At 35.7% G+C, this 144,179-nt stretch overlaps 7 protein-coding genes and 2 long non-coding RNA genes across 17 annotated transcripts; 6 read left to right on the top strand and 3 right to left on the bottom strand.

Moving 5' to 3' along the window:
- Positions 1-1,368: 1,368 nt before the first annotated feature.
- On the bottom strand, positions 1,369-50,876 carry LOC106069236 (uncharacterized). The gene is made up of 17 exons (XM_056036588.1): positions 50,592-50,876; positions 34,976-35,175; positions 33,635-33,774; positions 28,514-28,668; positions 28,045-28,189; positions 27,035-27,258; positions 25,671-25,938; positions 24,738-24,946; positions 21,460-21,622; positions 21,118-21,355; positions 15,237-15,354; positions 14,886-15,089; positions 12,708-14,234; positions 10,050-10,262; positions 6,491-6,675; positions 4,068-4,201; positions 1,369-2,711 (listed from the first exon to the last, which is right to left on the bottom strand). The coding sequence occupies exons 2-17, from the start codon at positions 35,029-35,031 to the stop codon at positions 2,464-2,466; spliced, it is 4,227 nt and encodes a 1,408-aa protein (XP_055892563.1). The 5' UTR covers positions 35,032-35,175; positions 50,592-50,876; the 3' UTR covers positions 1,369-2,463.
- A 4,224-nt stretch (positions 50,877-55,100) lies between these two features.
- Positions 55,101-65,217, top strand: LOC106067451 (uncharacterized). 4 transcript variants are annotated; one of them, XM_056036106.1, is made up of 6 exons: positions 55,101-55,215; positions 55,386-55,427; positions 57,221-57,275; positions 60,891-61,041; positions 62,229-62,400; positions 64,249-65,217. In XM_056036106.1, the coding sequence occupies exons 3-6, from the start codon at positions 57,260-57,262 to the stop codon at positions 64,405-64,407; spliced, it is 498 nt and encodes a 165-aa protein (XP_055892081.1). In that variant the 5' UTR covers positions 55,101-55,215; positions 55,386-55,427; positions 57,221-57,259; the 3' UTR covers positions 64,408-65,217. The 4 variants fall into 4 exon arrangements, with proteins under 4 accessions (XP_055892081.1, XP_055892080.1, XP_055892079.1 ...); XM_056036105.1 differs by lacking the exon at positions 57,221-57,275; XM_056036107.1 differs by lacking the exon at positions 55,101-55,215 and having other exon boundaries at positions 55,313-55,427.
- Positions 65,218-65,390: 173 nt separating this feature from the next.
- On the bottom strand, positions 65,391-74,799 carry LOC106067450 (uncharacterized). 4 transcript variants are annotated; one of them, XM_056036100.1, is made up of 7 exons: positions 74,484-74,798; positions 73,357-73,490; positions 72,456-72,571; positions 67,997-68,201; positions 67,341-67,520; positions 66,127-66,242; positions 65,391-66,045 (listed from the first exon to the last, which is right to left on the bottom strand). In XM_056036100.1, the coding sequence occupies exons 3-7, from the start codon at positions 72,544-72,546 to the stop codon at positions 66,002-66,004; spliced, it is 636 nt and encodes a 211-aa protein (XP_055892075.1). In that variant the 5' UTR covers positions 72,547-72,571; positions 73,357-73,490; positions 74,484-74,798; the 3' UTR covers positions 65,391-66,001. The 4 variants fall into 4 exon arrangements, with proteins under 4 accessions (XP_055892075.1, XP_055892077.1, XP_055892078.1 ...); XM_056036102.1 differs by having other exon boundaries at positions 73,389-74,799; XM_056036103.1 differs by lacking the exon at positions 73,357-73,490 and having other exon boundaries at positions 74,484-74,799.
- Positions 74,800-74,933: 134 nt separating this feature from the next.
- On the top strand, positions 74,934-81,407 carry LOC106067452 (uncharacterized). 3 transcript variants are annotated; one of them, XM_056036648.1, is made up of 3 exons: positions 74,934-75,222; positions 76,150-76,678; positions 80,735-81,407. In XM_056036648.1, the coding sequence occupies exons 2-3, from the start codon at positions 76,351-76,353 to the stop codon at positions 81,166-81,168; spliced, it is 762 nt and encodes a 253-aa protein (XP_055892623.1). In that variant the 5' UTR covers positions 74,934-75,222; positions 76,150-76,350; the 3' UTR covers positions 81,169-81,407. The 3 variants fall into 3 exon arrangements, with proteins under 3 accessions (XP_055892623.1, XP_055892622.1, XP_055892624.1); XM_056036647.1 differs by having other exon boundaries at positions 74,934-75,263; XM_056036649.1 differs by lacking the exon at positions 74,934-75,222 and adding an exon at positions 75,352-75,937.
- Positions 81,408-85,444: 4,037 nt separating this feature from the next.
- Positions 85,445-91,809, top strand: LOC106076655 (uncharacterized). Its single transcript, XR_001219427.2, has 3 exons — positions 85,445-86,305; positions 88,651-88,858; positions 90,343-91,809. It is a non-coding gene; the product is annotated as an uncharacterized LOC106076655 (long non-coding RNA).
- A 7,139-nt stretch (positions 91,810-98,948) lies between these two features.
- LOC129927481 (uncharacterized) lies at positions 98,949-101,500 on the bottom strand. Its single transcript, XR_008779093.1, has 2 exons — positions 100,053-101,500; positions 98,949-99,733 (listed from the first exon to the last, which is right to left on the bottom strand). It is a non-coding gene; the product is annotated as an uncharacterized LOC129927481 (long non-coding RNA).
- Positions 101,501-102,370: 870 nt separating this feature from the next.
- On the top strand, positions 102,371-138,888 carry LOC106068772 (arrestin domain-containing protein 17-like). The gene is made up of 10 exons (XM_056034515.1): positions 102,371-102,498; positions 113,436-113,580; positions 114,684-114,806; positions 115,640-115,854; positions 116,962-117,144; positions 120,920-121,129; positions 123,214-123,379; positions 133,473-133,612; positions 135,758-135,876; positions 136,669-138,888. Exons 2-9 carry the CDS (start codon positions 113,466-113,468, stop codon positions 135,860-135,862), a joined length of 1,257 nt encoding a protein of 418 aa, XP_055890490.1. The 5' UTR covers positions 102,371-102,498; positions 113,436-113,465; the 3' UTR covers positions 135,863-135,876; positions 136,669-138,888.
- Positions 104,625-105,107, top strand: LOC129927130 (uncharacterized). Its single transcript, XM_056034354.1, has one exon. The coding sequence runs from the start codon at positions 104,625-104,627 to the stop codon at positions 105,105-105,107; it is 483 nt and encodes a 160-aa protein (XP_055890329.1).
- LOC129927129 (uncharacterized) lies at positions 111,958-112,593 on the top strand. Its single transcript, XM_056034353.1, has one exon. The coding sequence runs from the start codon at positions 111,958-111,960 to the stop codon at positions 112,591-112,593; it is 636 nt and encodes a 211-aa protein (XP_055890328.1).
- Positions 138,889-144,179: the final 5,291 nt, after the last annotated feature.

Below are 144,179 nucleotides of genomic sequence, written 5' to 3'. Positions count from 1 at the left end.
ATTTGTCTTAGCCATCTTTGTTGAGCCACATTTAGTGTTTTTCAATTTCGGCAGATGACTATTCACTTCACTTTATTAATGGAGCCCCGCCACAGGTAGAAATTTGTAACCTCTCTTGAATACGCTCTTGGAATTAAGTGACTGTAGTTTGGTTTAGATTTTATATCGAAAAGGAAAGTTTTATCGTCAAAATCATCTGTTGGGGGTTTTAAACTAAATAGTCTCCGGAGTTGCTTTTTTTTTAAAATTCAAAACCCCATTAAGCTACGATAATAGAATTTAGTAAATGTAGTTTGCTTTAGAATAATATTGAAGATAGAGGTTTTCCACCTCAAAATGATCTGTAGGGGGATCTTAAACTCAGAACCAACTGGAGGGATTTAAAACTTAAAAAAAAAAGCCATCTGTAGGAGAGGGGTTTAAACTCAAAACCCCCCAAATGGATTGGCTACGCTCAAATAATTTTATTTTGTAATTTGCTTTTTTTTTATATTGAAGAGGTATTTTTATTATCAAACCCCTCTGAAGGGCGGTTTAAACTCAAAACCCATTTTGGCAACGCTCATCGCATTTTGAGTGCTTAATTTGCTTTTTTTTTCTTACACTGAAGATGTATTTTTTAGATTCAAACCCCGCTGGCGGGGGATTAAACTCAAAACCTCTTTCGCTACGCTCATAGATTTTAGAGTGAGTAATTTGCGTTTTTTTTATATATTGAAGAGGTATTTTTTAGCTTCAATCTTCACTAGAGGGGAGTTTAAATTAAAACCCCTTTGACTACGCTCATAATATTTTGAGTGCGTAATTTGCTTTTTTTATATTGAAGACGTAATTTTTAGCTTCAATTCCTACTGAAGAGGGGGGAGGGGGGTAAACTCAAACCCCTTAGGCTACGATCATAGAATTTTGAGTGAGTAATTTGTTTTTTTTTATATTGAAGAAGGGGTTTATCGTAAATTTTGGAGGTGTTTTAAAATCAAAATCTTCCTTAACTGTGCTCTTGGAATTTGGGGATTGTCGTTTGCATTTTTTTGTTTTGTTTTATAGAAGAGGGGGATTTAATTTCGGGGGGGGGGGGGGTTGAACCCCAAGAACCCCCCCCCCCCTGGCTACGCCCATGATAGGTCTAGTTCCTGACAGCCATTGTATGAAACTTGTATATGTCTAGTTCCTGACAGCCATTGTATGAAACTTGTATTGGTCTAGTTCCTGACAGCCATTGTATTAAACGTGTATAGCTCTAGGTCTAGTTCCTGACAGCCATTGTATGAAACTTGTATTGGTCTAGTTCTTGACAGCCTACATTAGTCAAAGACCTACCAGTAATTATAATTACACTTCAAATTAAAAAATAAAACAAACTCTACGTAATTTATATATTTTATTCCAAATCAAAAAGCTTCTGTAAGATTTTTATGTATGTCATAAAATAAAGAGCTAAAATATAGCCTTATAGACAAATAGTAGACACTTTTGTATGGTCTACTTTAAAAAGTCGTAAAAGCGGTACTAAAACTGTTGATTGTTTTTTAAAAATCTTAAACAGGTTAAATAACGAATCGAAGACATTGTCATTAGGTTAGAACACCATTTGAAGAATTAACAATCTAAACTTATAACATGTTTTGTTATAAACTGTTATCTTTACAGCAAAAGCGAGAAAAATGCCCGAAACTCTACAATATTTACAATTATTATCATTAATTCAAATAACCAATGACATGTCCCATTGTCAACACATAACCCAATTGGAGGCCCTAGACGAAGTGAATTTGGTGGCCCCAAATGAAATAGAAAAAAAAAAAACGAAAACGCTACAATTAAGCAATTGATTAAAAACCTAGTGTACTCCAACAAGAAAAGTTTCGCTATTCCTTCTCTAAAACAATTGTCTAGAATCCTGTGCGAGGCCCCAAGTGGCTGCCTAGTTTGCCTATGCATGAGGCTGTCCCTTTATAACCACAATGTATTGAAATGTATTATCTTTATTTATAAACTTATTTGAATTGAATTGCGATACTTGCACTTTTCCCAAGCAGTGTCCGAATTGCGATACTTGCACTTTTCCCAAGCAGTGTCCGATTTCATAAGGATCTACCTTCTTCATGCTTGATTTAAATGTTCTTAATGATACTAATACATCTGAAAGCATGCATTATTACGGTTTGAGAGTTGAAGTACTTTTATTCACTTTATTTTATTGCCATTTATTCTTATGCATTTATATATATGCATATTTTGCTTAAAGATATTTTTTTTTTGAAATATTTAGACCCTCTTTAAGGATAAGGCCCTGTGCATCTCCTGAGTATTGCGATGTGGTAAATCCGAGAGATGGCGCCATTTCGCCTCTATCTTTCATATTTGCGATATATTCATAATGCTCTGCGTGATACTTCTTGGACAGCACAGACATCATATAAAAAATTCGTATTAAAAACAACAAAATAATATTTTTTTTGTTCAATCAGCACCCATAGCCAAGTTGATCATGGTCCCTTGTCTTGACTCCTCACCAAAGCAGACGTGTTCGCCATCTTTCTCCAGCTCCCACTTCGACTTGACACTCGCCAAGGTGGAACCTGCAGGGACCAGCATCAACCTCATGGGGCAGGCATAACCCTTGACCCCTGCGAGGACCAAGCGACTGTCAGATGTAATGTATGCACTTGTAATAGGACTCTGAAATGTATGGCTGGCCACAAATTCACCTTGAAGATGTAATAAACACAAATGTTAGATATTAAATAATTGAATCACAATTAGAGATGCATAGCAACGGAGAGAGAGAGTGTTCTGGTGTAGAAGCCAGATTAAGGACATTTCACTCAGTGTCATAACAAAACAACATTTAAAAAAACAAGATTGCCAGTCAGTCAACCAACAAGATGGCAACAGCATATAGTGTATTCAGAAATACTAACAACCTTGACAGAGTGACAAAAATGCGATAATACTGAATATTATGCATTTTACTGCAAATACTGATGATATCAACAAAAAAAGTGCAGCAAAGATTACGATTACTTAGAAAAATGTCCTCATTTAATGTTAACGAAAGGCCTTAGCGATGTTTAATCATGCTCACATCTGCAAAATTTTAATTTTTAATATCACTGCTTGATATGGCAATCTGAACATTAAAAATAAAAATTAACTTCATAGAATCCTAAATGCTGCTGGTCAAGTCATTGGCAAAAAAAAAACCCATTTGGGCAGCTGTTTAAGAAAAACATTAATAAAAAAGCTACAAAAATAACTAGAAATAAAAAATCACCCTTTGGGTCAGGATTTTGTGATTTTACCACCACAAAAGAGATATAAGACACCGATAGCAAAGACAAACAGACACAAAATCTCTTTTGTTCCCCTGGCAATCAAATCATTAAATAAAAACTATCTGATATAAACTTTTCGCATATAAATTATGAGTCTAGTTTGAATGTATATTTTTGTTTTCTTTAGTTACAATGTCTTGTTTGGTGTAATGCACGAATTGTAAGACAACTTTTTGTATGGATAAAAAAGATTATTATTATTATTCCTATTTTAAAATTTTGAACAAACTATAAATTATTGCATTGCATTTGTATAACATGGTAAAACGAATGTAGCTTTCAGGAATCAAATCTATAATAAACCAAAGCATATCGTATCCTTCAGTTTATTCTAGCTGTTCTCCTCAGTCATGTTTTAGTGCAAGGCTTTTATCTCGGGGTTTAGTTTGTTGATGAAGTCCTACTTGAGGTCAGGGTTTTTATTAAGCTTCAACATCTACGCGCTTTGAATGTTTGCTTTCTTGGAGTCGCCTAGATTGTTTGGTGGACATTTTCAGCTTAGATAATATTAGACAATGATCATTCCAAAAGCTCGATCAGTATATAATATTAATGACTTTCAAATCCTGCCTGTCCAACAGTCTTAAAACGATAAACCATTGGTCCAGAGTCCAAACCCTGTAAGCTGCCATCCTCATGTCGAACTGCAGTAGGTTTGTGATAGTATGTAACAATATTTGTTTCATAACACAAGAAATTTAGACCCGCCATTCCTGCTAAATATTTTACCTTGTTCCAGGTCCCAAAGACATAATGTATAAGAACTGATGGAGCCATCTTGTCTGCAGTAGGTCAAGCAGGACTTACCACTGGGAGTTATAACTAAAGTATCGATGCTTAGTTTTGGACCTTCCATCACAAATCTGAAATTCAGAAACAACAAGAAAATATAAAAAAATACTTAAAAAAACAAAGCTAATATTCAGTGTAGTTGTATTAATCAGTTTGGATCAGTCGTGTAATTAAATTTGTAATAGATCTATATAGTTCGTCCATCGTGGTTCGATGATGACCACTTTGTCATCCAGGGGGCTGAGGGCTTTGCACTGGGGTTTTATGCCTCCTCGTGTGGCTGGTGAGACCTATGTGAGCCCGGAATGTTCGGCTGCACACTGGGCAGGTTATTCCAGCTGGAGCTAGTATCGTTTGTCTTGCTTTTCTTTTCTGGCGTTTTTCTTCTGCCTGCGTTGTTCTTTTTTCCTCAGCAACCTGTGCGCCAGTTTTCACAGCGTGACGCCATGATGCTCTGTCGTGTGCCTCTGTCTCCCAGGTGCCAGGGTCTATGCTGAACGCCTTCAGAGAAGCTTTGAGGGTGTCCCTGAAGCGCTTTCTTTGCCCACCTTGCGAGCGCTTTCCTTCGCTTAGTTGGCCATACAAGAGTCGTTTTGGGATGCGGTGGTCTTCCATTCTGTAGACGTGACCTGCCCATCGCAGCTGGGACTGCATCAGGATTGTGTGGATGCTTTGCAGACACGCTCTTCGAAGGACTTCTGTATCTGGTATTTTGTCTTGCCATTTGCCATTTAGTATTTTTCTCAGACATGTCATGTGGAAGCGGTTTAGTCTCTTTGCAGGTTTACTGTACACTGTCCATGTTTCTGAGGCATAGAGCAATGTAGGGAGGATGACGGCTCTATAGACCCCTAGCTTGGTGTTTGTGGTGATACCACGTCTGTTCCAGACATTTGTAGACAGTCTGCCATAGGATGCACTGGCCTTGGCGATACGCAGGTCGATTTCACTATCGATTTTTCCATTTCTGGAGAGTGTGCTGCCAAGATATGTGAATTTGTCCACTGCGTTTATATCCTGTCCATTTATAGTAATGCTTGGATCCGAGTACGGTTAGATCTAGACTAACAATAATTAGAAATATTTTAACCAATTGTTTTTGTTTAGTGCTATACGCTATTATCCTATCACTTGTCTGGACCAGAAGGGGGTGGGGAGAGAAAGAAGTGGTAAATGCTACCCTGATCGCTTTTTAAATGCATTTATTAAAAAAAAGTTGAAAGACCTGAATTCGAACTCGAGGGCTCAAGCCAACACACTAACCACCGTGTCAGCAAATCGCTAATGAAAATAGAAGGTTTTATAGTTTTCCATTGTTAGCTTCAACCTTTAAAGCGGCCACCTACAAAATATAAAGGGGGCTAATTCAAATTATACTATCACATCAGTCAAGTACAATTTCTTCCCCTTGTTCGATACCAAATGCAATAATTGATTACCAACAGTTAATTAACTAATTGGTAATATTATTATTATTAATTTTTTTACATTGATTCTTATTTTGTCAAATAAAAAAAATTACATTGTAAAATTTTAGATTGATCCGAAATTGGGTGTGGGAGAAATAACGTTATTCAAACTTTTTAACACACAGACAGAGTGAGTTGATATAAGCTTTGTAAACAGTATTGAAAAAGAAAAGATACATTAAATCACACGATAGAAAATGTATGTTTAACTAAAGAAAACTTTCGTACATGACTTTCTAAAATAAAACACTTTACATCACTATAAAATAGACGTTTCCCCCCTTACCAATCCATGTTAACACTGTCATGAAATGTGCAAGTCTGAAGAGAGCATCAGAATATACATGCTGTTGTATTCGTTTGACCAAACTGAACGTACCATCCAGGAATAAGGGCTTGAAGATATATTCATGACAATAAACTTGACATAGAGATGTCTGGCACACGAGCCTCTGGCTGCACTACTTCGAAAAAAAGCTGGAAACCAAGCCTCTGCGACTTTATCTAGCACTGTGAGCGGAGATTTCGAAGGGCCGCATCGCGTCAATGGTTTGATGTGGCCAGCAGGACGTGGATTAGACATCTCTTTTTTTTCTTCAGTTGATTTTTAATTTAGTAGTGCCATTGATGTAGTTAATCAACAATCTACATCATTAATGCTCGTTGCTAACATGACAGATACCTTCTTTTTTTTACTCTATCCTTACTAAGTATCACATTGCTATAAACACAAAGCAAACACTGAAAATGTTGTTTCTGTACTGCATACTAAACACTAAGCTATTAAAAGAAAATTTAGCTGGCAATTTGATGTCATAGAATTGGTGTATGATACTCATTCATCCATATATCACTTTCAACAAATACTCGGCAAATGCCATTTTAACTCACTTATGGTCACCTGACACTATGTCCCAGACAGACAGTTGACCAGTGTCTAGTGCCACCACTGCAGCCAGACTTTTAGAAGCTATGGCTAATGCAGTACAGGAAGCTTCTGTCTTAAATTTTTTGTAGAGCTGTCCAGTGTTAAGGTCACAGAGAGCCACAAAACCAGACTCTGAACTGTTCACTTCCTGTGGGAGTTGAAAAGAGACATTGTTCATGTGCATGCTGTATAGATTACATTCACAACCATTGCTCGCAACGTTCCCCCCCCCCCCCCCCAAAAAAAAAAAGCTTATTGGCATGTTTTTCAGTGCAGCGCTGCTCCTAATAGGGTTTGTTGGACTAGTCCGTTTCGTTTCTTTGATTAAAAAGTATTGGGCCGGAAGTCGCTTTTTTCCCGAATTATCTTTGTATTTTTCAGTTCTCTCTTTAAATTAAACTGACATTATTATGCTATAATTTTAAGTGTACCTGATAGAGAAAAAAATTCTGCACAAAAATACGGGTCGTTGGGATATAACCCGATAGAGGCTAATTAAAGAAAAGACCTGAAACTAGCGCGTGAAACTACACATTTACAGTACTTTATTTGATGAGTATTTTACCCAAGATCTGTGTTGTTTTTTTAGGACTAGCTTATTTCATGTACCCGGCATTTTCCGATACACAATTTCATACACAAAATAATTGTTGAAAAAATTGTAGTGATTTTAAACTTTAAATGATTACTTAAAAAGGTGTTACTCTAATCAATTTCGAATATTATTTTGTTATGAATGTCACTGTTTATTTTGTGTCTGTTCTAGTTTCTTAAATTTTTCTTAAGTAAAGGGGTCGTTTTTCTCCTAATGGGTATACCTGATTTCTCCAAGCAGCCTTTGTAAAATATTGGTCCTAAATAATGCTATGTTTATAAACGAAAAATCGCATGGCTGCATTATGATGAATGTACGTGTTAGTTCAATATATTTTATATTACTAGGTAACTATAAATAACCGCATAAATAGAAATAAGTTGTTTTTTTTCTGTTAGATAAAGTCATATGGTAAATTTTGTTTATATCCTAATTCTAAAAAGGAATAATAATAGAATTATACAGTAAAAATAATCACTAAGTTTTTCTTTTAATAGTTTTGAAAGTCTGAGTTTGTGTTTTTGCAGATGTACACAAGCTACAGTATGAGTCAGTCCATCTCTTCTAATTGTTTAGAAATGAGTGTAAAAATGTAGGCATCGATATTTTTAGCCTAAATTAAAGAAGTTACAAACTTCAAACAAGTAATATATTGCCTCTTCCATAAAACTTTGTACTTAAAAAATAAATTTATCCAATGCTCGAAATCCTGCTTGTATGCTTAGGCCCTATTTAAATCGATCCAGTATCAATGTATTAAGTAGCAATAACCCCGCAAAAAAAATAAATTAGACATCATTCGCAATTTTATTATTAGGTCTAGGCATTGAAAAGTAAATCTATTAATAAACTATAATAGATCTAATTCTAAGTACTAACTTATTAAATAAGTCATTATAAGTAGAAGTATTATAATGAATATTGTATAGATCTAGATTGACTAGATTATAGATAGATCTATAGATAGATCTCTAGTTTAGTAGATTAAGTATAGAGTATAGTAACGTATAACAGTATTATTAGATCTATGTCTTATGTGTATATCTAATAATCTAATAATTAAACAACTTTAGTCTTTATTAATATCTAAACTTTTTTCTAATAAAAACTGACTATAGGCATAGCATAGGCTAGACTCGGCAATCTAGTCTCAAGATAGAATCTATACTATTACTAGATCTATTCGATTTTTATATATAGATCTAGACTAGAATTAGATTATAGATCTAAATATACTAATGGAGAGATGATATGAGGTGTTAGCAAATAGCGTTGCACAAGAAACAAACCTGGGTTTTTCTAAACTCTAATACTTGGTATGTAATAATAAAACAGCACCTACCTAAATAAATCGTAACTAGCAATCAAAAACCTATATTTATTGTAGTATATATAGGTCTGTGGTTGTATTTTATATAGCCTTCGTAACTTTTTCTATAGAGAAATGACTTTTGTAATTTCTTTTACTGAAAATTGGGCTATTCGCGTCTGACACATATATAATTTTTATGTTCAGCAACAAACCCTATTGTATAATCTGCAGTTTACTTAAACACATTAATATACGAATACTTCAAATATCTGCCAAGTCGAAATCTGTCTGGGTGGAATCTTGAACACGTTATTTCTACTCCCCATTCTTGGACCAAGTCGAAATCTGTCTGGGTGGAATCTTGAACACGTTATTTCTACTCCCCATTCTTGGACCAAGTCGAAATCTGTCTGGGTGGAATCTTGAACACGTTATTTCTACTCCCCATTCTTGGACCAAGTCGAAATCTGTCTGGGTGGAATCTTGAACACGTTATTTCTACTCCCCATTCTTGGACCAAGTCGAAATCTGTCTGGGTGGAATCTTGAACACGTTATTTCTACTCCCCATTCTTGGACCAAGTCGAAACTTTGCACAATTATCGATTGTCAATGACAACACATAAATCAATAAAGAATTTAAATAAATTTTAAAAAAGGCTAGATCATAGACTATATATATAAAGTGGCGTCACTAGGGGGTGCGGAGGTGCGATACGCACCGGGTGACACCCGTTATGGGTCTGACACCCAAGTAAAAAAAATGCAATGTCTTCGATTCCGAAGATTTAGGATGAGTGCAGTGTTTCACATGAGTACGCTAACCCAGTTAACTAGATAAATTCTATTAAACAATTAGACAATTTAATAGACACTCATTTTATAAGTGTTCAACAATAAAAAAAAAAGTAGGTAATTATAAACTATATATGTATTACGGCTCAACAAACAAACGAAAAAAAAATTAAAAAGGTGGGGCCTGCAGGGGGGGGGGTCACCCTGAGCTGACCGCACCGGATGACACCCACCCTAGTGACGCCACTGTATATATAGTCTATGGGCTAGATCTAGTAAAATCATTTGCATGAATGAGTCAAAATAATTTATGAGATTTTACTCAAGATAAGCTTTCTGTTTTTTAAAGTATTTAAAAATTTATACTTGTTTTTTTTTTAGCCCCCAACAGCTTTTTACATACACACTCTCACCCATACAAAAGATAAAATGCATTTCCTTTGTCTCCTTCTGTGTAATAGTTTGGGAATGACACTAACTTCTACTGTTGGATATAGCCTTAACACCAATAAACATTTTTCCGGCCCGCCCATAAGTTGTGGCCCGTAAGGTTGAAAATGTTTCCTCTTTGATGCTATCAAGTCTATTTTAATTAATAGCAGTCTTTAGGATTGCAGAGCAATAGACATTTAATTCAATAAAACAATGCACAGAACATCGCAAAAGCACAATACATACAAGTGTATCCATCTCATCCCAAAAGTTCAATAGTAAAGAAAGTCAAGAAGTTCTGACGCAAGTGTATCCATCTCATCCCAAAAATTCAATAGTAAAGAAAGTCAAGAAGTTCTGATTGGATGGTATCTAAGGGTTATACTCACTCTACAAACACATATCAGGTAGTGACCGTCAGGTGATATGTCCGCCAGATGGGTCAGGAACTCGTGCTGTGGTACTCGGATGTCATGGAGAAGCTTACAGTGCTCCAGGCTCCAGACCAGAAGCGGGAAAGGTTTCTGTGTTTCGTCCCCACACACAAGAGTGCTGCCGTCAGCACTCAGGATTAGACTGTCCAGAAACCGGGCCTCACCTGCCTGACAACGGAAACTGAGTTACACACACAAGTCTGTAGGTCTGTAGTTTGTTTAAGAAACCAAAGAACTTTCATAATGTTCTGTAATAAGTAACACATGGGTTCATACAGCGAGTTACGTTAGTGAGAGACACTTTGTGGCTAACCCAGTAACCAACCGTTTCAAAATAATGTTTGGTACCCACTAAAGGCGAGTGAACCCTTAACAAGTTCTTTTTTATGAATTGAAAGTTCGACGTTTGACTATAATAAAGAAATGAAAGAATGTAAAATGTCCATTAAATACTCAAAATGAAAAGCAGTTACATGGAAGGGGTGGACTTATTTATCATTGGTCTAAAATTGAATAATTAACCAATAGAATTTCCATTTGACTAAAGTTAGCCTACAGCAATAGCGTTTTCTTTCTAGAAAATTGGCAGAAATAAGAAACTGTTTGCTTCTAAAAACTATATCCACTGTTAGGTCTAATTTGTATCCAGTGCCGGATTTAAGCCTACCTATAGGCTCACAAGAAATATTTAGAACTTGGCCCAAAATAAGTATATAGCAATAACATAATATCTGGACTTAAAAAGGGCCCCAAAAGAGCCCCATATCTCAAATACCTTAGGGCCTTCTGAAGTCTAATTACGGCACTATTGGCATCTCGGTCTATATTATGTTAAGGATATTGAATAAAGAACATGCTACACTCTGGGAGCCTACCTTGGAATTATTGTTCACTGTTTATTTACAAATCTGAATCTTATCTTATAAATTAAAGACGTTCTGTGAAAACAGCAGATTATTACGCACGTTAATTAGAGACTTAGGCCTAAACTCTGTTAAGTCATTGGTTTTCCTGGCTGATTCCGTTTCATGCTCTAATATATGGCTCCTTTTGTCTCGAAAGGCAATGGATGCGCCCAAGTGAGTCACTGGTTTTGGCTTAATCTTGAGACGGGGCAGAATCTGGTGTGGCTAATCAAGCCAATTCTAGAACGGCAGACTTTGCCACAATTTGTACATGTGTATGCCTCTGATTTAGGGCTAGCAGACAGGGCAGCTTTCTTTTTTTCCCTCTTGATTAAAGCCGCTTCAATTCTTTTGTTCTCAGCAAGGGTTGTCCCAGCACGCACAGTCTGTCTCCATGCACTCCGGTCTTTGGCTATGTTTTCCCACATACTTTCACTGATGCCTGAGGCTCTCATGTCTCGCTTGCAGACATCTCTATATGTTAGTCTTGGGCGGCCCTTGGGTCTGACTCCTTCCACAAGCTCAGCATATAAGATATCTTTCGGGATTCTACCATCTGGCATGCGGGTGACATGTCCGAGCCAGCGTAATCTTCTTTGTGTCAGGAGAGCATACATGCTGTTCATATTGGCCAATCTCAAAACTTCCTGATTGGAGACATGGTCCCTCCAAGAGATGCCCATTATGCGTCTCAGGCAGCGCAAGTGGAAACTATTCAATCTGTGCTCTTGGTACATGTATGTTGACCAGCTTTCACTGCCATAAAGGAGAGTGCTCACAACACAGGCGTTGCAGACTAGGATTTTGGTCGCTGTGGTCAATTTACCATTTTCCCAGACGCGCTTGGAGAGTTTTGCCAATGCTGTGGTAGCTTTTCCTATCCTTTTTGTCAGCTCGATGTCTAAGTCTAGGTTACTGACAATTGTTGAACCCAAGTAGGTAAATTCCTGCACCACTGAAAGGGTGTGGTTCCCAATTTGTATTATAGGTATTTCTGCGACGTCTTGTGCCAGGATTTCGGTCTTGGAGAGACTTATAGTAAGGCTAAATTCTTGACAAGCAGCTGCTAAGGCGTTCACTAGCTTCTGTAGACCTCCTTGTGAGTGAGATACGAGTGCCGCGTCATCGGCAAACAGCAGCTCCCTTATCAAGATACGACGCCTTTTCGTTTTGGCTTTAAGACGTGCCAGGTTAAAGAGCCTTCCATCGGATCTGCTATGGATGTATATTCCGTCTTCCAGGGATTTAAAAGCACTGGATAGTACGACTGAGAAGAAGATGCACGTTAATTAGAGACTTAGGCCTAAACTCTGTTAAGTCATTGGTTTTCCTGGCTGATTCCGTTTCATGCTCTAATAGTACTGATCTAAACAAGTAATTACATTTCCGAGTCCTTGATTAAATATATTTTAGCAGGAACTTTAGTGTTTAACGCTATTATGCGTATTGTTTCATATGCTATACTTATATAGAAGAAATTACTTAAAGCTTAATTTGGGTAAACAATAAATAACATTTTTTGCGGCATCATATGTTTTGCGAATACATAAATTATACATTCAATATTCTAAATCCAGACATCAAACGATTTACATAGGATTCAGACTTCAGCTAAGTGTAGACCTTTAGAGATAGAAACATAGAGAACAAAGAAATAGCTCTAATAGTAATAGCATACAGAGTCACAAACAAAGTCGTTTAGAAATACCTTAAAAGATGCCACAATACTGTCGGTCTCAATATTCAAAATGTTCACCACCATTCTATCCCGAGACAGAACCACGACTCTGTTCTTATTCTGCAACCCGAAAAAAGGCTTCATTAAGTTCAGAACACCCCTTAGTTTGGAAACAATTTTGCCTTCGTCCAAATCCATCACGTAGAGCTCCCTATTACACAGAACAACAGCTTTGGGAAAGTCCAACATCACAAGAGACTGAGGGGAGTCGGCTCCAGTTAATGTTCGAACACAAACGTTAGTAACAGTGTTGAAGATTTTGATTTCCCCTTCCGACCTGAGCACTGCCGCCACATGAACATCTCCTGCCACGGGGACAATGGCGTCAATCACTGGTGGGGAAAGAAACGTGTTATTGTAAGATGGTGGTAAGATCTCATCCAGAAGATGCAGAAGCGATCTCGACGGATTAGTCAGACAGGCATAAAACTTGACTAGTCCGTTATTTTTAACGTTCAAAGCATTGGAGCTCTCTTCTTCGGAGCTGCTGGTCTTGTTAGTCAGAAGAGGCTTGAGATATTTATAGATTTCCCTACAGTCAACATGAAGAATGCTAGAGTTCAACACTATCGCCTGCTGCATCTGCTGGATAACCTTCGTCGAGGATGTCTCCATAGACTTGGCTAGTTCCAGATCGCAGACCACCTGCAGGACGGACACGGCCTCCAGCTTGCATTGCACCCAGGGCAGGTGAAATATGCACTTTTCTAGAGCGACAGCATTCTTGGTTTTGCTCCTTACCAGGTGAAATGGGAGGCACATAAACTTTCGAACATTAAAGTGATGTCCATACTGGTCAGGCTGAGAAATAATGAAGCGGTCCTGGAGGAGCTCGATTTCCTCTTCAGGGTCTGGAAACGGTTTCTTTTTGTTTGACCAACGGCCTTGGAAGTGGTCGCTCAGCTCCCTGTGCAAAATTGTGCTCGTGACAGGGCTACTGATGTATCTGTTAGTGGCACTTTTCCTCAAGCAGTTGCTGCTCCAAGTGTAAAGAAGGAAGTCTCGTGATTGGAAGATGCTTAGAAACGGGATCAGATAGTTGGAAGCAAAACTCCATAAGATGGTCGGAGATCTGTGAATGGGTGGATCGTTGACATCCGAGTACACGGACAACAGAACGGAGTCGTTGACGGAGAGCAAGTCCAGCATTTCCCAGGGCGCTATCCCCCCTAAGGAGCCAGTCAGATAAGCCATCATGGCCGTGAAGCAGTCGGATGGAACGATCTTTTCGAGTGTCTCAAACACCTGGTCGAGGATGCCTTCAAGCGTTGTTGGGAGAGTTTCATTGCTCACTTCTGTCAGCCCTCGCCAGGTCACAGCTAGTCTAGACATCATGATGGCATACATAGGAAGTGGGCAGCTCTGAATAGAAGAGATGACCAGAGCCTTCTGAGAATCGGTTAAACTTCTTCTACTCCTGGCCATTTGACTGTTGAACAATTCCATTACGACTTCGTGTTCCCAATCAACAGCTTTGACGTAAAACGCATCTTTCATCTGGAACACATGATTAACAAGCAAATTAGACAAAACATATATATATATATATATATATATATATATATATATACATATATAAAGCTTATCTTAGGGGAAGCACTTACTTCTGTATCTCTCAATATATATTGTTATTTCCATTATTCGATATAAAAAATAAATTACCAATAATTAAATATTGACTAATTGGTTCATTTTTTAAATTGATTTATGTTTCGTTAGTAACAATAAATGATTGTTTTAAGTTTCAACTTGATCCCACAATGGCATGGAAGAAATAATGAGTACAATTATCTAAGAGGACCAAACCCTATATATTTAGCCATATCTGTGAATACTTAAGGATTAATCTCTCTTGTTGGTATCAAACAAAATAATAAATTACCAGTAATTACTTGACTAATTAGTTAATTTTTTTGCCATTCATACCATGTCTATGCCAATAAATAATTGCGTAAAGTTTCAACATGATCCGAGAATGGGTGTGCGAGAAATAGCGTGTACAAACGTTTTACCAAAAAAGACAGAGTGAGTTGATATAAGCTTGATAAAAATATAACCTCAATTAAAACATTGATAAAATAGGGTTGTACTTGTTGAACTGCAATCGCATACGCGCAAAGACAGACCTACATATAACTACAGAATCACCTTTGCTCGCAACCCTCTAGCAGCGTCCACATCGGAAGTCAGAATAAGTAGTTTTGTGGTGACCGGAAGCATTTCTGACAAAACCATTATATCCAGCTCCTTCATCTGACCAGACAACAATGACAACCCTTCCAATATTATCAACATCGGAAGTTGTTTGGAGCTTCTAAAGACAATGTCCTTCAGTAAACTTTCTATCAGGGGCTATATCAAAAAAATAAACATGTTCAATTAAATAGTCTATTTTATACACATCGGGATAACTCGGAAGAAAGGGGAAGCAATGTTAAAAGTGCAACTAATATTCTAATTATTTTGTTTTGTCTAGACGTGCAACGGTAATGATGTTACCTCCTTTGTTTCCTCCTGTCCTCTGAGGGGGTTAAGCCCAAGCATGACGTCTAACTGCTGTTTGATGGATAGCAAAGTGGCCAGAAGGGAGTTACTGTCAGGGCTTATTCCAATAAATCTATAAACATGAAAGATGTGCTATGTGAACGCAATTAAAAAAAATTGTAGGTTTTAGAATTAAATAACTATTGAAATTTTCTCACACCATGGGGTGCCTATATAATACTATATATATATATAGGCCAGCATTTTACGTGGAAGCTGTGAGCTATTTCTTCAAAATATTTCTTTCATGTCGCTATTATGATGATAGCAGATAGCGGCCAGCATGAAAGAATGCAGAGCTAAGAAAAAAAAACGTTACAAAGACAGTTTGTGTGGAAACATAAACTCAAAATCGGCCCCCGAAGTGGTCTATCCAGGCAGGTAAAAAAAATAATTTTTCAATGTTTTCAGAAAGAATATCAGAATGAAATTCCATCAAATGCAAATGACAGGAAAGAATAAAGAAAGAATGTTGAAAGATCGTGTGTGGTGCCCGAAAGTTCCAGCAGACCAATGGATAGGTGAAAGTGAAGGAGAAGTTCGATGTGAACCTGGCCTAACTAATGTTATATAATGATTATCTAATTGATCTAATCGTTCTGTAAAGGGTCAATCTCTTATTCAAAGCCTCAAGGAAAAAAAACATTTTGTTAAAAAAAAAACATTCTCCCATTCCTTTCCTTCATTGTGTTTGTGTATAGTGCATTATTGCAGTTCAAGCGATAATGTCAAAAACTACTAATTAATTGTTGTTTTAAATAATTTTCCACTTATATGCATACTAAATAGATTTTTTTCTCTTAAAAAATAAAAGTATTTTTTTTTTTAAATGTCGTAATTCGTATGACAGAACTTACTTAACTTAGCAATACAATTGTAAAAAAAATATTTTTGACAAAAATCTAAAGCCGTTTGCATATACGTGTTAAAAATATAGTAAATAGTCTTCTCCCTTACTAAATAGTGTATAATTTTAAAAGTGGTGTAGTTTTATGAAAAAAAACAACAACAGCTTACATAGTCGATTTTAAAAATTACATTTTTCACTTTCAGAAACGAAAAAAGCCGTTGCATTAAAACTTCAAATGGTCTAAAATATCACGATTTTGGATTTTCTATATCTTTTCTAGTTTATGAGATTTAAACGTGACGGACCACAAAAAAACTAATAGCGTCTATTGCCCTTTCTTGGGACGCTAAAAAAATGCTGAGTCTATCTGTATTAGACTCAACTTACCCATGTACGGCTGGCTTTCAAAGCGAGGATTGGACTCTTATTACCATCTTCGAATTCGAAAATGAAAAATTGTTCATCCTCGACCACGAAGGATATATATATATATATATATATATATATATATATATATATATATATATATATATATATGATAATAGCAGAATGACTTTTGAATGTAAACTCCTAGCTCCATAGTATAAAATAGGCAGTTTGAATAAGTCAATTAGTGATTTATATCATTTACCCGGTTCTATTTTTGGTTTCGTAAATTTCTTTATTATCCTCGACCCATTATTATGATCACGGCCTCTCTTACCAATCCTACCATTTTTCAACAGAAACACTGCAATCGGATTTTTTCCAAGTTATCTTTTTAATATATATATATATATATATATATATATATATATATATATATACATACATACATACATACATACATACCTTATCTTATCTTATATAATACAGACGTTACTTCAAAAAAGAAGATGATTACGTCCTACGCGTCATGCATTTAGTCATGCATATTAACCAATGACTTAAATTCTGCCAAGTCACTGGTTTTCCTGGCTAGCTCAGGCAACCCATTCCATGCTCTAATAGCACTAGGGAAGAAGGAGTATTTGTACAAATTTGTCCTAGCATATGGGACGAGGAATGTGCCTTTATCTTTGTGTCTTTCAGAGTATTTTATTAAATTTTGTTTTTGTATTTGAAGATTATGGTTCAGTGTTTTATGTATGATTGCTACTTTACTTTTGAGCCTTCTGTCCTGAAGGCTTTCTAAATTTAGTGATTTTACTAAAGGTGTTACTCTAGTCAAATGTGAATATTCGTTTGTTATGAATCTCACTGCTCTATTTTGTGTCTGTTCCAGTTTCTTAATGTTTTCTTGAGTTGAGGGGTCCCAAACGGAGGATGCATATTCTATTATTGGCCTAACCAAGGTTAAGTAACATTTTAGTTTTATGTTCTTATTTGATTTATAGAAATTTCTTTTAATAAATCCTAATGCTTTGTTTGATTTTTTTGTAGTTTCATCAATATGTGGATTCCATGATAGTTTTTCATTTATTATAACACCTAGGTATTTTGCGTTTTTAGTCTGTGATACTGGTTTGCCATGAATAAGATAAGTGGAATTAATTTGTTTTAGTTTTTTTGTTACTCTTAACAACTGACATTTTTCTGGGTGGAAAGACATGCTCCAATTTGATTCCCATTTCTGTAATTCATCTAATTCTCTTTGTAAAATATCTGTGTCTTGTGTTGTTTTTATTGTTCTATATATTATGCAATCGTCTGCAAATAATCTGACTTTTGTTCCTGAACTAATGCAATTTGGTAAATCATTTATGTAAATTAAAAATAGTAGTGGACCCAAGACTGTACCTTGAGGTACACCTGAGTTTACTGTTATCGGTGTTGATTTAGAGCCATTTATTATTACAGTTTGTTCTCTCCCTATCAGAAAGTCTTTAATCCACTGATGCAGTGGACCATTAATGCCGAAATATTTTAATTTTTTAAGCAAACTATGGTGGTGAACTTTGTCAAAAGCCTTAGAAAAATCTAGTAAGATAGCATCTATTTGTTCACTATTATCTAAACCTTTTGAAAAATCATCAATTAGTCCTATTAGTTGTGTTTCACATGATCTATATTTCCTAAAGCCATGTTGGTATGGTGTGAGGACATTATGTTTGTCTAAGTGGTTTATGATGTTGCTACATATTATGTGTTCTAGGATTTTACATGTGATGCTGGTAAGTGATACTGGTCTGTAGTTCCCTGGGTCAGATTTTTCTCCTTTTTTAAATAGGGGGGTGACATTAGCTTCTTTCCAGTCCTTTGGTACTCTGCCCTGGTTAAGTGAAGCCTGAAAGAGTATTTTGAACACTGGGGCTAGCTCATTACTTAGTTCTTTGAGTAATCTAGCTGGAATACCATCAGGTCCAGAAGCTTTATTTGGTTTGGTGTTGGCTAATAGTTTTTGAATTCCATTTTCTTGTACTACTATATCTTCTATGTTGTCTACTTGGTTCAAATTCAGTAATATGTCTTTGTCTCCTGGGGCTGAGAATGCTGATGCAAAGTATTTGTTTAGAATGTTTGCTTTAGTTTCATTATCATTATGTATTATGTTATGTTCATCTTTTAATGGCGCTACGCCTGTTGTTTCCATTTTCTTAGACTTAATGTATGACCATAGGTTTTTGTTGTTATCTTTAGATATTACATTGTTTATGTATTCACTCTGCAGCTGTCTGCTTACTTTTTGGGTTAAGTGTTTAATTTTTATATACTTTTTGTAAACTCTTTCTGCATTAGTTTCTTTAAATTTTCTATAGAGGTTTTCCTTCTGTTTACAAAGCTTCTTTAGTCTATTATTAAACCAGCATTTATTTATTTTGTTTGATGTGTATTTAGTTGGTATATGATTTTCTATTATGCTTTTAAGATGGTTTTTAATGAAATTCCAGAGGTCATCGACTGGTTGGTTAATGTCTTTTTCTAATAAGAATGTTTGTTGAAAGTTTAGTGCAGCTTGGTGTAGTTGTGTTAGGTTACATTTATTCCAGAGTAAGATTTTTCTTTTGGGTTTTGTATTGGCTACTGCTTTTATCTGACTGTGTATTTTTATGATCTCATGGTCTGATAGACCAGGGATAATTTCATAATCAACTACTAATCCAGGTCTGTTGGTTAAGAAGAGATCTAATGTGTTGTTTAATCTAGTTGGCTTTTTAATGATTTGATCTAAACTTAGGTTGTGTAAAGTTTCTATGAAAAGCTCATTTATATCCTTAAGGTTTTGGTGTTTATCTATGGTTAGTGTTTTCCAATTTATATCAGGTAGGTTGAAATCACCCATAATCCAAAAAACTGCATTTTTATTTGTCTCTTTAAGTGTAGTAATCTGATTACATAGTTCCTGCATGTATTCTAAACTAGAATTTGGTGGTCTGTAAATGCTGCCTATTATTAGGGATGTTGAGGTGGTATTAATTTTACAAAATGTTGATTCTACATTTTTTGAGTTAGGTAAGGTAATTTCTTCTGCTATAAGAGTGTTTTTTATTGCTAAAAGAACTCCTCCATGATTATCAGCCCTATCTTTTCTAAAAATTTCATAATTACTATTGAAAATTTCTGCATTATAAATTTCAGGATGCAGCCAAGTTTCTGTTCCTGCAATTATGTCTGGTTTCTCACATTCTAATAAAATTTCTAAGTCTGCTGTTTTGTTCCTAATGCTTTGAAAATTTATAACTAAGGTTTTAAGGTATTTTGGTATTACTTCTTTAGTAGGTTTGTTTAGTGAGGCTGTTGTATTAATTTTAGTAGATTTAGGTTTAACAGGAGTGGATCTGGCTAGTGGTTGGTGAGTTTGGTTCGGGATGGTGTTTAGGATGTTGTATGGGTTAGAAGTGTCCGCATCAAAGGAATCAAACAGTCCTGATGTAAACTGAGGTAACCCACACGGTACACAGTGCCATGATGCGTCTTTGTTGCCTAAGGCATAATACACAGGTGTATTCATATGGAGACATGATGCATGGTACCATTCATCGCAGGTGTCACATTGAATGGCTTTCTGTTTCAGGGTGCATATTTTTTTGCAGATGTTGCATCTATCTTTAGATCTAGGCCCTGGATTTGACTCTACATCTCCTGCCATTAATATTAACAGTGATAGGTATTTATTTCTGCTGTGTCTGATTGAGAACTTCCATTTGTGATGGGTAATCTTCTTTAATGTTATAGATGTGTATGTTAGGTTATTTTTGAAGTTGCATTGTTCTAAAGTGTGATGATTGATTATGACTGTTGTTTCCTTTTTAAGTTTAGTGTTGACAAAGGTAGATCTAGTTCTGTGTTCAGCTAGTGTGCATTTGGTGATTATTAGGATAAATAGCCAGAGCAATTTCATGATGACTGCTCTTGATTTTAGTTTAGTCTAGTCTAAATCTAGTTTAAGGTTTACAATGCCTAAGTTAAGTCTAAATCTAAAGTGAAAGCTAGTTTACAATGACAATTAAATCAAATCAAATGGTTTATTAAATTCAAAATGTGGACCTAGACTAGATCTAGATTCTAGATCTAATTCTAGATCAATATATTTACGTGTATAACTAACTACATAGAATATTACTATTAGTTATTATTAGTAGTATTAGTAGATGATTAGTAGATCTAAAGCTTTAATTAAAGTCTAAGTCTAACACTAGACAGACTAGATCTAAAATCTAAGGATATAATAATAAATATAGACTAGATCTAGATCTAATAAATTATAAGGATTATTAAGGATTAGTGAGACAAAAAAGTCCTAAGCTAAGAATTGTTAATTTGAATTAATTAGTAGAAAAAATGCTGAATTAAGTTAAATATATAATTTAAAGATATTAGTTTATTAGTTAAATAGCTTTTTTAATGAATTTGGTTTGATTTAATACAACAAAACGAAAAATTTAACTCATCTCTGATTACAGTAAACAGGGAGCAGCCATCTTGCCAAGAGCGCGTAACTCTATCTACATACATACATACATACATATATATATATATATCAATGATATAAGTTGTTCCGATTACCTGTAGATAATCACAGTAGTGGGCAACGAGTTCACACACAGTTTCACTAACTGGGACCCAAGGGTGCTGAGCCCCCATCCAGGGTCGGCGTACATCACAATGGGCATCTCTGACACATGACTCAGATAGTCTTGGAGGCTGGAGAGGGTGGGGCTCTCAAACAAAGGCATTACGCCAGTCAGTCGCTGGTAGTGCTTGGCCTGAGTTACTAGTTCTTCGATCAGATTACGTGGAACACCTGAAGTAAGCTCAACATTATAAGTCAAAGCCGTGTGAAAACACCAAGTTAGAAAATCTATTTTTTCAACAAATTCAGAATTCTTTAATGTATGCATTTCTAACCTGTTGCAATAACTTTCGCGTCAGAGCTCTTGACCTCGATAACTTTGCGAACTATGGCCTCTAACCTTTCCTTGACCTTTTGGCTCATCTTCAGCAGACTTGAAGAGTTAGCTACGTCTTCGATGGTTTGTGGAGCTTCGGTCTTGATGGGAATAAACGTGTACTGAGAAGAAAATAGTTCCTGAATCAGCCAGGAAAGCCAACGACTTTGCAGAATTTAAGTCGTTGATTGACCGACTAGATTGACACATGAAATGCTTAGGACTTAATTATCTTCTTTTTTTGAAGTAACGTCTGTAATATATAAGATAAGATAAATAGCTTGAACAATTAATACGTTTTGCCACCCTTTGTAATTAACTGTGACGACGCTGACAAGTAGAAATTTATTTCTTTTTTTTTTTACCGGTATTCTAAAAAAAAAAAGAACACATTTTTTTCGCTTTGAATACAAATACAAATTAACAAACAATACAAACACGGAGACGAGTCACGTTGTTATCCGATCAGAATCTAGTGGGTAGGAACATGTTCATTTATTGAACAAAATACAAAATACTTGCTGCGCTGCTTTTTTTTATTATTATTGATGGCTTTCCAAAGACACGTGTTTAGGATGTTCAAAATGTGCAACTCGGGTCTGCAATGGGGCTCGCGATGTATTTTTAAACAAGACATTTAGAAAAACAAGAAATATTAAAGGGCCTCACTGGACTTCAGCATTCCATAGCCCGCTTCTGCTTTCAAAATGTATGTCATTTATTTTCTGAAGAACTATGTTTTGAAAGAGTTACGATCGTTCTGTGCTCATCAGCAATGGACGTGGCTGATTTTCATAATTGGGATGTCAAATGTGTACGTTGGGAGTAACAGTACATTGCTATTATAGTGTCACAGATTACATTATAGAATTGTTTGTCAGAAGATCAAGTCAATTTACTGTTACCAGATTTCAGTAACAAACTGTTTTACAAATGGCAAGGTCCATTTACCATCACCAGAAAGATTTCCAACCTGCTTTATGAAATCAATGTCAACAAGGTTACCAGAGTATTTCATGTTCATATGTTTGAACATTACCATGAAACAGATGATGAAGACATCAAAGCAGAAGTTAATAATTTTACAAGCTTAGCAACTATTCCTGAGGAAGAAGAAGAAACATCATCAACACCCATTCCTGAGATAGATGTTTCATTACCGGCATCAAATCAATTTGACATTCCCAAGGTCATCACTCTGGATGACATAGCACTACAGCAAGTGAAGGACACTAAAGTGTTTCCAGACCATGTAGATTTCTTTACCAGTGTTTCTGAAACATTTCCAGTACTGCACTTTGAAAGAAACTCAGAAAGCATCAACATTGACAACACCAAGTTTCATCCTCCGTCCACTCAAAAGGCAACTTTTCTTCAGAAAGGAACAAATGAACTCCTTCAACATTGCTTTATGGATCGATTGAACTCAGACATGTTCAGTCATTGCTCTATTGAACATTATAACGTTCTGCTACCATTGTTCTACCATTGTTCTACAGCGTCAAAGTTCATCAACCAGAAAATTGAGTTTTGGTTTCGGACAGTTCTTATTTTCACCAAACTCAAACGCGGTTCAGTCAGACATTATTTGTGAGATCATTATGACATGGAGACAACAGATTCATAAACTGAAAGACCTTTTCTTCAAGTTTAGAAAACGCACATGCACATCCATGTCGGCAATTCAGAAGGGTTCCGAACTTTACATTTCTACTCTACATATGTACTATAGCATATTTAGTGCCACTTGATCCATTATCATTCATACTCGTCAAGGAAGAACAGTATTCAGTTGTACTTAATCAATTAATTTGTCTACTCATTTTTTCCACAGGTATTCTATATCAGATGTTACATTTATTTTAGCACCAAGCAACCCACTGAGGAAGGTCACTCATTCAAGATACTTTGTTTATTATGTTTCAGCATCTTTGCATATGACATGCATCAGACATCTTAAATTTTAAATCATGAGCATTTTATTTCAGGTATTTTATTTCAGGTATAATATTATTGCATATATCCTATTATAATGGTACAGATACATGACATAATTGGAAATTTTCATTGCTTCACACATGTTGAGATTTATATTACATTGAGTATTATTTTCTCAGAAGATTGTCATGTACTATCACAATTATTTTTTCTATGTCAATTTTTCATATGCAATATATTTTTCCATGTACACATTTTCACATTAGCACTAACCAAATGAGTTATGTCATATTTTAATATCATCATGAAGCTTCATAACCTATTCAATTCAAGATTTAATTTATCCAAGTATTATGCTTTGTATAACTTTTGATATTGTTCATAACAAGCATTGTCTCATTTTCATAACCACTTGAATAGTGAAACAGGTGTTCAAAGTCATCAATAATTTTATTCACTGCATTTACATATTTTTTTTATCTCCAAGTTGACTTTATTTTGTCATATGTTACCTCAACCATTTTTCTATAATTTCATGTATGGTATTTTGTGTATATTTAAATATTTTTAATACATATGAGCATTTCTATTACCATACAAATGCTAAATGGAGGGGGGGGGGTAATATGTCACAGATTACATTATAGAATTGTTTGTACATTTCACTTTTAAAAGAAAATATAAGCCCTCGACATGAGCCTCGGGATTTACCCCTCAAATTTAGACACTTGATAGCACGTCAGGATTTACCCAAGGGACGTGACTAGTATGTTTGAAATCTATTGGTTGTTTTGAAATTAAACAAAGACATTTTTTAAAAAGAGTTAGCGCCAGAGAATTGGCGGGTGTAAGAAAGTAACGCCAGTCGATAAAATAATGTCCTTGTAGATGGTCACGTTTCTAAGAGCTCTGTTTGAAAAGCCTTTGTAATATATTTCATGCTCATTGATTTGTAATTTGTACATAAACTGTACTTACGTTGTATTTAATAAAGTTCCAGAGTTTTGTTTTATCAAAGAATCGTTAACTGTGATTCTAGATCGTCATTTTTTGTTAACTATTGAATTCAAGTAAAATCCCCGGCATAACAACACATCGTACCATCCAAATGTTGTTACAATAGTAATACCTTTCAGAAAAAAGTTACTTGGTTGAGGGATGTGTGTCTGTGTGTGTACAGGGGCGCTTTTTTTCCCCAACCCAAAAGAGCTGTAGGTGGATGTTTGTGTTTTTTCTTACTTCAGTAACCCTAACAATATCGAGACATTTGTACTCCTGATAGACCCCGACATATCTTACCTTAATTTGATTCGTTTGAGGACATTCATTCTTGACCGCCATTACCATACTAGCCATCTGGTCATGATCCCCGCTGCTGTACAAGGCACCAACGTAAACGTCATCCCCACCAGAGGGCACAGCTGCATCACTTGACCTCATAAGTAGGACACAACGTTGAAGTAGATCTGGCGAGTCTTGCAGGACAGTTTTGATTTGCTGGCAATAGTCTAGGGAGGATGCAAACATCAAAAGTTATCCAGATACAATCATATAGAGCAATACATCATTTTAACATTAGAACTATCAAAGTCCATCCTTTAAAAAAAAACATAACTTATTGTTTGACATTTGAACATTTTAACAGAGGGTGTAAGATTGACATGAGTTAAGTTTCTTTAGTCTTGGGGACGATTTGTACAATTAAAAGAACACACGAAAGAAGCCACACTGTAGGCTAACAATTTAATTTTTTTTTATTTGAAAAGTAAATAATGATCCAATTTTTGAGCCTTGAATGGGGTGTAAGACATGCAACTGGGAGAACAATTTCGTATCAATAAGGCCAAAGCAATGGATTTCAGCTATTTGTCAGTGGTGTAGAACAAATTGCTTGAGCATTTGTTTGTTTTTATTCGTATTACTTTTTAGCCACTCTGCATCTTGAGTTCTGAGTGTGGGAAGGGGGGGGGGCGAGAGGGGGGTATTTTTACATATACAATTAGTTAATAAGGAGTAAAAGTGAGGTAAATTATTTCCTTCCAATTCTGAAAGCCTCCAAAACGTTGTAACTTAACACTTAAGAGTCAGACTTGCTGAAAGATCTGCAGCTCTTTGACATCGCTGAGATAGATGGAAATAGAGACAAATAAAGTCCACCAAAGAGCAAGCACGATGCCTAGTGTACAAACCAGCTCACCGTGTAGCGCTATCACTGTGGTAGCATGCACATACCAGTAAGAAATAGATGCAGGTCTTTCTGCTCGCGCCTAAAGATCTCCATCATCAGTTCCGTCAGTCTGCCGACCTTGACCTCGTCTTGTCTGACCAACACGTGGTGCTTGAGCTCATAAGCTGGCGGGATCCGGTTCTCGTTGTTAGCGTAGAGGTCGTGGAACAGTGCCGTCGTGGAGGAGTCTGGCAGGGACACGAGTGTCAGAGTGTAGTCCTCGTGAGACAGTGACAGAGGGAGACGGGGTTTGAAGGTTTCTGCCAAAACCAGCTGCCAATGTAAACAAAGTTCCATTCAAAATAAAAGAGATTGACCCTCACTAAATAATAACCAAATGTCAACCATAAGACCTGATCTTTAAGAAACATAATAACCAAATGTCAACCATAAGACCTGATCTTTAAGAAAAATAATAACCAAATGTCAACCATAAGACCTGATCTTTAAGAAAAATAATAACCAAATGTCAACCATAAGACCTGATCTTTAAGAAAAATAATAACCAAATGTCAACCATAAGACCTGATCTTTAAGAAAAATAATAACCAAATGTCAACCATAAGACCTGATCTTTAAGAAAAATAATAACCAAATGTCAACCATAAGACCTGATCTTTAAGAAAAATAATAACCAAATGTCAACCATAAGACCTGATCTTTAAGAAAAAAAAAAGGTGTCGATGAAGTTTTTTTTTTTTTTAAATACGATTAGAAAGAGGGTAGAATGAACTAAAAAAAAATCATTTCATGGGTAGCGTCCCTTGTTTACTCGAGCTTGTCATAGGCAAGTTAGAACTTGACCACACGCCATCTACAATGTCCAAGACAGCAGCAGGGGAGAGAAGACGGACAGTTTCCAACACAATCAGCCTCTCTCTCATACAATCGGAAAGACCTGACAACCTTATTCTATTTTACCTTTAGGCAACACAAGCAATAGTTTAGGGCCCTCAAGAAATATTTAGCATTGACATAGAATATTTGGACCTATATAGGTCCCCAAAAGGATCCGCGTGTTTCAAATAACTTAGCGCCTTTTAAAGTCTAAATACGGCACTGCCTAAACTAGGAACCTTATTTGTGTATGGTTTACATTGTGTAAGCTTTATATCTAAGTTCTTTTTATAATAAGTTCTTTTCATAATAAGTTCTTTTCATATTTCTTTTCATATTAATTTCTTTTCATAATAAGTTCTTTTCATATTAATTTCTTTTCATAATTTCTTTTCATAGCAAGTTCTTTTCTAATAAACCTAGAATGTATTGCTTGGGTTGAGGCTAACAACGTCATGACTCTTACAATGTTTTTTCTCATCGCTTAAGTTTCTCCAAGCATACATTGACAGAATGTGAAACAAGCACTTACTAGAAGGATGTCAGCAGTGTCCACGTCTAATCCATCCAGCAAATGGACAGCGTCGTCCGTATCGTCGGAAAACGTCTGTGAGTACAAATGAGCGTAGGCTTTGTCCAAGTTAGAGCTTGACCACAGGTCATCTACAATGTCCAACACGTAGCCTTGCATAGCACAAGACAGCCGCAGGGAAGAGAAGACGTTTTCCCACAAAATGAGCCTCTCTTTCATACAATCTGAAAGTAAGACCTGACAAACTTAGTCCTGGTCAGAAGTTAGTGAAAGTAAGACCTGACAACCTTAGTCCTGTTTATAGGTTAGTGAAAGTAAGACCTGACAACCTTAGTCATGGTCAGAAGTTAGTGAAACTAAGACCTGACAACCTTAGTCTTGGATATAGGTTAGTGAAAGTAAGACCTGACAACCTTAGTCTTGGATATAGGTTAGTGAAAGTAAGACCTGACAACCTTAGTCCTGGCCAGAAGTTAGTGAAACTAAGACCTGACAACCTTAGTCCTGGCCAGAAGTTAGGCTCTAAGTCAGTGACTGATAGTGAGTTTGAGAATGAATGATAGTGCTTCACGGGGACGATTTCAAGTGTCCGCAGAGCTAGGGTCGGACCATTCGTGAGGACTTTACACTAACGTTTTGTCTGACTATTTCGCGCATTACTGAGGAAAAAAACATAAGAAAAAGTGGTAGCCTACATATGAGACTTCTTGAGAGTACTGTATAGTCGAAATACGAAATACTTTAACCAGATCTAGTTATTAGTACTTTGTGTTTGCAGTATTTCAAACCACCTTCCATGACGCAATCAGGAAGCAAAAGCATTTTATTTTAAAAGCGGCTTATTAGATTTGAAATTTCGCGCCATTTCAAAGATTATTTGAAAGTGCATTATTATTATGTTTATTCACTTCTGCAAAATGTTATGCTAACCACGCCATGCCTTTGAATTGTTTGTTTTGTTTTTCACTAAGAAATATTTCACTTGATTGTAATATTTACTAATATCTGACCTTCTCCTGGAGCTATGACCTTGAGACGTATGACTCTCAATGGCTCCATCAGCCTGCTCAGATCTGCTGGATGGCCCAGAAGAAGTTCTTGCAAGTCGAGCGTCAAGAACGACAATCTCGGCGGTATTTTCCATTGCTCTGGTTCCTGTAGCAAAAGATAATCAAGCCGAGCATACACTAAATCAGTTAGAGATCACCACATACTGAGTATTGTATTCTGCTTGTATCTCTCTGGTTCAATCGTTTCCTTTTAATTCCATGCCACTGATAAGTCATACATTTATTTCCTTCTTTCTCTCTCTCTCCACATAAGCCTGTCTTTTTCTCTCTCTTTCTTCTCACCCCCCCCCCCCTTCCCCCCTGTTATTGATATTCTCCCTCTATAGCCCCAACCCCTTTCCTACGTGTTTTCTGTGCTCAGTAATTTGCTCCGTTTGAAAATGCTTGTTTTCAAGTAACGACAACTCACAATAACAGGTTCGTTAGCTTTAACGTCTGTAACAGGGTTGTCGTTATTGGCTTCGGCTGTCACTTCCTTCAAGGAGAAATTCTCGACTGCAGCTTCTTGCATCGTGTCATCCTCTGTTGTTATTTCATTTTCCTCTTCTGATTGATTCACACCGTCTGTCACCAGAATAAAAAGTTGTTCTTGTTGTACAAATAAAAAAAAAAAAAATAACAGTAGCTAGGATAAGGCGTAGCATCTCCCTATATGCTATTTATACATAAGTAAAACATTTTTTTTTAAATTCCAACAAATTAAACTCTGTGGTCCTTTATTATTTCTAAATAGTATACGCCCTACATATTTACTAATCATTAGTACCACATTTTCAAATGTTGCCTAAGCCTTAACTTAAAAAAATAAAACAACTTTTATTTAACTTGCATAAAAAAAAGTACCAGGTGACCGAGCCTCCCTCGGAGGAATAATCTATTAACGAAAAATGTTTACCCGAACTTAATTTTTTATGACGAAAATGAGCGATCTGGTAGAGGACTACCAATCTGAAGTGTTGCTTTTGTGTTCTTTTAGTTCTAAATGACACCGTACACCATGCCATACATGGCTATTCGAATAGAAAGTCTCCATGTAGTCTCGAAAAACAAATCTCACATTGAATCTTTTGTGTTAAACTATTGGCCTATTATTGGCTTGGTAGAAAGTCTTTGCCGTGTAACTTCTCAAATGATAACGTTCAGAATTTAATTTTGCAATTAATATATCAAGCATCAAGTGACAACAAATCTCTACGTTATTGGGTAAAACATACACTTTGTAACAAACTAAAATGACGCATTTTTCCCTTAGAAACTTAAGTTAGTATTATAAAGAAGCGTTTCCCTTCAAGCACCTCTGTTATGCCGAACACCTTTAAGCTCACTAAAAAGCCTTTGGCAGATGTTAGAGCCCCATACGGAATACGTGCCCTGCCCAGCGTGACTGTCGGGAAGTTCATACCGGCGTTCGCTAGAACATCGCTGTTTGTAGCGCGTATGTCCATGACGGTGTGCAAACATGACAGAAGTCATGAAATTAAATGTTCCGATGTGTTTTAAGTGCTTAATAAATTGTTAACACTTTAATTACGTAGAGCGGTGTAGATACCTTTTACTTTGTTGTTTATTTTGCTTGTGACCTCCAGCTGTCTCGTTCTGAGGCCGCATGGAACCTGGTGCTCTCTTCTATGTCAGCTAAGACAAGTTGGCATGTTAGCTGGTCTTTAAAGCGTTTAGGTGTTACGTCGACCACTTTTTAATTCACAAAAAAAAAGACTGCCTTTGGCATACGTTCATCTGAGAATCGTCTCCCATACAGGATACTGTACTGTCCAGCGTAACTGTCGGACTTAAAGAATTCCCTCATTACAAAGGCCGCGAATACACATTTGAGACCAAAAGATAGCCTGCTGCCGAGGACAGACGCAGACGCGAAAATAAAATCTTAATCGACCACCGGCGGACAATGGTTATGCTTGCCCTGGAAGTGGCAAAATATGTAGGTCACAGCTAGGGGCTGCGTAGCCAAGAGAAATACTATATTCCTCATTAATCTTCGGACTCGAAGACAAGCCTTATTTATTATTATTATTTTGTTGTTGAATTATTACCATGTGTTCATGCTTCGGTGTCTACTGCCCCGTACAAAAACAAAGGAAATGGTCATAACACAGCTTCTCTACGCCTTACTTGCTCACACTGAACATGATATCCATCTAGCGGTCAACGAGTTTGTGTAAGCTGCAGCCTTTTTTTATTTAACTATAAACCTCTGTAAAAAGCTTGGGGTTAGGGCGTGGTGACGGAAGGCCCAGGAGAGATCTGAATGAAGAGGTGTGTAAAAGCAGGCCATATCCCTCCACGGGCTGTAGCACCACTGGGATGGATGGATGGCAAAAGCCGGTATGAACTTCTTATAGTCCGACAGTCAGGCTGGGCAGGGCACGTATCCCGTATGGGGGACGAACATATTGCTCGGCGTAACAGATGCGCCACGGAAACGTTTCTTTAGAAAACTGATGCAATGATTTAAGTCTATTAAGAAAATATGCGCCATTTTACTTTGTCAAAAAGTGCCTGTTTTGACATATAACGTAGAGATTTGCGTCACTTGATGTTTTGTATTAATGTCGTAATGAATATACTAATTGCATAATTAAATATCTGAATGTAACCTTCTGAGAAGTTACACTGCAAAGACTTTCTTCCAAGCCAGTAATACTAACCCTACAATAGTTTTACGCAAAAGATGCATTGTAAAACTATAAGACGGACGTGAGCTGTGGTTTTGTCTAGACTGTAGGAGGACTTAAGAGACTTAATATTTAATCGCCATGTACAATTACATTGAGAACTAACAGAAGAGGACTTAAGAGACTTAATATTTAATCGCCATGTACAATTACATTGAGAACTAACAGAACACTAAATCAACTCTTCAGATTCGTAGTCTTTATCCGATCGCTCATTGACGAACAAATATTCCCAAGATGACTAATTTAATTATTTGTATTTCTGATCTATTTTATTTAATTAAATTAGACTTAGTTTATTATTGGGAAGGGAAATAAGCACCTGTACATTTTTCCCTAACTGTCACGTGACCAGGTGACCTGGTCTTGAACGAGGCAGGGTGACCTGGGTACTTTGGGGACAAAGCGGCAGTCGGCGTGGGTTTTTTAGAGTGGAAGGTCGCATTCCCCGCTTCTTGTTCTTCCTAATATTTTCAACTAAAATTCTTGTTTTAAGAATACTATATTTAAATCGAAAGTGTACAGTCATTTTGGACATCTTAGTTTGTTATCAGTTTCATTGATGTATCTATATTTAAAACCTTGTGTATGATTCTATATTCTATATCAATAAAGTTATACGCTACGTGTTTTTAACTATTATTCTGGTGTTCAGTGTTATATGTGAGTTGTATACACAAACACCAATACCCACAAGTAGAGTTAAATCGCGACAGGGCTAAAGCCACGAAATACACAGTTACAGCGTCAACAGTCGGGCCTCCAGAATAGCCATAGACAACGACCAGTTGAAGCAGGCGCCAGCACACTGAAAGCGTCTTGTGACAATGCTACAACCAAACAAAATCGTATTCCCAAATGTGATTTTTTAAAAATAAATTTAATCAGAGTCTGTTACATTCGTTAAATTTTAAAAGTGGGATGATACCACTAATATCTAACTTTTCAGGGGACTTGAGGTTCGACACCCGACTCGAGCAGAGTTGTGTTTACTGAGCGTCTAAAGGCAGCACGAACAAACTTCCCTCAGGTACCCCTCCTCCCAGAGCCGGTCCTACAGGTTGCGGGGCCCTATGCGAAACGGATTGCGCGGGGCCTAATTTGGTTGCGATAAGGATAATAAGTGAAAATTAAGATTTTGTATTAGAAAATAAATTCGTGTTTGCATTTTATTCATACTTTACTTAGTACAAAATCACTATCAAATTAACTTTACGAGCCATCTACACAGGGGCGGACTGGATGTCTAAAATCGGCCCAGGCATTTCTATACACTACAGCAAATAAATTGTATATTATATGATGGGCCTCCAATTATAGGCTTATCTGTTCTCAAAATCATTGTTATTTTTTTATAATGTACCGATAACTGTATGGATGCTATATATCTTTTTAAGAAATATAGGCCTTATGTTGCTTTGTAATCGCTATGTTTGTAGGCCCTTAAAGGATGAAGCCTTCTAATAGCACTGTCTATGGATGTAGGCTATTACATTATTTTTGAAAATGTGTTAGATTAAATTAGTTTTACACTGTAGTCTGTAAAAGATGTTTTTAACATGACGCTCATATATCCCCTTATATATGAGAATATTATAAAACCTTTAAAAATTTAATGCGTGCCATAGTGGCATTCATAAGACCCTTTAGGCCCATTTGAGTACCGGCCCACTGGGCATTAGCCCAAATGCCCATATAGCCAGTCCTCCCCGGCATCTACAGAAGATAGTAGTTTTCCAACAAAGATCCGATAAACATTCAGATCTGCCTTTTAGATTTACTATCAACTCGCAAAATATCGCTTTTTTATTATATATAAGAGGTCAAGATAGATGTAGATCTATATTTGTTTAATAGTGACTATTAAAGTAAATTAAGTATTTGAAGTTCTTGTTTTGGTTCAAATTCGGCTTATTATTACATTTTTGTTAAATGAAAGCTGACAATGCCTTTTTTTTGTGTCTGTTTTAAGATTTGCATCAGTTTTCAGAAGATTTTAATAATCTCAGGACATTTTGGTGACTTTTTCTTATATTTTATAATTTCAGGAGAATTCCAGGAATGGTTTAATTTAATAATTTACACCTAGAAATCGCATCGCGCGGGGCCTACGAAAATGCGGGGCCCACTGCGGCCGCATAGGTTGCAGTGGCCTAAGACCGGCCCTGCGGCTCCTCCCACAGGTCCACAAATGAGATTGGACCTTAGCGTTCTGAGCATGCTATAAGCATGAAAGTTGTCTATATAAAAGCTTTTTTTTTTTAAGTGAAGGTTCTTTAGGACTCGCTCTACCTCCTAGATTAGTAAGCCTACATCAGTGACGTGCAACCTACGGTCCGCGAGCCACATCCAGCACGTGACCAGGTGTTATTCGGCCATCTTGTGGCCCCCACATTGCAGAAAGAAGCCGCAGAGAATCGTTTCCATTGGATTCAACGATTGATTCAGCCGTGCGGCTAGAGACACATTCGTAGGACATTTATTCGAAAAGTCATAGAGGATTGTGCGCCTCTAGCCTCTACAACACATAATCTTGGCAGGGGGGGGGGGGCTAAACTTTTTAACGTCAGACTGAAACAATGGCAAAATGTCATGTTTCCATTAATAGCTTGCCAAAGATTATAATTAAACCGAGAAAAGATTTTTCTAGTTTTAAGACCAGTTTAGACAAACTTGAAACCTTAACATAAGAATCTTAAAACGTTTATATAAGAAGATATCAAAACGATCTAACATAAGGATATAGTATACACTAAAATATATGTAAGAAGTATAAGAGCCAACACACATGACATAATATCAATGTGAACATAAATTTCCAAGTACTATCATCCAACCTTTCACTGTAGTGGTCGGGCTGGACAGAAGTTCCTTGGGTTGCACCTTAAAATTGACTTCACTTGATGATGTAGTACTCCGCTTCCGTGGTCGACCTTCGGCCTTCAACGTATTCAGACTGGCGACATCTTTAGATTTTCTGTCGTGTATTACAAGAGTTGAAAAAATCAAATGTCACAATTAATGAATTCATGTTTCTATGACTCGATATCTATAAATAAAATACAAACTATGGCATTGTCGTTAGGGAGCGTGGAGAGGTCAAGTACTCTGCCACAGAACCCAGGGATCTCGGGTTGGAATCCTCGTAGATTTCGGCTTTCAATACCATACAGCCACATCTAATGATCAACAAACTAAGTAACTTAAATGTCAGCCCAACGTACAAGCATGGGTTCTAAACTTTTTAACCCAACGGCCCCAGTATGTTAAAGTCAACAACACCAAATCGTCAACTCGAGTACTATGTACGGGTACACCACAAGGTTGTGTGCTTTCTCCTGTGCTGTACACTCTTTACACTAATGACATAAGAAGCACCTATGACTCAGCTAAACTCATTAAGTTCGCTGATGATACTGCCATTGTCGGTCTTATTTCAGAAGACGAAACTCAGTATCGAAGCTCGATAGAAGAGTTTACAAACTGGTGCCCTGACAGCTTTCTAGAACTGAATGTCACATAAAACTAAAAAAATTTATAAATAGATTCCAGAAAGAAAAAACAAAAGATGCACGAACTGCAGATAAACACTACAACTATAGAACAAGTGAAGGCATATAAATAAACACTACATCTATAGAACAAGTGAAGGCATATAAATAAACACTACATCTATAGAACAAGTGAAGGCATATAAATATCTAGGCGTCTTCATTGATAACAAGCTTTCGTGGAAAGACCACCTTGGAACTCTCTAAATAGATATATAGATATGGTATATGGGATTAAATGCGGAGTTCATCCGCTTAAATAAGCTTTGAGTTGTAGAGTCATGTTCAAGCAGAGAGAGAGAGAGAGAGAGAAAGAGAGAGAGAGAGAGAGATGTTCAGCCACATCTAAACTTTCTTCAAGAGTCTAAAGCTATGTCCTAACTTTAATAACCAATGAAAAGGTTCAAAACATTTGACTTGACTCCAGGGGAGGACAAAGAAAGACAAGAAAACTTAAAAAAAAAAACTTAGTCGGACACAAACTTCCAGCTTCAGAAATGAAGATTATTATGACTATGACCCTGCAGGTAGGGAAGGGGGGGGGGTGGGCTTTGAACTCGGGATCATCGTAACCACAGATTGGAATGCGTATAAAACGAATTTTTTTTTTACAAAATCACAACTAACCTTTTTTGAAAGACAACTTGGTGTGAGTTTTCTACAAAGGAACATGCTGCTCCCATGGCGCTCTCTTGAACTAACGTTCTAAGCGTGGAGCATTCATTTCTCACTCTGGGATGACGATCTCTGCATCTTGCAATCCATTCTCATAGTCTTTAAGACACCGTCAAAGGCTATTTGAAGTTATTCATGTCTTACAACTATATCTGTTTAGATTACAAAACAAAACAAAAAACGGAAATAGATTTACAAAATAAAGTTGGCCCCATGTTTATATATATATATATGGATTTTTCTCTCAGTGTAGTTGTCACTATCTTAGCATGTCACAAAAACAAAACAGTAAATACATGTAGGCTACTAACAAGCCATAGTAACGAGAAATACATACTGTGATGATTTGCCACACTATAGAGGAAGTCACTACCATCAAGGCTTGCCATATCGAGCAGAAATAACATGGTGGTTTGCCACACTATAGAGTATGTAACTACTATCATTGTTTACCACACTACACAGTTACCAGAGTCAACATTTGAACTTCACAAAGCATGCCACACCATACAGTAAACAACATGATGCCCTGGTTCGGAAACATGGATTGGATACAGAGACCTGCACAGTTTATCTAGTTCAAATAAATACACTTCAAATGTGTTTTGTTTTGTTTCCAATGCTCGCGAGTGATCTGTTTAAAAAGTTGACGTGTTAAAATGTTGTATTATCTTTTAGATCCAATCACTGTCACCAGACACTCTTGCGCACACTTCACTATTTGCTGATGTTAGATTCTCGTGCTTTGAAATCCTTACAATCTGCTACGATTTCCCAATGTTCAGTTATTTTGTTTTCACATCCAACTCCTTCCTACCATGTCCTGGCATGTCTCACTCCACTCCCTTACACCAGTTTGATGTCTCGTTTTCTAAGTTTCTCTTTTCTATCATTCTTTGTAGCATCTTTCTCTTTCACTCTTTTATTGTATGTTATATTTCATTTCTCTCTCTCTATCACTCTAAAATTCTCTTTACTGTGTGACTTCTTCATTTCTCTTGCCCAATTTCTTTCGCTTCGCTCTCCCCCCTCCTCTCTCTCTCTCTTTGTATGTACCTCAAACTCTTTTCCTGTCTCAGTCTCTCACTCCAATTTCTTTCGGCCTCTTCAGAGTACCCTTTCTCCTCTCTCTCTCTCTCTGTCTCTCTCTCTCTCAATACTCTCTTTCTCTTCTTTTTCGATTTCTTTAATATTACAGGAGTTAAAGTGGAGTAATTCAGGTGTCGCTCATGTAATCGTGTCTCACACAAAGTTAATCGTGTCTCACACAAAGTTAATCGTGTCTCACACAAAGTTAATCGTGTCTCACACAAAGTTAATCGTGTCTCACACAAAGTTAATCGTGTCTCACACAAAGTTAATCATGTCTCACACAAAGTTAATCGTGTCTCACACAAAGTTAATCGTGTCTCACACAAAGTTAATCGTGTCTCACACAAAGTTAATCGTGTCTCACACAAAGTTAATCATGTCTCACACAAAGTTAATCATGTCTCACACAAAGTTAATCATGTCTCACACAAAGTTAATCATGTCTCACACAAAGTTAATCATGTCTCACACAAAGTTAATCATGTCTCACACAAAGTTAATCATGTCTCACACAAAGTTAATCGTTTCACCAGCTACCTCTTTTTTTTTAAACATATTTTACAAACGAATTATTTCCTAGTAATTACACTCATAAAGAATAATGTTCTTGCTTCATAAAAAGGCTACTGACTTTTTATTTTCATTAACTTCAAGTAGCATAGTCATTTGCAGAAAATATGAAAAGAAAAAAATATGAAAAATAATAAATTAGCTTATCGCTGATTACATGACTGTTTTTTTTTCTTTTAATTTATCATATTTGAAACAATGGAGAGCCATTAACAAGCCTCAGGTTTTAAACAATCATTGTGTTTCAACAAAGCATCCATCCAAACTTTATTGATAGTAAACAAACTTGTCTATGTCGTAGAGTTAAGTTTTCTATATAACCAATCGATGCCTTCTCGACTTAGTAAATCAGTATAGAAATCTAGGTCTCTTTTTCCAAAAGCATTAATCCTTAAGACCTTTCGTTATGTGAATAATTAATCGTTTATTTTACCTTAACCTATTTTGGTGCTTGCAGAGGGGAATGATTCTAATTTGAGTCAAAACTTGTACTTATAATTCAATCCACGTCACATGTAGTGATGCCCAACTTTGTTCAAACTACGTCACATCTAATGTAGTGATGCCCAACTTTGTTCAAACTACGTCACATCTAATGTAGTGATGCCCAACTTTGTTCAAACTACGTCACATCTAATGTAGTGATGCCCAACTTTGTTCAACCTACGTCACATCTAATGTAGTGATGCCCAACTTTGTTCAAACTACGTCACATCTAATGTAGTGATGCCCAACTTTGTTCAAACTACGTCACATCTAATGTAGTGATGCCCAACTTTGTTCAACCTAAGTCACATCTAATGTAGTGATGCCCAACTTTGTTCAACCTACGTCACATCTAATGTAGTGATGCCCAACTTTGTTCAAACTACGTCACATCTAATGTAGTGATGCCCAACTTTGCTCAACCTACGTCACATCTAATGTATTGATGCCCAACTTTGTTCAACCTACGTCACATCTAATGTAGTGATGCCCAACTTTGTTCAACCTACGTCACATCTAATGCAGTGATGCCCAACTTTGTTCAACCTACAACACATCTAATGTATTGATGCCCAACTTTTTTCAATCTAGGACACATCTAATGTAGTGATGCCCAACTTTGCTCAACCTACGTCACATCTAATGTATTGATGCCCAACTTTGTTCAACCTACGTCACATCTAATGTAGTGATGCCCAACTTTGTTCAACCTACGTCACATCTAATGCAGTGATGCCCAACTTTGTTCAACCTACAACACATCTAATGTATTGATGCCCAACTTTTTTCAATCTAGGACACATCTAATGTAGTGATGCCCAACTTTGCTCAACCTACGTCACATCTAATGTATTGATGCCCAACTTTGTTCAACCTACGTCACATCTAATGTATTGATTCCCAACTTTGTCCAACCTACGTCACATCTAATGTAGTGATGCCCAACTTTGTTCTATCTAGGACACATCTAATCTAACGTAGTAGTTCCCGACTTTGTTCGGCCTAGGACACATTAATATAGTGGTACCCAATTTTGTTTAACCTAGGACACATCCTATGTAGTGGTACCCAGAGTTGAAGATAATCAACTTCCTAGTCCAAACTTCCTGCAGGACGACGGGGGATGGCAGTAGTAGGGTATGAACCCGGGGCCAACGAGACAACCAAGCGACAGTCCAGCACGCATACCGCACCACCAGGCAGACATTCTGCGGAACATCTTTTCTAATGATGCCCAGAAATCATCAAGCTCAATGCAAACAATTCTTTGCAACTTCATTATAGACAGTAGACAGATATTTCATTGGATGGAGAGCACAATGTCAAGGTGTCACATCAGTGTTTAATAGCCAGTGACGTGAACCAGTCGGGAACCACGGGGTACAACTATTAGTTGCGCTTATGATGTTTCACGTGGAGAGTTATGAATTAAGGGTTTTAAAAAAGGCCGTTCTGAGAGTTGACCACATGGTCAGAAATCAGTTGGTACCTTGGACATAGAAGTGATTAGCCGTACAATATGAATTGTGATAAGCACTACTAGTTGGGTCATTTATATATTCTATTGGATTTCTGAATTGATTGATGTAAAACATAATATGTGATTATTGATGGCTGGAATGCCAGTGAACTGCTATTTTATGAGTAATAAAATTGTATGTCTGCTACTCATCGCATTTCGTATTGAATCTACATGTTTGTTGTGCTAGTCTAGTCCACTGCATAGTAGACACCTTAATATGCATAAATAAATGTCCGACAATAAGTGGTGACACAATGGCAGGATATGGCCCGCTGGCCGTAGTTTGAGCATAACATTAAAATTTATATAAGTTAATAATTTTGAATAAAATTTTTGGAATGTAAGTCAGAATATCGCCACCAAACCAAATCTGATACATAACTTTTTGTTAAGAATCTCAAAGTGTAATACTAATTTTAATACTAAGACTTTAACTAAAGTTAACCCAAGCTAATCATAAAACCTAACCCCAAGCTTTGAACTTAATTAAGTTGTGAACAGTAAATCTCAAAGCACACATCGCCATTTAGAAAAAAAAAAAAAAAAACAACTTCAAAATAAAACCTAACCACTTCGTGAAAAAAAAAACAAAAAAAAACTTCGTAATAAAACCCGTGAAAAACACATTTTTTTGGACGTCAAGGTACTGCCAGTAAATTTTGGTACTATTAATGCTTAACCATTGAACAGACAATAAACAAATGTCTAGCAGGCGGCAGTTAATCAAAGTACTTGAATTGGCTAGAAAAGCAAAACCGATGCGAAAAGTTGTTTGTTTTTCAAAAGAAAACGTTTTGACTCAGTGACAATGACGTGAGAGTAAAAACAAGACTGGGATTTAATATGTAACGAAAATAAAGACAGAATTCTCTTGGCAGCTTCAGGGAGAGGTCTGCGTTAGTTTTCTGGAGTAGATATTTAGTTTTACGACATTCGACGGTTCCCTTCATTACGTAGTAAACTTCTTGGTCGATTAGTTTCTTCCGTGTTGGACTTTCGCCTGTGTTCATTGGTTCGGTAATAGGAGTGTTACCTCCTCTTAGACTTTAGACATATCTGCACAAGACGCAGCGCGGAGGCGCCTAACAATACTCACACTTAGCAATCGACTTTCTGTGTTATCTCAGCTAATGTAAGAGCTTATTAATGCACACAGCAAGATTGTATTGTTATAATTAAATGTTCTATCGCTTGTTTAGTTTATTTACTAACCGAGAATGAGAGTGCTTAGAGTGTGAGCCAAGAATAAATATCTTCGTGTCATGTTCTATAGAGAAATGTGTGTTTCAAATGTATACACTCTGTATTCTTTATGTTTTACTTTTCTTTTGGCGATTTCTCAGAATTAGTTGTGCTCTTTTTCTCTTCTTTTTATCTGTTTTCCCACTTGAATGTTACAATTGGTTAATACAGTCCATCAGTCTAATGCTACACTAATTAACTTGTACATAGCATTACGTCAGTGTTTTTTCGCTTCATTTCAAATAGATTTTCACAGACACTTTGTTTTAACAAAAATGTCGATAGTATGCGGACCCTGCTGTCATGGCAACGAAGACGCATTTACAAAACACGAATCATACGAGACGCATTTAAATGCAGTAAGAATATAGATCTACGGCAGAACATTCGGAACAATACAATCACATTAACTTGTATAGCAGTTCAATGGCCGTTAAGAGCAATTAAATTTTTCTAGGCCTATCCATCACAAGTTATACGCATTGTTGTATTAAATTACATGTTTCACGCTGACCAACAAGATTTTCTTTTGTTGACCATTTCTTTGCGCTCATAGGTACTAAAGAAAATAATTTTGGCCCAGAAATAGGTGTCTTTTAGTACAAACAAAACACCTACATATATCATGTCTGGAATGGAAGCGCCAGTCTCTTAACACTACACAACAATGTCCTGAAACTGGGTGTTAAATTGTTAAGTAGTTATAAGAAGTTAAGTTGTTTTTTTTTCAAACCTAAACTTTGTAACATAGACTATGTATGATATAGATCGAAAACGTGTAGAAGTATAATGCAACAAAGGTTTTAAATCGAGAATCTAGACATAGATCTAGAAAGATCTATTCAAATGTACAATCTAAAATGATAAGAAGATTAAAATCAACAGGCTTGAAGTAATCTTTAAATCTAGGATTGTTGACAAGCGTCATATCTCCTACCTAGAAACCCAAAAGGAAGTAAGCTTTGTATTTTATATCATAGATATGCGTGAATATTTAATTCTGAGGTTAATAGCCTCTTCTATTTCAAATTCTCGAAATGGGATTGTATAATTTCTAAACTTTGAAAACTAAAGATAATTACTTTTATGAGATAGAAGAGCGATTTCCAAGATTCAAAGGGCGAATTCCCCTCACAGCTTGAAAAATTGTAACGTATATGATAATCTGATACGAAATTTGTCTCTGTTTCCAGTTGATGGTCCAAACTTTCGTTGTTTTACAGTTTAAAGAGTTCATCTTGAGTCCCTGACAAACTATAAATTTGAGAACTACTAGCTCCATAGTTTGTCTTCTTAGTGGAACATCAACCTTGAAATCTTCTAGATCATTTACTCGCAAATGTCTGAAAGCTTTTTTTTAAATTTTTTTTTAAGTATTAAACTTTTTGAAAAACTGATGACTAATTTGAAATGCCAATAAATTGACCATGACGACCAGATTGCAACAGACCAACATTTTGACCATTAGTACATTGACTGTCTCTAATGTTTTACAGCCATATTTTTTTTTTTGCTGTATCGTGAGTTATTTCCACATTGGCACCTTTCGGCGTTGATTTCCAAACCAGGCCTTTAACTGGGAAGTAAGTTTTTTTTCCCAAATAGTAAGAATATCTAACATTGGAAAGTGATCAGGTTGTAAATTCTTTTACTTTTCCAACAAGATGTATTCATTAACATAGGCACGTACATATTGTTTGTTTACTTTCTTGTTGAAAGCTGTTTTCAAGCCTTTCTTGTACATACTAGACTTCCTACTTTATAGGCTTCATGTGATGGTCTACAATGAGAAGAGATTGCACATTGGTCATCGCCTGTTATTTATAAACTAAGAGAGTTATGACTTAGTTGGACAGGATTATAGCATAATGTGACGTGGTTGTAACTTATGCGACAGAGTTATAACATAGGGTGACATAGTTATAGCATAATGTAATATGGTTATAACATAATTTTACACGGGTATAACATAATTTTACATGGGTATAACATAATTTGAAATGGGTATACCATATTTTGAACCAGTTACAGAATAGTGTGACAGAGAACAATAAATTGTTGTTGTCGGGATGACCGTCAGACATTCGAGTCCAGCCTGGCCATAACAAACAAAACAAAAAAAAAAGATTAATTCACGTCAACTGCTATGGATCTCTGAATCACTAAGGAATCTTTTTTTTTATTAGACTTCAGACTATACTCCAAATAGTGTACGTTCACGCGATGTCTATCCAGAGTCCCAGACTCTACTGCTTGATAATCTACATTAATCTAGGAATGTGTTCCGATGTAGTTTTAACTTAAGAAGCTATACGAATAGAAAAATTTTAATTACTGATTGGACATTTCAAGTTGTATTGATCGCATTGGACCGATCTAATTGAAATGATACTGGCAGATGTTTATTAAAAAGTAATTGATTCTGTTTAATAGAAGTGATAGATTATGTTCAATAAAGGTCGTCATTCTGTTCAATAGCAGTAGTAGTCAAGTCTGTTCTATAAAAGTTAAAATAGAATGAATCGATTCTGCATAAGCAAAAAAAAAAAAAACTACGAACGTTTAATTTGGCGTTTAACACTTTATCACACACTAAATGGGTTACTGCCCTTGCCTCCTACAGTCCGTCATGACCAAGGAATCGTCCACTGTTGCTCACTATTGGAAAAACTTGGCTGAAAAAAAATATCTTTAACTTCAGATCTGAAAGAAAAGTTTTACAAGACATAACTCAAAAAAAAAAAAATCAATGCAGAGAGAACGATTGCGTTCAATCAGAGACACAAGGCAATAAACTGCAACAATATTGAACAGTTGATAGCAGAGGTTAAAGTTCACATTATTTGCACATGAAACTTTAAAACTTTAAAAAAAAAAAAAGATAACAGTGATGACGGTTTTAAAAAATTCTTTGAAATTAAAATGTTTGTAAGAATTGAAACACCCGATGACCTAGGGCTTTTGGGATGAAGGTCATTTGCAGCTTATCAGAATGGTTCCCTGGAGACCTGAACTTTTTTTTCCAACTTTCATTAAGAAACTTAAAAAAAAAAGATGTGTTTCATGTTGTGTTTGAAATAGTCAATCAGTGATTGGCTTAGTTTTACTGTCAGTGAAAACTAACTGCGTCGTATTGATACGATCTGAGTAATCATCGCAATCAGTGCCCTCGGAACTTAGAATATAAACTGCGACCCGATTAAAAGCGATGTTTTTGATCTCTGCAACCAATCAAAACAAAAATGATTTTATGTTTTAATGGGGTTCGGTGTCTAATGGCGATTAGTTGCAAGCGAGCAAAGGTGACTATCGTGTACAAATTATACAAAGCAGGCGAGCTCTCTTGATCACAAGCACCTGAAATGATTAAGAAAGGTTATGTAGTATGGGGCAATCACTCTTCACACAGAGATTAAAGCCTGTTATATTCATTAGTGATCAGTGGTGTGGGTTGGAGATCAATATCCAATTTTAAACCAGACCTTTTTTCGAGACTTAATTAAAGACTTATTTCTAAGGGGTGTGATTGAACAAACTTATATGTATTACAGCAAATAGTTCCCCACTCAGACCTTGCGATCTATAGAGCAGATGATGTTAAAGTAATTTGTTTCTTTGGTCAATGATTACACCCCCCCCGGTTGCACATTAGATAGAAATAGTTCAAACTTAGTTCAAACTTATCCCAATTTCCTTAAAAAAACAACAATTGTTTGAGAGAAATCTGAGTGACATACTACATAATTCAAACACGAGATTTGGTACAAATTTGAACATGTTCATTTCTCGCACTTCCAGTCTTGGATCAAGTTGAAACTTTGCACAATTCTTCCATGTTCCTATCTAAACATGAACATTAAGAAAAACTAGTTCATTAAAATAGAGGTAGGCCTACTTAATAAATTTTGTTTGATTTCAAAAAAAGGGATATGATTTTTTACAGTACTGAGATAAATGGTTGTAAATGTGGAGTTTTTCAGCATCAGTATTGGAAATTAAAAGCTGACAAGTGTAAGCAGCTTCAAATACCTTGGAGCTATCGTCTCAGATGAGGGAACGAAACCTGAACTACTGGCCCGAATAGCACAGTCCACAGCAGCTCTTTCAAAACTAAAAATAATATGGAAAGACAAGGGCCTAGCCCTCGGCACCAAAATCAGACTGATGCGCTCTCTGGTCATGAAGTTATTACTTCAGTACTGGTTCATGTTTCAAGACAGTTTGCTTGATTCAATGAAGACTTATCTTTAATTTGCCAAGAAAACGTTGTGTCATCAAGCAGATTGTGTAAGATGTTCCCCAATGTTTTCTTCTTTAAATTTATCATCTCAGTAAAGTCCAAGTCAATCAGGCATCCAAAGTTTTCAAAATTGTTAAATTTTAACAAATTTCTCCACATTTCTTGCGGGTGTCACTCGGTGCGCCCGGCACCCCCCACCCTCAACTACGCCACTGTCAAACGGCAACCCGAATATAATCCTTTATTGTGTATTATATCTCCTGGGAAGTTTCAAAGTAATGCGTTACTACGACAGACCCGTAAAAACACAGCAACCTATCAAAGTCACGCATCTATCATATTGGCAAGCCACTTTCTTTTTTTTAACCATGTTAGAATAGAAAAAAAAATCAGGGAACCTTTGAATTAAAAAATGAACATTTGACACAGTAAACACACAATACAGTCGACATGCAGCAGACTCCCACAAAACATACAGTAAAGACAGAATACAGTCAACATGCAGCAGACTCCCACAAAACATACAGTGAAGACAGAATACAGTCAACATGCAGCAGACTCCCACAAAATATACAGTAAAGACAGAATACAGTCAACATGCAGCAGACTCCCACAAAACATACAGTAAAGACAGAATACAGTCAACATGCAGCAGACTCCCACAAAACATACAGTGAAGACAGAATACAGTCAACATGCAGCAGACTCCCACAAAACATACAGTGAAGACAGAATACAGTCAACATGCAGCAGACTCCCACAAAACATACAGTAAAGACCGAATACAGTCAACATGCAGCAGACTCCCACAAAACATACAGTAAAGACCGAATACAGTCAACATGCAGCAGACTCCCACAAAACATACAGTAAAGACAGAATACAGTCAACATGCAGCAGACTCCCACAAAACATACAGTGAACACACAATACAGTCAACATGCAGCAGACTCCCACAAAACATACAGTGAAGACAGAATACAGTCAACATGCAGCAGACTCCCACAAAACATACAGTAAAGACCGAATACAGTCAACATGCAGCAGACTCCCACAAAACATACAGTGAACACACAATACAGTCAACATGCAGCAGACTCCCACAAAACATACAGTGAAGACCGAATACAGTCAACATGCAGCAGACTCCTACAAAACATACAGTGAAGACAGAATACAGTCAACATGCAGCAGACTCCCACAAAACATACAGTGAACACACAATACAGTCAACATGCAGCAGACTCCCACAAAACATACAGTGAAGACAGAATACAGTCAACATGCAGCAGACTCCCACAAAACATACAGTGAAGACAGAATACAGTCAACATGCAGCAGACTCCCACAAAACATACAGTAAAGACCGAATACAGTCAACATGCAGCAGACTCCCACAAAACATACAGTAAAGACCGAATACAGTCAACATGCAGCAGACTCCCACAAAACATACAGTAAAGACAGAATACAGTCAACATGCAGCAGACTCCCACAAAACATACAGTGAACACACAATACAGTCAACATGCAGCAGACTCCCACAAAACATACAGTGAAGACAGAATACAGTCAACATGCAGCAGACTCCCACAAAACATACAGTAAAGACCGAATACAGTCAACATGCAGCAGACTCCCACAAAACATACAGTGAACACACAATACAGTCAACATGCAGCAGACTCCCACAAAACATACAGTGAAGACCGAATACAGTCAACATGCAGCAGACTCCTACAAAACATACAGTGAAGACAGAATACAGTCAACATGCAGCAGACTCCCACAAAACATACAGTGAACACACAATACAGTCAACATGCAGCAGACTCCCACAAAACATACAGTGAAGACAGAATACAGTCAACATGCAGCAGACTCCCACAAAACATACAGTAAAGACCGAATACAGTCAACATGCAGCAGACTCCCACAAAACATACAGTGAACACACAATACAGTCAACATGCAGCAGACTCCCACAAAACATACAGTGAAGACCGAATACAGTCAACATGCAGCAGACTCCTACAAAACATACAGTGAAGACAGAATACAGTCAACATGCAGCAGACTCCTACAAAACATACAGTGAAGACAGAATACAGTCAACATGCAGCAGACTCCTACAAAACATACAGTGAAGACAGAATACAGTCAACATATAGAACATTTGTGTTTTTTTAAATCATTATTCTATTTAGCATTTTTTTAAAAACCCAACCAACTAGTACAATTAGAAGTCATTTAAACGGTCGCTCTTTATACTCACCATACAGGCATTATAATAATTACGTCATGAGTACCTTGTTTTTATTTTGCAGTAAAATGCTAAAAATCTAACCAGATAATTACAAGGGCGTATTTTTTCCAGCTTATAATTTAAATTTGATTAATTCAAATAATAGACCTTCAAAGTGAAGTAGATCTTCTTCTTTTCTCCCTACTAGCTACATCACGAGGTTTAGAATACGTTTTAAAAAGATATTGAGAAAACAAACTTTTTAAAAGTATAGAATATATTTTTCTTTTGCAGACAAGAAATGGTAAACTTCATTTTTAGACAGATAAGTCCGATAGGCGGCCTAAGTTCGGTATACGAGGGTGCAAGTAATCAGCACAACGACTAAATGCTTTTACTTTTCTCGACCTGTTACACATAAGAACAAGGGTGGACTAAAGAAGTCCTGAAAAACATATTGGTATTCTCTGCTGCTACCCTGGTGCGCACCAGTGATGGGATGAACACAGGTAGAGACAAGATGGTGGACTGTTGATTCCGGCCAAGTAGATGAAGAAGCAGAACTCAGGTTAAAACCACCTGAGTTGTAGAAGGGATTATTGCCAGAGTGGTCAGCAGGTGAGCAGTGTAGGTTTTCTGGTCAGGAAGAAGTCTTGTGAGGGAACTGTGGAAAGGGTCGTTCCTGTTAGTGTAAGACAATCCTGTAAGTTTATGTAGACTATCGTTCTTGAGACAGCAAGAAGCTACAGAGCGGGAGGTTATGTGAACATGTGTTAGTGGAAAGATAGTGAACCCTGCAGGCGGCAACAGCATTGTATGTTAGTGAGATGCAGTGGCGGCGACAGTGATCTCTGCAGGCCAGATCTAAATGAACTCATAGCCAACATAGACATTTATGATCAAAGTGATCGTCTCCCATCATTGATCCCATGTACTAAAAATCACTCACCTCTTCACCTTCGTTGAGTGTACGCCATAGATTCTTTACAATAGCATTTTAAATAAAGAAATGTCCGGTGAGATTCAAGCTGAAGTCCATCTCATCTGCAACCAAATCCTTTACCAATGAGAAACCATAACCAGTTAAGATGATCCACAGTGAAATTAGAAGAGAAGTTATAGCTTTTCCAATAACATCTGTACATTTTAATAAAAAGAAGATAGATAGATAGATAGATAGATAGATAGATAGATAGATAGATAGATAGATAGATAGATAGATAGATAGATAGATAGATAGATAGATAGATAGATAGATAGATAGATAGATAGATAGATAGATAGATAATCATAGATAGATTGATAGATAGATATAGATAGATAGATAGATAGATAGATAGATAGATAGATAGATAGATAGATAGATAGATAGATAGATAGATAGATAGATAGATAGATAGATAGATAGATAGATAGATAGATAGATAGTCATAGATAGATAGATAGATAGATAGATAGATAGATAGATAGATAGATAGATAGATAGATAGATAGATAGATAGATAGATAGATAGATAGATAGAGATAGATAGATAGATAGATAGATAGATAGATAGATAGATAGATAGATAGATAGATAGATAGATAGATAGATAGATAGATAGTGTAATTTTGTTTATATTACGTTAAAGAAAGTTGCTATTGCTGTTCAATTAATAATTTTACATCTTTATAACCATTAATTTTTGTTCTTAATTACATTCATGCTCATTATTAAAAGTGCATTAACTATCTGACATTGGCTAATTAAAACTGGGGCCATATGTTTGCTTTCTTTGATCTCATCGATTTCTTAAACTTTGTCCTAAAAGATTATACTCAACATAAAACTGTGATAAATACAGAGAGAGAGAGAGAGAGAAACAGATTTCCTTCTCCCTCTCTCTCTCTCTCTCTATATATATATATATATATATACAGAGAGAGAGAGAGATATATAGATATATATTACATATTTATATATATATAAGACTTGTCTTCGAGTCCGAAGATTAGTGAGGAATGCAATAACCAGATCGCGAAATGGCCACGGCATGTAGCCAATACTCGATTAACTTGATATTAAAAAGTTGTTTTTTTTTACTACTTTTGCCGGCCACTTCGCGAAATGCCGGTTATCCCTGGCTAATTCCCGTTGTTCTATTACACGACTGTTTTGAAGCTATGAGGCGATAGACCCTCCCGTGTACTATAGGTTAGCTGGGATCATGTTGTGTTGGTTTTAATATTATCCAAAAAGAAAATGAAACAGTGTTTTTAAACAAATCGATGCATTTGTTTTGTTCACACAGAATGGTTCATTTTATTTATGATATCTATAATGAAATTTCTAAAATAGAGAAACATGTGGATGCTATCTTGTGCGTTTTGCACACTTCGTCTATAATAGAATGGGAAAGGGTGGGGGGAGGCATGTCAGTATCGTGGTCTCAGGTACATCTCTTAGTTCGTAATTGTAGTCATCAAATAGTCAAAACCTGTTGTTGTTGTTTTTGAAGGGCAAGGGAGAATGAGCAACGTATAGGGCCTACTATAATACTATAGTATAGTATAGTGGAAAAAGAACTCTGTTTAACTCATCATTAGAACTTCATAATGATGTGCGCCAAAACGGCTCCGCCAAAAGTTGCGTACCGTCGCTCGTGTAGGTCTAGTTTTCTATAAACAAGCATTCCTGTTAAAAGGTAGGTCCAAGTGGAAGTATCCAAAAGTTAGGGACTGTTTCATAAAGCCGACATGAACAATGTTGACCAACAAAATGAAAGTTCTTCTACATAGTTCCTACAGTCACGTCCCTACAATCGCTGACACCCGGCGACCAAGGCTACACACGATGCAAATGACATTACCAAATGCTCTACACATCGATGCAAATGACATTACCAAATGCTCTACACATCGATGCAAATGACATTACCAAATGTTCTACACATCGATGCAAATGACATTACCAAATGCTCTACACATCGATGCAAATGACATTACCAAATGCTCTACACATCGATGCAAATGACATTACCAAATGCTCTACACATCGATGCAAATGACATTACCAAATGCTCTACACACGATGCAAATGACATTACCAAATGCTCTACACATCGATGCAGATATAACAACCTGCTGTGCACACATTCGACATGTAAATGTTCTTCTTGTAACAAATACTAACCGAAAGCTATTGGCTAAAAAAAAAAGTCATTTGACAGTTTAGTTAGTATATCATGTTATTATCAAAGGTAATTAAAAAAAAAGAAATCTGCACATGACCATTTCCTACCGACTTTGGCTGATCATCCATGGTCATTTCTTGAACTGGCAGGCCCAATCGCAAACTGTGAAGCGATAATGGTCAGATAACGAATATGCTGGCCAGACAGCGAATTGGCCGCTTTCGGATTACTTATATATATAAGAGAGAGAGGTAGAGAGCGAGGTAGAGAGAGAGGTAGAGAGAGAGGTTAAAGAAGTAGACAGACAAAGAGAGAGAAAGATTTACGCAGAATATTTAGAGATTGGAAAGAAAATATTGAAAGTGTAAAGTAAGAGAGAGAGAGAGAGAGAAAGAAAGAGAGAGAGAGAGAGAAAGGCATATGATTGAAAAAAAAAAAAGAAACTGACCAAAAAAACCAACAATAAAACAGAAAGTAAGAAAGAGAGCAGTGCGAATTTATCACTAGTGTAACCATGGTTTAACTTTAACCAATTTAAAAAAAACAAAACTTTTAGGCATAAATAATAAAATGAAAACAATAACAACAACCGAGGATTGTGTCTAGTTATTAATAAGCAATGGTTAAACACAAACAGATTGACAGTCTATAAAAGACATATTTAATTACCAATTCTTTTCTCCCAGCCAAATGATTTAGTACTTTAAATACGCTCAATTTATTTTAGGAAATCCTCGAAGCCAACAATAATCGATTATATTTAATTACCTGTAAACGCTATTCCTGGGGCACTCAGTGACGTGTTTACTTTGCCGTGGTAGAACTAGACTAGTTATTGAACTCAGTAGTCGTGTTCACACGTGACACAAACAAAAAGAACAAAAACATTTAAAACACCACCAATTACTTGACACCATGCGGTATCGTCCTCCGTGCCAGATTTTTTAACAAACGAAATGCAAAACAAGTGAAGCGATCAGGAAAAGTGACACTCTCACCTTAGCTATAATCAAAGCTGGCAAGGAATTATTTTCACTCCATCGATTCCAATAAATCCAGTTTCAACTAATGCATGCTTTCTGCCATCTCTTGTTTCGGAAAAAAAAAATAGAATAAGACATGAAATAAACTAGAAAAAAAAAAAAGAATTAAAAAGTGGCTCAAAAAAAAAGTTGTAAGCTCCATCAGACCAAAACGTTACCTAGCAACTGATGATGCTTTCAGGCGGCGGTGTGACGCTATACTGCGAGCTCGGGAAAAAAAAGTTTATTATCGTTCAACACGTTCTGGAGTTGTTTCCCCTTCTCTTTCTTTTGTGCAGACTAAAATATAAATATCGACTGAATTAACAAACAACTTTAATATTTGAGCCCATAGTACTCTAGGTGTATTGAGATTAGCAGGCGTAGATTAAATAACCATACGCAATGACACACACACACACACACACACACAGTATTGGCCCTCGCGAGCTCACGATGATTGCACGCGCTAGCCAAAACCGCAAAGGTGGGTGAATTTTGGCAAAAAAAGGTTGATAACTAGGATCATTATTTCTTCTCTCCCTTTTTTTTTTAACTGTTGAAAACTGACACCGGGGTTGATGAACTTCATTAGGACATTCTGGGGTGATCTGGTTGAGCCTATTATTGCAAATGACGAAAGAAAGTCTCAGACAATGAAAGTGTTCAACGTTGTTGGCCAGGGTTGGGCAACCTTTTTCTGCTGAGCGCGAATTTAAAAAAAATTGGGGACTGGGGGGTCGCATATATATATATATATATTGCACTCCCAATTGAGGTATTATAACAAGAGTTAACATTTTCTTGAACTAATTTTACGAATGATTTTTTTTAATTCCATTATTGTCTGTTTACATCACAACATTTCACCACAAATATATACTTAATGTGAAGTATTTAACTGTTTACTCTCGTGCATAATGTTCCGGAACCATGGAACTAGCTTACTAGTTGTTATCATTGTGACAGCGCAGTCAATGAGCATCGACCTGTTCTAACACTTGATCATTTTCAAACATAAAAAAAGCATGTTCACAGATGAATGTGGTTCCAAATAATGTGAAAGTTTAGCAGCAAATGTTTTTTTTAAAGTGCAGATATACAGCTTCTGGCAGCCATGATCTCCCGTGAAAGAACCGACTGGAACATTTCTTTCAGGTCATAATTTGCTTGGAGTTAAGTCATCTGGAGCTGGGTCAGCTTCTACATTAAATTATGAGCTGAGGGTATTGAAAACTGGTTCCAAGTTCTCCATGTCTTAAAATTTGCTTTCCAATTCCACAATCAAGGAATCCAAATAAGTCTTGTACTTTTCAACCATTTCACTAGTAATAGTTTCACCTTACAGCTAAGTAAAATGATAAATCCTAATTTCACTTGCTGGCCTCAAGAAATTTCATGTGCAAACAACAAATTGCAATGCTTCCGATGATAAACATGAAGTGTGTCTTGAACTCTTCATTAGAAATATTAGTAACAAAGTCACAGTCAAGGAACCTAACAATATTTTCCTTGAGATACCATATTCTTCTAATGTTTGGCCAGCGGATACTACTGTGTTACCGAACATTGAAACGCTTTGTGTCTGCTAGCCTCGTTCTCAAACATAACAAAACTCTATGGCTCTGTGTCTGCTAGCCTCGTTCTCAAACAAAGCAGAAATCTATGGCTCTGTCTACTAGTCAAGCTCTAAGTCCTTACTTGATTCAAGTTTTATTCACGAATGATTAGATCTACTTTTTAGACAACTTATGTTCGAAGACCATTTTTTTTTTCTTTTTGTGAAATGTCGAAATTAAATTTTTTAGTCTAGGGTTAAATTATTCAGTTTGCCTATGGCCTCCAACTATCTAAAGCCGGTCCTGAATTGGTTGCCTGAGTCAGCCAGGAAAACCAATGACTTGGCAGAGGTTAAGTCATGGATTAACATGCATGACTAGATTGACCTAGGGACACTTGTAGGACGTAATCATCTTCTTTTTTGAAGCAACGTCTGTATTTTAAAAGATAAGATAAGACAAGAGAAGAGAACAAACATAGTTTCCCATGTTTAGTACTCAAATGTCTTGAAAATGTCGTCTGGTCTATTCAAACAAAATCAAGCCAATTGTGTTGAATTTTTCAAGAATTCGATGGAAAAAAACTTTTCTTTACCTTTGCTTGAAAAAGAGATTTTCTCAGAATAATGTTGTTTCTTTTCTTTTTTTTTACGCACGTTCTTTTTATCGCTAGACAGAAAAACAGAAACATGGCTTCTATACTCTCTCTCTCTCTCTTTTTTCTCTCTCTCGGACTCTGTCTGTCTCTTTCATTATGCCATCCTATTCAATCTTCCTTCAAGATTACTATGTGAGAGCAACATACTAATGACATGACCTACTTAGACATGTATCACTGGGCCATAAGCCATAAAACCCTCCCTTCCTAGTTCTTGTTTGCTACAAAATATCTCCCTCTATTTCTTAACTCTCTCCCTCTACCTGCCCATCAGCTGGATGATTCGATCACTCCCTAAGTGATCACTTCACCACCTCACTCTTTCTATCGCATTCATCCCTCACCTTGTGCTTCTCCTGTACCTCTCTCTTCTCTTTGCCTCTAATAGCATCACACCCCCTATATATCTTCTCTCTCTCTTCTTTCTTTCTCTCTCTCTCTCTCTCTTATCACCCTTAACATTCTTTTAGCCTAATTTTTCTCTTTCTTCCTTTTTCTTCCTTCACTCCCTTCTCGCACTCTTTATATTGTTCAAACATTCTAACATCGTTCACTCCTTCCTTCCTCTCTCTCTTTCTTTCCCTCCGTTTTTTTTATGATTACTGTTTGCCTTTTTACTCTCTCCCTTTCTCTATCTCACGGTTTTTTTCCCCTTTCTTTCTCTCCACATAGTAGTTTATCGTAACTTTGTACACGTAATTTCTCCGACACCCAAATTCGGATCAAGCTGAAGGTTTGCACAATTATTTCTTTTACCCGACAACACAAGAATCAATACAAATGATTAACTAATTAGTAAATTAACTATAGGTAATTAATTATTTTGTTTGCTATATCAAACAAGGGAAAGAAATTGTACTTGACTGAAGTGGTGGTATAAGCTGAATTAGTCCCCATTATTGTTTGTAGAAAGAAAAGTCTGAAAATAAGTATAATGAGCTATGAAACCAACTTTTATAAGCAGCTCCTTGGCACAGTGGTTACAGTATTGGCTTGAGAAGACCTTAGCCCTCGAGTTAGAATACTAAAAAATACTTTAAAAAAAAACAAAGATTATATTAAAAATAGTTGTATCAATTAGAGTTTCGATCAGTCATGTCATTAAAATTGTAATAGATGTACACTAACAATAAAAAAGCATTTATAAAAATATTGTAAAAAGATGAAACGAAACAATTCAAACTCAAGCCAGACCAGTCGTTATAGAAGGCCTGAACACTGACCTGCAACGTCACAACCTGTGGGCAGTTTTGACCAATAGCTCGTGTCCACGTCACAGGCCTGTACGACTAGGCAACATTCTATACTGTTAAACTGCCCACAGGATGTTACGTCACAGGTCAATGTTGAGGCCTTCTATAACATATGGTCTCGTCCCGAGCCTTCTCAGGCTTCTCAAGCCTACACGGTAACCACTCTGCTAGTGAACAAGGAAGATTATGTAGTTATCTATTGTTTCTATAGTCTCGTCCTATTTTTCATGTTGTGCTCACTAAGACTCAGACGACGACATATAAAGGGGACTATTTCAGCTTATACCACTACTTCAGTAAAGGAAAAATGATTTCCCTTGTTGGCGATACCAAGCAAAATAATTAATTACCAATAGTCAATTAACTAATTAGATAATTTTTAAATTGATTTTTAAATTGATTCTTGTTTTGTCAGGTAAAAGAAATAATTGTGCAAAATTTCAGCTTGATCCGAGATTGAATGTGAGAGAAATAACGTGTTGAAACCTTTTACCAGACAGACAGAGTGAGATTTGTAAAAAAAAAAAAAAAACAGAAGAACAAGCTTCGGACTTTCTATAGGGCTTTCCAATGGTGAGATCTAAGCATGGCAGGCTAAGAGAAATGACAGCAGTACACCACTACTGGTGTTTCCTCTTTCTGGACCGCTAAAAATCACGTAGACCTAATTTATACATGTCACAAAGAATAGGTCTAATTTAGGTCATCGCATCTCAAATTAGTGTTGTTTTTCCAGTTATAACCAGCTATTCATTCATAAATAGCAATGGAGGGTGCATATATAAATAATATGTGAGTCAAATATTAGCCATTAATGACATTTGACATCTAGAATCTGATCTAAAGTATGCGACCCAACATGGATGTCACATTGTGCGGTGACTCTCGTTCCACGGGACACGGACACACCAGACGACATGTAGGTTATTTCAAGGGAGACTATTTACAAAACAAGTTAGGCAGCTCCGTTGTAACATTCTAAAGTTAGCCTGAGTGATGTCCCCTTGGGCACTATTTCCGCGATATAATTCAATCAGGCACAATGAAAAACAAACTAGGAAAAACAAAAAACTCGTTTTACAAACAAGACTCATTGAAAGGTCAAGGAAATATATAGACTATACATGAACGTAAGTCATTAATTATCTTTGTATTTAATACAAATATATCTTTTCACTAAGATTAAGCAGTAGGCTCTATTATTAATTGTATAAATTTAATGTTATTTTTTTCATAAAACAATAATTATTAGGCAATAACATGTTAATATTTTCATACAATGCGTATCAAATTCTTGTAGAATTGTCTCAAATGGCTGATTGGGACCTAGATCTATATATTGGTAAGTTTAGTAATGTTATATTTTACTTACTTGTTTCTCTCTTTTCTCTTTTGGTCTCATCATTTCTTTTGTCTTCTTTCTCTCCATTTCTATCTCGTTAGGAATGTCCCTTTCTCTTGTTCTATCACTTCGTTTTCTCTCTCTCCTTCTGTTTAGCTCTATCTTTCTCCTCTTATGTTTATCTTATAGTAAAGTTTCCCTTTCAGACCTTGTGATCTATAGGGCAGATGATGTAAAGGGCATCGTTTCTGTGACATACGGTTAACGAGTGTGTCATGTGGCCAGCACAAGAACCAACCGCCTTTACTTTTCCCCAACTAATGTCAGGTACCCATTAGAGCTGTGTGGAGTCAGGGGCGCCCAAAGATCCCGAAATTTAAAAAAATCCCAGTCTTCACCAGGATTATAGAGCTCAACAACAACAGCAAAAAAGACTGTTATTTAATGGATACCAGCACATATAGAACTAGAAGGAAATGAGAAGGCTGACACACTCGCCAAGAGTGGGAGAACAAACTCACAACTAAACATTGCACTCTATCTAGAAGAAATTAAGAAAATAATATTAAATAAAATAAATGAGAAATGGACAAGCTCTCATCCAAATCATAAGAAAGAGGATGCCTATTATAAGCTATCCCGACAAGATCAACGTCTAATATTTCGACTCAGGACAGGACACAACAGAATGAGACAACATATGTACCGTAAGCTCAAAATTGGAAGTAGTGAAATCTGCCCATGTGGAGTCTCACCAGAGAATTCTGACAATGTCCTTCAAAACTGTTCTCTTTACCAAGAGGCCCGTATACGACACTGGCCCCAAAACACCCTAATAGAAAGAAAACTATATGGAGAACTCCCTGAGTTGGAAACCACTGCGCAGTAAATCTCATATATTGGTCTAGTCATCTGAACGCTCCAACATAAAAACGAGAACGAGGAAGAAGACCAAGATTCGAACCCGAGACTCGCGGTTCAGTAGCCAAGCGCTTTACCACTCAGACACCGCGAATCTTATCTTTATCTTATCCTCTGTACTAATTTCTTTCTCTCATTGCCTCTTCTCCTCTTTTCAGTGTCTCTTATTCAATGTTGTGCCATCAAATGAGCATCTATGTCTAAGTAATACAAACAAACCAAAACAAGAAACAAAAACGGCTTGAATTCAACACATCCCAATTATTGTGCATGACACCGCCCCTCTCCTGTGAACAGAGAATGAAGTCACTTCCAACAGGAGTCATGACCCAGTGCAAGGAGAGACGCTCCTGTTTCTGTTGGTTTTGGACGTCGTTGTGTCGCAGCTTGAGAAAAACACAACACAACTATTTGTTTTATTTCAGGGATCTCCAAACATTGAAATAAGTTGTCTTTCTTCGAAAAGGGACACAACCGGTGTGTCGGTTTTTTTTGTTTTTTTTTGTTTTGAGTCCCAACAATTATGTCTCAGGGGACCCTTGATCGAGCAAGTGCTGGTTGATTTTTTTATTTTTTTTTTTGGAAGCCACTAAACAAACAAAGGCTATGATTACATTCTTTTACCAAACACTGGCCAGTCTTTTCATTGTGCTTGAGTAACATCAGGGCACTGAATATAAGTTTCAACAAGTTCATTATTATAGTATGAAAGTGTATTGTAGACTGCATAACATCTTTGTATTGTAGACTACATAGATCTAATTGTGCATTGCAGACTACTTAGATCTAATTGTGTATTTGTTGACCAACATAGATTTAATTGTGTATTGTTGACCTACATAGATCTAATTGTGTATTGTTGACCTACATAGATCTAATTGTGTATTGTTGACCTACATTAACTGCAGACGATGAAGAAGCATCAAGGTAAGAAACAATGAATGCTCTTCCTTGTGAGGGTATGTGTTCGTTTCTAATGTAAGTTAGTTAGACTTCGGCGCTCAGTGAGAATATATGCACTTCAATCAGTATCTAGACTTTCTAGACTAAAGGGATAGTCTAGATATTTTCTTTTCTCTGTGAATTCCCAATGCACTTATTGATGGCTATACAAATTCCGCTGGAGACACCAAAACTATAAATCATAATTTTAAACTAGACTAGATTGTGTTTAGATCTAGACATCATCTTTTTTTTTTTAGTATTTCATAGTACTTCCTAAACCGAAAATAGTAAAGCTGTAAATTTTTTTTTTTTTTGGTTCTATGACATTTTAAACTTAGGAGAGGAAATAATATGATATGCTAAATTGTATACATTATTAAACTGTTGTTGTTTGAGTCACGTTTGAAGACATTTCAATAAATACAGTCGTGCAAAGAATGCAAATCCCAGTGTTTTAAATATTATTTCTATTACAAAATCTTTGTTTTAAATAGTGATCAAACTCATATACTGAGATCAGTATCACAGCTTATCTGGCAATTTAGTTAATTTACTACTTCACTGCTTGATTTATTTTCACTTAAAAATGAATTTTTTATTTTCAAGTTTGATATGCAAAGTGTTTTATTTCCATGGCTTTCGAGACTACCGTTAATGAGCCTGATTTTTCCAAATCCACAGAATGACTTCTACATACATTTTTTTTTACTGGTATCAATACATAAAGGGTATTCGGAGCATAAATTGTCTTCTGAAATAGTTGCAGGACCAACCAATCCTTGCGTTCATTCAAATTCTTCAGGTTGTACTGTATGTTCTTTGAAAAATAAATCGTCCTTGAACTTTTTAAATTCTGGTTGTTCCAGTTTTTTGTCTGACTCATATGTCATTTAGATTACTGTAAATATAGTATCTAGAAATGGAGACAAGTTTTTAAATTGAAAGCTTATTGTCTATTATTATTTGTAACTTTATAATGGTGTGCATAATTTGTTATAAAAAATATGCTATTCCCCTTCTTTCAATACATAGATCTAAATTTAGATCGAGGTAGCCATCCCCTGGTATTTGAACACATTCTTTTTTCTTTCGTGCGGATTCTGATCTGGCATTTCCTAAACTAGATCTATAAGTTCGCAGACTTTCTGCCTGCATCTTCTTCCAATTTCTTTTTTTTTTTCATTGGCTATGCGTTTTTGTTGTTGTTTGTTTGTAAAATGTTTTTACATGTTTCGGATGCGGCTCAACGAAAATCGCTTAGATGGATATTAGAACTCAGTTACAGAAATCGGCCCTCAAACAAAGAAATCCTATGCCGAAATGTGACTCGACCACTTAATGACCGAGCGTTGCATGACATATTTCGGGACATATCCTCCGACAGAAAGAATTACGAATACCAAGAGCTGCTATGACATGCAGCCAATATGAGAATGCGCAAACTGGGACATCCTCGTATGACTTGGTGCCACACTTTCCTGGAGGACCTCAAAGTAATGGATACCAGGTGGAAACACTGGAAAGAGGCTTCAGACATTGCCAATGACAGATCTTTGTGGAGACAAATCTCCCGCAGATTGACTGGGGATGGCAGCCGCACGGGCAGGGTTCAACTTTGAATCCGGGACCACCAAGGATCACCGAAGGACAATCCAGAGCGCATATCGCACGACCAAACCTTGGACAGTGGATATTTCTTGGCGGCTATGTTGATATTAGCAAAATATTTGTTCAGAAAGGAGGAAATGTTTCTGTTGAAAGAAACGATTACCTCAATAGGTGAAAACAATGAACTTGAGGTTTGGAGACGCCCAGCGTGTTCATGTCGTTGAATTGTTAGACCTCGGATCTCTCTTGTTATTACATTTATAACAGACGTTTTGGTAAGGAAGCTGAGTCGATGTTTTACATGAATATAGAATTACCAATGTTCGGCTCTTTCTCTCTCATTGACCAGGCTTTTTTTCTTCTACTACTTCATATTCGCCATCGTGTTTACGTTTTGTGACTTCAAGTCTCTATCTCAACAAGTTGTGAAGAAACGTTTCAACGTAGACCTTCAAAGAAACAAAACATTACAAGGATACAGATGGGAGAGACAAAATATGTGTTCGAATGTAGTCTTCAATATATGTGTTCGAATGTAGTCTTCAAAATATGTGTTCGAATGTATTCTTCAAAATATGTGTTCGAATGTATTCTTCAAAATATGTGTTCGAATGTATTCTTCAGAATATGTGTTCGAATGTATTCTTCATAATATGTGTTCGAATGTATTCTTCAAAATACATGTTCGAATGTATTCTTCAAAATACATGTTCGAATGTATTCTTCAAAATATGTGTTCGAATGTATTCTTCAAAATATGTGTTCGAATGTATTCTTCAAAATATGTGTTCGAATGTATTCTTCAAAATACATGTTCGAATGTATTCTTCTTATTTGCATCTCATTATCATTTTCCCCTCATTCTTATCAAACAAAATAATGAATCGAAGTGTTCAATAAATAATTGTAAGTGTAATGAATTTATATATACAGTCATCATGTCTTGGCCATTTTCGTTGACGTCACTTTCTTTTTTTTTCTTTTCCTTTTTCTCTTATTTGTTCATTTCTCTTCTTTTCTCTTTTTCCCCCACAAACACACATTTTAAAGACTTTGTGGTCGTAGCTCTGCACTATTCATCAACAGTTATAGCGCATTTTCGGGGAGGGAAGGGGTAGTAAAATCAGTTCATGTTTGTTTTCCATGGAACTCGGGAGGCAAGAATAAGAGGACCATTGGAAGACTTGGGGAATCGGTGCGAGTTTCTGCAGTAATGGCATGTCTTTTGTTTGTTTATCAGATCGTGTTAAAGCAAGATCAACTAAATCCCCTGGATTTATCGACCCAGATACTCAGAGCAGGACAAGGTGGACATCCTGGCATTATGTGCGCAATTAGATCTATATTCCCGTACTTTTCAGCGAAATTATGTTGAATGTGAATTACTGCACGATATGTATTGCTTCTTTAACACTGTGATGAAGAATTCGATGCTGTTTTCTTTAACATCGGGACGTGAATTGATTGAAACGAACATATTTCCCTTTCGTATATAGGCCATTGCAGATTGTAAAACTAAAGATATATTAAGTCTCATTTTCATTAACTCGTGGGCTGCCCCTGAGGATCATCAAATGATACAGCTGGAACGAGCTAGTCGATCACGGAAAGATTGGGACTATCAAGTATATAAAGACTTTTTAATCTGTTTAAAAATGGTTTATGTTAATGAACAAATAAGAAAAGCAGTTATATATAATTGTATCTGGAAGAGCAGAGGAAGGCTTTGCACCGACGGTCAGAGCAATACTAAATGCGACATAAACTTTAAAGATCTATAAGATATCCTCGTAATAAAAAACATTTTACTTTATAAAAATGTACTAAAAAGCTACGGAACATATCAAGTTGTACCTTCCGGTGCCTATATAATTAAAATTTTTATTGACATTAACAATCACTTTCTCACCCTTAAAACCTCACCACTAAAAAAAAAATGTGAATTTAAAACAACTTAAAATCAAAGAAAACTTTTTCCATTTCTCATAGATAGTGCTTCACAACAAGGGAGAGAACCAGGAAGTACCTACTTCTCTTATGGTGGACCTGCTACCTCAGATACTTTAGGCTCTGCTAAGCAACACTATGGCCACAGCCGTATTCATAAGAAAGACTCGATGTCTGCTCATTCTTCATGCAGGTAATGACAGGCACAAAACTATCTTGGCAGTGGCGTAGCTAGGATTTTGCCATCATTTGGGGGCCCGGGGGCATTGACCTCTTGGGCGGGGCTGCATTTTGCATAATATATAATATTAAATGTAAAAAACACTCATTTGGGGCCCCCTCAAGTGGGGGGCGGGGGGGGATTTCAACTTCTTCCCCTCCCTCCCTCCCCCCATCCTAGCTACGCCTCTGTATCTTGGTTGTATCATGCTTCCATCTGTTGCAAACATACACTAGTAAATAGATTATTGAATAGCTTAGTAAATTATCTTTCTTGGATGTGAAAGCTCTTCTTTTTTAAGAAATACATAAGAGTCCATACAGTACCGGGAGGTATAATTATTTTTTTAAGTGGAAAAATATGTTATTTTGTTTAAAATCTTTAGAACATCATTCATTCACCCTTCACAAAAGAATGCTTAATACATTATATTAACAGTAACATGTAGGTCTAACTCACAAAGACACTTATATGTCTAATTGTCTTTAGTGATATTCATCAGGTTATTTCTGGAATTAGACATTTGTCTCCCTTAACCTTTTTTTTTTTTTTTTTTGGAGATCTTAATTGCTATTCAGAAGTAGCCTATTGCCAAATATTATATAAACCTAGATCGAATTCATGATCTATTCTTCACCATTCTGAAGTTTTATAGGCTCTATATGAACGTTCTGACATTGGAAAAAATGTTTTAATTTTTTAAAAATCTTTCCTATTTAAACTACTCTAAACTAATTATAGATAAATAGATCTAGATCTAATCTAATCTACTCTGTCTATTCTAAATACACGCACAATGCGCATGCGTAACAGTAGTCCCCATTATTAACAAAACTGATCTGCGTCGAATACGATAGAAGAATCTATAAACAAAAAGCGATTTCATTGGCATTGTCAAATACAATCAACAGGGCAAATGGACAAATAAATAAAACGATGCCTATCCATCATGCAATGGAAAGAATTCTTCGGATGATTTCCTTACCTGCCTTCTGCAATGAAAATAAAAAATAAATAAATAGACTTCGGTTCACTTTATGTTTTAGAAATCCAAATTTGACTTGAGGGTCAACGACTGAACCAGAGCTACTAATTAAGGTTAAGATGTTAACTGCTGTTTTAATTCGTTTGTAACTAGACTTGAATTCCTTATTTTTTAGCGACAGAGGCGAGACAGAGGTATCTACCATACCAGCCAGATCACGCTCCTTCTTAGATCCTAATGGACTGGTTATGATGACCTCTCATGGTCCCGTGGATGGCTATTCACATTACGCGCACACAGTAACGCCCTTTGAAAGCATTTTGGGAGAACCTTTAGAAAGATTCCTAGTAAGTAGCTGTCTTTAAGTAAACGTCTGCTAACCACAGTCCGAGCTAGCAGCTTTTTTTTTAAATTTGAAGTTTGCTTAAAGCAAACAAACAATAAGTAACACAAGAATTAACTGTATATACATACACAGGCCTGGTCTAAATTGATATAGGCCGAATAGTCGTTCGGTTAATTGAATATGTTATAAATCCTTGAATGAGAGCAATAATCTTAAGAACTAAGTTATTTGAGTTCTAGTAGCCTACTGACGAAGCAATTACACTATTACAAAATACATTTTGTAATGAGTAGGCCTACTCATACAATGATTCCAGGTTGAACCAATCGGTAAAGCTAGCCCAAACGCAAGTGTCTAAAGTTATGGAACTCTTTTTCCCACTGTACACAGGCGCCAACAGTCCTTTTTGTTTTTAGAACAACCAGGTTTGCAGTTCAAAATTAGCAAGTATCTATTTTCCCCCTATTTCAGTGTTCCTAACTTTTGCTAGTGACGTTTCATAGACCAAATAATTTACGTTTGCGCCCCCCTTCCCCATTAGCCAGCTAGGTAGTCTGAGGTAGCGCCGTAATCTCCCTCAGCGAAGCCAGGTACTCAATCCCTGAGCTTAAAGTTTAATTCATTCTGAGCTTCAGAAATTCATTCTCCTTGAGTCCAAAAGGCATTTTTTTGTTGTCTTAGTAACAAGTTCCCGTTGCTCTATCATATTATGCCTAACCATTATCACAAGGTTCAACATTATTTTATATACGTAAATATTGTTAGGCTATTATTGTCTTCATACACTTTATGAACTGCAATGAAGTTTATATTCGCAACACTATTACACTCTTTATTACTAATTACATGTTTTAGTGTGCTTCTTCTTCCCAGCTTTTTGCTGCTGAGCTGTCAGCTCTTTTGCAGACTGTGCCAAGGAAACATAGTGTGCTGTTTTCTTCAGCACTGCCGTACAGGGTGTTGGTTATGTTGGGCTGTAGTGGAAGTAGGGTCTGCCTAAGGTGGATTAAGAAGGGGGATTGCTTCATGCAAAGCCTGTTTTATCTTTTTTTTACAAAATAGAACTCACTCTGTCTGTCTGGGTTTAATCTTTAACACGTTATTTCTCCATTTTCCATTCTCTGATCAAGTTGAAACTTTGTACTAGTATTCATTGTCGATGACAACACATCAATCAATAATAATAAAAAAAAAATAACCAACTATTTAATCATTTAGTCGTAATTAATTACTATTGCTTATATAGAAAGTGTACTTTGCTAAGGGGAAATAAGCCTTGTGTAGAGAATTCGGTCATTCGCTTCAAATTCTAAACAAAAGTCTACGACTGTATAAAACCTTCTATTTTTATAGTCCTTAAATCTCATATCCCCATTTCAATTAACATAAATGTGTCCCAATATTAACTATGATAATACAAATAAGCATCTTGCTGATGCTGGAAACTTGTCAACATGGTTTAATTGTGGACCATATGCTGACAGAAAACACAACAACTTAAAAATACGGAGAATAAAAAATACACTTGTCCTAACTACTTGTGACACCAAGCACTAAACTCTGTTCTTGTACACGTCCTAACTACTTGTGACACCAAGCACTAAACTCTGTTCTTGTACACTTGTCCTAACTACTTGTGACACCAAGCACTAAACTCTGTTCTTGTACACTTGTCCTAACTACTTGTGACACCAAGCACTAAACTCTGTTCTTGTATACTTGGACTAACTACTTGTGACACCAAGCACTAAATTCTGTTCTTGTATATATCATTACCGGTAGTGATAATAAACTAACACATGGTCAAACCATTAAATTGTGATCGACATGTGATTTTATTTCTGCACAGAACCGACGCTACAGCAGAAGTCCATACCTTCGCCAGCCACCTACAAGATTGAGAAATGTGGTCATACTCATGGCAAGTCTTTTCATCGTGGCCTTGGTGGCTGTCATCTTCACTGCAGTTTACTTTGGTCAAGGGTTCGATTTCAGGTCAAGGCTATAAGTCTTTTTAGTAAGGCTTGTCCCTTTTATTTGTGTACATATCATGTCTCTACCCTTGGATGCTTGTATTTGTTTACAGATTTACACATTGTAGCAGTGGTACATGTATTACATTCATATTGTACACAGAAAAATGTGACTGTATTTTTGCCATATGAAATTAAATGAGGTTCGAACCCAAGTTAACAGTGAAATACACATTATTAAGTCAGCCATGTCCCTTCTCTTCAAATAATTCTTTGACCATAACTTTAAACATGTTATACAACATAGTATGTCATTTTGTTTTATTTCACAAAATTGCTATTTTAAACTTAAAACAAGTGTAAATCTTCAATTATAAGCAATTGTTAAGGGAAAAAAAGCAAACAGGTTTATCAATGTAAAGCTAGTCATAGACACACTGTAATAAAACTCAAAATGTGCTTTGTTTTGTTTTTTTAGTTACTAAGATTAAATAGAAAAATAAAAAAGACAAACTTTATTTTAGGATACAGGAAACAGTCAAAAATATTTATTTCATAAAGACCATTCAACAAGTTCATTGACACAATGTTTACACCAAGGTTTACACTTTTGTTACAACACAACAAAATATGGATTTAAAAAATAAATAAAAATTTAATTGAAACATAAAACAAACATCTGGAAATTATTCTGTCTTTAATTTGTGTCTGTGAGTGAGCTGTGTATATCTTTATGTATATCTACAAGTCTGTAAGTCCATGTATAAAGAGTTTTCAATTGTTTAAATAATAAATTTGTAATCAGTAGATTTTTTACTGTAAAAAAAAAGAAAAAAAAAAGGAAATGATACTGGTTGGCAGATTAGAAATATGAAAAGAGGAGATAAAAATTGGATCAGACTATCACAAACATATCTGGTCAATTCAACTCTTGAGCATTTACATGCCAACACAATTTTACTGATTTACACATCATAAAACTAAAATAGTTCTCCTGTCCATAATTCATCAAGAGCAGAAGAAAAAAAAAAAAAAAATTATATAGACCGAGTTTCTATTGTGTTTAGACCCCAAAAGTGGAACCCATGCATTTATTAAGGAGTGTAGAATTGGTTGGTCATTGTGATGGCCTAATGAAATGAAACGTTTAAAAGCTCATTCACTATAAATCTCTAAAAAGAGATAAAAATTACTTACCTTGGGGTAGCTCTAAAAAAACAAGTCAAGATACTTGACTTTACTGGACAAATGGTGTAATTCAAAACAGTACACATTAATATTCTATACGGTAATAATTTGGAGGAAATATTTTTAGAACACTTATTATATTTGTCCCTTAGAGGAATGTCCATTATTCTATATTGCTTTGAGTAAAAAATTTTGTATCTGAATCCTAATTGAATAAAACTACTAACTACTATTTAGGATCAAGTTCTCAGTAGAACTTTAGAAACCCAATCAATGATAACATCAAGCATGGTCAAGGGTCTAATGATGACAAGCAGCAACAGTCCAAGAGACTAAATAGTTGCTTTTTTTTTCTCCCCTTTCTCAACATATTAAAACACAGTACTGACTGTCTTCAATAGCTTGATACTATTGATTCAGTGGTTGAACACATTGAAACCATCAAATCTTTTCTTCTAAAAAATACTTCGTCTGTTCTTCACAATCTGAAAGAGAAAATTCCAAGACTTAAACAAAAGTCAGCAAAAAGGTTATTTACTGGAATAAAAATAAAAAAATTAACTCACCTTTTATTAAGTTTATTAGTGACGGCACACCTTCCAACCATAGATCCTTAAGATTGCCAGAGTTAAGAACACTTTTATCCATTAGATTTTCCAAGAAGAACTGACGAGAACAATAACTACATTAAGTTAAGAATAAAAAGTTCATCACTTCAAATGAAAACAAAACAGTGAATGCTAAAAACAAATTTCCAGAATGAGATGGAGGCCCACTGAATGATAGGCATTTTTTTTTTGGTATTATGTGTGTTATACTATACATAGTACATTGTGATCACTTTAACTTATCTTTAATAAAGTGATTGGTAACAAGTTGTACAATATAATTATAGCTTTGTTTAAAGTCAAAAGTTGTACATCAAAAAGACAATATACAAGAAGTTTGAACTTGCTTTATAAAGAAGTTGTGTCTGTTATAAATATATTAATAAATATCTTGGAATATTACAGAAAATTAAAAATATGTTTATTTTTCTTTTTTTTAACAATACAATTTTGAATATGAAATATTAAAATATTGATATTAGCCATGGCATTTGTTACTGTTATATATATACAGGGTGACCCAAAAGTAGACTTTATTTGAAAATTCAACACTAGAGCTAGAACAGCTGGAAATACATTATACCTGTTAACATAAACAATTTTATCTCTCAGGTGCTCAAAATATTCTCCTTCAACATTGCAACATTCTTCAAATATCTCCACAACACTCTGACACACAGTGCAGCACTGTAAACCTACTTTTGGGCCAACCTGTATATATATACTTTTTTCATTTTAATCCAAAGGGTGGTGACAACAGCCGTCACAGATATCTTCAAATTAAAATTATTTTTAGTAATCAGAGGACATTACTGCTCAACACCTGCAAGACTTTGGAAAATTCTGCAGTGGACAATGTTAAAGGGACTACATGAATTGTTTCAGAATTCTGAGGGCCAGAGAATAGCTATTAGCCCATGATAAAAATACTCTTTTCACTTTTGAATAAAAGATTGAAAGATTTGGGCATGAAAACACTCATGTCCTGATGGATTTATGTTAGGATACAAAACTTTTCACTTTTGTTTGGAAAGTCTGAAGCACTTACAATGATTGGACAGCAAGTTGCAAGATGATAATGAAATTAATCATAATTCATTATAGAGCTAAAAAACTTAAGGCTTTCCTAAAGATAAATAAGCTTTGAAATCACATCCATGACAAAAGGATACATTTCACGGAAAAGTCTTTCAGTGTCATCAATCCAACTAAACATAACAGATAGTGGAGGAACTGTTGGTTGGCCAGTAGTAAGGAGTGAATGTGATAAATCTGCCTTGTACTTCTTACACAAATTCAAGACATCCCACTTGACTTTGTAAGCCAAATGATGCTGCTCCTTCAAAACCTCTCTAAATTGTTAAAAATTAGAGGAAAGAAAAATGTTTGCTTTACACATTAATATGAGCTGGAACAATAAAGCAACTTTACAAAATATACTTAACATAACATCTCTATAAAAAAAAAAAAAAAAAAAGAACATTTCAATTGATGCAAAAAAAACAACAACAATAACATTTATTGACAATGATGTTTTTGATTAAATAACCATTAAAAAAAATCACTTTGAATTTAGTGTCAAAGATCTCCTAAAGTAATTAAAATTAATAATTATAAACAAAGTATTTCAACAAAAAATATACATTTTCTGAATGTTTAAGAATTTAAATTATCTGAAGAAAATTTCTACACTACAGCCATATTTTTTTTTAGAAAGAAATTTATATGTGTATGTAACAGAAATTAGCTAGCAGCTATAAAGTTAAAACGAATCAAATGGAATTTTTTTTATTTTATAACAATTCTAATAATAAAAAAAAATGCATACATTTGATCCAAAATATAACCAACTTTCACATCAATTTCTGAAGAAATTTTCACCTGCATCCTGGACAACAAATCTGGAAACTGGCAAGTAAGCATCTCTCCCCTTGTGTCTACCTGTAACAATGACTCCAACTGCTCTAGAAGATTAGAGAGAGATGCTACTGATGTTTTGCACATTGCTTCACATTTTTCTAAGCCAACCAAGCCTAAATGAAAATAGACATAACTAAGTATCAACATTATTTATAGATCTTTCTATATTTAGTCTATTAAATATAAAAGAACAAAAATTGGGTCCTCAGCAAACACAACTCTGCTCAAGTCAGGGTTTAAAATTGAGCCCCCCCCCCCCCTGATAGGCAGCCAAGAGGTTTATGCCACTCAGCCACACATCCCACTTACAAGTGTCACCTTGATGGCTTTCAGTTCATACCCTGTTTGCCATCATCCTCTGTAAGGATAAAATAATGTTTATTACTGAAAGAATGTTTGTAGTTGACAAGTCAAAATAAAGAGTATATTTCATGACTAAATTTAAGTTACAGGCACATTTAGAGCAGTGCTTCTACCTGCTCTGAGGCCTGACTGTTCTTTGGAAAAGACCTCCTCAGATTTTCTCTTGAATCTGTTGAGAATTATTCTTAGCATTATCTTGCTCGGGTGACTGATCAAACTTTTCTATAATTTAGGCACTGTCTCAAGTTTCCTTTCCTGAGCAATCAAATAATTAATGATTGGGTCCATTCTTTTGGTCATGGTTTTTCATCCCATATTTTCTGGTATATTGTCCTAAAGCATTTAGTTATATGTGAGCCACTGTGTTTTTACATTTCTGATGGTATGGTATCAATTCCAGGTGACTTATCACCTTTTACATGATTTTATTGCTTCCTCTACTTCTGACTCTAGAATTGGAGCTTCACAAAGTTCTCTGTTGTCCCACAGTGTGTTGTTGATAAGACTGTAATTGGAATTTACATCAAAGTTATCCAGATCTTTGCAATATTCTGTCCATATTCTAAGCACAATAATGCTTCTTAAGATAGAAGAGTTTCATTGTTGTTTTCAATCACTGTGGTTCTAACTTGTCTAGTGTTGGTTAAAGCTTTTAATATTTCAAGTTTTTTTGCTATTGCCAACTGTTTAAACTTCATTTAAGTTTATTAAATTTAATTACTACACTTCTTAAGCTATCTAGATTATATGTAAAAATATATTTAAGTACTGTTTACTGTTAGAAAGAAAGATGTTATATAAACATAGTCTTTGTCTTATTTTGAAGTCTCAGACTAGACAAGTGTTTGTTAACCCTGATATAATTGTTTATGAAAGCAAGTGTGAGCAAAAGTGGGCTTGCTTTAGGCTTTTTCTGTAACATGAACCTGAAAAGTTGTTAAAGAATTAGGCCAAAGGAATACAAATGGTAAGACAGGATACAATGATCCAAGCTGAATACTCAAAATGCTTTTTATGCAATACCAGTAAGAAAAAAATTGATGTTTAGAATGTTATTGCAAATAAAATAAATTGTTTTGATATAAATAAATAAATGATTTTTATTGGTTGGTTGTTTAATTATTTGTCGTAACTATGTTTAATTATGTCCAGTCTCCTTTTTCTGCATTGATAAACAGTGTGTACAAATGTACATATGCCTAACCTGCAACCGCAGCTGTATATCAAGGATTGGCCTCTTTAGTCACACAAGAAGTTGCAAAGGGAAGAGATTGTCTCTTGAGACATAAAATGCCACAGGACAAATGTACACATGATGTAATTAGCTAAATTGTTGACAATGGACAAAATCTTTCCTTGACCTACTGGTACTCCTAAGGTCCATTACATCATAACCTACCCACATAATAATTTTGTGGAATAAAATTCTGACTTCGTATATAAAGTTTGAATTGATATTTTAAAGTTTAAATGTTTCACTGCTATTATAAAGATTAAATGTTTCACAGCAATTATAAAGTTTGAATGTTTCATCGCTATATTAAGGTTTGAATACTTTACTGCTGTTATAAAGTCTGAATGTATCAGCCCTATTACAAGTTTCAATGTTTCACTGCTGTTAATCTCTTTTATAAAGTTTTAATGTTTTGACGCTATTATGAAGGTTGAATGTTTTACTACTATCATAAGGTTTGAATGTTTTACTGTTATTATAAAGTTTCAATGTATTTCTACTATTACAATGTTTGAATTTTTCACTGCTGATAGAAAAGTTGAATCATGAATGTCTCACTGCTATTAAATTCTTCTTCTTCTTTTTCTTCTAGCCAGCTTTATTGCTGCTGAGCTGTGAGCTCTTTTGCAGACTGTGCCAAGGAAAAAAAGTGTGCTGTTTTCTTCAGTTGTTCAGCACTGCCGTACAGGGTGTTGGTTATGTTGGGCTGTAGTGGAAGTAGGGTCTGCCTAAGGTGGATTAGGGAGGGGCATTGAAAGAGGATATGGTTTATGGTTTCAAAGGGGTGGGCGCAGTGTCTGCAAAGGGGGAGTTGTGTGGAGTTTATTTTGTTCAGGTGGTAATTTAATAGTGGTGTGTGTGTCCTGTTCTTAGTTGGAAAATTGTAGATTGTTCTATGCGGGGGAGGAAGTTAATACTGTCCAGTTTGTTAGGCATAGTCATTTCTTTGTACATGGCTCTGCCTGTGTTTCCTGATGCCCATTGGTTGAGCCACTCCTCTTTGTGATTGTTGACTAACATTGACCTTAGGGTGAGGTAGTTAATAGGTCTATCTGGTTGTTCCATAGATGAACCTGCCTTTGATAGCTTATCTGCCTTTTCATTTCCCATGATGCCAATGTGTCCAGGGATCCACTGTCGTGTGATATTGATATTTAATTTTGATATCATCTGATGGATTATCACAATTAGTGTTGTCAACTCTCTTGGGCTGTTTGAGGTGCTGCTGTTAAGTGCTTGCAGAGTAGATTGGGAGTCTGTAAAGACAACAATATCTGATGGTGGTTGCACTCCTTCATATAATTTGTTTTCCACTGTCTGTAGTGCTATGATAATTGCCTCAATTTTCTGTTGTTGTTGAGCTTTATAATTCTGGTGAAGACTGGGATTTTTAATTTCGGGATCTTTGAGCACCTCTGAGTTTACCCAGCTCTAATGGGTGCCTGACATAGTTAGGGAAAAGTAAAGGCGGTTGGTCGTTGTGCTGGCCACATGACACCCTTGTTAACTGTAGGCCACAGAAACAGATGACCTTTACATCATCTGCCCTATAGACCACAAGGTCTGAAAGGGGAACTTTACTTTACTACTTACTTAGAGTAGATTGTGAGTCTGTAAAGACAACAATATCTGATGGTTGTTGCACACCTTCATATAATTTGTTTTCCACTGTCTATAGTGCTATGGTAATTGCCTCAATTTCGGCTTGGAAGTTTGAGCAGTAATCACCACAGGGTGCACTTATCTCAAAGTGTTTATATTTAGGGAAGACCAGGAAGACACCAAGACCAGCATTGATGGTGGCTTTGAAAGCCGATCCGTCTGTATATTATATATATGGATAGCAGTTTTTTGATAGCTTTCAATTGTTTCAATTGTGCCTACTTTGAGCTCCAGTGGAATTGATTCTTTTGTTAAGTTGTTATTTAGTAAATGTGTTTTGATGGTTGGTTGTTTGTAGTTTAGTCCGGGCGTAATGTTTGAAAATCTTGTAATTTTTTCTCTGTTATTGGGTAGTGGTGTTTTAGGGCTAGTTCGTCAGTAAGTTGGATCAGAGTCCTTTGCTTTTTTTGGTTGTTTTTCCTATTTCTCTGTCTTAGTAATTTATTAGGATGATCGTCCTCCAACCTTCTGTATCTCTCAATAGCTTCTAATGCTGCTCTGTTGCGCCTTAACTTAAGAGGTTCAATATTGGAGTCTATTTCACAGGCTGCTGTGGGAGTAGTTCACATACCTCCACTAATTAGCCACAAGGCTTGGTTTTGGATTGTGTCTAATGATGATTGATAGGTTTTGTTGGCAGCTACTTGTATGGAGAGACAATTATAAAGTTTGAATGTTTTAGTGCTATTGTGAAGTTTGAAAGTTTTACTGCTATTTTGAAAAATGTTTTACAAATACCGGTATTAAAAAGTTTAAATGTTTCATTGCTATTATAAAATGTAAAGTTTTATTGCTATTAAAAATGTTTCACCATTTTTTTAAAGCTGGAATGTTCTACTGCTGTTAATTGGTTTGAATGTTTCACTGCTATTATGAAGCTGAAAGTTCCACTGCTATTTTTCTATACTATTTATTAAACAATATAATACTATTCAGTACTTATCTAAATCTATAGATATAGTATAATATAGATATAGATCTATATAATATATAGATCTATATTCTTTTATATATATATATATATATATATATATATATATATATATATATATATATATATATATATATAAAATACAGATGTCTATAGAAAACAATTCTCAAAACCTACCACTAATAAGTTTTTTGAAATATTTTTGCATCAGTCGTTTTAATGCACTGGCTCCTTTGGTATCACCATCAAAAGAATTAACCATGTCCATTTTCAGTAAAAAAAAATCTCCAGATCTATTGGAACACAATATCAATTTCAATAGAGTGATGAATAGAGCTAATAATTAAAAGAAGGCCGGATTTAAGCATGTGGAGGCCCTACACTTTTTCGAAAGCTTTAATAAAAATCCAATTATTAATAAAAATACTAATATCTATAAGCAAGCCATATTATAAAAGAAAGAGGATTTGTAAATTTAATTTAATTTTTCTTCATTTAAAAAAAAAGTTATTTAATATGCATTTTAGAAACAAAAAAACTACATTTTTAGGGTTTACACAATGTAGTAAATTCAAAGTACATTCAGGAATATGAGCACACTTAAAGTGGACACTTTTTACCCAAGACAGTGTTGCCAACAGTAAGATTTAAAGTATTGTTGGTAAAATGTGAAAAAAAAATTTTTTTAAAGGCCTGCTGTTGACCTGTTGAAATATGCTATAGCCCTGCCTGCCCTCCCTTAAATCTGGCCCTGAGGTCTAGATCTATTCAATATTGTTTTTAAAAGAAATGTAAAATAAACTATGGTCATAATTAACATAGGTACTATGATTGTAAGCCTATAGAGTTAAGTAATAGAACTCTGTAACTGTTACAGTCTGTATACAATATTGAATAGATTTAGAATGTATTTTAATAATTAACTAAACTAGAACTAAAGTCAAAAGTGTCTAGATTAATAGTCTTAACAAGCAAAATATTTTTTAAATCCTTTTTAAAAAAAAAAATACCAAAGCTTATCTAAAGGGGAAGAACTTCACCCTTAAAACTATATCAATAATGTACACAAGTTATTTACCTTATTTGACCTCAAACAAAGTAATTAATTACCAATAATTAATTGACTGATTGGTTATTTTTTTAATTGATTCTGGTTTTGATAGGCATAATAGGTGACCATTAGGTACAATAAATACTTGTTTAAAGTATCAACTTGATTGGAGAATGCATGAGGGAGAAATAGTGTAAATAGTGTTAACAATTATTTAAAGGGGTTAAAGCTAATAAATTTAGCCATATCTGTGAATACTGATGGATTAGTTTCCCTTGTTGGTATCAAACAAAAAAATTAATTACTAGTAGTAACTGACTAACTTGTTACTTTTTTTTTATTGATTAATGTCTTATCTATGCCAATGAACAATTGTGAAAACTTTCAACTTGATACGAGAATGGGTGAGGGACAAATAATATGTATGTCATGTACACACTTTTTACCAGACAGACAGATAGACATCTAGACAAACAGAGTGAGTTGATATTGTATAAGCTTTAAACAGCTTTGCAAAAAGACTATATAACAAAAATGTCAAACATTGCGTTAGGTGGCCGCATGGAAAATGGAGCATGGCCACCTCAAGAATTATCAAAATAATGTTAGATTATTAAGCAGGAAAATGAGAGATGACAAGCTACTTGAATTGAAAAATAGTTTTAAAAGGCTACAAACATTATTTGTTAAACTGACAATACTAGTAAGTCTGCAGTGAAAGCCAGCTACATTTTGTCAAACTTAATTGTAAGCCATAGCAAATCACTTAGTAAAGGTGATTTTTATTTATTAAGGAGTGTGTCGTTGAAGCTGCTGAAGTTATTTATCCAGAAAAGGTGAAAGTATTTAAAGAAATGATGTTAGCTACACTGTGGCAGATAGAATGAACCACATATCATGTCAGCGCAAACAATTAAAGAACAAATAACTGATTTTGAATTCTACATCTTTTCTTTGGCTTTCGATGAGTCAACTGATGTAAAGTATTGTAAAGCCAAAGGGTATAGGCTATAGCACAGTTGGCTATATTCAGACATAACTCATAAGTGACATAAGCCCATAAGGCCTGTGAAAGGAATATTAAAAGAGGAACTACTAGAGCTCTATTCCATGCATAACACCACACTAAATGACTAATCACTAAGCGAGGGTACCTTTGAATCAAGTTAGATAAACTGATAAATGATAATCATAAAGCTAATTAGTCTAGCAACTCAACACAACAGATGAGACAATGAGATGATCATCTGATTCATCATAATTAAATTGATAATATTAATAATAATCATTATTAATTTAAGAGTAATAATTAAGAGGTATGCAAAGCTGCTTGCAAAAATAAAAGAGACTGATAATAATTATATAGATCTAGATCTATTCTAGGGTCTAGACTCTTAGATCTAGAGTCTAGTTCTAGAATCTATACTCTAGAATACTCTAGATTCTAGACTGAAGTAGAATAATAGAAGTAAAATCGAAGTTGTTTATTTTCGTAAGTCGTGATCTTTTCAAGTTCAGTTTTTTACTAGTACTATTGCCAAATATAGCAAAAACAGATCCTTACAGATTCTATTATATTCTAGATCTATATCCATAAATGTCAAACCATCATAATATGATCAATCGATTTTGATTATTTATTCTTTTTATTTAGGAAACCAAGATAACTTTACAGAGCAAATATAATAATTAATAGACTTAGATCTAGTCTATCTAGATTATAGATCTAGACTCTAGACTGTGTAGAAGAAAAACGCAAAACTGTACACATAAACAAAAATATGTATATTTGGCAAAAGTTTACAAAAGGTGTTATTATGATTATTTGTAGTGAATAAACTGAAAGTGTCGCAAATAGACTACATTCTTACTTAGTCATTCTAATGATTCTAGGTCTATATACTTCTGTAATCTATGGTCACTATAACTAGGGGGTTAGATCTTATCTTCTTATCTTATAATATAATACAGACGTTACTTCAAAAAAGAAGATGATTACGTCCTAGTACCTACGCGTCATGCATTTAATGATAAATCATAATAAATGATAAGAAAGTCATGCATATTATAATTATGATTAATATGAATGAATGAATGATTAACCAATGACTCAAATTCTGCCAAATATAACAATATTTAATCTAGATCTTTATTAATCTGTAGACATGGAGACTAGACACTAGACTTGACTAGACTCTAGACTTGAATAGACTTACTTATCATGACTTATGACTTATGATAGGTACTTTGACAAAAAATTCAAAATAAACATAGGCCTATCATATAACAGCAGAAACTATCTAGTTAATAAGTTATCTAGAGCTTGCTGAGAGGTTTACATTGATACCAAATTTCTTTCTGTGTTATATAGGATTATAGGAGTAAAGTTATATATATGTCGTTTTATGTGTAGAAAAATGGTAGATGACTAAAGAAAATGTAAAAAAAACTGATCGAAAAAATGAATTTTCGTCTTTATCTCATCATAACTTAATAACCATAATAGATAGAAGCTTGAAATTTATAACACAGCTACCCCATTATATGATTTTTAATTTGATTGTTTCATCTCACATACAGCTTACATTCATTCACAGCTAATCCAATGGTTTGTAAATTGACTTCGATCCTTTTTCTAGAATACCGATTGGTAGAAACTTCCTCAGCTTTTTAATATTTATAAATATAATGTAAAATAACACATTTATAGCATTCTCTCCACTAGGTTGATCAATGATAAGCCATTAAACAATGCATTTAAATCATTTATACTTCTTACTATAGAGTAGTGTTAGAAATCCTTTTTTTTTCTATACTTAGGTACACAAAATATAAAAGGAAATCAGCTTATTAAGGCAAGTTTGGGCTCATTCTGATGATGTTAAATGAAGTCACTCCATGATGTAGCGACGTGTGGCGCCAGACATTAGCAATTCTCGTTGATAATATGAATCTAGACTTACATTTATGATTATGAAGTCATGAATGCTGAATCGTGTGAATGGATTTTAAACTACCAAAATGACTGGTAATTCTGGTGCTGTGCAAGAAAACTTTGAGACTGATACATCTAAAACCAATCTAATAACCCCACAGACACAATTAACAACACAGTTATCATTTCCCAATGATTCAGAAGTAGAAACAAATCAAACATTTTCTAATGATGACAGTAGTTTTAGTATAACAGATACCATAGCAGCTATTGTTTCTGCAATACTAGCACTTGTGTTTCTCATTATGATTGTTTGCCTCATCCAAGTCATCAAGAGACGAAGACAAGAACGGCAAGGAAATAGGCTAAACAGACAAGTTGTTCATACTATAACATCTCAAACATTTGGAGCTAGTAAGTTGGCTTAGATATATATAAATAGACAAAGCAGAACTGAACATTAATATAATAAGAATGTTTATTATCAAGAACGAAGAAGAAGAAGAATGTTTATTATAATTTAGGTAAATTTCTATTATACTTTCCAACAGTGCATGTAGGCCTGTATAAAGTCAAAAAATTCTTTTTTTTCATCAACTTATGTTTTTATCTTTATCTTTTTGATCTTTATTATAATATATATTAATTATATATAATAATTTCAAACTTTATATTGAGGTAAAAGTAAAGTTCCCCTTTAAGACCTTGTGGTCTATAGACTAAGACTAAGACTGCTTTATTGATCCTTACGGAAATTTGTTGTGATTACAAGGACTCGTTTCTCATATAAAGACAACACAACAGAAAAATACACATAAATACAACATAAAGAGTTCATTCAGCGACTACACACAGGTATCTTGGTGCATTTCATGTTCCCTGATCAATGAGTGGCGGTGATAGAGTCTGACCGAGTGAGGTACGAACGAGTTTTTGTACCGCTCCGTTCTTGTTTTGATTAACAGCAGTCGCCCACTTCGCAACGACCTGGCGTAGTTCTGATGGAGCGGGTGGCTGTTGTCTTCCTAGATTTTTTCGATTTTTCTTAGGCACGTTTGTTCAAAAAGTTCCTTTAAATGTGGTAATGTTGTGAGTGTAATTTTTGATGCTTTTTTAATGATGTTTTCTAGACGTCACAACAGTTTAGATGAGGCGTTGCCTTGCCAACAACTTATTCCTTATGTTAGCAGATTTTGTACAGTCGTGCCGTAAAATGTCTCAAGGATCTTCTTGTTTAGTTTAAAACTATTGAGTTTTTATAGAAAAAAGAGTCGCTGGGCTGTTTTCTTTGTCAGAGTTCCAAGGTGGTCTTCCCATGAAAGCTTGTTGTTGATGATAATGCCTAGATATTTATATGCCTTTACTTGTTCTATAGATGTAGTGTTTATTTACAGTTCACGTATAGTTTGTTTTTTCTTTCTAAAATCTATTATAAGTTCTTTAGTTTTTGTTACATTCAGTTCTAGAAAGTTGTCGGTGCACCAGTTTGTAAACTCTTCTATCGAGCTTCGATACTGAGTTTCGTCTCCTGAAATATGGTAGTATCATCAGCGAATTTAATGAGTTTAACTGAGTCATAGATGCTTCTTATGTCATTAGTGTAAAGAGTGTATAGTACAGGAGAAAGTACACAACCTTGTGGAGCACCCGTACATAGTACTCGAGTTGACGATTTGGTGTTGTTGACTTTAACATACTGGGGCCGTTGGGTTAAAAAGTTTAGAACCCATGCTTGTAAGTAAGGGCTTACATTTAAGTTACTCAGTTTGTTTATCATTAGATGTGGCTGTATGCTACTGGGCGGAAATCATTTAAGCAATCTAATTTTGGTTTCTTAGGCACTGGTATGATTTCTGAAGTTTTCCAGATGTGTGGAATTACGCACGTTTGCAATGCAATGCATATGATGTAAAGGTCATCTGTTTCTGTGGCTTATGGTTAACAAGGGTGTCATGTGGCCAGCACAATGACCAACCGCCTTTACTTTTCCCCATTAAAGCTGGTTGGACTCAGAGAGGCCCAAAGATCCCAAAATTAAAAATTCCAGTCTTCACCAGGATTTCAACCCAGGATCCCTTTAGCCAAGTGTTTTGATCACATGTGGCTCCTTTACAGTGCATGTGTATAATATGAAACACTATTTATTAATTATTGTTTTAAATTGTTTTCTTTTTATATGCATATTAAATAGATTTTTTTCTCTTTAAAAAAAATTATACATTTTTTGTAAATGTAGGTAATTAGTATGACAGAAATTACTTAAATTAGTAATACAATTTTGAAAAATATGGTAAATAGTCACCTCCCTTACTAAATAGTCTCCTGTGTTTTTTACTATTAATAGTGAATAGTTGTAAAAAATGGTGTATTTTTATGAAAAACTGCTTGCATAGTTCATTTTAAAAATTAAATTTTTCACTTTCAGAAAAGAAGAAACTAGCCATTTCATCAGAACTTTGAAAAGTCTAAAATATCATGTTGTCGGATATTTGCTCAATTCGATACTTGCTTTTCTTAATATTAACACCACTGCCATCCAGAGGGAGGTTTGGGCTAGGATATAATTATCTTCAAATCAGAAGGAACATCCAAAACATGTAAAACAAACACAATTAAAGTATAATAATGCAAGTCTCATAATATTTAATAAATTTAGGAACTTGATCAACAGGAAAGAACTGTACTCACTTGGCCACCTTGTACCATTTGAAATGGTATTTAATAAAAAACAAGATTACAGTGGCGACTCCCATAGGATCCCTATAGGATCCACCTATTTGCAAGGAATATTCAAGACATTATTTTGCTTTGATTATCAAAGTTATTATGTTTTAAAGACTCATTTGGCGTTGGAAATAAATAAATTTCTGTAAAATATTTTACATGTTTCGGATTTTCCAAGTTAAAGATAATATAAATCTTAAATATAAATCAAACCTCCCGATGAACGACATGGATGGCAGTGAGCAGCTATGAACCTGGGACCGTTGAAATAATCAGGCCAGTCCGCTAAGCGCACGACCAGCCATTGCTGTTAACTTAATAAAAAACTAATAGACAATTATTGATAAAAAGATATATTACACATTTCAGGCATGACTACTACCAAATATGTACAATATGTCAGACAGCGACTTTAGATAATCTTTTGGCATTGTTTTGTAATTAAAAAAAAATATAAAAGAACAGCTTGTACCTTGACAACGTCTGCTCCATTTCCCAGCGCAGTTACAAAAAAAGCTATAGGCATTTTCATTTAAATGGAACTAGGATAAGGATGTAGTTCTACCTAAACTAAACTGAACAACCTATTGTTGATATTTTTGAAAAAAAAAAAGTCATTTGACATACATTTGTTTTAAGCTGAAAATATGGAACGATTTGATATCGATAATTAAACTATAGTGACGTATTGTCAAAGAATATAAGTGTAATGTAAGTCAATGATATGATTTCAAACTATCATTTCACATAATTTATTTTTCATATAACGATTTCTGGAACAACTTTATAGTTAATGAAATATAAGTCAGTATAGAGATTTTCATTTAGCATTTATATGCTATTTACATTGAAAAACCAAACAACATATGATTGATGGTTTTCACAAAACCATCGGGAACAATCTATTATAGATACTTAAAACTATAGAGATGTTTCAGAAGGAACATTAAAGGTTAAATCAGATTGCCAATTGCTTTTAGTGTTGTTTTTTTAATCTTAACGTGACGGACAGACCGACCAACAGACAAAGTGCACAAAAATAAGCGGCTTTTATCCTGATGGGGCACTAAACAAAAAATAAATATAATCTGATTATTTAAAATTTTTTAAGGAATTAGTTTAGCACTATATCATGCCGTGGCGTTACGCTACTGCACGAAAGTCACTGCATGAAAAGTCCATTTTAAAAAATTTGCATAATATTTACATACAAAGTGCATTCTTAGCCTTTATAAACAAAAAAATGTTTTCTTTTAATTTTAGCAGCTAGTTGACCAGAAAAAACACCTTTAACTAATATTTATATTTGTTGTGAACATTTCTTTTACATTTTATAAATATATTTGACTTAGTTATACTTAAAATACACAAAAAATTGTCGTTCTTTGTTAAAATATTTGAGCATTGCCTCCCTTACATTTACGTAATTGTTTTAGAATTGGTGTATTTTTATGAAAAAATCGGTTGCATAATTAATTTTATAAATTAAATGGTTTGCTTTCAAAAAACCAAAAGTAGCAGTTGCACCTAAACCTTTCAAGCCACATCGCATGGTGAAATAATATTTTTCATATCTCGTCTAGTTTTTGAGATCCGAGTGTGACAGAGGGACATTTTGCACAATTCTAATAGCGTCTTTCCCCCTTACGGGGGCCACTAAAAAGATACCGGTACATAAAATATTTTTTTAAAAAGCATGTTATTTTCTTTTGATTTATATAATTTCCAAATTCATATGTATTTCAGATTTAGGTGCCTACCAACATGTGCCTATTTCAAATACTTTCAGTTGGGAGAGTGTTACATCTAATCAGCCAACACCCTTATCAGCTGATGTGGTAGATGAAGCAGAATCAGCTGATCACTTATCAGGAAGAACATCATGTATTTCACTGTCATCTGAATCAGTGTTAGTTACAGCCATTCTTCATCCCAACCCACCCTCAGCAGGAATAGATGGGTCTGTAAATCACCATCCTTCATCTTATAGAGACTCGTCTTTAAAAGTTGACTCAACTGACTGGCTTGCAAACTCTTCCATTATGTCAGCCCCCACCTCTATACATATACTGTCTAATTCTATGCACAACAGAATCTTATCAGATGCTTCAAGCTTAACAGATGAAATTAACTCTGACAACGTTGATGTCTCTAAAGTACCATCAACAAGTTATGGATGAGAATAAAGACTTTAAAATATATTTAAGTGAACAACTTTTCAAATAAAAAAATGTAAATACAATTTTATATATTTATTTGTAAAAGTTTGGAAAATATTGAACTATTATTTCTTTTGAAGATCTTTTCTCAACAAAGTAGTTTTTCTATTTCTATTTTGACACACTCATTTCTAAGAAGAACAGCTGATAAAATCTAGTTGATCTCCTAATAAAAATGAATCTAACTAATCATTTATAATGAGATGACTTTATCTCACTAAGTTTTATAGTACCCGTATAAATTGATTTATAAATGAAAAGGAACAATACAAGGAGAAAATCATTGCTAGCAGCAAACCATCTGCAACATAATAATCCTTCAATTCCTACTGCAGTATTAAAGGTTGACTAATACTGTAGTAAAAAGAGGTAGTGAATGTAATTGTTTTTAAAAAAACTTGTATGGTTTATGCAAAGTAAGATAACTTCTTTTTTATTAAATTGAAAATTTAATTTTCTAACTATCCAATTTCAAATAAAGCATGGACATCAGTGTTTAAGTAAGAAATAAAATTGACTGTGAATGAGACAAAGTTGTGTTCTAAAGTTTTTAAAAGTTTTTCTTTTTTTTATGAACTGCTTGGAGTTTCAATGGTAGATCTTAATACTGGAATTGGAATGCTGGGTTGTTAGTCCACATTTTTTAAAAATTATTTCAGAATTTTTATTTTTGAATATAAGCACCATGAAAATATTATATTTTAATTGAAGAAAACAACTAACAATAATACAGGCACTGAACAGAAAGCATTGTGAATTTAAAAATAAAATAAGAAATCTTATCTGATAAATTCAACATATTATTGAAATACATGTGTAGTGGCAAAGGATAGATAATGTGAAGCCTACTCCTCACTCTTTTAATGATCCAGTAGACTCCTCACCAATGTCAGGGTCAATTCATCTACCTCCTCACAAATCCACAAAGACCATAAAGACATTAATAAGATAGCTGCCTGGTCAAGTGGAATGCGCTCTGGACTGTAATTATGATGATCCTGTGTTCAAACTTGCACATCTCTGTCCCTGATGTTCTGCATGAGGTTTAGGCTAGGATGTAATAATCTTGATTAAACTGACACTAGTCATGTAGGTTATGTTAATCCACTTTCAAATGTGTTCTATCCATGTTGTGATATTGTAATTATTTTTTCTATTTTATCTTAAAAAGATTTTTTGATGAAACTTTATCATCTGTTCATAAATGAGCACAACAAATTGGTCTAGTCAATTTTGTAAAAAAAAAAACATTCTTATTGATATTATTTCGTTTTAGGAAATGCATTTATTTTTTCTCATTTTTGTATTTATTTATTTATTTTATTTTCTAATTTTATAATGTTTTTCTTTACCTGTTCCGAAACTAAAATAATTCATAGCTTTTTTTTTTTGCTTCTCATTTTACATAATGTCTTTTACTTTCTGCGACAATTCACATAACCAAATCCCTCCACTGATCAGCAGTTTTCCTTAGCAGAATATCAAGAGAGAGACTGGTCCATTTTTATGTTGTCCAGCCAGCCTTGTCTAATTTTCATTTTTTTTCTCTTGTAAAAGTATGATTTTTATAAATATTCCCTGGTAGAATTTTTTTTTAGCACAATTACTTTAAATTTGTTTTTTTTTTAATGCTTTTTTATATTAGTATTATTAATATTGATACTCAAAATAATACACAGGTATTTATGACTTTAATTATCAGATTTACACTGAGTAAGTAAAAGAACATGTTTGAAATGTTCCACTTCTATATTTTTAATATATTTTTTTTTCCTTTTAATGTTCTTCTTTATACTGCACATGAATATAAGTTATTGTTTTTATTAATTTGTCTTTCAAAATTTTGGTATACTTTTTTTTTCTGTTAAAAAGTATGATCTTTGAGTCACACAAATACTTGTAGAAATATTTTGGGTTGTAGTTTTTCAACATGTCAGAGATGTTCTGTCATGTTCATTGCTTACATATCTACAAATATAAACAATTACTTTTATGTTGTCGTCAAAATCTACAATAAAATCAAAACTGTTTTCATCGTATTGATGTAACCAACATAAAACAAACATTTAATGATTTTATCTTATAAAATTGTGTAAATTCCAATGACTTCAGTATTTTAAAATATTTCAATGTCGTCATATAGTTGTGATATGGTGGCCATATAAAGAATTATGGGCTTTTACTAAATGTCTTTTTAGTATTATTATTATTCAAAAAGAATTTTTATTTTTTTATAAATATTTTGTCAGAAGTCAGTGCATTTAGAAAAATGTTTTATTGAATTTCTTAGCATCCTAATGTCATTGCTGTAGAATAATGTTTTCTTACTTTTTAGATGGTGTTATTCAAATAAAGTTTTAAAATTGTTTTATATCTAACAATATATTGACTTTAAAAATATGATAATAATGTTGATAATGTTATTTTATTGCTAGTAAAGTTTATAATTCTATTTATTGTAGTTTTCTCAACATATAACTTGTCAATTCATTCCACAATTTTTAAAGTCATCAAAATAAATTTATATTATTTATTTGTAAACACTTTCAAATCTTCTTCACATGTACATTAAAAAGTACATTTGACCAGGGGGAGTAAATCTGCAGAAATTTAAAAACAAAAACAGAACTCTGACCACATTTGCCAAATACTCTCTGTGATTGGTGGAGAAACAGTATATTCGGTAACAGTAGTTTGCTAGACCTTCCAAAATGACGTGTTTTATTAGAATTAACTTTGAATGCTTTAGTTCATGTAGGCCTTATATTTTTTAAATTAGCTTCAAGAATCTTGATCAAGTTGATGATGCGAAAATAGGTTGAATAAAGGTGCCATGAAATGCAGCTATACACTTCTTTAATATCAGTAGGACAAGTCTTTGCGATGGACATCCGCAGCAACAAGACATCCCGATTCTAAAGGACTTTTTCATGCCAGAAGAGTCAAGTTTCTCCTGTCATGCATCGTGCAGTGGACAGAAACACTCGTCTTCTTGAACACGATGATCTTACAATGATCACGTGCCCATTACAGACGTACAGGCTGCAGCTCAGAATCCGGTAAATCGCTCGAACCCTAGACTCTGCCCCAGACCCCTTCCGAGGAGCTTACAACGCTCATCCAGCTGCATTGAGGGTAGGGGGCGCTTAACCGTTCCTTTTCCAACGCAAAGGGTTGAGAAATCCTGCTCTAAGCTTAAATAATCAATACATCTACTAGTATATCTACAGATCTATATCTACTTCTACCTACAACTAGTGAGGGGCAAAAGTTAACTAAAAAGTTAGAAACTTTTAGTTTAACTAAAAAAAATTAGTTAAGGCCATTGTTTAACTAGAAAAAAAAAAGTTTAGTTAAAATCGTAGTTTAATTATTTTTTTTTTAGTTACTAACTAAAAAGTTTAATTAAAATTTGTACAACATTTAAACATGTGGTCAGGGTTGAAACACACATCCCTGTTTTCTGATCATGTGATATCAATAACTTTGATTAGCAAAAAAATGATGCAGTTAACTATTTAGTCAGTCTGCATTTGAAGAGGGTAAAGTAAGATGCTGGGAGGAGTCATGGGATTAAATATTTGCAATTGAAAGTAGCAGTATAATAAAATGTTAACCTTTTTTTTTTGCTAAAAGCTTCTATGCAATATTATGAATGGGATTGTTCCGATTTTTTTATGCAGGAACATTAAGTACCCATTTTTTATAGTCTTAAGACTTATTATTGAGATCTAAGAATCAACAGTTAGGCCTATATATATATCTTAAAGCATTAGGATAACCAACTCTAGAAAACAAAAATCTTACTCCACACCCTCTCTTGACCATAAAGTAAATAGCTACATGGCTGCATTTTTTTACAGGAAAAAAAAATTTACTTAGCTAAAAATAGATCTTATCTTTAAAATCTAAAAATACTCTTTGGGAAAACGAAATGTAAAAAAAAGGAGAAAAATAGTCTCTAGATCTAGATCCAGGTAGTAACGAAATCGGTGGAATGCAAGGGCCTATAACTATGGATGTAATTTTGATAATTGCACTTGGTATTAAAGTTTTTAAGTAAGTCATTGGCGTTAACTTGACTATCTTTAAGTTAAAGCAGAAAAAAGGTACCGGTACCATAACTAAAAATAAATATGACCTTATCATTGTAATGTGGGGAATATCACTATAACCACATATGTATTGACTCTATTCATAGTTCGTGTCAGTTGATAGTTCAAAGAAATGTAATTCCCTTTCTTAATGTTGTGTACCTGAAGCGCCTTCCCGTTTTTCTGAAGTCTCAGAGTTAAGATTAAAGCGTACTAGATGTACCAGCATTTGATGATAACAATTTGAGTATTATTTTGTTAAGCATTCGGTGGATTTTTTTTTCATATGCTTATGTTAGCGTTGTGCGTTTCTTTTTCTTAGAAATCGCCAACTCGGAGACGTGAATCATATCGTTTTTACACAAAGCATATTACTATTATTGGCGCTTTAGCATTTATGCTGGAGACTTTTTTTCATAACGTGAAATACATTTCCATAACAACCGACGCTGAGAAACAAAAGCACTGATTTTGAACGAGACAATGACCTAACCAATTAGACTTTTTGGAAATTAAATTAAGTATTTATTTTACTTCTTTAAAAAAAAGTGTTATTGTTAAAAGAGAGCTCAGTAAATAGTTTTTGGCACCGTTACAACTGAGTTCTGATTTCCTTCAAATTGTTTCTTGGCACCGTTACAACTGAGTTCTGATTTCCTTCAAATTGTTTCTTGGCACCGTTACAACTGAGTTCTGATTTCCTTCAAATTGTTTCTTGGCACCATTACAGATGAGTTCTGATTTCCTTCAAATTGTTTCTTTTGCTGAAATGTGTGAGTCATTTCCAGGAAGAGTAACAAAGTCAAACTTAAGAATGCTACGCTGAATTAATTAATGTGCCTAATCTAGGTAACATTGGAGTTTGAACATTTAATTGACTCTTAGCTGACCTAGTTTTCTGAAGCCTCTTGTCAGACTTTTGTAACATTGGACATTATTATTAGATGTGTTGTTGTTGTTTTTTTTTATATTGTGGTTGTGTTTTCAAGTTTAGCTTATAAAAAGTAAGTCGCCTATACTTTAAATATCATTCTACTTGACTGTAATCTCATTGATTTATTTTTCAGCATTATTAAGACCAAAGTTCAATTATAGAAGCGGAAATGGAAATAATTTTTTTTAATCATGCCCAAATGAGAATCTATTAATTATTATGTTGTGAAGGCTTAGAAATTTATTTTGAGTTTTAAACTGATGAATAAACTATCGTCTATCCACATTAAATTAAACCAATGGGTACCAGTACACTTAAAAATATGTCAAAGTCTACGCACATGCCAGACACATTCTATTTAGTCTTCTCTCAATGCCAAGTCATGCTCTGTGATATCAACACACTCCTGGCCCGCCAGTAACGCATTAACTACATAAATACGGGCTGCGTAATTAGAAATCCGTCTGTTTTTTTTTATTGATGGGCACAACTCATAACATTACAACAGAGAATTTCTAGATTTAAAAAAAAATAAGCGTAGGCCTATATAACTTAGTCCAGTTAAATGCTGTGCGACAGAGAGAGAAAGATTACCAGACGTCTGCAAAAGGAAGACGTATCCTCCTTTTGGGATGGTGCCCTCCATCTGGAGTTTGAAAATGTCCTTCTTTTACTTATTACACTTTATCCACCAATCCAATTTCAACCCTCCATATCTTCTGGTTCAACTACACAAACTCACCCATAAGTAGCTAGAAATAGATAGCTTCTTCCCGACCAGGTGTTGGTAAATTCAGTGATGTTGAAAATAAACTTCAAATCGTCATCAGACCCCAACCCCTCCCTTCCGAAAAAAAATCCTGGCTACGCCCATGATTCAGAGATAGAGACAAAGCGATCATATTAGGTATGGACATGCGAGTGTATCTTCCTATGAGACAATATTACATTTCGGTTCATGTAAAAAAAGTCTGGCATATTGTCAATATTGCAGGCTTGCAGCTAGGCTACCCGTGGTTGCTGCAGACTCAAAGGTTTAAGACCAAGATTCTAGACCTATGGCCTATTTAAATCGGGAAATCAAAAGCTTGGCTGATTTGTCTAGCTAAAATAGCGAATGACTTGTAGGTCTAAGTTTATTTGAAGTCGTTTCTTCACACATATATATTATATTACCCTGCTGGAGGGCAGAGATTTTGTGTATTTTGATATGTCATTGATTTAAGTTTGGAGATACTATGGAGTAGACTAATTATTAAGTAATAAACCATAGATTTACAGATTTGTTTTTGGTAGCCAAGTTCTTATAGTTACAATATTGGTGATAGACAGATTTATTTAGATCCTCCCGCGCCGTTCGGCGCATTATGCGGCAAGCTGACTCCACAAAGATCTGTCACCGGCAATATCTAGAAGCCTCTTCCCACCTGGTGTCCACTGCTCTGGGGTCCTCCATGAATGTGGCGCCAAGTTATACGAGGACATTCCTGTTTGCGCTTCAGTCATATTGGTATTCATCAGTGGCGTCACAAAAATTTGGTACTACAGAATCGGATCAGTGATATCACTAGTGGGTGCTGTCCACACTGGCTGACACGCGTCATTGGCTAAATATCGGAACCTGCTATTCACATTTAATAAATAGATTTATAGGTCTATACATTTATTTTAAAATTTCGGTAAAACATATTTTTAATGAAATGATATCAAAATGTCCAAAACATTATATTACAGGTCTACTATATAACAAGCAAAATGTTAAACTTTACTTTCTGCTGCATACCAGCTGCTTTGATTTTTTTAAATGTTTTTATTTACCAAAGCTATTTTTATCGAATCTATTGAAACAGTAGCTAGTATCTTAAAATCGAAATGCCAACCAATAGTCACTGTTTATCAAATGACGACATTCTTCAGACATAAATTATTACACAAATCTCACATGCCGTTTTAATGTAAATTCCGCAGAATCGGAAAATGGGTTTGTGGCAAATGAGATTTCTAAAGATGATGATGTCATTTTAGATGTTGACTGTAAAAGAAGCTTTATCCAAAATTTAGGAAATTTCACACTCATTAGAATGATAGGCTATAGGCTTCAATATTTTAGAGGATTTTCCTCCTTGGCCCGTGTCAATTTCACATGATTTAGGCAGGAAATTATCAAGAGCAATACGAAAAGTTCGCTGGTTGTAAAAAGAATGGTCATGGTTCTATACGATTACGATACTTCCTAACGGGTATGATATATTTAAATGTGTGTGTGTGTGTGGGGGGGCATGTGCGTGCGCGCTCTTGCGTGCTACCTAGGTAGGGGTGGTAACATTGTTATCTTCTGTTATAGTGCGGGATATTCAATGCAACAAATGTATTCAAAGTACAATACCGACAATTCTTGTTTTTATTTCTCAACAGATGAATACCACAGAATTCGCAGAGGTCACTGTATCAGTCGGTGTTAATTCACCTTTGCCACTAGAGTTAAAAGTTGTCATTGCTGTATTGGCTGGATTATCGTTGGTTTTACTTTGCCTGCTGTACTATTGTATTAGATCTTCCCAAAGCAAAAACCAGAAATCAGTAAATATGCCAGACAGAGAGAGAACAAACATGTTCATCTGTAGTAAGTTTCAAAAGTGATATACTTGGAACAATAGTGACTGCTGTATTATGTTGGCCTACAATGTGTGTCTGCTGCATTGTTGATAAGCACAATATAACATGCGTCTTTCTGTGCACGCATATAATTATAATTTTGAGTTTGTATTAATCACCAGACGAACTAGACATACACAAGATTTAAGTAACTACGAACAGACTAATTCAACTTCAAACGCTTCAATATGATAACTGAATTTACAACGGGAACTGTCTAGTCTCTGTCACTGACATTATAGATTTGATCTCAATGAAAGAGTAGCATTAATTGTTTCTCATCTGTATTTTAAACTAAAGGATCGCTTTGAGTGCGTCTCTACACTGCTTTCCTAAAACAAGATTGGGGAAGGCTGGTGATAGCATATATACCCCTATTTTAAATATATTTGCACCCCAAAGTTCGCCCCCTTCCCAACAGAAACATATTAATTTTGTAGTAGATTAGAACGAGATCGAGATTCTCCGTTAGAGAATTAGATGTAGAGCATCGTTTAATTAGCCGATTAGGGCGGGGGTGAGGGTTGCATCGAGGACGTCGAGACAATAGAACACATTCTTTACCGCATTCTGCATGAAGGACGATCGGGACAAGGATTTTAAAGAGAGAGAACTGGTTCGTGTGCGGCACTAGGGCTGTCCTTTTAGGGGGCAAGGCGACCTTAAAACTCGCTGCTCGCTTCTTTTCACGTGCTCTAAGGGAGTAATTCCCAGCATAGTAGGCCTACGTTACTAATGGGGTTTCTGATTCAGGGGTTGAAAGAAGAGGTAGAACTTACTTACGCAGAACACTTAACTTCTATTTGCCAAGAAACTACAAAAAGAATGGGCCCCTTATTTGTTTGAAAGAGATGATTTGCCGTAGCGTGCCTTGTCTCTTTGTTTGGCTTATTGTGGTTCAACTGACCTTACTGGTATTTAAAACAAACAACTGAAACATATAAAAACCTTAAAATCTTTTAATGATTTTTTTTAATTGAGTAAAATGTTATCCTTGCACCCTAATAGTGCCGCCACTGTCGACGGAGGTCCCCCCCCCCAACCAGATTTCTACACTTCCCATAGTTACAGAGCTTATATATAACCTTTTTCACGGTATCAACTAAATTGCAGTTGTTTTTGCATTAGTTTTCTGCCCTTGGTCTCCAGTTATTTGGTACGTACAACACTTTCATCACTTTATACCATGGGGTGGGGGTGGGGAGTGCGGAAGACTAGGACGTAAAATTTACGTTGTATATTGATCTCTAATTAGTGTTAAGATTACATTTGTGAGTGACAGGCCTCCTACTATGGAAACAATGAGTCGTGGACCGTAGATATCATAAAAAGTCAGTCGATTAATTAGAATGATTTCACTGGTGCTCTCAAAATGTCGAAGCTCTCGGATATAAGAAAAGAAACAAACATAATAGTTCTTTTTTTATTTAAATGATACACTTTTTTTTTCAGATTTTCCCGTCGGATTTTGGTACGATGAATCCAAATCAATCGATAATTCCAAGACTTTTGGAAAGAACTTCGACTCCAAGGAAATACGTCCGCTAGGAGGAAAATCAATTTACAAAGGAAATAAAATCCATCACTCTTTGATTTAAACATAGGGAACAGAGATCTTATTATAATATTATGAAAAAAAACAGATCTATTTTGAAAAACTTGACTACATGTATTTATTTTTATAAAGCATAATATAATTTCATTGACATGTTATGTCATTTTCAGTCATCTGTCTGTAGTCGTTAAATTTCGTGTACTAGCAATGGATAGATCAGTAATACACTTACTGTATTATTTTATCATGACCGTATTTGGCGGTCTGTAGGCCACGGGGCAACGAAGGAGCAGGGGCCCTGTAATTGTTATCCAAATAAAAGAAACTTTTTTTCCGGTCAAGTCTTTCAATATTCGATAAAAGTATTTCTATTGTGGGGGCACTTCTCTCATGGGTACCATAAGCCAGTAACTTGCCCTTTGCCATATCCAACCCCTTTGATTATTAAGCTATAGGCCTACATCAACACTTGTTTTAAATGATGCCAATACTCTTTTTGTTTGACAAAACTGGGCGCCGTGGTATATAAAGAACAAACACGGACCTTATGATATTTATATTGTGAGAATATAGATCCAGGTTTAAGTCATGTGACACGTTCTCCTACCTAAAGAAAAGAAATTATAAGAGAAAGGAAGCAGGCTTATAATTTATGTTTGCTTCTTGTCCAGAATCATTCTAGTTTTTTATAGATTAGGCCTATACATATTCAACGAATCTAGTCATTTTATAGCAATAATTTGCAGTGTCATTCAATATGTATTATATATACCGTCCTTTTATCATCTCTCTATTATATATATATATATATATATATATATATATATATATATATATATATATATATATATATATATATATATATATATATATATATATATATATATATATATATATATATATGTATTTATTTTTCGGAAATGTGTGTGTGTTTAAAATGTATTGTTCAAGTCACTATTCTGAACAAGACTTGAGATCTCTGAATTTGGTGAAGTAGAAAAATAAGAACATAGTGTAGTACTAGGCTTACTATCTACCATGACCTGTAGGGAGCTTACTGTGATCAGAAGTAATTGAATATTGAAGCTTCTTCGGCACAGTTGTCTATCCTTGTTAATGAGCTATTAAATGCCAGTTCATGTTAACAGTCGTTATATGGAGATCCTCAACTCGTTCAGGTGACAAACAAAATTTTACTATGTGTGTGTGTGTGTGACTGTTTGTATGTTTGTGTGTATGGTAGCAATAGTATAATTCTGGAAAGACTAACCAAAGTTGAAGATTTCACATATGTAATAAATAAATTATTATTATTTTTGAAATAACTGGATTTCTAGAATGAAAATAAAAGGCTGTGCATTTTATCTTTTGCTATTGTGGTTCACATATGTTAGGATTTTAGGATCGATGTATATATATGGCAATATAGAAAAACAAAGTAGAGGTATTTATGATAATATGTTAACAAGTTTACAACCGTTGAAAAAGACAATGCAGAATCAATGTAGGCCTATGTTTTGTCTGTACAAGGCTCTCACAAAGGGAAGTGAAGCTTTTATTCGCTATAAAATTGAAATTGTGCATTATCTTATCTTATTTAATACAGACGTTACTTCAAAAAAGAAGATGATTATATCTAAGTCCATACTATACTAAGTCTTGACCAAAGATATATTTATGGTCTTGACCAGGGCCGCCGCGAGGGTTGTGGCCGCCTGCGTGCGAAATTTTAAAATGCCGCCCCCCCCCCCTTTTTTTTTTTTCTAGAAAAAAAAATCATTATCACTTAGCTGGACACTGTTCCAAAAGTGACATTAGATTTAAATCCATTTTTTTTTTTGTAAACCATTCCATTTTTCCCTTTTATATTGTACCCCTCAAGTACTATGAACTATGAACCATGCACTAGGAACAATTTAAAAACTGATCTCGTTCTGACTACTCGCTTATGCTCCTGTATTTGCAACGATGAATTTATAATTGATGAGCTGTGGCAGGTAGGCTATATTACATTGAATAGTGGAAATGATCATGATCTATATACAAGTACTCAATAACTTTGACTGCTCAACAGTGTTATTTGGTCTGGACTCTGATTTGTTCACTTGTTGGTTCATGTACGTTCAAGTATAGTCCGAAAAAACAACAACTCGAACTACAAAAAGCCATTGACAGTGAAACTTGTTCAACGTTCCGTACAGTTTCATTAAAATTATCACGATTGCATTTTGGAGATATGTACATTGTATCCACTATCATCTGACATACACGGATTCAGAGTTGCCTACAAATTTATCCAACTAATATAACAACTCAGCGTTAAATATTTTTCTTGAGTTTAATACAAAGTAATTAATCCAAAGTACAAATCACTTATACAATGACTTGAAATAAAACAGTGTTTCTCACATTCCTGGGTGGCGACTCCCTAGATAACAACATTTTCGTTCCAGCCCCCTTTAGAAGCTGGAGTCCCGAGGAGCGATGAAGGCTTCCACAATGAGATCAGTAGTAGTGCTAAGAACGTAATAAAAACAGCTAGTATAACTGAACCGATGAAGGCGTTTTATATTTTTGTGAACAAAGACTCAATATAACTGTTATTATTCACAGATTTAGCTTGAGAGGAGATATAGATCTAATAGTAATGAAATAAACTTTTATTTAAACAGAATCTAGCCTAGAATAAAAAATAAAGTCTTTACTCTTTCATGTCGTAAGACCGTCTCACATGTGCACTAGGTACGTTAATTTCCTCATTGTCACTGCGTAACCACCTATCAATCCCTTAACCGCCGCTCAGGAAACACACACATTCCATAACACCCCTATTTGTCAGGGCATTGCGCCCTTCCCCTCCCTATGAGAGGAACTAGTGCCCCCTCCCCCAGTGAAAATGTTTTTAAAATTAACTTTTTAATTACCGGTATTAGATCTACTTACAGGGCGGGCTATTCATATCCAAACAAATATGACAAACAACCCTCGAAAGGCCAGACATGAGTTGAAGGCGCTCATGGGGAAAAAAAAACGTGGGACTTATAATTAATCCCTCGCGCGCTACTCTATTTTATTTGTTCTAGTTTCCAAAGTCATTTCTTATGTACTATTATCGATTATATTTTCAAAGGATATTGGAATAGTTAAAATTTATTTATAATATTTAAGTAATTTTTTTTTATTTAATTAATTTTTTAAAAAGTAACCTTGGAAGAATGATTTGGCCGCCACCTAAAGTCGGCCGCCTGCGTGCAATGCTCACATTGCACAATAGGTAGCGGCGGCCCTGGTCTTGACACTATAGCTTTGAACCATATTTGAACGCATATAGACAGCATACACATGCATACAAGTCAATGAGTTAGCCAGATTTCTAAGAAGACAATTTAAATTAAGTTCTCCGATTTTTTTCAAAATTGTCAAAAAAAAAAAAAAAAGTTAGGCCTACATGGCAGATTCAAACTTTGCATCATATAGATCTAGATCTACATTTTCTGAGACTACGGATCACTTTAAAAAAAATAAGTTGGCAACTTAAAAGATCAGTACGTGTATTTCGGCCATTATTTTAGCCGCTTACTGTATCGACTGTATGTATAGGTTTGTAACACTTTGTTGTTTCATATAATCTCGCTTACATTTCATTCTACAGTCCTACCTCCCACATACTTCTAAAATATGCCCCCATGTCCCCCCCCCATCTCTCTCTATCACACACACACACACACGTGACACAGGAGTTGACAGCAAGCCTATTGAACGATAAGTAGCTTATTATAGGTAGTAGTAGGAAAGTTGATCCTGTATAATTAAGAATAATTTACGTCATGGCTTAATATAGGCCTATTTCAGTGGGAATGATAGTTGCAATTTAAATGAATACTGCATTAAGCAGCTTAATAAAAGCCTCCTAACTAAAATACCAATCTAAATCTAGTTGAAAAAAAATTAATGCACCAGAATTTTTATATATTTTGTTTTGTTTTGTTTTGTTACATAAAATATGTCTCAAGACTATACTTTATGTTTATGCTCGAGACTCAAGAGATCTAAAAGTTTGTAGTTGGTGGGGGTATGAGAGCTTTCAATCGGAGAATGGCAAAAATAAAAATTATGTGATGTTATTGTAATGCTGGCTGTCCCACTGAATATACAAGGGCTAAATAGTGTGTTATTGGGGGACAGGGTGTGTTTGTGTGTGTGTGGAGGGGTGCGTTTTAATGCATGCAGATAAGAAGATTACAACTGAAGGGCCTACGAAGTGTTTGTGCGTACTCTATATATTAGGGCTTTCAAACGTAGCACACACGGGTATCTGCGTATGACGCAATTAACTTCTCTTTTGAAGTAACCTAATGTCTGTAGTCTATCTAATAATACATACTAATCTATATGTAGTGTTTTAATTGTGGTGGCTTCGCGGATAGGGCTTATCTAATCGTAATCATTTGATACATATAACTTTAACACAGACCAGCGCTAGGCGAGCGGTCAACCATGAAGAGTGGCGACGAAGAGACGCTTCAGGAAAGATCTGTGTTGTGAACTCTACTCAGACCATTCACGTCGGGTATCGTCATATGATCATCCAGAAGGAACGAGCGAGATTGTATCGGTTTCGAGAAGGTCATCGGGGATGCTATATAAATAGAGAAGATGTAAGACTGAAGTGTCTTGACGACGATACACGTTTCAAGATCCAGTCCGGAGCAACTGAAACCTGTACGAGCCCAGGACGAGACCGAGTGGCCAGTAGAGTTTGACACAGAGCTTTAGAGTACGGTTATCTTCTGTCAAGCATTTGTACAGTCAGCGTTACGTGTTGCCAATAGTACAGTATTGGCTGTGATTTATTAGATATTATAGGAAAATGTTATTTTGGATGCCTGAGTTAAGTTCTTTTGGTTGATTGTGTCGTGTGATGCAGTGTTTGCAGACAGCATTGATAGAGAGTCGTTACAATATATATAGTTTCAAAGGTTGCGACGTCCAGGAAGTGTCAATAGAGATATGCTTCCATAGTCTATGTAAAACACTCCTAAATGGCATGCGTTTCCAATAGCCTCTGACAACTAAGTCCAGGACATTGCCTGCTCGTGTGACGTAGATTCTTGAGCCCGGCGAAACTCTTACCAACAGGATACCAAGCACCTCACAACCGTGAACTCGTCAGCCCATTATAGTTAATTATTAAGCAATTTATTTAGGAGAGAGATACTCTGGAAGTCTGACTTCAAACCCCGCCGATTTGACGCTTCAGGAGACAAAACTCCAGCAAAAAAAAAAAAGGATCGAGACCTTTTAGGCGTTAATGGGACTATCTGTCACTATCAACTACAATATTCCCTTCTGCAACTGAGTTAAGTGCTAATGTACTGCGAAGCATTTCATTGGATCACATCAGCAAATTCCATCCGTTCATTAGTCGACCATGACGAATGGGCCACCCATGGTCGCTTTATCTAAAGCCCAGGTATGCGCCCTGAAGAGAAAACTCTGGTGCTGTTGCAAAGTGGCTAAAAGTGACATCAATTTTGGGCGCATCCATTGTCTTTTGAGCCAGGAATTATATAAAAAAATTAAAATGTAAAAACATGTAATATTTGTTTTCAAATAGTCTTCGAAGTAATATCTTATTATAGAAAGAAAAACTTACGATCTCGTTAAATTGCATCATTTTAGTTCCCTGAATTTGAATGAAGCATATTTATAATATATAGGCCTATACAAGTCAGCAGGGCCGGTTTTAGGCCACTGCAGCCTATATGCGGCCGCAGTGGGCCCCGCACTTTCATATGCCCCGCGCGAATTCTAGGTGACAAAAGAAACAGACAATTATAAACCAACATCTAGAGAACTTGCTGTGCCGGTCAAGACAACCAGAAGTGGTCGAGTTGTCAAAATTCCTTGTAAATATAAGTATTAAGAACTTTAAAAGGAAGGATGTGATAATAGCTTCAAAAGGAAGGATGTACTAATATTAGAAGATATTACGTCATTGTTTGTTATTTATGTTTTATGCGAAAGCAAAGAAACGGACGGAAATAAAAGTTAGTTATATATGTCTACCTTGATAAAGACAGTCTCGTTATTATCATTATTAATTAGTAACGTCTACAGTAATTTATTATTAATCTGTGACAACAGAACAGGGGAGGAGGGGGAGTATTTGAAAATCCGTCTTAAAAGGATCAATTTCATACAGGAATCTCTAAACCTAAAAAAGAAACACCAACTTGAAAAAATTACTCTGGAATCCTCGATACACTATAATGAATCTCCACCCTGGGACGAAAGCCCTCTTCCTACTATAAGGGACCATATTGAAAACATAAAAAGAAAATCTGACTACAGACCAACATAGCTCAAGGAAATAGTGAACTGTTTTCTACAAACCGATTATCCTAGCAATCAGTGGATCATAGTTTACACGGATGGCTCATCCCATAATGCCACCACAAATGGAGGAGCTGGAATACTCATCGAATGGCCAGATGGAGGAAAACTAGAAAAATCCATTGCAACTGGAGAGCTCTCTGACAGTCACAGAGCAGAAAGGGAAGCACTAGCACTAGCTGCAACCATGCTAGCATATCATCCAAGTTCCCCACACAGTCAGATTGTCTTTCTAACCGATGCGAAAACAACCCTCCAAAGCTTGCAAAACTCTGATTCCTCTTATATTAAAAACCTCAGAAGAGCACTTACAAAGCTCAACACCAACAGCAAAAAAACTGTTATTCAATGGATACCAGCTCAAATACAACTAGAAGGAAATGAGAAGGCTGACACACTCGCCAAGAGTGGGAGAACTAACTCACAAATAAACTCTGCACTCTATCCAGAAGAATAAATAAAATTGTGAGCTTGCGCTTCCAGAGCTAGTTTTATATGCAATTTTAGCTATTTTTAAATGTATTTTTGTTGTATAGGTTAGAGCTATTTTTATATATTTTATTTTTATAGGTTAGTGTCACATTTTATAATTGTACTTCCGCATATTTATATAGGTTAGTGCGGGATAGTATAAAAGGGATGTACTACATGCTGTATTAAAACAATTGAGTGTACATTTGACCAGTGGTCAGTACCATATCTGTCTGTGTGACAGCTGAAGATCTTTGTGGTCTGTCGTCTAATTATATTTTTATTCCTGTACCTGGGACGGCCTGCTATTGTTATTGCTTTTAGCTGCTGAATATTACTGCTTTTAGCTGCTGCAATTACTCTGCTGAAAAGGCTGCTGCTTATAACTGCTGTTGTAGATCTATTCTAATTCTAGGGAATCTAGTGTTATTTTGTTTCTGCTATTGATAGATCTATTTTTAAAGTTTTGTTATTGTTTCTGTAGATCTATTCTAATTTTAGGGAAGCTAGTGTTATTTTGTTTCTGTAGTGACTAGTGTACTGTTGCCTAAGTGGCTTAGTAATAGTCTGTTTCTTGCTTTAGCTAGTTAGTAATCAGTTTAGTCTAGTTAGTAAGGTACTAAGAGTAAGATGTTCTTGTTTTAGTTGTAGTTATGGGTTGGTTGTAGTAGTAGGATATTGTAGATCTAGACTAGTTTATTGTAGTTTGTTTGTCGATCTAGGTCTAGTATAGTAGTTGTAGTGATTTAGTTAAATAGTTGGTTTGCTTAGTTTGTTAGTGTTTGTAGTGGTGTAGATTTAGAGGGTTTTAGTTAGTTGATGGGTTCATTAGTAGTGATTATTCAAGTTAGTGTATATATTATATTTTACTATTGATTTATTTTTGTATGTAAATAAAGTTTCTTTTTGTTTTATTTATCGTAAACTAAAGTTTGTTATCTTGTTTTCACTTAGTTAAGGGGAGGAGGACCACCTGAGGCTATTTTTTTTATTTTTTAACCAAATGCATTCATATTTGGTATACATATATATGGAGTTAATCTAATGTAAAAAATGTAAAAAAAATCTTTAAAAAATTTTTTGTTGCCATGGAAACGCCGCCATATTGGATTTTTTAAGGTAACTTTAAGCCGTATCTACTCCTACAGTATTTGTTGAAAATGAATGAAATAACTTGAATTCAATACTTAAACAATGTATCTAGAAAGTTATAGACTTAGAAATTGAATAAATCTTTTTACTTTTTAAATATTTTTATTCGAACTTATGATATGTTTTTTTCTATAAAAAATGACAATTTTGGAGACAAAATGTTGAAAATTAAAAAAAATGAAGACAAAAATTGAAAAACTGGCTCTATATAATGGAACTACATTATGTTGTTAACATATATTCCAAATTTCATAAGAATCCATCAATAAATAAAAAAGTAGATACAAATTAAAGAAGGTGACCGAAGCAAAAATGTGATTATCAAGAAAAACACCTAAAAAGAAACAAGTCTTTTTAAAATGATTTAAACAGTATTCTCCATAGGTAGGGCCAATTTTTTCAATTAATTTTATTTCCCTGCAAGCTTAAGCTGCTCTCCTTAAGTGACATCTGTGTTAAATAGCTTTATTTCTCTTTTATACTGAGTTTGACAGGGTTTTTTTTAGGTCCCATTTTTTGCAAGTTGATGATTATGAATAGTAATGGAAACATGCAATCATTTTTTAAGTCATACAAAAATCCAAAGCCAAATTTCCAACAGATCCAAGGACTGAAAAGTTTATTCTTTTAAATTAGATACATTTTGTTTTGCTTTAGTTACTTTTGGGTGAATCGTCTCATTTGCATTCTGGGTGGCTCCCGAGAAGCGCCACTGTAAAGGTTTTGATATGACAACTGCCAATACAAATGTTCCAAGAGATTAGCAAGTAAATCATATTTTAAGAAATGCTAACACATTAAATACTTTTACAGGAACTTTGTCCAGTGGGTCAGCAAAGTTAAAATAACACCATGAAGAAACTCCGGTTGGGTGATGTGGTTTGGTAGAAGAAATCCAGTGGCGAATAGTGGCTAAAATGGCATTTCTTATTTTGTCCACATGATGATAATTTCTTATAGCTATTGCATAGCATGTAGAAAGGTTGTTTTTTTATAGCATTCTTAGTTGAATTACCCTAGCCCAGGTCACCTAGGCTGATCTTATCCTTACTTCAGAATAAAACATGGCTGCGGAGAGAACCAAGTAGTTCGAAACCTGTAAGGCCGACGAATTGTTCTGTTTTACGACAATACCTGGGCTCAGATCTGTTAATAAAACTCTCAAAAACAACCTGGTGTTTCCATCAGACAAGGTTGTTTGTCTCTGTCTAAACTTCTGCCCTGATCTTTTCCATAAAATTTCAGTTGATTGCATCAATGCCGAAGAACCTTTAAAATAAAAATTAAAAAAAAGATTGTAAAGTCAGCTGAATTATTTTTTAAAATAATTTTTCTAAAAAAAAAAAATATAAGTTAGTTTTAATAATATCAAAGAAATACAATGTGATTTCTTTTTTTATTTATCTATGTCCAGAAATTTAAGTATTGTATTGTATAATATAGTCTAGAATTAGCCCAGCCCTATGTACAGTAAAAAAAAAAAAAATAGATCCATTGATGTTTGTTTTTTCTACAATAGTGATAACATTTATATCGAAAGTTAGAATAGTTAGATCTAGATCTATTTCAATAATAAAAATTATTTTACCTGGGTAGTTGAGTCTTGTTTCCAAAGTGAATGTCAAAGTGGTAACTAGACTAGAACTTGTAGAGAAGAAAATTAGTAAATAAATTATCTAGGTCTAAGTCTAGATCAGATCTTGTAGTAGTGAAACTGTTGATAATCCAGCTAGATCTAGATCACATGTGTATTGCAAGCTTTGATAGGCTTTAGGCCTACTTGATTGAGAGGCACCAGTTATCATGTGGTAAGGATGTTTTTGTTTAGATCTAGTTGATCATGTTGATGGGAATAATAATAGAATATGCATCCTCCGTTTGGGACCCCTCAACTCAAGAAAACATTAAGAAACTGGAACAGACACAAAATAGAGCAGTGAGATTCATAACAAACGAATATTCACATTTGACTAGAGTAACACCTTTAGTAAAATCACTAAATTTAGAAAGCCTTCAGGACAGAAGGCTCAAAAGTAAAGTAGCAATCATACATAAAACACTGAACCATAATCTTCAAATACAAAAACAAAATTTAATAAAATACTCTGAAAGACACAAAGATAAAGGCACATTCCTCGTCCCATATGATCATATGCTAGGACAAATTTGTACAAATACTCCTTCTTCCCTAGTGCTATTAGAGCATGGAATGGGTTGCCTGAGCTAGCCAGGAAAACCAGTGACTTGGCAGAATTTAAGTCATTGGTTAATATGCATGACTAAATGCATGACGCGTAGGACGTAATCATCTTCTTTTTTGAAGTAACGTCTGTATTATATAAGATAAGATAAGAATATGAATGAATAATCAATATAGCGATGTCGATAGGGCCTCATCTCAGCCTAGCCTGCCGGCTAATAGTCTTATAATGTCTAGATCTAGAATGACGAATCTAGACTAATGTCTATTCTTTTTAGTTTTCATGCTAGATCTAGATTTAGAAGTTGAATAATAAGTCAACAGGTAGAGCATCTAAAACTATATCATCAATGAAACGTAAACAACCATGTTTTGTTTATGTTCAAACTAATGTCGATAGGGGCGGAAGCCCAATGCCGACCAATCATTTTGTCGGAAATAATAAGATACTATAAATAAATATATTTTACACTCTCGGTGACCACGGGTTTCCGTTCAAAGCCGAAACGCTATTTATATTATTTCGGAGGTACGGTTATTTTAGGAAAGTGTAAGAAACGACGGTTTCATTGATGCCAAATATGCCTAGGTCGAATATGACTACTCAAAAGTATTCAATGCGTTACCAAGGGTATTATTTACATGTAGATTCGGAATTAGATGAAATAAACATTATACATGCTCTAGAAAAATGACTAAAAACAATATTTAAAGTTAAAAATTACATATTTCAATGTTCAAAACTTGTAGATAAATGGATAAACTTTCAAATAATGAAATAAAAAAAAGTTTGATTTTTTAATTTTAAATATCGATATTTTGCTCCCTAGCGGTGGTCCTCCTCCCCTTAAGTTAGTATAGTTAGTTGTCTGGTTACTTAGGTGACTCTAGCCCCTTGGTCACCATACCGAGGTGCACAGATTTCGCCCACCCAGTAGCGCAAACATCTGCCTACTGTTGGTAAATTTTAATGTTGAGCAGAGAATAGGTATCTCCCACTCGCGCTACGCCCCGCCTCGTAACACTATTTCCGGTATTAAAAGCCAACAAAATGCATATTCTGAGGTATCTACAGTGCATTATCCTGGTATTAAAGTGTTTTACTTCAAAAACCGTCTGTGCTATTCATACTGACTTAGATCCTCAGACACCGTTCGGCGCATTGGATTTCATTTCGGGGGGGGGGGTGCCCCCCTTTGGCTTCGCCCATATATATATATATATATATATATATATATATATATATATATATATATATATATATATATATATATATATATATATATATATATGTGTGTGTGTGTGTGTGTGTGTGTGTGTGTATTTATTTATTTGCTGGGGGGGGGAGAAAAAAAATCCCCCAACCCCCCCCTTTCGACAAAAATTCCTGTCTACGCCCATGCTAAATATATAGATCTATATAGGCCGAATGGCAGAATGTAGCACTCGACACAACCCCCCTTCCCCCTACCTGAAAATATTTACATCCAATTTTAGTTTCCGATTTTGATTTCACAGGTTAAGCCATTTTGCCTTTATCTTAATTATCAGTTATGTTGCAGACAATATTTTGCTGCTAATTCTAGGAGCACGCGTAGCACGTAGATCTAATCATCTTTTTTTTTTTTTAAAGTAATTTTAACGTCTGTATTTTATAAAATAAGATAAGATAATGTGACCCATCAACCAGCGATATGGTTTGTTACGTTACACAATGTTTGAGGAAATCCACATTTTAAAATTAAAATATCAACAATGGCGACCAACTTTCTTTTATGATATTAATAGAAAGCTAATTTACAGTAACAAGTATATTAGCTTAAATTGAATTATTGTAAGTTATAGATCTAGATCTATTAAAAGATTTGATCCATCAAATTTAAGTTTAGATCTAGATTCTAGATAAGATTAAGAATTAAGTGAGATACAGTAGAGTTGTAAGAGTGATATTTCACTCTGACTCTCAGTCAGACTCTGAGGACTCTCACTCTCACCAAATCATTTCGGCCAAATCTGAGTCTTGAACTTGAGAGTCTGAGTCTAGTTACTCTAGTAACTCCTAAGTAACTTGACTAAATCTAAGACTTCCCTTAGTCAAGTCAGTTAGTGGGGGGCCTTAGTGACACTTTAAAGTCACTTTTAGATCCATCTAGTGACTTACGGTCTACTCTAGTCTAGACTAGACTAGGTACTTCGATAAAAATTTCAAAATGATCACAATGCAATGGAACCTATTTAGTTAGATAGAGCTTGAGAAATGCTTTCCAATGATACCAATTTTATATTGCTGAGTTAATTGTGAGGGAAGTTATTAAATTTTTAGTGGCCAAAAATTAGCCTTCTTTGCTGAGGGAGTCTTGAGTCTTCTCACTCTTCTCAGAGACAACTCTCACTATGAGTGTGACTCTCATGACTATGATTTTGTATGATTAGTATGATGTTTAAATTATTGTTTGTATAGCTAGATCTAGACTTTTAAGTCTTTTACTTTGCTTAAAAGTTTATCTAGTGGATTGGATTTAGATCTATGGAAAACAAGGCAAATGTTCCTTTAAAAACATTTTTTTTATATTTTGCCACAAAAATAAAAGTAGAGCGTTAAAATGGGTTTACCAGTTTAGCTGACATATTGATATTAAAATACTGTGAAAATGGGTTTACTTGGTTTGTTACAAGTTTTGTTCCTTAATAGAAAAAAATGTAGATATATTTATATTTTTAGGGACTTCTGGTTGTAGGACGCTCGGCGTTCCAGTACCACCTCATCGTGGTCGCCGGGTGAACACTCCGCTCTCCTGGAGTGGCCAAGGGTACTGGTTGCTTGCCGCTGATGAATGAGCAGCCAGCAAGTGTAAAAGGAACTCAAAGGGGTTATGTCCAGCCCCACCCCCCACCCCTGTGGGGCCCCGGGGCAACGGTTAGTAAGAGACTCACAGGTTCTCCGAAAAGCGGATAGCGCTGGACACCAACTCGAGGGTTGGTCGGGTTGTCCTGGAACTCAGCTGATTCGCGGGTCTCCCATTGGGCAAAGACTGGACTGACTGGCGCGGCCTTAGCGGGCTGCGTCGGGCAGACCTGTTGGTGTCCACGAGCTAGGCTCTATCTAGCCCGTCCCCTGTGAGGTAGTAGAGGAACGCGCTTCCCAATAAGCAGTTTCGATACTGGGGATATCGAACAATCCTTACACAACCACTCCTCTTGTAGGTGAGCTCTTGCCATACGGAGGTGGTGACCAGTGGTGCGGACTCGGACCCTCTTGCAGGCCCTGTGTACACTACTTTCTAATCAGCAATAACTAAGCCCGCCAACCGTCTTCGACTTCTATGCAAACATGAATAATACACATCAAACCAGAAAACCCGGGTATGAGCAGACCCAAACAGACTCCGTCGCACGGGTAGCGGGCGGCAGGCCCGACAACAAAAAATCCTCTACTACTCGCCCAGTGGTTCCGATCCGGCGGAACCTGTGGAACCACAAAAAATCAGCGAAGGTTCCCCTTCCCAGGACAAAGCCCTCTTCCCAGTCTACACTGCATTTGTTCTTCCCTCGGAAGAACGGTAGCCAAGGTGTGGCTAGCCAACCACACCAACCTGGTGATCATGTCCCGCACCAGGCCCAAAAACCATTACCATCCAAAAGGCCCAACCAAATACGACCAACGAAGTGAGGACCATCGGTCCTCCAAATCATCAACCATTACAACGGTCTGTCGCTACCAGTCCAAGACCCTTAGGGAGCGATAGACTTAGCCAGATAAAAGTACTTCAGCCCAATATCTGTGGTCTAATACCTAAGATATTAGAGCTCACAAAACTCCTCCATGAGAGGGCAATAGACATCGCGCTATTGCAGGAGACTCTTGTAGGCAAGAAACGAAGTAGCCACATTAGTGGCTATACGGCTTATAAATGTAAATGCGATGAGTGCCGTGGAGTTATCACATATGTAAGAAACGGCATGACAGTTTCTCAAAATCCTGACCCTCAAAGCGGGCGAACCGATGCCATCTCACTTGAGATATTCAAAGCTGGTAGAAAACTTACGGTCATTAACTGTTATAATCTGCCAAAACACGAACTTGCCATTAACCTCGGCAATAAGAATATTCTCACTAAAACTCTATTAGCTGGGGACCTAAATGCTAAGTCTCCTGCATGGGGCTATGAAGCAACCGACTCCTCGGGCCAAAAAGTCCAAGAAATTCTCAACACTACGAACCTATTCTGCATGCAGAATAAACACAGCCCGCCAACCCTCCTACACACTGGCAACGGGTCTCTCTCGAGACCTGATTTAACTCTAATCTCCGCCGATCTAGAGAGGAAAACCACAATTAAAGTGCTTGAGGACGTTGGAAGCGATCATAAACCCATGGAAATCACTATTGCTCTCTCAGAGGCCAGGGGTGTAGCCACTAAACGGCCCAAGAAATGGAGCTAATCTAAGGCTGACTGGCCAGCATACGGGGCGGCTGTCCACTCCGCCCTGTCGAGTATCGCGATGGAGGAAGGGACAGTTGACACAAAATACGGCGAAATCACTGCAGCGATTTTGGGTGCGGCTAGGAAGTATAACCTGCGGACCTATCCCGGCATAAGGCATAGACCCGCCTGGTCCCGAGAATTAGACTGAATAGTCAGGGCCAGGAACGGGCGAGGCGCAGAGCACAAAAAAAGGGGACTCCTGAATGCAGCAGGGAGTTTAACGCATTATGCCGGAAGGCCAGCGAGGTGGCCCAACGTGTACAGGTGGACCACTGGAGGGATGCCTGTGCTGGGCTGGATCTTCAGGATACTTCCAAAGCCTGGCATCTTCTTCGTAATCTTGAGGCCAAAGATTCGGCGCGTACAGCCACCCTATTATTGTCACCCAGTGGGGATCGAGTGGCAAAAGATAAAAAAATGGCCGACTTGCTTAACAAATATTTCGCTTCGATGATCAAGTCCGAAAAGAAGTCAGCCACGTCTATAGCCCTCAACAAGGAGCGTAAGAGACTCGAGAGGGAGTTGGATGGGTCGGAAGACCTGGACACGTGCAATGTGCCCTTCTGCCGTGCTGAGCTGGACAGAGCGATAGCTAAGTGTAAATACAGAAAGGCTCCGGGGCCAGACAAGGTTACTCCTGAGATGGTAAAACACCTCGGGGGTATTGCGAAAGACAAGCTCCTTGAGTTTGCGAATCGGACCTGGGTAGAGTCCAGACTACCCAGGGCCTGGCGCTGTGCTACCTTTGTTTCAATACTAAAAAAGGGCAAAGACGCGACTAACGTGGAGCTACAGACCCATATCCCTGACATCCACTATCGGCAAGATTGTAGAACGGATGGTCAGCGAGCGACTCGTGTGGAGCTTTGAGAGTGCCGGTATCCTAGCGCCAGAGCAGGCTGGCTTAAGGACAGGCTTGAGCCCGATCGACCAGGTCACGGTCTGGCCCTTGTTGTTTAGAGAGAGAGTAGTCCTTAAGGGACTGCAGGCACGACATGGCCTAAATTGTGCCGATGTGCCTCAAATAAAAAATCAACCAGGTCATGGTATTCATGCAGGAGGTGGCCGATGGGTTCCAGAGGTCCGAGAGCACATACGCAGTTTTTATTGACCTAAAACAGGCTTATGACCGGGTGTGGAAGCAAGGCCTCTATCTTAAGCTTAGAGCCATGGGCGTACGCAGGCGGACCTACAACTGGATAAAACAGTACCTAACGGAGAGGAAAACACGAACACAGTTCCAGTACTCTCTAAGTGGGGAAAACACCCCAATAAGAGGGTTACCCCAGGGATCCGCCCTCTCGTGTATCCTTTTCATGGCCTATCTTAATGATTTGCCCAGCTCACTCCGGTGTCACAAACTGCTATATGCTGATGATATTGTCCTCTGGTCAACCGGGAAGAAAGCTGACCAACTTCAGGCAGCATTACAAGCCGACCTCCAAACCATCTCCTCGTATTGTTCAAAATGGCAGATTCAGATAAACGTTGCCAAAACGACCTGGAGCCTGTTCAGCCTGGGAATCGACATTCTTGGGGCCCCATTCGAGCTCCAACTCGGTGGGCTGCGACTCCAAGGTGAAAACACGCCAAAATATCTAGGAGTCACACTAGATAGGAAGCTCTCAATGCACTTGCACATCCAGGATGTTGAACGAAAGGCCTCGGAGAAGTTAGGGTTACTCAGAAAGCTAGCCAGTAAGAGGACCCATGGTGGAGGCTAAAAAGGTCAGAACAAACAACAATAGCGCAGTGGCGTACGGGACACTGCCCCATAGGTGCGTACTTCGCCCGGTTCCGACCAAATTTTGATGCCTGTTGCTGACACTGTGGGGAATCAGAAGAGGGTTACTCAGAAAGCTAGCCAGTACCAAGTGGGGCGCCTGAGCTGACACGCTCCGCACACTGTACACAGGGGCTGTCAGATCCCAAATCGAGTACAGCCTGCCCGTGCAGGTGTACGCAAGCAAGACGGCTCTCGAATCACTTGACCGTGTACAGGCCCAGGCTTTCCAATTCATTTGCGGCACCTATAGAACGAGCCCAACTTCCACTGCAGAAATTATGTCCAACGTGGCTCCTCTCAGCCTGAGGAGAGAGCGCGCCGTGCTAACAGCCCTGGAACGCTACAAAAGGGGCGAACCAGGGCTCCCGACCCATACACTAGTCAGTCATTGGAGAGAAAAACATAGGATAAAACGAACATCATTTATGCACTGTGCTACAAATGCGACTACCATTGTAATGGTTACCGATTCCCAGTCCTGCCTCCAAGCCATGGCTGGCTTAGGGGGTAAGTCCAAATTAATGGAAGAGGCATTAGGCGCCGCAAATAACATCCGCCTGCTTATTGGAGCTGTCATCGTTATGCAGTGGGTGCCCTCACACTGCGGCGTGAGGGGCAATGCCGTGGCTGATGCTCTAGCAGGAGAAGGAGCGCTGGCCGTGCCCACTTTTGAGTCACCAAGTACATTCCAACAGGCTATGACAGTAATACGAGAGTGGGTACATGAAAAGTGGTTGAAATCCTGGGATGACTCCAACACTGCCAGGGGAGTCTGGCAGCACATGCGCCGCCCAAATCAAGAGGACCCATGGTGGAGGCTAAAAAGGTCAGAACAAACAACAATAGCGCAGTGGTGTACGGGACACTGCCCCATAGGTGCGTACTTCGCCCGGTTCCGACCAAATTTTGATGTCCGTTGCTGACACTGTGGGGAATCAGAAGAGGGTTACTCAGAAAGCTAGCCAGTACCAAGTGGGGCGCCTGAGCTGACACGCTCCGCACACTGTACACAGGGGCTGTCAGATCCCAAATCGAGTACAGCCTGCCCGTGCAGGTGTACGCAAGCAAGACGGCTCTCGAATCACTCGACCGTGTACAGGCCCAGGCTCTCCAATTCATTTGCGGCACCTATAGAATGAGCCCAACTTCCACTGCAGAAATTATGTCCAACGTGGCTCCTCTCAGCCTGAGGAGAGAGCGCGTCGTGCTAACAGCCCTGGAACGCTACAAAAGGGGCGAACCAGGGCTCCCGACCCATACACTAGTCAGTCATTGGAGAGAAAAACATAGGATAAAACGAACATCATTTATGCACTGTGCTACAAATGCGACTACCATTGTAATGGTTACCGATTCCCAGTCCTGCCTCCAAGCCATGGCTGGCTTAGGGGGTAAGTCCAAATTAATGGAAGAGGCATTAGGCGCCGCAAATAACATCCGCCTGCTTATTGGAGCTGTCATCGTTATGCAGTGGGTGCCCTCACACTGCGGCGTGAGGGGCAATGCCGTGGCTGATGCTCTAGCAGGAGAAGGAGCGCTGGCCGTGCCCACTTTTGAGTCACCAAGTACGTTCCAACAGGCTATGACAGTAATACGAGAGTGGGTACATGAAAAGTGGTTGAAATCCTGGGATGACTCCAACACTGCCAGGGGAGTCTGGCAGCACATGCGCCGCCCAAATCAAGAGGACCCATGGTGGAGGCTAAAAAGGTCAGAACAAACAACAATAGCGCAGTGGCGTACGGGACACTGCCCCATAGGTGCGTACTTCGCCCGGTTCCGACCAAATTTTGATGCCCGTTGCTGACACTGTGGGGAATCAGAAGAGGGTTACTCAGAAAGCTAGCCAGTACCAAGTGGGGCGCCTGAGCTGACACGCTCCGCACACTGTACACAGGGGCTGTCAGATCCCAAATCGAGTACAGCCTGCCCGTGCAGGTGTACGCAAGCAAGACGGCTCTCGAATCACTCGACCGTGTACAGGCCCAGGCTCTCCAATTCATTTGCGGCACCTATAGAATGAGCCCAACTTCCACTGCAGAAATTATGTCCAACGTGGCTCCTCTCAGCCTGAGGAGAGAGCGCGTCGTGCTAACAGCCCTGGAACGCTACAAAAGGGGCGAACCAGGGCTCCCGACCCATACACTAGTCAGTCATTGGAGAGAAAAACATAGGATAAAACGAACATCATTTATGCACTGTGCTACAAATGCGACTACCATTGTAATGGTTACCGATTCCCAGTCCTGCCTCCAAGCCATGGCTGGCTTAGGGGGTAAGTCCAAATTAATGGAAGAGGCATTAGGCGCCGCAAATAACATCCGCCTGCTTATTGGAGCTGTCATCGTTATGCAGTGGGTGCCCTCACACTGCGGCGTGAGGGGCAATGCCGTGGCTGATGCTCTAGCAGGAGAAGGAGCGCTGGCCGTGCCCACTTTTGAGTCACCAAGTACGTTCCAACAGGCTATGACAGTAATACGAGAGTGGGTACATGAAAAGTGGTTGAAATCCTGGGATGACTCCAACACTGCCAGGGGAGTCTGGCAGCACATGCGCCGCCCAAATCAAGAGGACCCATGGTGGAGGCTAAAAAGGTCAGAACAAACAACAATAGCGCAGTGGCGTACGGGACACTGCCCCATAGGTGCGTACTTCGCCCGGTTCCGACCAAATTTTGATGCCCGTTGCTGACACTGTGGGGAATCAGAAGAGGGTTACTCAGAAAGCTAGCCAGTACCAAGTGGGGCGCCTGAGCTGACACGCTCCGCACACTGTACACAGGGGCTGTCAGATCCCAAATCGAGTACAGCCTGCCCGTGCAGGTGTACGCAAGCAAGACGGCTCTCGAATCACTCGACCGTGTACAGGCCCAGGCTCTCCAATTCATTTGCGGCACCTATAGAATGAGCCCAACTTCCACTGCAGAAATTATGTCCAACGTGGCTCCTCTCAGCCTGAGGAGAGAGCGCGTCATGCTAACAGCCCTGGAACGCTACAAAAGGGGCGAACCAGGGCTCCCGACCCATACACTAGTCAGTCATTGGAGAGAAAAACATAGGATAAAACGAACATCATTTATGCACTGTGCTACAAATGCGACTACCATTGTAATGGTTACCGATTCCCAGTCCTGCCTCCAAGCCATGGCTGGCTTAGGGGGTAAGTCCAAATTAATGGAAGAGGCATTAGGCGCCGCAAATAACATCCGCCTGCTTATTGGAGCTGTCATCGTTATGCAGTGGGTGCCCTCACACTGCGGCGTGAGGGGCAATGCCGTGGCTGATGCTCTAGCAGGAGAAGGAGCGCTGGCCGTGCCCACTTTTGAGTCACCAAGTACGTTCCAACAGGCTATGACAGTAATACGAGAGTGGGTACATGAAAAGTGGTTGAAATCCTGGGATGACTCCAACACTGCCAGGGGAGTCTGGCAGCACATGCGCCGCCCAAATCAAGAGGACCCATGGTGGAGGCTAAAAAGGTCAGAACAAACAACAATAGCGCAGTGGCGTACGGGACACTGCCCCATAGGTGCGTACTTCGCCCGGTTCCGACCAAATTTTGATGCCCGTTGCTGACACTGGGGAATCAGAAGAGGGCTACTCAGAAAGCTAGCCAGTACCAAGTGGGGCGCCTGAGCTGACACGCTCCGCACACTGTACACAGGGGCTGTCAGATCCCAAATCGAGTACAGCCTGCCCGTGCAGGTGTACGCAAGCAAGACGGCTCTCGAATCACTCGACCGTGTACAGGCCCAGGCTCTCCAATTCATTTGCGGCACCTATAGAACGAGCCCAACTTCCACTGCAGAAATTATGTCCAACGTGGCTCCTCTCAGCCTGAGGAGAGAGCGCGTCGTGCTAACAGCCCTGGAACGCTACAAAAGGGGCGAACCAGGGCTCCCGACCCATACACTAGTCAGTCATTGGAGAGAAAAACATAGGATAAAACGAACATCATTTATGCACTGTGCTACAAATGCGACTACCATTGTAATGGTTACCGATTCCCAGTCCTGCCTCCAAGCCATGGCTGGCTTAGGGGGTAAGTCCAAATTAATGGAAGAGGCATTAGGCGCCGCAAATAACATCCGCCTGCTTATTGGAGCTGTCATCGTTATGCAGTGGGTGCCCTCACACTGCGGTGTGAGGGGCAATGCCGTGGCTGATGCTCTAGCAGGAGAAGGAGCGCTGGCCGTGCCCACTTTTGAGTCACCAAGTACGTTCCAACAGGCTATGACAGTAATACGAGAGTGGGTACATGAAAAGTGGTTGAAATCCTGGGATGACTCCAACACTGCCAGGGGAGTCTGGCAGCACATGCGCCGCCCAAATCAAGAGGACCCATGGTGGAGGCTAAAAAGGTCAGAACAAACAACAATAGCGCAGTGGCGTACGGGACACTGCCCCATAGGTGCGTACTTCGCCCGGTTCCGACCAAATTTTGATGCCCGTTGCTGACACTGTGGGGAATCAGAAGAGGGTTACTCAGAAAGCTAGCCAGTACCAAGTGGGGCGCCTGAGCTGACACGCTCCGCACACTGTACACAGGGGCTGTCAGATCCCAAATCGAGTACAGCCTGCCCGTGCAGGTGTACGCAAGCAAGACGGCTCTCGAATCACTCGACCGTGTACAGGCCCAGGCTCTCCAATTCATTTGCGGCACCTATAGAACGAGCCCAACTTCCACTGCAGAAATTATGTCCAACGTGGCTCCTCTCAGCCTGAGGAGAGAGCGCGCCGTGCTAACAGCCCTGGAACGCTACAAAAGGGGCGAACCTGGGCTCCCGACCCATACACTAGTCAGTCATTGGAGAGAAAAATATAGGATAAAACGAACATCATTTATGCACTGTGCTACAAATTTGAGTGCACAAGCTGGCCTCTCCACTGACCGGGTCCCAATTAGACGGATAAGCACGTGCCCGCCCTGGAGGAGACAGCCCATCCCTCCCATAAATTTCACTATACATGGGTTGGAGGGGGCCACAAAAAGACACACACACACGGACTTACTAAGGAAAATGGCATTGGACACACTAAAAACCTACCCGGCTGATGCCATATACTGTTACACAGACGGGTCGGACATGAAGGACCTCGTAAGAGCTGGGTATGGGGCCTATATCTGTTACCCAGACCTCGACCCAGAAAAGCTGTCAGGTGCATGCGGCCTCGCCGCATGTAGCTTTGATGCAGAATTAACAGCGATAACCAATACCCTCAATCACGTGCTCCAAAAACTGCGCAAAAAGATAACCATTGTAATGGTTACCGATTCCCAGTCCTGCCTCCAAGCCATGGCTGGCTTAGGGGGAAAGTCCAAATTAATGGAAGAGGCATTAGGCTCCGCAAATAACATCCACCTGCTTATTGGAGCTGTCATCGTTATGCAGTGGGTGCCCTCGCACTGCGGCGTGAGGGGCAATGCCGTGGCTGATGCTCTAGCACGAGAAGGAGCGCTGGCCATGCCCGCTTTCGAGTCACCAAGTACGTTCCAACAGGCTACGACAGTAATACGAGAGTGGGTACATGAAAAGTGGTTGAAATCCTGGGATAACTCCAGCACTGCCAGGGGAGTCTGGCAGCACATGCGCCGCCCAAATCAAGAGGACCCATGGTGGAGGCTAAAAAGTTCAGATCAGAACAAACAACAATAGCGCAGTGGCGTACGGGACACTGCCCCATAGGTGCGTACTTCGCCCGGTTCCGGCCAAATTTTGATGCCCGTTGCTGACACTGTGGGGAATCAGAAGAGACGGTGACGCACGTCTTGCAAGAGTGTCCGCAGCTCCGCAAGCTGCGGGAGGACGTATCTAGTGGTTCACTAAGTTTGTATGGAAGCTACGAGGCACTATGCCAAACAGCATAGTTCCTTACCAGGGCACTACGAGACCTAGGTCTCCCTGCCTTGTCACCAATTGGAGTTCATCTCAGGTTGTTGGACGAATATTAAGCATGGGGTCTCTGCCATGATCTAAGGAACATTTATGCCAAGTTTTATCAAGATGGTCAAACGATTTTGATTTCTATGCAGGACATACATAGATACATACATACATATGCACTCCTTACATTTTATATTAGACATATCAATGTTGTTACTATTGTTAAAGGAGAGTTTCATTTGGAATTAAACTTCTCTATTTTTTCTCTCATATTTTATTGAGTTGAGGGATTCCTTACAGGACACATATAATTCTAATATAATTGGTTTAACCAAGGTTGTAATTTAAGTTAACATTTTGTTTATGTTCTTGTTGGATTTTGTAAAAAAATTCTTTCAATAAATTCATACTTTTATTTCCCAATTGCTTCATTGATATTATATAGAATATTTATGGGGATTCCAGGATCATTTTTCTCATTTATTATAACGCCTCAGTATTTTGAACAGCAGGTTTTACCATGAACAAATTGAGTAGTTTTTATTTTAGTTTCTTTTTTTAACTCTTAATAATTGTTAAATTTTAATAATTTGTTTCAAATCTATGTTTTTAAGTTGTAAACGGCATGTGGCTCAAGACCTGCCATGAAGTTAGATGAGTTTGAAATCCGTTTTGATAATCCAAGGGGTGTGTTCAGTGCAGGAGAGAATGTTAGTGGAAATGTTATTATCAAGTTAACGAAACCAATGAAAATGAGATGTAAGTGAACATTTTTGTTATTTGTGTATTATATTATATCTTTTGCTTTTGTTTTTATGTTGTATCTAATGCTATTGACATAACCACATGCCAGATAAAACAAAACAATGTTGATCTTAGTAAGTCCTTTTAATACAGAGCTGAAAACATAATGACAGAGCTTTGCACACAAAATGCTTGACACACTAAATCCTCTACATGTGATGCAAAACACATACACCAAAAACAGGTCCTGTTCAATAATAAAGGTGTTTGCACAATCCACTCATGTACTAACATCTGAGATATAAATATATCAATCACAATTTTTCTCTTACAAATGTATTTTAAGAATAATCTTTAAAAATAAAACTGTATATAGGTTTTACATGGGCATTTCTGATAATCCTAATATAAGGTATTGGTTTACTTAAAAGACTTGGAAATTTGACAACTTTACTTTATCCATATAAAAGACTTCTAGATCTTGACAATTGGATGTTGATGATTGTAATGCAAGGATTTTGATTTTCAAATGTTTTTGTTGCCATGGGAATTTCTTGAGTATGGAAGTCCCATTGTTCACTAATTTCTGTAATTTATTACAAAGTCTGAAGATTAATGTGGTTTTTGGTGTTATGAATCTAGTAGGAGAAACTTTATTTTCTACTTTGAAAATGTTTCCTGATTGTGCTGATGATTGCTGGGACAAGTCCCAAAAAGCCAGCAGAGAATGGGAGCACATGAGTTGCCCTGACTGCTTCTCCCTGCATTGGAGGCTGCCCAGACCTGAGCAAGCTATTACACTGCCCTGTAATAGCTGATCTCCATCTTTACAGGTCTGGGAAACCACTAATTTTCTGCCTGTATGGTGACATAAATACTCTATGTATAACAGCGGATTGCTGTCTAGGTCTTTTGCAACAGAGCATTTGAACCTCCCAAGCCCTCTTTCAAATGGAAATTGGTGATGATAACTTTATTTTGATAGTAGGACTATCTAGCAGTAGTTATTTTTTATTCCTTTATTGTTAGCCTCTATTTCACTGCATCCTGCAGTACTTAGTATTGCAACATGTGGTTTTTACAACTTGTATATTTTTTTATTTATTTTTTTAATAAAGGTCTACAGCTTTACTTTGAAGGTCGTGCCAAATCTCATTGGGAGGTCAAACAAGGACGAAGCAAAACAGACTATCGAGCTGGGGAGAACTATATCAATCATACAGTCGTACTGTTTGGAACAGGTTTTTTTTTACATTCACTTCTTAAATATATTCATTAAAAAATCAACCCTGTTTTGGTTGAACAGATGGGAGAGCAAAAGAGACAAATAATCAGAACATATCTGGATATTTCATTTTTATTGCCCCTTTTTTTCTATCTACTACTCTTTTACTCTCCTTGATAATAGAAATGAATTTTGTAATATTATAGTTTCAATAGTCTTTACACTCACATGCAAGAAAATAATTTTGAGTTGCATAGACTGATTTGAATGCAGAAATCTGTTTCGGAATTATACTAATTGAAATGGTATGTGTAAGATTTAAGAGCATTTTTAGCATTTCTTTATTTAGTTTTTCAGTCTTTTTATTCTTCCGTGTTCACATTATTTTGTTGAAGGGTTCAGTCCAGTATCTGCGATGAACTGTGCAGTAGTTTCCAAATCAGGCAACTCACAATACAATTTTTCTTGTAATGAGTTTTTGGGGCCAGTGTCTTGTTTGAGCCTCTAGATGGTGATTGCAGCTTTTTAATTTTTCTGTAAATTTACTTTGCTTGATATTGAAGACATCAAACACAAATTTAAATGCTTTATGTACTTTAATTATGGTTTTTAAAATCAGAATTTTGCCTTGTTCTTAGGCAAAACTTAGCAGCTGAAAATTAGGTTAATGTGAAAAAAAAAAGACTTCAGTTTTTCTAAAGGGCATTTTATATGTACATAAATCAATTGTTATATTTATTTGCTTCTTTATTTATTTATATAATACATAAATCAATTGTTATATTTATTTGCTTGTTTATTTATTTATATAATAGCAAAACATTTCAGATAACTTTTTAAATATTTCAGGTCAGAACAGTATAGAACATCCATCTGGCCTTCATGCATATCCATTTGTTCTTCATTTGTCACCGACATTGCCTTCATCCTATGAGGGACGCAGAGGTTACGTCCGATACTTTTGCAAGGCAACGATCAACCGTCCCTGGAAATTTGATGAGCACACAAAAAGAGCTTTTACTGTTATTCACCATTTAGATCTGAATGCTGAGCCTACAGCTTCAGTAAGATAATGAATTTTGTCTAATATGATGTCTTTGTTACATTCAGGCTGCAGTGAAAAAAAGATAAGGAAAAAATACTGATGGCAAACTGTTTTCCTTTATTTACTTATAATTATGAATGATAGGATAAAAATTGTCTCTTGTTAGCTGATTCTTTTTGCCTCTTTTTTTTACATTCAAATCACACCCTCTGTTCTTTTAGTGACATTCCTTTCACAAAAAAACCCCCAACTTTTTTCAGTGGAAGGGAATTAAAGATTGGATCTTCAACACTTTCTGTCTGAGGAGCCCCCATCCACTGAATAATTTTTTTTTCAAGTCTGTTTCAGGTTTCATTTTCTTTGAGCCTCAGTTCCACTGCTTTAGTGAGGGGAGTAGCCTTATTCTGTTCCCCATATTAAAAGAAGGCCATAAGCTGTGCGCAATGGGTTAAATCTTCATGGTGTACCTACTCAACTCTACTATTAACCATGAGTGAGCCTCCATGATATGGTGCAATATCCACAAGGATTTGAGAAGAGCCTTCATGAGATGTATCAATTGTATGAAGACCCACCAATAGTGACAGAAATAAAAAAAAAAACAGACTACATTAGGCAGGTCACCTTGAAAGAATGTCAGAGAATAGAGGTGTGAAAATTGTATACAGCCAAAAGGCAGGTGACCTAAAGGCAGACCCTGAATGCAATGGATCAATGAAGATGGGGTTAGGGTTTGGAAACGAAAGGCCTAGGAGAGATCTGCATGGAGTGATGTGTTTAAGCCGGCCAGAGCCCTCCATGGGCTGTAGCGCCACGGGATGGATGGATGGATGTTAACAAGCCTTCCTAACCATGTTCAGTGTACTGCTGTAGCTCACACAAGACTGTTTTCTTTCATTCTTTGCACCATGCTGAAGTCAGCAAAGAATGAATCTCTGATCTTTTGGTGTCATCTGTGGCAATTTAAAAAAAATATTTTTTTCTTTTATGGCTTAAAACTTAAGTTTTCTTCTTTTCAACTCAAGACTTGTACATTATTGTTAGGTGGATTATGGTTTGAAACTTTATTTATGCCAACACATAACAAAAAAAATGTATTCATGTTTTCTAATTGTTCTGAATCTAGATGCCTGTCTGGGGAGAACAAGAAGAAGTTATAGAGGGCTGCTGTTGTTCATCTGGAAACATTCAGGCTCAGATGACATTGAACAAAACAGGTTTTGTGCCTGGGGAGCCACTCAACTATACAGTGGACATCATAAACAATACAGACAATGATGTCACTGGACTAGAAGTGGATCTTAAACAGGTGACATTTATAAACAGACTACTTTAAGACTACTTAAATGGGTCTGAATTGTAATATAAATTTTCCCTGTCTTAAGTTACAGTTCTGTAACACAGCTGATCAAATTTTTACACATTGGTTTATGAAAGTGTCATGTAACTAACGGATAAACAGTTACTGCCTAATCATTTAAATCATGTCTTACTTTAGAATGTCTTCAAATATGTAGTAAAATCTCTGTACCTCTCAGGAATTAAAATGGGGACCATCTACTCATTAAATAAATGCTAAAAAAAAATACTTCACAGCAAAATGTTTAGTTATCTAATTCCCAGTTACTCCAGATTTATAAAACAAAAGAGTTAATTCTGCTAATGTGAAGATTTTAAGATGAATTTCTGATTGTCAGGTCAGGTTTTGTTTTCAGCACTGATTAGCATTGATTTAGTAACACTACCATGCATATGGCTTTAAAACTGAATCTTTAAAGTGTTTATTTGAAACTCTTTGAACTAGGTTGGTGAAGGCTGTCAACATGATAATAAAAACAAAACATTGCTACTGTACTGAACCATAGTTTATACACAAGAGTCTTTAGCTCCCTGGATGACAAAATGGTCTCCATTCTATTTGTCAGATCTTAAGATTTCATTAATAAATATTAATTGTCTAGGTATTAAAAATGTAATATTAATTGCAGTGTGCGTGTGTGTTATAAATAATTTATAATTCATTATTATTTTATAAGTCCCAAGGTTCAGCCTAAGACACACACCATACACACCCAGTTGTACATACACTAATAAACGATGTGTATAATGATTTATAATTAAACTATAAATTTAATCCAATGAGATTTATACAATGAAATGATATAGGACTAATGGGAATGATAAATGAATACAAGTACATATAGAATAATACAGATCAATTAAGAGATTAAATATTATTCAAAAGAAATAATCACCTTATAGTATGAGGTATAAAAGTATTGACCTCAACCATATACATTTCAAGCCAAAGATTCTATGAAAGATTCAGCTCACTTCATAAATAAATGTTCATTTTAACACAAGTATCTTCTAGCCAAGACGAATGTTCACCCACGATGAAGAATCAAAGTTCAGAGAAGCATCAAAACTCACAACATCACAATGTAACACCAAGTCTGAAATCTCGAAATCTGGAATCTCAGGCTCGAACCCTAAAACTTGAAACCTCAGTCGAAAACCCTATAGTAAGACAAATAACAGATTCTTCTAATCTTCTAATAATGGCTAATATAGCTCCACTAACCCTTAGGAGGGAAAGGTCAGTACTGACCTGCTATGAGCGGTATAAAAGGCTGGATGAATACCTCCCAGCTAGAAAACTAGTGGATGGTTGGAGATGCAGAAGACGTATCCAGATGCAGTCTTTTATGCATCATGCCACTAGACTATCTGATGAAGCTGGCCTCTCCACCAACCGACAAAACATTCAACGCTTTCATCCCCTTCCCCCTTGGTGTCGCCCAACAACCCCAGACATACGCTTGAAATTAGTAGACCCTAATGCCACTAAGCAAAGCCGTTCATCTAACGACCTTCAAATCCTAGCTCTGGAGACCATTAATACCTTCAAGTCCAGTGCTATTTTTGCATACACTGATGGATTGGCATCAATAGATTCTGGAAGAGCAGGCTATGGAGCCTATATCGACTTTCTTGGCTCTCACACAGTCAAAATCTTTGGACCATGTGGTAGTGTTTGCAGTTTTGATGCGGAGACCATGGCAGTCTGTGAAGCCTTAAAAGTCATTGACTCTCAACTCGGCGAGGGACATTTGAGGGCAACACAGATTGTTGTGGTCACTGACTCAAAATCTGTACTACATGCTTTGCAAAGCCCCGGACCATGGCCCCCCAATATCAACACTGTCATCATGGCTTCACATAACATCAAACAATGCTATGGCACCCCTGTAATAATGCAGTGGGTACCGAGTCACATAGGTGTGACTGGCAACACAATCGCAGACTCTTTGGCCCACCAGGGAGGGCAAATTCCACCCACTGATCAGGCTGTAAGCTTTCATCAAGCCCTGGCTATAATACAAAAAACAGAAATGGAAAAGTGGTTTGAGTGCTGGGACAAGTCCCAAAAAGCCCGTGGAGTCTGGGAGCGCATGAGGCGCCCTGACCGCACTTCCCCGTGGTGGAGGCTGTCCAGGCCTGAGCAAGCTATTATAGCACAGTGCAGGACAGGCCACTGTCCTGTTGGCTCATATTTCTCTCGGCTATGGCCAAATTTCGATTCACGGTGCCCTCGCTGCGGGGAAGAAGAGGAAACCGTGCCTCATATTCTGTTTGACTGCCCCAGACTTGCTGATCTCCGTCTCGACAGGTCTGCGAAACCCAAAATTCTTGACCTGTATGGCTACATTCATGCACTACGCAAGACAGCAGGGTTTCTGTCCAGGGCTTTTGCAAGAGAGGATTTGAGCCTCTCAAGCCCTCACTCTAATGGAGTTTGATGATGATGATGAATCCTCTAATCTTCTATTCTAATTACAATATACAAATATGACCAAATCCATATTAAAATAACTTAACAATGTGAAATAAAACTCACCCTAAACAGGGGTCAAATAATCCTTCAAGAATATATACCAAGACAAATGCTAAGGCTGTCCTTTAACATAAGCACAAGGAGAATTCAAGAACTCAAAAGATATAGCTTGGCACTACAGCATAAGATGGAGTCAATGTACCAAATGACCAAGAAGAAAAAATTGACGTCATATGAAAAATTATGACAAAGCGCAAGGGGGAAAGCAATTAGTACACACAATTAAAATAGTGCAAATGTCATCACCTATTGATGAAAGCGGCACTATTAGATAGTGTACATTTTTACTATACAACTAAATAGATAGTTGCGACACTATTGCAATGGACAAACAAGGGCAACAAAGATTTAGATTACTAAAAAAGAAATGTCCTTGTTTAGTATTAGCAAAAAACTTTACCAATGATTTACCATGCTAACATCTGCTGTATTTTACGTTTGAACATCACTGCCTGGTATGACAATCGGAACATTAAAAATAAAAATAAACCTTATTAAATCCTAAATGCAGCTTTTAAGGTCACTGGCAACAAATAATCATGATTTGAACTACTATTCAAGAAAAACATTCTTAAGAAATCTAAAAAGATTTTAAGGATAAAGAAAACCTCTTGAAGTCACAATGTAAACATTTGAACATCACAGAGAAAATACAAGACACTGATAACAAAAACAGACACAAAAACTCCTTTTTTATCCCCTGGCAATGAAATTATTAAATACAATCCAACTATTTGATATTAATTAAAAGTTTCACTTATAATGTTTAAATGAAACTGGTATGAACATACATTTCCTTTGCTATAGTTATAATGTTCTGTCTTGAGTAATGCACAAATTGTAAGACCGATTTCCTCATGGATAATAAAGATACTTCTATTATTATTATTATCTCTTGAAGAACTATTTCATGAAAGATGCCTTTCCACAACAAATAAAATCCTCTCCATTAAAGCTAGAACAGAAAGATTTTAAAACTCTTTTATCCACTATTAGTCAAGTGATCAAGCAGCTGTGTGGACTTGTGAATGAAGTGTTCTTGGGATTATATTACATCAAACAATTCTTTCAACTCCTAATGCTGTCAGATGAACTGGGACAAGTTTTTGTATTCTTTTAATGTTTAGTATTTATTTGAATTAGTTGATGTCTTTGTTTCATAAATTAAATGATCTTATGTTTCCAGGTGGTCAAATACACTGGATATTCTGACAGTATATTTTCCTCTGGTCATCCTAAGTTCCATGTTAAAATCGACAACTATCCTCTCTTTAGTGGTCCCTACCACATCAAAAAACACTCGGAAGGTCATATAAGCAGGTCAGTCTGTATACCTGCACTTCCCCCGTCACGTCTGGATGGATGCGGCATCATTGAAATTTCCTACTCTGTTCATGTGAGTTTTTTTTTAATTTACTTAAAACAAAATTTTAAATTCTGTTTACTTGCTTGTTTTGCTTCCTAAAAATATTACAATCTTGAAAAGACAGCTTTGCTTTTTAAAATGGCTGTTTGTGATATGTACTCTGAACTGTCTAAAAGGTCCTTGGTTAAAACCCCACTTGCGACCATCTTTCACCCTCTTGTAGGAGGTTTGAGCTAGGATATAATGGTCTATAATTCTAAAGGAACATCCAAAACTTGTATAAAAAAATTATATGACTAGGGATTATGTGTTACACAAAATTGTGACAAATGATTTTGCATTTCACAAAATCATGTGACCTTAGTGGGTCAGTGATTAATGGCCATTATGTAACACACAAACTAACATGTAAACTCATTGACAACAGTGACTTTTTATCAATCATTATGCAATCATTTTCACTTTATAAAAATGGTTTTATGCAAATGACAATACACTATACATGCTTAAATTTAAAAAATAAACAACTTGCTTTTAGAAAAAAAGTTGTTTCAACTTTGAACATATTTTAAATATGAAACTGATCTTTCTAAACTCATATTTACAATTGTATGCAATGTATACAAGTTAAGTTTGTACCTAACTGTTATAAAATAGTTCATATGTTTGTTTATAAAAAATGCACACTTAATTTTAAAACAAAGTACTTTTTGAAAGACCTTAAATAACCATTGTACCTATTTTGAACAAGATGAAAGCAATGGTTAAATTGAATTTTCGATAAAATATACAGTTTTTAAGTAATGACTGTGTAACATTTTTAGCGTTCCCCGAAAGAGGAAAAGAAAGATGCTATTAATTTTGTGTGGCCTGTCTGTTTGTCCGTCCCGTTTAGATCTCAGAGACTAGAAAAGAAAATGAAATTCGGACATCATGATATTTTAGATCATTCAAAGTTCTGATGCAACGGCTTTTTTTTTTTCTGAAAGCGAAAAATCTAATTTTTTAAATCACTTATGCAAACAGTTTTTTCATAAAAATACACCATTTTTACAACTTTTCACTATTAATAGTAACAAACACTGGAGGCTTTTTAGTAAGGGAGATGTCCATTTACCATTTTTTTAACACATTTATGCTAATGGTTTTAGATTGTTGATAAAAAATATTATTTCTTACAATTGTATTGCTAGGTTATGTAAGTTCTGTCATACTAAATATTAACTTTTTTTTTTAAAGAGAAAAAATCTATTTACTATGCAAATAAGTTGGACATAATTTAAAACAACAATTAATAAGTAGTGTTTTATATTATCGCTTGAACTGCAGAGCATACACAGGACCATGGAACACAAAACTAAAGGAATTTTTTTTTTTACGGAAATGTTTTTTCTTGAGGCTTTGAATAAGAGATTGACCCTTTACAAAACAATAAGATCAATTAGATACTCATTATAAGACATCAGTTAGGCCAGGTTTACATCTAACTTCACATTCACTTTCTCCCTTGGTCTTCTGGACTTTTGGGGCACCACACAGGATCTGTCAACCTTCTTTCTCCATTCTTTTCTGTCATTTGCCTTTGATAGAATTTCATTATAATATTCTTTCTGAAAATATTGAAACCTGGCTTTTTACCTGCCTGGGTGGACCACTTCTGATAGAATTTAATACCAATATTCATCTGAAAATATTGAAACCTGCCTTTTTTCCTGCCATGGTGGACCACTTCTGATAGAATTTTAATATTCATCTGAAAATATTGAAACCTGCCTTTTTTCCTGCCAGGGTGGACCACTTCGGGGGTCGATTTTGAGTTTGTGTTTCCACACAAACTGTCTTTGTAACCTTGTTTTTGTTAACTTGTTTTAAAAATTGTTATATGTAGTGAATACAATATGTAATATTCATTTTAAAAACAAAAGGGTACGCTTTAAGATCTAAAAGTAACAAGCAGATGACATAACAATAATGGTATAGCAGCTCTTTCCTAAGCAGACCTTTACAAAAAAGATTTCGAATTTGAGAGTGTAAAATAAATTTTTAAATATTTACTTCAGTCTTTGCTAATGTTTTTTACAAAAGTATATTTGAAACAATTTTGACTTGTGCAGATGCAGCCTCTTGTTCGGTGGTCCTCTCTTCAGATTGAAAAAGATATCGTCATTGGCACCATACCTTTACAGAGCCCATTGGCCCCTCCACCCTCTTTCAATGAGGTCTTCCCTGTGTCCCCGTCAGCGCCTCCCATGGATTTAGCTCCACCCCCTTATCAAGAACGTAAGTGCTTGTAATTACTTTATATGTAACTTTATTCATTGTTCAATATTGTATTGAAGCAGTTTTGGTATCAGTTCTTATTTAGATATTATTTTCCAATAACTGTTGCATTTGTAGCTTCAATAAAAGTTGGAATTTAAAAAATATAGGTCTAGATTTAGACTGACACTGCATATGATAACCCAAAAAAATCAAATATATAAAAAAATAATAAAAGGAACTCAGTTTTACATTAGTTCATCTCACAAAATAATTCAACAATATTTCATTTTAAGAAAAGGAAATACAAATCCATCAATCACAAAAGAACATTGAAACATTCCTTGTCCATTTTTAGCAGCCCCCGAAAGGGAATGTTGATGGTCTATTTTGTTGATGAGTATATATATGTTACTGGTGCATGCGAGTCCATATGACACAACAACAGAATGAATCAAGAATATACTTAATAACGCAGGCTGATAACTTCAACAATTTAATAAACAATAAAAAGGGCACAGTCCTCTGTCGTCGCTAGCCTAGCGTCGTCCTCTAAGGCGTCTTGTCCGTTATTCTTCTTGTTCATTATCCTACTCTGTTCTTACTCGTCACATTACTTAGGAAAAACCCGATTCACATCAACTTCTACGCATCTTGTGTCATTACATATTTCCTCCCCCCTTTATCAAAAAAAAAATTTTGTCAATTTTTTTTTTTTTCAGTCTAAAACACTATCCCTACTGTCATGTCTGTACAATATATATGGCCAAAATTTTGGGGAAAGACAAAACAAACATATATCTTGATCTTGATGGACATCATCATGTTTCCCATCTTCATCAGTTCCTGGTAAAATTGTCCATGTTCCTATGTCACAAAGTTCACACTGTAGTTGAATGTTGACACCAAGAAAACAATACAGTTATTAGTAAGAAAATATCTGGTATGCGGTGTTCTAATCATCACTCATTGACGATAAAATAGTATAGTACAGTGTAATAGTTTCACCAACCAATAGTACTAAGTCCATCAAGACATGTATACAGTCCCCATACGACGATGCCTTTGTCGATTCCACAGACATAAAACAGTTTTTCAGAGTAAATACACATGTATATAGTCCACATACGAAGATGCCTTTGCTGACTCCATAGGCATAAAACAGAGTTTTTCAGAGTAAATACTGTTATTGGCTATGTGTACGTTGGCGGTTGCCTCATATCACACCAAACCCCTCCTGTCAGACAAAATGTAATATTTGTGTCAAAACAACTTTCCAAATTATTCTACCTAACTTTTTTTGTTGGGTACCAATAAGTATATTTTCTCTCCACTTACCATTTCCAAACTGACCTAGCCTTTTACTAATGGATGATAATGATTATATAAAAAAATATGACTGTAGATGATCATACTTACTTTAATTTACACCTTTGACTTCAATTATTGAAATTTTATAATTATCTCCCTTGATTTAATAAAATTCCCAATTTATATTTTACTGAGTTATCTTCCTTTAAAGGAAATAAAATATATATAGTCCATATATAAACAACTTATTCATACCCATTGACTAGAACATATACATATATATACATGCATAAACAAATCAAAATGAATAATCATTATTTACAACAGTTTATCTCACTGTAACTCTTGACAACATGTCAGCTACAATATTAATTTCTCCCCTAATAGCCTCCAATTGAAAATTATATTCTTGTAAAATTAGAAACCACCTGTATAATCTACCATTTTTAATACTTTTTTCTTGCATAAACTTAAGAGGCCTGTGATCAGATAACAATATGAATTTGTTTCCCAGTAAATAGCTTTCCAACTTAGTTACAACCCAAACAACAGCTAAAGCCTCCTTCTCTATGACACTGTATCTCTTCTCAGTATCAGATAATTTCCTACTTACATAAATTATTGGGTGTAATTTATCATACTGTTGCATCAAACAACCTCCTATAGCACTACCAGAAGCATCAGTAGTGACATAGAATATTTTAGAAACATCTGGTAATCTCAATATCAAATTTGTAGAAAAAATATGCTTAACTTTCTCTATAGCTTCTATACACTTTCTATTACAAGTCACTTTTCTAGGCTGTCCTTTCTTTAATAACTGGTTTAATGGATCAACTATCTCTGCTAAATTTGGTATGTATTTTCTATAATAGTTTATCATCCCTAGTATTGATTTAATCTGTTTTTGTGTTGTTGGTATTTCTATTTCTAATATCTTCTTTACATTATCTTCAATGGGACTGATAGTATTATTTTTAACTCTATGTCCTAAAAATGTGATTTCTTCTAAGCCTATCTCTACCTTTTCTGCTTGAACTGTTAGACCATTTTGTTTAATTAACTCAAAAATCTCCCTAATTCCTTTTAAATGTTCTTTCCAATCCTCATGAAAAATGCATATATCATCTAAGTAACAGATTACATTTTTTCTATGACCTATAACCGACATCATCATCCTGTTAAAGGTAGCTGGAGCATTTATAAGCCCAAAGCTCATAAAGTTCCATTGGAATATTCCATAAGGAGTGATAAATGCAGTATAAGGTTTAGCTCTATTGGTTAAAGGAATTTGCCAATATCCTTTTGTCAGATCCAATTTTGTAAATACTTTAGCATTGGACAATTTGTGTAATATGTCATCAATGTTAGGCATAGGGTAAGGATCAAATTCAGTTATTTTATTTAACTGTCTATAATCTATGCATAACCTTATATCCCCATTCTTTTTCTTTGCTATAACTATTGGTGAAGCATAAGCTGAATTGGATGGTTCTATTATTCCTAGTTTTAATAAGTTGTCTATTTCATCTTTAATTTTTCCCTGTAAGTGTAATGTAATCCTATAAGGCTTCATGAAAATAGGTTTGTCACTAGTTAACTTTATGTCATGCTTTATGATATTTGTTTTTCCTGGCAAACTGGAAAAAATTTCTTTAAAATCATTGATTACATTTATTATGTCTTTTGTTTTTTCTGGAGATAAATTTTCTAAATTCAGTTTTTCCCATGTTTGGTTATCTTTAGTTTCTAGTATAGGAATATTTTTAATATCATTTTCATTAGTTTCCTCATTGATTAAAACAATTAAACATTCATCTACTTGATTTTCATTTTCCACAGTTTCTGTATCTAACTTTTGAGTTTGATTTTCATTGTTTACTTCTGTATCCAAATTTTGAAATTGATTTTCATTTCTCTCATTGTATAACTTCAAATTATTTATATGATATGTTTTTATTTTTCCATTCATATTAATCTTATAGTTTACTTCACTTGTTTTATTTGTAACAACAAATGGACCCTTCCACTGTTTTCCTAATTTGTTTTTTAAGTCAATTACCAAAAGTAATACCTTGTCTCCTACCTCCAATGTTCTTAATTTTCTTTTTTCATTTAAGTTCTCATATACTGTTTCTTTATATTTCATGTTATTCTCAAAAGCTTCCGCCCATATTTGTTTTAAATCTAAAGCTGTTTCATTGTCATTTTCCTTTTCTATTTTATTTAAGATCAAACTTTCTTTAAAAATTTGTATTTCATCCCTAGGTTTCCTTCCATGTACTAACTCATATGGTGAAAATTGAGTTGCCTCATGAATATTATTTCTAATAGAAAATAGAACAAAATTAATATATTGATCCCAGTTTTTCTGATTATTTTCTACAATTTTAGCTAAGGATCTTTTTATAACACCGTTAAGGCGTTCACAAAGCCCGTTGGCTTCCGGGTGGAATGACGATGATTTAATGTGTTCTATACCATATTTTAATATCCATCTTTTAAATAACTCAGATGTAAACATAGAAGCATTGTCTGATAGTAATGTTTTTGGTATCCCATGTCTGACTATGAACTTTTGATCTAAAGCATTAATAATATTTTCTGTGTCTATATTGGATAATACCACTGCTTCAGGATATCTACTGAACATGTCTACTATTGTCAATATGTACTTATTATTATGTTCTGTTTTAGTTAAAGGTCCTATGATGTCTATTGCTATTTTTTGAAATGGTTTATTTGGTTCATCCATTGACTGTAATGGAGCTTTACCTAATTTACCCTTAAGTCCCCTTCTTTGACACATATCACATGATCTTATGTATTTTGATATGGTTCCTTTCATTTTAGGCCAAAATACTTGAGTTGCTAAATTTCTAAAACATTTCTTTATACCTCTATGTCCACTTAAATTACTGTCATGTGACAAAATCATGACATCCTTCCAATACTTTTGTGGTAAGACTAATTGTTTTATTTCTCTATCATTTATTTTTGTTTTCCTAAATAGTATTCCTTCTTCTATGACATATTTCTCCATTGGGTTATTATTTCTCCTGTCACTAATTCTGTCATATGTTTTCCCAATGATGTTATCTTGTTTTTGTTCTTGAGCCAATTTGTTTATTCCTTTCAATTCTTCTGTTTTCATTTCTTCAGTTCCATCTTTCTGTTTTTCTGCTTGCGTTTCGTCTTGTTTTTGACCTTGTATTTCAACTTCTTTCTCTTTATCTTCTTCACCATTAACTATTTCATCATTCATATCAATAAGTTCCTGAGTTTCTTGTTTTGGCTTGTTCTTAGATCTGGTTATTACCATATTACTAATGTAATTATCTGTTTCAGTATTCCTATTCTGCTGTAACCTTTCATATTTCTTTTCCCATGCTTCAATTTCCTGTCTTGAACATTCCTTCAAACCTGTTAAGTTTCCAATTAACATATCATGTCTCATGTTAGGCATGGCTACTCCCTCACAATGGCCAGTGTAAAAAGGTGTCTCAATAAACACTTTAAATACTTTAAATTCCTTTATACTGCCATCTGCCAACTCCACTTTCCTTGTATATCCCCTATAATATTGCGCCTCAATGAGATCAGCCCGAACCACGAGTGTGTTACAGCCACTATCTCGGATTGCCTTTATTGGAACATTGTTAATAAAAGCTGGGTAGAAAGCAAAATTGTTTTTATTTTCCCTAACAAAAAACACTCTGTCAGAATCTCTATTTTTATATTCCCTGCTTTTACTCCTATTGTATGTGTTATTATTGTAATTGTTGTTGTAATTGCTGTACCTATTCCTACTGTCTGCTCTGTAATTATTTCTACTATCTGTCCTATTGTAATTATGTGTACTACTTGATCTATTATAATTATTCCTACTGTTTGACCTGTTTTGTGTTCCCCTGCATCTCATAGCCATATGTCCTTTTTTCCCACATCTATAACATGTAACCTCCCTGTTGTTTGACCTATCTCTACTATTGCTATATCTAAAATGTTGGCTATCCCTACTTCTATTTCTACTTCTTTCATTGTTTTCCTGTGTATATCCCACTAGATCAATATTCTTTTTATCTTTACATGAAAAAAGGTTGTTGGGATAGGCATTTTTATATGTTCTTATTATCTCAGTAACATCATCCAAAACTTTGGGATTCCTTTCTTTGATAAATGATTGTAATTGAGGGTCACACTTGGCTACAAAATTATCAAGTAATATAAAATTTTTTAATCCCTCAAAGGTACTGTCAATCTTCTCAAATCCCAGCCATTTATTAAAATAGTCTTTTTCCAAATTTATAGTGGTTTGTGGTTCTATCTGATTGGAAGGTGTGTTTTCAAAATATTTTTTTCTGAATGTGCTGGCATTGTGTCCATATGCATTCAGCAATTCCTTTTTTAAAACTTGGTAGCTATTTTGTACAGTATGATTATGGTTTTGACAAATTGTAAGAGCTTGCCCTTGTACAAAGTCTAACAAAATTTGAGACCACTCTTCCTCCCTTATATTACAATTAACCATTTTAATTTCATATCTCTTTAGGTAATCTGAAATACAATCTCTAGCCTCCTGAAAGGGTTGTAGTTTTTTCCTCAACCAATGGTTGTTATCACTTGAAATATTAGTGTTGTTTGTGTGATTATTACTATTATTGGTTTCAATGTGATTGTCTGGGGCATTGGTAGTATTAGTATTAGATCTATCATTAGTATTATTGCTATTAACTTTTTGTTTATTTTGTTCAGCTTCAATTCTCAATTTCTCAAGATCATATTGTAATTTCCTATCTGCTTCTTCTTTTATTAATTGTGCTTCCCTATCTTTTTCTTTCTCCCTTATCTGATCAATTCTATCTCTCTCTATTGTCACCATTTGCTGTACATAGCTAGTTAGGTCCTTCCCTTTAAGTTCTAATTGTTTAGCCTCAGCAATAATTTGCTGGCGAAAAGTCTCCATATAATCAAAGTTTGGAGCTGTTGCCATTATGCTTATTTTATTTTAAACAATGTCTCAATATAGTTTTGATATGGCCTCCCTATTGGCCTAAATATCACAATTTAGTTTTCACAAAAACTCACTTTCAAATACTTCTTGTAATATATATATATTTATATATTTAAATACCTTTGCTCAGTGTTATATCAACAAATATTACCTCAGTGGACTTACTCACAACCACAATACTTGAATACAACTCAAAATTTTATATCACCTTAATTCAGTGGACTTACTTTAGACCACATAAACAAATATCAATACCTCAATACTTAATTCAATGGACTTACTTCTTGCCAATAAATACCCCTAGGACTATTCTAGTCACTAGTCTAGATTCAATACAACTTCAATACAACTTCAAATAGATAAATCAATATTATACCTCCAACAGTAAATCACAATCCAGTGATACTGACAAAAAATTTTATTCTGACCAATTAGACTGTGTTTAAACACATCTATAAAATAATGTCAACCGATTAATCGGGACAAAAGATCTATTTATAAATAATTACTCCTTAGACTCAGTTGTCCTCAGGATAAAATAGATCTAAGGCTCTCATAGGTATAACAATTTAGTTAATACCTGGAAACAATCTAGAATTTATAATCTAGATTAAACGTGGCTTACCTTATCTACTTAAGATAAAATTACTAATATATAATAAGAATAGTGTAAAATAAACGTAATAAGACACAAAAAAAATAAATCTATTCTAATGAGATGAGACTTTTTAGAGGAAGTATACACTGAAAGAGACAAATAAAGATAACTTCACTTGACTTCTAAAAAAAAATAAAATGTACGTGGATACGAACAAAACAAGACAATCTAAACAATCATCGAGACTTTATTAAATGGAGCAGGTCCACTTTCTAATGTGTCCTATAATGACGCCCTTATCAGGCAACCTGCTCTTAACAAAGATCTACTGTCCCTAATAGACTTAATTTAATAATAATGGAGAGAAAAAATAAACTTATCTTTAGTTAGATCCCCTTTGTTCAGTCCACGGAGCTACAACGGTCAGTTCCACACAAGTTCCCCACTGTCTTTGTCTTAGGCAAGGCAAGGTGTGCTCCCACAATGGCTACTCGACAGGCAGTACTGAGGCCAATCTCTCCTGTTGCTGCCACAGTATGGTACGGTTCTCAGATAAAGTCCTCTGGTAGGGTTCCAAGGTTCCGGTTCCACTTGATGATCTGTTGGTGCTGGCTTCTGTCTTCAGGTCAGGAACATAAGTCAATACTGAGACAAGCTGGTGGTGCTGTCTCAAGAGAGGTAAAAAAAATGACAAAGTCCAACTCTCTCTTTTGATGAATATAAATGAGTCAACTTTACAAGTTGAATAGATGGTCACGCAGTGTGGTAGTAGGGTATACCATCACTCGTGTGTAGATTAGATTGTAAGCTCAGCAACACTGCAACAGTCAGTAGCTTGAAAAACAAACCTGACAAGGTGACTCCAACGGTCAGCTTGTAGATACTAGATATGTAGACTCAGATGACTTTCCGTACTCACAATAAACAGATAAACCTGACAAAATGAGGTATCTTCACTCTTGAGGTATATAGGTAGAGGTATACTGACGACGGACTGCCCTAAATCACTTCAACGGACGAAATAGTTCTGGATTCAGACACAATAGATATAGATTTAGTCAATATAGATCCAAGTTCAATCTAAAAATATCCAACATGGCTGACAAAGCTAGACGCTGGTAACGGTTTCGAATTTTCTCTAATAGAAAGTCTAGATCCACTGGAACAAAGATGCCAAAATCCAGCTGCAGTCCAGATAATTAGCACAGACGTAGGGTAGATCTAGTAGAAATAAACGAATGTTAATCCAGTACTTCTCCAGTGTACTTCGCCAAGTGTAGAATTGTAGATAGATATATCCAGAACACGAAGTTAACTAGATTGTAGATCAAAATGACGCCCTGGCCGTCGTGGGTCGCCACATCTGTTGATGGTCTATTTTGTTGATGAGTATATATATGTTACTGGTGCATGCGAGTCCATATGACACAACAACAGAATGAATCAAGAATATACTTAATAATGCAGGCTGATAACTTCAACAATTTAATAAACAATAAAAAGGGCACAGTCCTCTGTCGTCGCTAGCCTAGCGTCGTCCTCTAAGGCGTCTTGTCCGTTATTCTTCTTGTTCATTATCCTACTCTGTTCTTACTCGTCACATTACTTAGGAAAAACCCGATTCACATCAACTTCTACGCATCTTGTGTCATTACAGGAAAAAGACGCTATTAGTTTTGTGCGAAATTTCTGTCCGTCCGTCTTGTTTAGATCTCATAAACTAGAAAAGATATTGAAAATCCGACATCACAATATTTTAGACCATTCAAAGTTCTGATGCAACGGCTACTTTTTTTTTTCTGAAAGCGAAAAATCTCATTTTTAAAATCAGTTATGCAAGCAGTTTTTTTAAGAGAAAAAGCTAATTAGTATGCATTACAAGTTAGACGTAATTTAAAAGGAATAGTAATCTTGTAAACCTTATTTTCTGAACTTTTTTTTTATTGCGAAAATTTGTAAATTTTTTTTTTTTTTTTTTTTTTTTGAGGATTCGAATAAGAGATTGAGCTTTTTCAAAACAATTAGATCAATTGTAAGACATCAGTTAGGCCAGGGGAGATGCGGTGGCTGAGCGGTAAAGCGCTTGGCTTCCGAACCGGGGTTCCCGGGTTCGAATCCTGGTGAAACTGGGATTTTCAACTTTGGAATCTTTGGGCGCCTCTGAGTCCACTCAGCTCTAATGGGTACCTGACATTAGTTGGAGAAAAGTAACAGTGGTTGGTCGTTGTGCTGGCTACATGACACCCTCGTTAACCGTAGGCCACAAAAACAGATGAACTTTACATTATCTGCCCTATAGACCACAAGGTCTGAAAGGGGAACTAGTTAGGCCAGGTTCACATCTAACTTTACATTCACTTTCACCTATCCTTTGATCTGCGGGACCGTTGGGGCACTACACAAGATCTGTTAACCTTCTTTCTCCATTCTTATCTCTCATTTGTCTTTGATATAATTTCATTTGGATGTTCTTTCTAAAAATATTGAAGCCTGCCTGGGTGGACCACTTCAGGGGCCGATTTTGAGTTTGTGTTTCCACACAAACTGTCTTTTGTAATCTTGTTTAAAATTATTTAATTTAATTAATTTATTTATTTTCTTAACCTCATTGTCAGATATAAAATAACAAATTACAGCTTTATTGCAAAATAAATATTTACAAATGATAGCTTTACCAGACAACCATCTTCAGTATTTTAAAGGTTTCAGCATCTCTGCTTTTTTTTTTTTTTTTTTTTTAAAGCCACTAAAAAGAATGAACATCCTGTAGAAAGCTGAAAAGATTAAATAAAAAATGCCCATTTTAATGTCTGTTTATCTTTTGACCATCATAAGAAGATATGTTGCCAATTAGAAAGTAAAGACTAAAACTTGTGTGAATGGTTTAGTTTACTTTATTATTAAATCATACCTTAACTTGGTGCAAACATGCAAAATATTGAAACAGATGACCTGCAAACAGTTTAGTAAAAGTCAAAATGTAGTAGTTAAAAAATTTTAACTAAGAATATGTGATCATACACATTTTTTATGATTAGTTTTAGTTATATTGAGTTTTAATTTATTAAATTTCTAGTAATTTTTTTATTAATATTTTTTTTTTACATTTTTTGGGTTTAAAATAAATGACAATTCATATGAGAAATAGTTAAATTCATTATGATTCACTGTATGCAATCACTTTCTATTAGCTCCTCCAACGTATGAAGAGAGTGTCTTTGGTCGTGTAGAAATCAGAGATGAAAATGATGATGCACATACTGAAGGTAATATGTCCTGGGCGCCTTCTTATCCATATTACCACTGGGATCCTAGCACGAGACACTTTCAGGTAGGCTATAAAGGAGTATGATTTTTTATTGGTTGTTATCACTTGGGATGTCTGTGGGGATAAGGTATTCATGGTCTATAAAATACTTCTAAGTAGCATGTATCTTAACAAATTCCTGACATTTAAATGTCACAAAGCCGTTATCTTTGAGCTGATATGGGAGAGGATTCAATTTTGATCCAAACTCTTGTTGCCTTGTTTTACTAAGATTTCAGAAGTAAACCTCAATGAAAAATCAAGGGGGATTATCTTAGCCAGAAAGATTATCAGCTCTGGTTTTTCTTCTGCTGCCATCCTCCACCATTCTGCATGAGGTTTGGACTAGGAAGTAGGTTATCTGAAGGAACATTTGAAACATGTCAAACATTTTACAAATATTTTCATTGGGTTCATAGACTGGCATTATAAATAGGTGTAATGAAGTTATATTACTTTTGCATTACTTTTTCTTTTTGTGAAAAACAATTTCTAAACTACAGGATAGTAATAGTCATAGTCAAGTGTTTTTTTAGTTGTTTTTATAAAGCTTATAAGCTTCTTTTAAGTTGTTCTTGGAATTCATGGGAATATTGTCTTTAGATATGATCTTGATCCTGATTTTATAATTGATGAGCATACACAACATGATAATAGTTATATCAAGGAAATTAGAGCTTGAATGTCAACAAATCCTTCTAAATTAGAACTTTCTGTGGGTCTTCTCTCCTTAGTTCTAGTTTTGAACTAGATGCAGAAACATGTACTGCTGTTTCACCAACAATATCACTCTCACGATTGTCTCTTTCATTAGATCTAGCTGTGTCATCAACACTCTATAATGGTAGTAGATCTAGTACTAGTATTAGCATCACCACTAGGTCTAGATTGGTAGTTCATATTGCAGCTAGTTATAGTGTTACTAAAATGGGAATCTAGCCTTTCAGGTGAAAAACTTGGTAATTCATATTGCAGCTAGTTATAGTGTTACTAAAATGGGAATCTAGCCTTTCAGGTTAAAAAATTGGTAATTCATATTGCAGCTAGTTATAGTGTTACTAAAATGGGAATCTAGCCTTCCAGGGAAAACCTTGGTAATTCATATTGCAGCTAGTTATAGTGTTACTAAAATGGGAATCTAGCCTTTCAGGGGAAAAACTTGGTAATTCATATTGCAGCTAGTTATAGTGTTACTAAAATGGGAATCTAGCCTTTCAGGGGAAAAACTTGGTAATTCATATTGCAGCTAGTTATAGTGTTACTAAAATGGGAATCTAGCCTTCCAGGGAAAACCTTGGTAATTCATATTGCAGCTAGTTATAGTGTTACTAAAATGGGAATCTAGCCTTTCAGGGGAAAAACTTGGTAATTCATATTGCAGCTAGTTATAGTGTTACTAAAATGGGAATCTAGCCTTTCAGGTGAAAAACTTCTAATATAAATAAAAAGAATGAAAAAGGTAAGAAAAATGAATAAATAATCAATTTAAACCAAATTTGAATAATGTAGAACAAATATAAGAAAATTGATGTATCAGAGGTGAAACCTCACCTTAATGTGGATCTATCTATCTATCTCTATATATATATAATATATACAATGATGATATATATTGTAACGAATCTCACTATCCAAGCTCTCTGCAAACTGCACCACACGACACCACCAACTTAAAGAACTTGACAACTCAGGGCTCCAAAGTAACATAACAATTTAATGTCAAATACATCACAGCCAAAACTGTACCATTGGCAACAACATAACACTGATTGTGTGAAAACCTTGCCTCTATTCCGGACTGACTTCACACACCGTGCTGGTTCTGACTTCGCCTCGTACTGCTCACATTGCAAGATAACGTGAAGCGACTTGACTCTGACACACTCGCGTTTATAAAGGGTCCCTACTGGCCTTCTAGAACCAGACAGAACATCGCTCAACCCTTCTGGATAATCACATGACTACATCCCTCATGACGCTCCCGAGCTCTATTCATTCTAGATGTTTCTACAAACTTTGCCAGTCATCGCAGTTGACCATCTTGGCTCGTCACGATTGACTGCTCATCAAGCGCTGGCCTGGGGCGATTTGCATCGGCTGACCACACGCATACTACTACCCCCATCTGTATCACCACCAGGTTTAATACAATATATATATTTATTTTAGATGATCGCATCAGTAACTGGACCTGCAGGTGATATACCTTCCTATAACCCAGAGGGACAGCCTGCTAGTCAACTAACTCCATGTCCATCATATAACCAGTTGTAAAAAAAAAAAAAGAGGTAAGGTTGATAAATTCTTTGTTGAATGTTACAGTTGCGTGATTTAGTCTTGTGACTGGACAGGTAGACTTTTTTTTTCATGTAATAATGTACAGTACTCTGTTCTGTCAAACTACAGAATGCCATGCAGTTGTTTGACCTATCAAGATTAGCACACATTAATCTTATCTATCAAAACATGCTCCTGAGTTTGGTAGTTAATATTCTGCACCTTTATTGCTGGCCCAAAAAAAGTGTCTTCTTTTTTTTTTTTTTTTTTTTTTTCAGTTCTTTTTCACTGCAATTCTGCCTTCACTTCGCTATTGACATTCACATTGTCTGCCTATTGACATTCACATTGTCTGCCTATTGACATTCACATTGTCTGCCTATTGACATTCACATTGTCTGCCTATTGACATTCACATTGTATGCCTATTGACATTCACATTGTATGCCTATTTAGTGTTACATCTATGTTGTTGGTTTTTTTATTTGTTTGTTTTTTTCTTCCAGAATTTCTTATGGGTGTAAATGGCCACAATGCTTAAAATATAGTTACCTATTAAAGATACTAAAACATATCATAGCTGAATTAGAGAAAAATATTAAAAATAAAAGGAATTGTAGCCAATATATTAATGTCTGAATCCTAAAGCTTTTGTTGTTTTTTTTTGGTTTGTGTTTTAACTGATTACTGAAGTATAGTTTTACATTATTACCTCTGATGTTATTCATAGTTTTATTCACACACACACACATATACTATCTCTCATTTTAATGTTTTATTGATCTATTTCTGTTTGCCTACAGATCATGTCAGCACAGCTCAGCAATAGTCCTGCACTCAACAGGAACTGTATACTGTGTACTGAAACTTTCTGAAGACAATAGAAATGTGTTTTCTTAAGCCTGGTAGACTAGGACTAGAGTGTGTAACTAGGCTGACATTTTTCTAAACTTCCAAGCATGCATGTGTTGCTTCAATTCTGAATGTACAGTGGTATGTTTAGGAAGGAATGGTGCTGGGCCTTGTATCTTCAATCACTTGGTTTGAGGGCAGCAGTCACAATTGATTTTGTTTTTTCTACTTCAATATGTTGATCCAACTTATGAAGGACATCAATGAGATCTTGGGCACAAACATTCAGACATTGATCTCCAGGTGGTTTGTTGATTTAATTGTCATTTATTGTACATGGCCCTTTAACATTTCCTTAAAGGATGCAGGGTAATTTGTTAAGAAACACTACAGTTGTGATTCCCAAACTTTTGTTAGTCTTGGCCTCAACCTTTACATTTTAGTAGTCTACAACACAGCAGTTTGTGTTTTAAAAAAAGCTTTTACATGCAAACAACCTTCAAGGTTATTACTTATGCTAAGAAACCATTACTTTACAGGTATTGCTTAGCGCCAACTTTTAGCTTGTAATTATTCCCTAATTTATTGATGTATTATCATTTATAACATTTAATACAATGCCATAAATACATCCTTCACATTTAATAATAATAAGTTCTGTAGCTATCCCAAAACTTTTTTTTTAACACTTTTTCTTTAGTGTTATACTGGGCTAAAAGCAACAATGAATTATACCTAGAATATGCTTGCTTCTTGAATGATTACATTGTGGTTCTAGCTTTAAAGATATAGACTGACAACAAATGTCACAGTATTTGAAATACAATGTTGTTGTATTTGATGTTGAGGTAGGAGACAAAGTATAAGAAGTATATACCCACCAGTTTTCAGAACTGTCCATCATAGTTTTTGTAATGTTTAAACAGATGTAATTATTCAATAGTTTATGTTACAAAACACTTTTTTTTTTCAATATATTGTTGAAACATTCATTGAGTGTCTCATGTCTTCTCTAATTGTTTATATGAGAACAATTTAGATATCATAAGTCATTTATATTTTCAAGTTGGTCTTTTATTGAAGAAACTTTCAAATTGATATACAACTTTTTTTTAATGTTGCCAAATATTGCTAATTGCAAGCATATGCAAAGTATCATGCACCTAGACATACATATTGACTAATGGAATGATCTTTTATTTTTCCTTTACCTAAGTACCTGACTGGGAAATTGATCTTTATATCTTTCATAATGTGCTTCAAGTATTTGAGCTAGTAACAGAAATAGGAATGAATTTAAAAAAAAAAAAAACTGGCTTATATTATTATAACTTAGAATATTTTCCGATATGTCAAAAAGATAATGCATTTCATTTCCACTAGTACGTACTTAGCCTCTGCTCTGACATACAGCATCAGCAATGTTTTTGTTCCACCTCAAGATATTCGAATGTGATGTGCTGCCACTATTAGATTTGCATATGTAATTGAAACAAAGTCTTTTCATTCCAAGTAAAACTGTGTCATTGTAAAAAATTCACTAGATTGCTAACCAAATGTTTAGCCAAAGTTACTTATAACTTTTTATTGTTGAATGGAGAATAGTGTTAGTATCACACTGTTTGGAAATGGCATTACAGGTGACTTGTTACTGTACAAGTCTGTTCATGTCAGCAAGTTACTAAAAAAAATCAGTAGTATAACTAAATGATGAAGAAAACATTGGAAAACTAAGATACTGTCCTTGTGAATTGTAACAACTAGCTTTTACTGCCTTGCCTACTTCCTGTGCTGCACTATGCTCAATGCTTATGTATTGGGTGACCATCCTTTAGATTGTCTGGGATAATGGGATAAAAATTGTAATAAGCCAAATAAAGCTTTACAGTCATACGAAATATTTGTAAATAAAAGAAAATCAAATTGAAAGCCACTTTAGACAATTTGATAAGAGTGTTATTAGTAACTACTTAGCAAGTGCTGGATTGCAACAAATGTAATCATCCTCAATACATTTATTATGGAAATTTACTCAGATGAATCAATATAAAAAGCATTTAAGAAGAAAATAGTTCTTGTTGGAGCCCTCACTTTGAATTGAAGGATAAAAATCTTCATCATAGCACATTGATTTCTAATCTTTAAAGATAGAAAAAAAAAACAACAGGAAATGATCTTGGCAGACTACTGAGAAAAACTGCTAACAAAAAAACTAAGGACATAAAAAACTACCAAAGAAAAAAATGACAAAAAAAAAGGTGGAAATAATTTGTGAATTAACCCTGAAAAACATGATAGTTTCTGGTTGCTATTATTCTACTGGACCCATTGCTTAAATATTTCTTACATAAAAGAATATCCACAACATTGAATAATTTTGTTCTTGGTGGGGGAGTGGGGGGTTTCTTGACCAATCACTTTTCCATACAGAGAAGAAGAAATTATGACTGTTAAATGACTTGTTTTTTATAAGCAAACTCATTCACATTGGAATATTTAATTTCATGAAATCATTTTCTGTAACTGTAAATTAGAACTCCACCTGACTTTGAAGTTTTGAAAGTTATTGAGATATCTGTAGTTGTTAACTAACATAGCCTACCATTCTATAGCTTATTCTTTGTTGATTTATATGTGGTCAGTTAAGACAAAGGACCAAACTGCAACATCTTAATTTTTAGGAATATATCTATATAGAAGAGATATTTTTACTTATTGTAAATGCTCAATTATTCATTGTGCTGACAACTTGAACAGGACCAACTGCTATAATAGCAACATAATATATATATTATATAGGTAGATTGACTTGAATTTAATACATTTTTGTTTCAAAACAGGTTATTCTATTATCACCTAAAAGAAAGTATAACAAGTTATTACTATAGTAAATTGATAACGTTTCGATCATGTTTTATTGAATGAGCTATTCATTTTTATGTTGCACATGCCTGTAGCATTTCTGAAGTGCAATAATGGTATTAATGCTCATTTTGTAATATTTAAAAGTAAAATTCTTTTTACATCTTGTATGTGTGTGGATACATGGCTATTTTTCAACATTTTATTTTGCATAGCAAAGTTCTAAATTGACACTTGCATATATATATATATATGAAGACCAAAAGTGAAAATGTAGCACCATTTTATGTCTGAAAGATATCTGTTTTAAGTCACAACTGGTTTTGTCATTTTGTATTATGTTGGCCTACATAATAACCTTGTCTTATAACTAACTAGACAACATTTCCATGTAGATGAACTTATAATTTACACAAAATTTTACATTGTAATAGAGTAACTTTAATTTTTCCTACAATGGTTTTCAATTTTCTCACTTCACAGTCTATTTGTCATTTGTTCTTTACCACTACTGTGTAAGTTAATACAGCTCTAACTCAAGTGACTAATTATTAGACCATAAATAGTAAGCCAGATTGGCAGCGTGGATAATGATACATTGTTTAGTGGAGATAGATCTGGTTTTAAATTTGTCATTTGTATTTTATTTTCTGGTACGGTAGCTGTTGAGAGGATGAGGGCTTAGTGAGTTTTAAAAAGAATTGTCATGAAAGCAGTGAGAGTGTGGCCAGTTAGGTCAGCTCATCATTTTACATTTGAAATCATCTCTCAAGATTTACTAGACTAATAATGATAATATACATGGATAATGTAAATTGTTATGGTTGATGATATTGTTCCAGTGAACATAATCAATAAATTTAGAAAACTTTCTCAACATTTCATGTCTCTGTGAAATCCTTTTTCTAAAACAATGGAAATCAAATCTTAATTTCATTTTTTTAATTCTTCATTTTTACAATAGTATAATCTAGTATTGCAATAGACAGATTTTATCCACACCAAGAATCCATATAGATCTAGCTTCATGTTGTATACTACATAGATTAACCAACTATTCTATTTATTATGAAGACATCTAATAAAATGATATTTAAAGGTCACCCAAACAGAATTGTGTCTTAAAAATGTAGGCATATTTCTACTTATGACCAAACTATGCCATTCAATACAAATATGCACTAAAAAAAAAAAACAGTGATATTCTTAGTGAACTATAATTAATAGAAATGGATATTCCTTATCAAAAAATTGCTCTAATATGTCTTTTGGTGTAAGAGTTGAGTTTTTTTTTTAAATCGTCTTTCATTTCAACCTTTAATAAATGTCTTTGAACATTCTGTTTATTATTATACCACTGCTCCCTTTTTAATTTGTTTAAATTTCTTTTCAATATTTATTGCATGCTATTTGTTTAAATAGTATTTTACTTTGATATTGTGATTTTGTTTCATTTTGCCTACTTAAATCCTTCTAGTCTTATTTAAGATCTGTCATTTAAAAAGTTGTTTATCTTTTTCTTTCATTTTGAAAAACTAGATTAGATTATGGCTGTGAAAAAAGAGAATAATTTAACATAAATATGCATTGGTAATTTTCAAAATCAAACAAGTTACATTGATTGGCTCTTTGATCTCTTATAGAATAATTATCTACAAATCATACAGGTGTACTTGGTTTGCTGCTTTCTATGTTCTTGCATATTCATTGGTTCTCATCACCTTCATTTCATAATAGTCACAGATGCTTCACCAAGTGCAACTCCAGTCTGTCTAAAGCATAACCTCTTATTGTTCAGACTGGCTTCCTTTGATCATCATTTTTATCTTATCTTTCATTTGGACTTCCCTCTTTTATTGATCTATCTATCCTTGGGGTGTCCACAACAGAGCTGTCTTGTCCAAAAAGTCTTTTCTCATTGCATAGTCATCTGTCTTGCAGAGTCAACTGTAAATTATCAAAATAACAAATCTGATGTTTTTGATTTGTACAGATAAATGTTTGCAGCTGTACAGTAGCTTATCATTGCTAGATCTTCCTTAAGTCTAGTACTTGCTAAATCTATTGATCCTGTCTATTCAGATTTTTTAAGGACGATTTGAATTACTGAAAACAACTATTAATACTGATTTGCATAGGGGTTATTTTGCATCAGTATTTGTTGGTTCTGTGAATGATGAGTCTGTTAGTATTCTTAATGCTTTAATGTCTTAGATTTTATTTTTCACATTTTTCTAATTCTTTGTTGTTTTTGATTTGCTAGTCAGTTGTTCTTCCATTAATCCTACATTTGTTGAATTCTTTTTATTCTGCCATACTACATTTTTGTATTTTTCCTTCATAATTTGTGTCTATGTTTGTAATTATTATTTATTTATAGAGCGCTGTTAACAAACAAAATGTTGGCTTAAGGCGCTGTGATAACATAACTAACATAGACGCATGACAAATAACAACATAAAAATTAAAATGAATAAGAATTAAAATCTAAAAAAAAGGTTTGAACAGATAGGTCTTAATGTTCTTCTTCAATGTATTGCAGCATGTTGTCTGTGACCAAATAAAGCTGACTAGATAACTTATGCTTCTTCTATCATTACATTTGACATGAGTTTGAGCTCTGCTCATTGTTTTCCCCACTTGGAAGACGTTTTGTATTCACTTGGATGTAATCAACTTCATCTCACCAAACTTGTGAACAGATGACTAACAACTATTGTAAGAAAAAGATACATTGCTTTAATGAATTGTACAATTCTACAGCATTACTTAGTATGTATTTACTTAATTTACAATACTTAGTACCGGTATTGTTAATTCATTACTTCAGTTTTTTTCCCCCTTGCCTGTTGGATAATAAGACATTGTCTTTTTTATAACAAAAAAAAAGGTTGACCCCTAATGTGCCATATATTTTAGCTTGAAATTCTTTTGGCCACAATATGGATGTGATCCTAATTAACTATGTTTCACACAGAGACAACATGATGTAAAAGGCCAGTGAAGATTTATTGAATCTTTAAAAATTTTTTTTTTAGTTGTGAATAGTGCATGTTTCCTGCTATAGCATGCTCACTTGCTATTGTCTAATCTCTTTTATGGCCATGTCACTGGGAGATTTCCATGCTACTTGAGGAACTCAGCAAACACAGGTGTCTGTTTAGCCACTCACTCACACATCCAAGTTATTATATTTAATGAACATTTTTAGTAACTTTCTTTGTGGAGAGTTGTTTTTGTTTTGTTTGTTTTTTGTTCAATATTATGAGGTTTTATTTACATCATATTTACTCAAGTGTTTTAAAAATGTGTTTTGTATTCACTTTATTTTAGAAGGTACCTTGTCTTCAAAAGAGACATTTTAAAAAAATAATTGTAAGAAAATAATGTACTTTCCTATGAAAACTTTGATATATATATATTTGTATATATGTATAGAAAATGTCTTGTTCATTGTCAGACTGTGTTGGTTGTATCTGCTTCATATTTCGACATCTTTTTATAATAGTCATTGTTTCAACAAAAAGTTAATGTGTTATGTTGTCATGCTTTAATTGCCATGGCGATGGCATGCACTATGTCTCATGTAGTTTGATAAGTGTTTCAATGTAAATACAGCACATTATTCACACTATCATTTGCCATTACTGACATGTAATGTTCATACTGTAGAAACTATTTGAATATATATCATGGTATGAATACCTTGTAGTGGAAGTTAAACATTGTTTTTTTTTTTAAGTGCTTCTCCATTGCAAGACAATGAAGTGTTTTTCTCAGGTTACAGCCATTAAGATATCATGTTTCATCTGTTAATCTGCACACAAGATGGATCCACATGGTCAGCACATTAGTTATGCATTAGTCACCTTAATCTTTTTATATTATTATTTGTATTGAATGCAGTGTTTCTCAGTTTGACACATTCCTCCTCTAAGATGAAAAAAAGAAAAAAGCCATTGACCCCAGTGTCTTGCATCCTTTGCTACAGAGATGCATTCTTCTAGCATTGACAATATTCACATTCATCATAGTGAAAAGAGCACAGGAAAGACATGGAGGTACATGTGTTAATCTGTAATAGTCTTGATATTCATATGATAATCCTGGTGTTTTGCTAGACATGATTTAGTTTGACTTTTTTTGAAAAAAATATCAGCAGAAAGATGATTCTGGCTTGGGAGAAGTTTGTTTTTTAAGATGGGTAGAACCCCAATGACAGATATTTGTTTTTTAAATTTTTGCAAGTGAACATTATGAGGCAAAGTGTTTGCTGTTATTTCTCATGGAAACAGTATAAAAGGTCCTACAAGAAAGTTGCGTTACCTGAATCTAAAATGGCCACAATGATTTCTAATGCTTGACCAGTCACATGTCAGACAAAGTTAAATATTATGAGAAACTAAACAAAATGTTTACCTTGGCACCTAACTTGTCTGCATCTACATGGGATGTGTACCCCATGAGTTGAGAATCACTGATTTAAGTAACCAATACTAAAAGTGTCATTTTTTATCAGTGATTGGTGGTGTCCCACGACCAGACGGATGTGATTAAATGATCATCTAGTCGCTGGGGCACTCCAGACAGAGGGGTTGGT

This window comes from Biomphalaria glabrata, chromosome 7 (genome assembly GCF_947242115.1).
Source record: "Biomphalaria glabrata chromosome 7, xgBioGlab47.1, whole genome shotgun sequence".
Taxonomy (NCBI): Eukaryota; Metazoa; Mollusca; class Gastropoda; family Planorbidae; genus Biomphalaria; species Biomphalaria glabrata.
The sequence above is the reverse complement of the archived record's forward strand: the minus strand, read 5'-3'. Positions and strand labels throughout refer to the sequence as shown.

Bases quoted from the DNA above. Each gene is read 5' to 3' on its own strand.
- LOC106069236 (XM_056036588.1), bottom strand. From the start codon at position 35,031: ATGGGAGCAGCATGTTCCTTTGTAGAAAACTCACACCAAGTTGTCTTT. The intron at 25,939-27,034 runs GTAAGTGCTTGT...TTACATTGGCAG, and splicing joins ACACTGCTGACATCCTTCTA to CTGGTTTTGGCAGAAACCTT. The intron at 15,090-15,236 runs GTAACATCATTA...TTTTTGATATAG, and splicing joins GACAGGAGGAAACAAAGGAG to CCCCTGATAGAAAGTTTACT.
- LOC106067451 (XM_056036104.1), top strand. From the start codon at position 55,346: ATGTTAATATTTTCATACAATGCGTATCAAATTCTTGTAGAATTGTCT. The intron at 55,428-60,890 runs GTAAGTTTAGTA...CATTTCTCATAG, and splicing joins GGACCTAGATCTATATATTG to ATAGTGCTTCACAACAAGGG. The intron at 62,401-64,248 runs GTAAGTAGCTGT...ATTTCTGCACAG, and splicing joins AACCTTTAGAAAGATTCCTA to AACCGACGCTACAGCAGAAG.
- LOC106067450 (XM_056036102.1), bottom strand. From the start codon at position 72,546: ATGGACATGGTTAATTCTTTTGATGGTGATACCAAAGGAGCCAGTGCA. The intron at 67,521-67,996 runs GTATGCATTTTT...TTAACAATTTAG, and splicing joins GGTTATATTTTGGATCAAAT to AGAGGTTTTGAAGGAGCAGC. The intron at 66,046-66,126 runs GTGAGTTAATTT...TTTCTCTTTCAG, and splicing joins ACTAATAAACTTAATAAAAG to ATTGTGAAGAACAGACGAAG.
- LOC106067452 (XM_056036648.1), top strand. From the start codon at position 76,351: ATGACTGGTAATTCTGGTGCTGTGCAAGAAAACTTTGAGACTGATACA. The intron at 76,679-80,734 runs GTAAGTTGGCTT...TATGTATTTCAG, and splicing joins ATCTCAAACATTTGGAGCTA to ATTTAGGTGCCTACCAACAT.
- LOC129927130 (XM_056034354.1), top strand. From the start codon at position 104,625: ATGACAGTTTCTCAAAATCCTGACCCTCAAAGCGGGCGAACCGATGCC.
- LOC129927129 (XM_056034353.1), top strand. From the start codon at position 111,958: ATGGCATTGGACACACTAAAAACCTACCCGGCTGATGCCATATACTGT.
- LOC106068772 (XM_056034515.1), top strand. From the start codon at position 113,466: ATGAAGTTAGATGAGTTTGAAATCCGTTTTGATAATCCAAGGGGTGTG. The intron at 117,145-120,919 runs GTGACATTTATA...TTATGTTTCCAG, and splicing joins TAGAAGTGGATCTTAAACAG to GTGGTCAAATACACTGGATA. The intron at 133,613-135,757 runs GTAGGCTATAAA...TATTTATTTTAG, and splicing joins CTAGCACGAGACACTTTCAG to ATGATCGCATCAGTAACTGG.